General features: G+C 39.6%; 1 protein-coding gene across 1 annotated transcript; it reads right to left on the bottom strand.

The window, feature by feature from the left end:
* Window positions 1–24858: 24858 nt before the first annotated feature.
* Window positions 24859–139071, bottom strand: LOC122789475 (RING finger protein 224-like). Its single transcript, XM_044056977.1, has 2 exons — window positions 138898–139071; window positions 24859–27251 (listed from the first exon to the last, which is right to left on the bottom strand). The coding sequence occupies exon 2, from the start codon at window positions 27248–27250 to the stop codon at window positions 26723–26725; it is 528 nt and encodes a 175-aa protein (XP_043912912.1). The 5' UTR covers window position 27251; window positions 138898–139071; the 3' UTR covers window positions 24859–26722.
* Window positions 139072–144179: the final 5108 nt, after the last annotated feature.

Genomic DNA, 144179 nt, shown 5'->3' with positions numbered 1-144179 from the left:
CTCCACCTAGACCAAACCACCACTCCACCCCCCTCAGCTTCCCAACAAAAATCCCCAGTAGACATTGCTAATAACTTCAACAGCTTCTTCACAGAGACTATCCAGTCTCTAGCCAGCCAATTCTCTCCCAATGGCTCTAATTCTAATGTAGCCACACCCAGTAATCAAACATTATTTACCTTCCAACCTGTTCCTACTCAACTTATTCATGCCCTATTTAAGAAACAAAGACCTACCACCCTGGCTGCTGACCTCCTCCCAGCAGACTATCTGCAAAAGGCTGCTGACACCATAGCCTACCCCATCTCTATCTTGATCAACAGGGCTATATCTGAAGCTACTGTACCCACTATATGGAAAATCTTCCATGTCATACCTCTCCATAAAGAAGGTAGTTTCACTGAACTGTCAAACTTTAGACCCATAGCTATTCTGTCACCTCTAGCTAAAATTATGGAGAAGTGTGTACAGATACAGCTCATGCACTACCTCACACAGAACAAGCTGTTGTCCAACTTTCAGCTTGGCTTTAAGCCACACCACAGTACTACTTCTGCCCTCCTCTTTTTCTCTAACGTCATTAACCACAATCGCAATAACAACAAACTATCCTTAGCACTCTTTCTAAATCTGTCCAAGGCTTTTGACATGGTTGACCACAAAATGCTTATAAATACCTTGAAGGCCTTCTCATTAAACAACCATGCACTCCAATGGTTTCAATCCTACCTGCAGGGCAGGCAGCAGGCAGTCCTATGGCAGGACAAGCTATCATCTTGCCTACCCATCACATTAGGAGTCCCCCAGGGCTCTATACTAGCACCCCTTCTTTTCTCCATCTTTATCAATGACCTTCATTCAGTCATCCCAGATGCTACCTGCATTCAATATGTGGATGACTCCACCTTGATTTGTTCTGACACCTCACCAGCTACTGTATTCACATTAACCCAAATTACTTCAATACAGTGGAAAAATTGCTCTCCAATCGACATCTAATCCTAAACCCCAACAAAACTAAGTTGCTCCTCTTCTCCCCCACATGCAGGACCCCCCTGCCAGCCTTCAACATAAGTGCTAACAATGGCACTATCATCTCCCCAGAAGCCCAAAGTAAACTACTGGGTGTCATAGTTGATAACAACCTGAAGTTTGATGCACATATCAATCAATCAAAACCATTAATAAAAAACTTGGCTCTCTTTACAGAATCAAACCTTTCCTTACCCCACTTGCTAGAACTGCAATTGCCCATTCCCATCTGCTATCAACTCTTCCCTATGCTTACCTCTATTCTCCAACTTAAACAAAACAGATCTTAATAAACTATCATCCTGCTATAACCACATTGCTAGATTTGCTGCTGGCACAGCCTACTGGACACACCACTGTCACGACCTAAATCACCTAGGATGGCTTGAACTGCCAAGCCTACTGTAGTTCAACCAGCTAATAGTGACACATAAAGTCCTTTACTAACCAGAAAATGCACCTGCACTAAAAAATATTATCGGCCCCTATACCAGCACCCAGCCACTGCGATCATCCACTAGACTCCTAGTTCAAACATACAAATCCAACTACTCAGCTGGGGATTCTCTATTTGCCAATACTGTTGGAAAAATATGGAAGCTGACTTGACCCTTTTACCCTCACTAACTCAATTCAAAAACAAACTCAAGAAATACTTCAAAACTCATTGGTTATGTCCTTGGACTAACCCCGACTAGTGACCTCTATATTTCTTAGGTGCCTTACCTTCAGCTACTTATACCTTTTTTTTCTACCACTCCATTTCAGGAAGAGTCAATTGTATAACTGCTGCTCAGTGTGTCTTAAACCTGAATGTAATGCTATGTATGTTTAACTTTGAAAATAATGTTATGTTTTGTAAAGTGTTTTATAATAAGTACTATATGTGCTAAATGTTGGTATTGCTTATGACTGTAAGCTGCTTGAAACTAGCATTTACTAAATGTTCAATGTATATTATTATCTTGGAGCTTTTCTCCCCGGGCTACCGCTGAAAATGGACATGTATCCAGTTGGACTATCCCGGTCAACAAAAGTAAAATAAATAAATAAATATTGAGCATAATAGGAAACCTTTTTATAGATACATAAGATGTGGAAGGAGTAAGGATACACAAACTGATAAACTGTGTGCAGATTCTAAAATTTATTCTCAGACACAACAGATTATAGATATATTTACAAAATCTTATGCAAAACTGTTTGGCTTCACAAAAGGGGTGGTAAGTTGTCCTAGTGACATCCAGGTAACCCCAGATACTGGAATCAAATTAGATTATATTGAAAAAGAACTGTGCAAACTGGATCCAAACAAAAACACAGGGAGGAGATGGAATAAATAACAATGACCTGAGAACACTTAAGCAAGAACTTACACTACCATTATATCTATTTATTCACTAGGTCATATAAATATGGGGAGATTCCTCAAGATTGGAGACATGCACTTATTAAACCTGTCTTTAAGGGAAAGGGGAGTAGGACAAACCCAGAATCGTATAGACCCTTAAGTCTACATTCATGTTGTGGAAAAGTAATGGAGAGGGTAATACTCTATAAGGTATTGTCAAAACTGGATAGGTTTGGACTTGAAACCATATATCAGCATGCATATGTTGATAATAGTTCTATTACCACCTGTAACATGATATTCTATAACAATATAATAACAGTTCTGAAGTAAAAATGGTGCTGTGATGTGATTTATATAGATTTAACTTCAGCATTTGACAGGGTCATGCACAAAACACTGATCAATAAATTAGTACAACTAGGTATTGATGCACTTTTGATAAGATGGATAGCTGCATGGCTTACAAATAGGACATGGCAAGTATCACACACCAACTGGACAGATGAAATCCTTGGTTACAGTCAAGGTGTCCCACAGGGCTCTGTACTAGGCCCTTACTTGTTTAGATTGTATCTTTCAGACCTTACATTTTCATCTGAGGTGTTCTACAGTCTATATGCTGACGACCTGAAATTGGGTAAACTGATTACAAGTGTTACATATAAGGCATGTCTGCAAAATAATTTGACTAAATTGAACATTTGGACACAGAAGAATAATATGTTGATAAATACATCAAAAACTAAGCATATGAGATTTGGGAGACATAAACTGAAAGGTGAATATTTAATACAGCACACAGTGATTGAAACTGTAGACTCATTTAAGGACCTGGGTATATGGGTAGATTCAGCTATGAGTTTTTCTAGTCATATCAACCAATTGGATAATGATAGTTATAGAACTATAGGTTGTATAAAAAGATTTATAAAGTCTAGGAAGTCAAACATAATGAAGTCATTGTTTGTTAGTTACATTAGACCTAAACCTGAGTATGGAATAACAATATGGAAACCCTATAGGAAAACAATCATGAATAAACTGGAAACAGTACAGCAGAAATATACTAAGGACATCCATGGATGTGAAAATCTAAGTTATTAAGAATTACTAAAATATCTGAACTTGTACAGTGTCTCCTACAGATATTTAAGAGGAGATCTTATTCAGGTATATAGGGCATTTAGGGACAACTACCTCTGGGAATATTTGGGGTTATCAAAAAGTACTAGAGAATCGTCAGATAACTGATGTAGAAGATTCTATAGGAATGAGAAGTGTACTAACTGGTTCTCTGACAGAGTAGCTGATACTTGGAACAGACTACCAAATTATATTAAAGCAAGCATTAGTTTAGATATTTTTAAGAACAGCCTGGACATTTAGTATGGGAACAAGTGTTTTGGCATATTGGCATGCTAGAAGGGCTTTAATGCCCGTGCTTGAAACATTTGTATGTATGTATGTATCTGTGAGCCAGTTTGCAATCCACCTAGTGATATAGGGGTTGATGCCTAGCTTAGTGAGTTTTTCTATGATTCCTGAGTGGGGCATGGTATCATAGGCCTTGGCCAGATCAAGGTAGGCTGTATGAACAACCTTGCCTTCATCCACAGCTCTGGCGACTGACTCAAAGAAGTCGACCAAGTTGAGCAGGGATGACCTACCCTTCACAAAACCAAGCTGAGTTTGGAGATTCCCTATATCCTTGTTTATTAGGTTCATGATGATGTGTTCCATAGCTTTGCATATCAGACTCGTCAAGCTAATCGGGCGATAGTTCCTAGGGATGTAATTGCTCCTCCTTTGTGGATAGGGATTACTGTAGCAGTGTGCCATTTGGTAGGGACAAAGCCTGAGGTGAGGCTGTGATTGAACATGGCACACAGGTAAGGTGCCAGTTCACTCTGTAGTTCATGTAGACCACAGCCAGGGATTTTGTCAGGTCCCATAGAAGCTGTATTCTTGGCCTTGGACAGTGTTATTTTAACCTGTGTAGCAGTAATACTGGGTGTCTGGAAATCTACTGGTATTGTGATTGGTCCTTTGGTGGGGGGTAAAGTTGGCACTGAATCTGTCGGCCAGTATATTGGCAATATCTGTTGCCTCGGTATAGGAAGTACCATTGTGCAGTAGGTCAGAGCAGATCTTGGTATTGCCATGGAGATTCTTTACATAATTATAGAAGGCCTTGTGGTTGTCTTTACTATCTGCTGCAATTCTGTTTTCATAGCTAGCTTTAGTGGATTTGATGAGGGATTTCAACTTTTCGTTAAGGTTGATAAGGGAGTTTTTCCAATCTTGGGACTTCACCTTATTCCGCATCAGTTTCCTTCTTCTGTTGTAGAGTTTGTTTATGGCAGGGGACCACCAGATTGGCTTCCTTTATTTTGGAGGAGAGCATCTTGGCTCTGTTTGGTATGGCAAACTCCATGTGTTCGTACAGTGCATTTCTGTATGATTTGGTGATCGTGCAACTATTCTCCATTTGCATGGGTGTCGTGAAGTTAGCCACCTCTGTTGTTAGGAGCCAAAGTTAGCTTTGGAGAAGTTTTTCATGGTGGTTACCTTTGCGGGGAGGGGGGATGTGGATTTCAAAAGTGATTAGTTTGTGGTTGGATCTAACCAGGGAGGAGCTGACTACTGGTGTAGAGCAACAGTCGTCAATGTTAGTAATGACCAGGTCAAGGATGTTGCTACCTCTAGTGGGGGTAAGAACAAGCTGGTCCAGGGTATTGGAATTAATGAATTCCAGGAAACGTTGGGAAATTGTTTTGGTACATGAGTAGTTTTCCCAGTTAATTGAGGGGTAGTTGAAGTCGCCCAGTATGAGAGTATTACATTGGACCCTAATATTCTCCAGGGTGCTTAGGAATGTGAAGTGTGAGTCTTGGGACATAGTTGGGGAACTGGTGCAGGAGACAACCTGAATCGCTGTCTTAGCCAGTGTTAGCTGCATCTGAAGTATCTCTGGTGCATTATGTTGGGCTACCAGTTTGGAGGTGTGCATATCCTTTATGAATATGGAAACACCACTGCCTTTGGAGCTTCGGTCCAAGTACTGGGGCCGAAAGGTGTACAATGAGTTATAGCCCGATAGTGCAGGGGTGTTTTCTGCTGCCTTGAACCAGGTCTCTGTTACAGCACAAATGTCAATGTTCTCCATTTAAGGAGTACTTCGAGTGAGTGCATTTTGAGGTTTAGACTTATAGCATTGAGCAGCATGACCCTCAGATTGCATGTGTTTGTAGCCATTACAGGGTAATTTGGTCTTTGGAACACCACCTAAAAAAGGCACTGTAGGGGTGACAAGAGCCTTGGCCAGTATCCGTAAGTCCAGGGGTGACAGATGTAGGCCATCTTTGGCAAAACATCGAGGTCTGTCAATTATGTCATCCCAGGCAGACCGATACTGGATCCCTTAGAATGGCACCAGAAACTTAGCCAATTGTTGAAATCAATAATTTTCTGCTCGTACTGCGGTATAATTCTGGGTGATGGTAGGAAGCTGCTCAGGGCTAGGGTCACACCCACCTGGGCTACATAATCCATGAGCTCCTCCATGTCTCTTTGCATGTAGTCCAGAGAGGTACGTCTCAGGTCATTCACACCCACATGTACAATAACAGAGTCATACTTGTACCTGTTGTTGAGGGACCTGAGTGCGTGCGTTATGTGGTGGATCCTGGCACCTGACAGGCAGCTGGCTGTTACTTTCTCCTTATTCAACCTAGTGAGTGGGACGTCAGTGTGCCTCACTATGGAGTCACCTATGACTAGTGTGTTGGGGATGCTGTTTTGCCTTAGGGGCTTTGGTTGAGTGGCACACCATTTAGGAGAGTTATGTGGCTTGTGATTAGTGTTGTGTTGTGGTGGTTAAGTCTGTTCCTGCCTTGAAGGTCTCTGTTGTTTGGGTAGATTTTTATTGAGAGCCTCCGCAAAGGTGGATGTGTGGTTTGTGTTTTTATGTGAAGGTAGCACTGGTGTGTATTCTGGAGGGCTATGTGTTCCATGCAGTGTCGTGCCAATGTTGACCTTCTCTTAGCCAGTTATTCGGGTCTTGGCTGGAGAGTCCATGGCTTCCAATTTGGATATATTAGTGCACCTCTCGCAAGTCTGAGTTTTGGGAGGTAAGAGGAGAGAGTTGGCAGTGTACATGAGGCAGTTGCTACATTGCCTCAGAATGCCCAAGTTCACCAGATTAATAGGAGAAAGCACAGGGAACTGACCTTGGACATGCCTAGAGGGGTGGGTATTAATTATAAGTACTGGAGCTGTTTTCTTGTAGAATGTTTAGTGCTGGTAGCACTTTTGTGCTACTCAAACTATTCATTACAGGAAAACAAAGATCACAGTGTTTTGCTACTTTTTAAAGCCAGTAAATTACTTATCAGAAGCTGTCAGAGAGAAAGCTAGAGGCTTTGGTGTTTTGAAATAAAGTCAGTGGCAATTTGTAGGAATAGACAGCTGGCAGAAAATAAGCTGATTTCACTTCTGCTATTGTTGTTTGCTGGCCAGCTCTGTCCATTCTTACTGCAAGACACACTTTTAAAATAACATCGTTATGGGGTACTTCATTGTTAAGATCAGGTTTTGCACTATTGAAGAGCTTTACTAGATTCTATTATCTGATATTGGAGCATAATCATAGTATTCCATGCACTACAATTATATTGGCTCCCATCCCCAAACTTTTGCCACAAGAATATGACCATTTTATCACCCACAGTTCTCAGTTTTGCTGATAGAATGACCTTCCAGATAGTTTGGATTTTCCCTCATGCTTTCAATATTATTACGGTTCTATACGAAGGTCTGCGAGTAATTAGGACGAATCAGGGTGGAAACGATACTTTAACCAGTATCTCTGAAGCCGTTACCTTTGTTTGCATAATGCAAGTGATAAAAAGAGAGACTTATTAAAAGACAAAACATTGTCAGTTTACTTAATGTCATTTGGTAGTGAGTTCCAGCAGACAGGATCAAGTGGCAATAGCGAAGAGAGGCCTTGAAAGAAGAGTTGCATAATGAGTTGGTGGCTCTTTAATATGTAATTTCTTAAGAAGTTTAAATATTGTGTAAAGCAGAATGTGGCTGTGTCACTAACAGGTAGACATTTTCCTTCGTTTAGTATGAGACAGTGGTATTCGTATTTGCTGGAGGGATTAATACATTTGATTTTTGGCTTTTTGGAGTAGACTGATATTATTAGAAGAGCCCAATGGTTTGATGGGCAGTTGGTATTCAAGCCTGGGGGTAAGTACATTAATGCCTATGGTACACTGAGCTCCTACAGTAAGAATGGGTGAAATCCTATAGGATAGCCTTAGTTGAGCTACCACTTTGTGGATTTTAGATTTCAACATGTTTATGAAAGGAAAGATGTTGGTCAAAAAGAACTCCCAAGTATCTTTGTACAGTGACATAGGGGAAAAGGAGACCACTGGAATCTTCAATGCAAAGACTATGAGCCAGCTTAAGTTTTTAATGTTTAGAAGATTCTATTAGTGAATTTTTTTAGGCTGTTGATGATGAGGTTATTTCTTTGTAACTAATTCAAGATAGACATTAATTGATTCTATAGGCTGGCAGCATTCTTATTCCTTTATAAGCAGAATAGAGTTAGCCTTAAGAAGGCAGTTAATATGTGGGAGATCCATGGGAAGATAATTTAGGACTCAAGAAAACAGAAGGGGTCCCACAACAGAGTCCTGTGGCACACCCTTTTTAGATGAACCAATAATATGTTGTGTTATATGGTCCTTCCCTTTTAATCTCTCCAAGTCTTTTGGGTATCTAATACCATGACGAGAATGGAACCCATTCCTAAGTCAAAGTATGATTTAAGTTCATGAAATTAGTGTTGTGTCAGTCTTTGGTATTAGCCAGAAGTGCTCTTTGCAACACCCACAATGTGCCCAGTAATGACTCCTGCAATTTGTATGGCGTTACATGTATTGGTAACATATCTCAGTATGATTGTAAATTCTGTTTTGTAAAGTGCACAGTAGGTCCTGATCTGTTCTCATACTGCCCACTGCTTTTATCACATCTATCTTTCTGAGTATTTTTTATCTGTTCCCTCTTCTATATTCTTCTAACAGTGGCAATTCTTGCCTTAATTACCTTATAATTTTCTCTATTAAATACTTCCACGATGGCATTAATTTTTTTTCTTTAACTTCTCTATTAATAATCCTCTTTTCTGCTTTTCCTCTTTGTTTATCTTATTTTTGTATTGTAAAAGTTTCCACGTCTGGATACCTTTGCCTGCATTTTTCTTCAAATATCATTGGTGCTGCTCTTTTTGTATTTATCATTTTGCTTTCTCCTTTGCATAAATATTGCACCACATTAAATCTCTTTTCTTTTCCCATGTCCATAATGTCCATATTTCTTCTTCAGATGTCTCCTGCTTTTCCTGTTTCTCCTTACTTTGGGGACTCATTGTTTCATCATGCTGTGATATAACCTGTGTTAGACTTTCTGCACTGAGTCCTTCACTTAGCAAGTATTCCATAACTTTGTCTTCTATTTTTTAACTTCTACTTTTCTAATCTTCTGTTCTACATTCCTTACTTCTGATCTTATTTTTTATTGTGAATTTTTCCATATCTGGATGCCTTTGCCTGTATTTCTCTTTGAATGTCTTTGGGGCTGCCTTTTTGTGTTGATTAATTTAGCTTTCTTCTTTGCAAAAATATTCCATCGTATCAAATCTCTCTTTCTTTCCCATGTCCATATTTCTTTTTCATACCTTTCAAAAGTCTCTGGATTTTGTTCTTTATATTTTTTGCACTTCCTCAGTTGCTTCTTTTTTCCAGATGGCCCATGGTTTCTTGGTCTATATAATGTTGTTCAAAAATCTGTTGTATTAATGGACACAAATTTTTATTTGACGCTTCTGACAGTTTTTCTAGAGGAAGTGTTTTTCTTTTCTCTAATTTCTCTCTCAATTTTTTTTTATATCTTCTGATTAGAAATGCTGGCCTTCTTGCAAAGTTGTAACAATACATAATTTCTTTCTTATCCTCAGCAGTCCACTCTATTGTCTTTATGTCTCTTTTATGGCCTACCAGTTTTTTTGGTTTTGTGGACTGCTACTTCCTTCTGCAATAGGTGGCATCCTCTCCCTGGGCCTGGCCTAGCCACATTACCATTGTAGGAATGTTTCCATGTCTTAAGGATTCTTCAGTGTCATTTTTTACAGCCCTGGCACCAGTGATTCTACCAGGATTGGGCACTTTTTTTATCCTGGGTATTGTGCGCCCAGCTATCTTTTTTTTATTTTTTTAACATACCATGATATATGCTATGTAAAATACAGTCTATATATCAGTGTTACGTTGGTGAGATTTTGTGAAAAAACAGGGTCTAACTCATAAAATCACTCACCAAGACATAAGGATGAATTCAATTCCAGCAATACTACTCTCCTTTGCTTGCTGACTTCTCTCTCCATTTAGCAGATTATATGGTCTCACCCTTTTTAATTTCTCCAGGTCTTTTGGGTTTCTAATACCATGATGGGAATGGACCCCATTCCTAAGTCAAAGTATGATTAAAGTTCATGAAATTAGTATTGTTTCAGTATTTGATGTTAGCCAGAAGTGCTCTTCACAGCACCCTCAGTGTGCCCAGTAATGACTCCTTCAAATTGTACAGATGTACATGTATCAGTAATGTATCTAAGTATGACTGTATTTTTTATAAGACCCATTGCTCCTACTACCACTGGAACTGTCTGGGTATCCTTCATCCACATTGCCCTCATTTCATTATGGTCAAATGAGATTGAAACTATGATTGTACGGATAGTACTGATTGAAACAAAGGTTCGAGAGGAAGAATATGATGAAAATCAAAATTAACAAGCAAATCAAACTGAAGAAAAGTGCACACAATATATAAGTAAAAAATTAAAGTGAAACCAGATGTAAGTATGACAATGAAGATCTAAAATGGTAAACATGTTGATATAGTATAATTTGTAAATATTGTAAATTACCATATTTTTGACAGTTATAATCCAAATTACATTTGAAAACAGCATAGAAAACTATGCATGCATAAAATTTAGACAATTTTGTTGCAGTTAAAAGGATACGTTGATGTAGAGTATATTGTAAATATTGTAGATTATCATATATTGGACAGTTAAAATCTAAACTACATTTGAAAACATCAAATAAGTGTTCATGCTTAGAATTAAAACAAACATTTGCAATTCAAAGGGATATGCTGATACAGAAATAAGTGCATGGAGGCAAACAATAAATGTTGATGAATGTGTTTAAGTAGGCAGATTGTCAAATTGCTGAGCCTTCATGCTAAGAAACTTCAAATCATAAAGATGATAACTCCAGTGGAAGCAAAAAATGAAATAGGGGTACACAATGCACTAATTTAATATAACAGCTTTCTTGAAGTTATTGATAAAGTAAAGAATTATAGTAGTAAAAGTACACCAGAGAATTGTATATAACAATGCAATAATTGAAAGGTTCAGCAAAGCTTAAACTAGATGAGATGGATACTACAAAAACAGTTGCAAGCCATACATCTTGGTATCACCCAAAGTTAGACCATCAAAACCTAAACTTCCTAATATGGAGAATAATTTAAAACAGAGTTGTGATGAAAGGGGATATTGCCACCACAGCTATCTGAAAATTTGTCAACAATTATATGTCATTTGTGAATGTCAACATGATTTATATAAGATGCTTGTGTTACAGCTGTATGTTATGTGTATATCAAACTGGTTGGTACAGACATGTGTGTTGAAAAGGTATTTTGTAAAGTGCTTGAGCTTAAAATGTGTCCACAGTGAGTCTTATTGGAAGAGAACAAAAATGTGCATTCACTATTGTAATTGTTTAAATGTATATATTTTTATAGTGGAAACTGGAACACAGGATGTTAACTTCAGAAAAATAGCTGAAATTAAGTTATTTTATGGCTATGCAATAAAATATGGTATGTTTTAGTTTTCAGTGCAGCTAGATGCAGACTCTATGCTGAGAAGCTTTCTGTATTTTCTTTGGAGTGAACTAATTACTATCTCTGAAATTTTGAAGGAATGCAATTGTTTTGCAACTTCCAGCATCTGCCAAATATCTGAGGTCTATGTATTTTCACCGGTCGATGCTAAATACTACCAAGTTTCCAGCAGTGGGGGTTTCACCTGGGATAGAGTCAGATGACAAGAAGTGATGTCATTCTGCAGGATATCCCAGCAGTAATATTTGAGATATTAATTTGAAGAGTCTTAGTGAGACAGAGCATTCTGTATTCTGTCTAGGACCTGACAAGAACCATTCACCACATCTGCCTTACTCTGTAAGTTAGCTAGGGTATACTAACTTTCTTAGATACAGTCAGGAATACAGTGAAGCTTAGTTTAGATATTTTTTCTTTATTTATTTGAGACTGTCCTGCAATGCTGTTTTAAATATTTCTTGTGATTTTGAACTCTGATGTCAATGTGAATATGTTCTGAGAATTTTCTTGTTCTTTGATTATTTATTATTAAATATATTTAAACCTTTCATTGTGGCTGATCTATCTAGAGATATTAAGATTTGAGAGTACTTGCATATTTATTTGGTGACACTGTGTGAGCCACTCCTAATAGTCTTGCTCTTGGTCAAACTACCATTTGTATTAATATTAATATTTTACAGTCAGATTGGACACCTTTTCTTAAGGGCCTTAAAGTAGCTGATAAGGAATTGGATGGTGGTAGTGATAACTACTTTATAGTCTGGACAAAAAGGTGGCATAGCTAGTAAACCTGTGTCAGCCTTTCTCAGGTGTGTGTAAATCAAACCTCAAAGAGTGTGTATGTGGGCTACTTGGGCAGGGACACTTAGTCCTGGTTGGACAGATATGGTGTGGTGGTCTTGGCTTGGCCACTCAGCCGAGATCTCAATTCTATAGCTGTGCCAGTGAGGAGTATTATTGGGAATCTGGAGAAAGAGGGAGAAACAAGCCCTGAACTGACTGTGATCTCTGTGTGCTCTTAAGGGAGGTTACACTTGATGCAGAGAGCTGGATCTAAAAATATTGTGTGTGTATCTGTCGTCTTCCCAGTGTACGTCCCTCATTGATGCCAGTAGTGAGGATAAAAGCTCCTTGATTACTGGTCCAGTGGTGGGTTGTTAATTTATTGGGTGACAGTGTTGGGAATCACATATTGGGATTCAGTGGGGTGGATTTTGAACATCTGTAAACAGTGATCACTAAAGAAGTTTGTACTCTCAAGCAGTGACACAGTAGACATTCGGAGTTTCTTATCACGATTGTTTCATTTTCTTTTGTGTTAGCCTAGTCAAGGAGAGCAGGCAAGGATGTCAGCAGAGAAGTATGGCAAGCTGACAAGGAGCCATTTGGCTGAGATGTGCCAAGACAAAGGATTGATGAGTGCCAACCAGACTAAAGAAGAAATGATTGCAGCTTTAACCACAGCTGCATCACTGACCATCAACCAAGAGGACAACCAGAATGGCCTTGAGGATGTACGACTCTCAGAAAATGTACAGTTCAACTTTTCCTCAGAGGACTTAAAAATCCTTTTGGAGTTAGAGATGTGAACCAGAGGCCAAATTATTGGAACTAGAATCAGCAGAGAGACTGCAGCATTTGGAGGCTGAAGAAAAGAAACAGATGGCATTAGAATCAGCAGAGAAGCTGAGACACCTGGAAGCTCAAGAAAATGAAAGCCTGAGACATTTGGAGGCTGAACAAAATAAGAGGCAGAGGCAACATGTAAAGGAGATGCTGACTCTTTACCGGGGTCATGGAGGTAATGGAGAAGGGAGTAACTGAACCCCAGAAATAATAAAGGTCAGTAAATTTCTTCCACAATTTGCAGACTGTGATAATTTTGATAGTTTTGTTCATATGTTTGAAAGGGAATGCAAACAGTATAATGTTGACGAAGGGCTCTGGGTATGGTTCCTGACCCCCTTTCTCTGTGGTAAAGCTGTAACTGCTGTTTCTCAATTATATGATACTGAGTGCTTAAATTATAATACAGTTAAAAATTGTTTATTAGAGTGTTTTAAGTTAACACCTGAAGCTTATAGAAAAAGGTATCGTGAGCATAGATGCAAGGCAAATAAAAGTGTGTGTGAATATATTGCTGAACTAAGCAGTTATTTTCATAGGTGGGTGAGTGGGTATCAGGTCACCACTACTGAAGGGCTGGCAGACCTTTTGGTGAGAGAACAAGCCCATAGCACATTGTCTGAGGACATGCGAATCTGGTAGGCAGATAGGGAAAGCATTACCACAGATGATTTGGGGAAAAGGTGGATCTATACCTAGCAAGAAGGGCATCACTGCACAAAGGGATACACAGTGCTGCTCATGGGTCTAAGGGAACCCTTGGTGGGCAGCCTAAACCACCCCAATAGAGTCAGCCAGTAACAGGGGAAGCAGTTCAGGTAAATGGCCAGGATCAATGGTTAAATGTTTTAAATGTAACCAGTGGGGACATGTAGCATATAGATGTCCATGGAGGTGAGGTGGGGAACAAAGGGTAGGAGAGCCAGTAAGTGCGAATGACAGAATGCCAGCAGTAAGTTGTCTAGATACAGCAAAGGTACCACAAGAGGTTATATCCTATCTTAGTAGATGGAAAACAGGCCATTGCTAAGAGAGAGACAGCCTCTAACCTAACCATTGTGAAGCCTGCAATGGTTAAAGAAAGGCATTACTTGCTTAGGCAGTCTACTCCAGTCAGAGCTTTAGGAGGTCCCCATTCCAAATACCTTTGGTTAGGGTTCACCTTGACTGAAAGGGAGGAAAAGGGAAGCCAGCAAGTACATGTGTTTGAGGATATCCTTGCAGATGTCCTGATAGGGAATGATTCTGATAATGCAGTACCTTGTGCACATGCAGTTACATGCAGTCAGGGACAGGCATGTGGATCTGGTAGGCTGGGGGGCACCCAGACAGACCGCACACTTGAAGCCAGGACTGGTGAGGTGGCTACTTCAGGGTGGGAGCTATCCTGTAGCAGTGAGACTGAAGGTGACCCACAGTTGCTTGTGGATACTGATGTTCCCTTGGACAAGGGCAAGGGCAGAGGTGAGTAGTAGTACCCAGGCTTACAGTGAGGCACCATTGTCAAAGAATACCAGACATCCAGTGCAAAGGGAGCTGAGAAGCATTACAAAGGCAGAGAGTTGAGGCAGGCTCAACTCTCAGTCCCTACAATACAATGGTTGAGGGAGGTAGCCAGGGAGGCACCTGATTCTCAAGGAAAAGGGGAATCTGTATACTGGGACAAAGAGTTATTGTATAGAGAGTGGACCCCTGAGGGAAGGCCAAAGGGTCAGAGAATACAGCAGTTGGTAGTACCCAGATCCTACCATCTGGTACTTCTAGCCATAGCCCATGATATGTTGTTTGCTGGTCACATGGGCATAAAGCACATCAAGAGATGTATTATGTAGAAGTTTTATTGGCCTGGGATGTCCAGGTATGTAACAGTGTACTTCATGAACTGTGAGCAGTGCCAAAAAGTAGGCAAGGCAGGACACAAGGGGAGAGCTCCTTTGGTGCCTTTGTCTGTGATTGTGGAGCCATTTCAGAGGGGAGCTATGGATATTTTGGGGCCTCTGACTACCCCAAGTTCCATGGGAAAGAAGTATATCCTAGTGGTAGTAGACTATGCTACCAGCTACACTGAGGCAGTGGCTCTGTCCTCCATCGAGGCAGAGAAAGCTGAAAATACTTTGTTAGAGATTTTCAGCAGGCTAGGTTTCCCAAAAGAAATACTGACTGACAAAGGTGCCAATGTCATGCCAGACTTATCCATGGAAGTACTGTGGGTGAAGCATCTAAAGACCAGCCCCCTACCATCTTCAGACTAATGGTTCTGTGGAGAGGTTAAACTCTGTATTAAAGACCATGCTACAAGCATCTGCAGACCGGTTTAAGAAGGAGTGGGACAAATATTTACCCCCATCTGTTTGCTTACAGAGAGCTGTCCCAGGAATCCACAGGGTTTTCACCCTTTGAGTTGCTGTATGGGCATAGGGTGAGGAGTCCTCTAGATTTGATTCAGGATGAGTGCGAGGGTGAGTGTGAATCCCACAAGGAGTCTGTTGTGGCATATGTTCTATACCTCAGGATAAGGCTCAGGGAACTAATGGGCTTGGCCCATGAGAACCTGGCAGAAGCCCAACAGCAGAAAAAATGTCTGGTATGACAGGAATGCTTGAGCTAGAGGGTATGCTGTGAGGCAGCAGGTTATGGTTCTCATTCCTGTCAGATGCAACAAGCTGCAGGCAGCTTGTGAGGGACCCTTCAAAGTGGTAAGTAAAGTCAGTGATTTTAACTACATGGTAGAATTACTAGGCAGGAGGCAGAATCTCAAACTGTACCATGTGAACATGATGAAACCTTACTATGATGGGGAGGACCTGGTGCAAAGCATTTATAGCAGGTGGCAGGAGGAGTCTGAGGGGGATCTATGGCTACAGGGAGCCAGCCAGCAAAATCCAAAATGACTATTGTGAAGCCTAGGGTTGAAGGCGTATGATATGACAGTGCAGCATCGCAGTGGGGTTAGCAATGCCAATGCAGATGGCCTCGCAAGACAAGGTATGGGCTGAGATATTCCCAGATAGGCTCATCTCCTTCAAGCAATGTTTCTCAATGGTCACTTGAAAAACTAGGTTGAATCTTCGAAGGGGGAAGAACTGTGATGAAAGGGGATACAGCCAGCACAGCTGTTTGGAATTTTGTAAACAATTATATGTCATTTGTGAATATCAACCTGATTTATATAAGCTGCTTGTGTTACAACTGTATTAGAACTGTATGCCATGTGTATATCAAACTGGTTGATTCAGACATGTGTTGAAAAGGTATTTTGTAAAGTGTTTGAGCTTAAAATGTATCCACAGTGAGGTCTACTGGAAGAGAACAAAAATGTACGTGCTCTATTTTAACTGTTTAAATGTATATTTTTTAACAGTGAAAACTGGAATACAGGAGGCTAACTTCAGAAAAATAGCTGAATTTAAATTACTTTATGGCTATGCAGTAAAAGATGGTATCTTTCAGTTTTCAGTGCAGCTAGACACAGAGTCTATGCTGAGAAGCTATCTGTATTGTCTTCGGACTAAATTAATTAATACCTCTGAAAGTATGAAGGAGTGCAATTGTTTTATGACTTCCAGCATCTGCCAAAGATTGGAAGTCTGTATTTTCACAGGTAGATGCTAAATGCTTCCAAGCTTCCAGCAGTGGGGTCTTCACCTGGGATAGAGTCAGATGACAAGAAATGGTGTCATTCTGAAAGCTATGCCAGCAGTAATACTTGAGATATTAATTTAAGGAGTCTCTTAGTGAGACAGAGCATCCTGTATTCTGTCTTGGACCTGACAAGAGCCATTCACCACATCTGCATTGCTCTGTATGTAAGTTAAGTAAGGTATAGTAACTTCCTTAGATACAGTCAGGAATATAGTGAAGCTTAGTATAGATATTTTTTTCTGCATTTATTTGAGACTGGCCCACATTGTTGTTTTAAATATTTCCTGTGATTTTGAACTGTGATATCACTGTGAATATATTTTGAGTATTTTCTTGTTCTTTGATTATTTATTATTAAATATATTTAAACATTTCATTGTGGCTGATCTGTCTAGAGATATTAAGTTTTGAGAGTGCTTGCATATTTATTTGGTGACACTGTGTTGGCCACTCCTAATATCCTTGCTCTTGGTCAGACTAGCATTTGTATTATTAATATTAAACAGTAAGATTGGACACCCTCTGTTAAGGGCCTTAAAGTAGGTGATAAGGAGTTGGCTGGTGGCAGTGATAACTAACTTACAGTTTGGCAAAAGGGGGCATAGTTAGTAAACCTGTACCAGCCTTTCCCAGGTGTGTGTGTGTGTGTGTGTGTGTGTGTGTGTGTGTGTGTGTGTGTGTGTGTGTGTGTGTGTGTGTGTGTGTGAGGGTGCTGGAGATCTTGGCTTGGCCACTCAGCTGAGATCTCAATTCTGTAGCTGTGCCATTGAGGAGTCTTACTGGGGATCTGGAAAAAGAGGGAGAAACCAGCCACAGACTGACTGTGGTCTCCTATGTGCTCTTAAGGGAAATTACACTTGATGCAGAGAGCTGCATCTCGGAATACTGTGTGTGAACCTGTCATCCTTCCAGTGTACATCCCCCACTGTTGCCAGTGCTGAGGGCTGAGTATTTGATATAAAATAGTTTAATAAAGCAATAAAAGGGGAAATGCATGCACCTACTAAAGATTAGATTTTTGGAACTAAGGGGAACAAAAATCAGAGTAATATTGACCTTGCATCCAGGTGCCATCACACAGTAAATACACCACTACATCCCCAGTGCACCTGAATTAAAAGGATATTAGAACAGATTTGTAGGCTGAATTCACCTGTAAATATGATTTATAATGTCATACAAGAATTAATACAACTAATAGTACAAATAACTGAAGTGTTGATAAAATTATATACAGAAAAACATGTGAAGAACATGACATCATGAAGGGCAGAAGAAAGGATAATAGAAAGTCGACTCACACAGAATGGAAACAAATGTGAGTTTAATAAATCATTGTTAGAGATTTATGGTTTCAAATTTTTGGAAAAAGGCCCATCTCCAAACCCAAGTTACGTTAGGGTGCTGCATAACACAAACGTCACCAGCAAATATGAAAGAAGTTAGAAATCTGTTTGGAATTGTGACTCAATAAAGGGTCTATTCTGAAGGAACACACACACCTGTATGTGCTGTAAAGGAAAAGAAATTATACTACACATCAGTACTTATAAAATTATATATGAATGTAACTAAAAAACAAAATATATGATGTCTATGTGAACAAAAAAAGATGACCTATACATATACATAAGCAGTTGATGAAATAGATCCTTTCCTAATTCACTATAGATATAAGTATGTGTGTTTGAAAGAGAGAGAGAAAGAGAAAGAGAGATGGTATAAGCTGTGTGGATGTTTACATGTTCTTGTGACAATGTAATGTCTTTCCTTGATGAGTATAATTGGCTAATTTCCATTGCCCTTGTGGCACAGGTTATGACTGAAAAGGGTCCAATAAGGCTGAGTTCATACATCCACTTAACAAATAAGTAAATAGTATATATAAATGTATATATGTATATATATATATATATATATATATATATGTGTGTGTGTGTGTGTATGTGTGTGTATATGTATATATGTATATATATGTATAGTGTCTGTGCTGTTATACATGAAAAAAACCTTACTGTAAGATTCGGGATCAAGTACTAGTCTTATGATACCAAATGTTACATAAATCATATGAAGTAGGCCCACACGTATTCCAGTCATTTATTTTTCTGATTTTTCTTTAGCCTGAATTACTGTTTTCCATTTGTTTCAAATGACTGTCATAATTATGTTAGTTGTGTATGTAGCCTACTGAATATGGAGGTATGTATTTTCTAAACGTTTTAGGGTTGTCTCGTGCAGTTTTCGACTCTATTTTGAGGTATTTTAATAGTCTCAGTTAAAATTTTATGTCTTATTTATTAATACAGTAAAAGTTATGTTAAGATGAGCTGATTTGATAAGTCACGTACATTTTATTCCCTGCATTGTTACTTAATTTTGTCAATCAGGATGTCTGATTTACTGGAAATGGCAGTTTCCAGATTGATTGTTCTGATCCCATTTTTAATTTTTAGCTAAACCTTTTCATTAAACTTAGACTTGATTTTGATTCTAGAATTTTTTTATATTCATTATATGTCTTACTGCCTGACGAACATGTGTCTGTCCACTGGTAATAAGATTGTCCCACTTGTTCTCCTTAGTGAAAGAACAGCTGTCAGAGTTTTCTGCTTAGGGCCACATTTCTTCCATACAGTCATAGCATTTAAGGTATCTTGGGTGGTCCAGTGGAACATGTGCATTCCTTTTCATGTTCTTCCATATAGTCATAGCATTTAAGGCATCTTGTGTGGTCCAGTGGAACATGTGCATTCCTTTTCATTTTCTTCCATATAGTCATAGCATTTAAGGTATCTTGCGTGGTCCAGTGGAACATGTGCATTCCTTTTCATTTTCTTCCATACAGTCATAGCATTTAAGGTATCTTGTGTGGTCCAGTGGAAGATGTGCATTCCTTTTCATTTTCTTCCATATAGTCATAGCATTTAAGGTATCTTGCGTGGTCCAGTGGAAAATGTACATTCCTTTTCATTTTCTTCCATATAGTCATAGCATTTAAGGTATCTTGCGTGGTCCAGTGGAACATGTGCATTCCTTTTCATTTTCTTCCATATAGTCATAGCATTTAAGGTATCTTGCATGGTCCAGTGGAACATGTGCATTCCTTTTCATTTTCTTCCATACAGTCATAGCATTTAAGGTATCTTACGTGGTCCAGTGGAACATGTGCATTCTTTTTTATTTTCTTCCATACAGTCATAGCATTTAAGGTATCTTGTGTGGTCCAGTGGAACATGTGCATTCCTTTTCATTTTCTTCCATACAGTCATAGCATTTAAGGTATCTTGCGTGGTCCAGTGGAACATGTGCATTCCTTTTCATTTTCTTCCATACAGTCATAGCATTTAAGGTATCTTGTGTGGTCCAGTGGAACATGTGCATTCCTTTTCATTTTCTTCCATATAGTCATAGCATTTAAGGTATCTTGCGTGGTCCAGTGGAACATGTGGATTCCTTTTCATTTTCTTCCATACAGTCATAGCATTTAAGGTATCTTGCGTGGTCCAGTGGAACATGTGCATTCCTTTTCATTTTCTTCCATACAGTCATAGCATTTAAGGTATCTTGCGTGGTCCAGTGGAACATGTGCATTCCTTTTCATTTTCTTCCATACAGTCATAGCATTTAAGGCATCTTGCGTGGTCCAGTGGAACATGTGCATTCCTTTTCATTTTCTTCTATACAGTCATAGCATTTAAGGCATCTTGTGTGGTGCAGTGGAACATGTGCATTCCTTTTCATTTTCTTCCATATAGTCATAACATTTAAGGTATCTTGCGTGGTCCAGTGGAACATGTGCATTCCTTTTCATTTTCTTCCATACAGTCATAGCATTTAAGGCATCTTGTGTGGTCCAGTGGAACATGTGCATTCCTTTTCATTTTCTTCCATTTGGCATTGCTTGATAATCACATTACAGTTCCATCATTTTTAACATGGTTGAAATGAACACATTTTTTCTCCAGTCTGTATGCTATCTTACACTAGCATGATCCCTGTGTATCTTCTTGCTGGGTTGCCCACAATGGTTCTTAAATCCATCCTCTTGAATGCTTCTTTGCCATTTGTATGACAGTGACCAAACTCTTGGGTATCTCTTGTACATTTTTAGGGTATAGGTAGCCTCTAAGTGGCTCATTTTGCCCTCAGTTTCCCTGAACTTACAGCCTCATGTATGCCACTTCATTTAACATAGTGAATCACAGAACCTTAATATTTCAAAAGGAAGCACTCCATGTCTTCAGCAAACTTAACCCTTTGCTGTGGATATAGAAGGACTGTCCCTTTCACTCATGTGAAAATCTTATCCCTGTAGATTTACTATAAAAGCAGAATGACTCTTTCAATCCTATAATCCACCTGGTGAAGAGGCTTCCACATCTAATTTTTTTGTTCCATCAGGTAATATGGAATTGGTGTGTTAAGATACTAGAGACAGAAGAAATCTCTCTTGCCCTGGATGATGAGAGTTAAGTCAATTAACCCATATTGAGCGAATCTGCTTTTTCATGAGTCCTCACTGTTTTTCTTTCAGTTCTACTGTCATTCTCTATAGCTAGCATGTTATAGAAAAGCTTTGATTTCAGGACATTGGGATATTTCTGATCACATATTACTATCCCCTCCGTTCCCATTTTCCCTTATGGGTAGTCAGGGTGGTCATGACATTTTGTTATCCCACTGACAACCTTATGCCCATTTCCAGTGTCCACTTGGTTTTCCTATCAATTTTTCCATGTATTTTGCAGGCCCACATAATCAGTAATCAAGGCCTGTTTCAGTGGAGTCTTAGAGATCCCCTCAGATCTAGGTTTCACTTTTTTGCTTTTTCTTCCTTTAAATCTTTTGGCTATTTTTTACTTGAAGAATCTTTCATGATTCGAAACTCTCCACCTGACAGTGAAACTAATCAATTCCACATTTAAGAATTGTCTAAAAAATGTAACACTTTAGATGGGGGTCAGATGGAAATGTTTTTCTTTTACAGCAATAGTGTTAGCACTTAATCTTTTAAGAATCTGTTTTCTGTCGCTGTAGCTCTGGTTTGTCTTTTAGCAAATTATCTTGTTGGTGATTTTGCCTACTTCTGCTCTATCCTTCTATCCATTACTCAGAAAAATATTATTTCTGCTGACACTCTGCTAAGAGCATGACCCTTTTTATTTGCTTTGGCCAGGATTATAAATTACTTGGGGGAGTTCCATGATACCAATTTGAAGTTTTTTTCCCCTCCTTTAAGGTTTACTAGGCATTACTAGATTATAGCATTATTTCCCTTCCTCCAAATTGTGCTTTGATTTTCCTTTGGGATATTTATGCCTTATTAAGGAAAATCATTCTTCAACAGATATTATTAGGTTGAAGTCATGATTTTGTCATAAGAACAAACTCCCTGCTATGGTAAATTGGCATATTATCCAGAATTAGTTTCCCTACCTTGTTCCTATTGAGGCGCAAGATAGGTTCTTGTCTGTGAACACTGAGTGGAATAAGTGAGAGAAGAGTTCATGTGTTTGTAGCTGCAGCGTAAGGTAGGTCCTGACTACATGCTTTATTTATCAATTTGACTTACCTTTTATCCACAGAAAAAGATTGTTTTTGTATGCCTACCTTTCCCTCATGCCTGAAATTTTCAAGGAAGCCATTTGGAATCATCTATTCATGACCACAGTTTTTTTCATGGAACCATGTTCAACAGTGGTATCTCCTTTGTGGTACACGTGTGCCAAGTAGTTTAGTAGCTAGTATATTTTATTTTTTTCTTTACTTTAGAAAGGCAGACGTTGCCACAAGGGTTTATTTTCAGCCTCATGCTTACAGAACAGTAATAAAAAGGAAAATAAAAATTATATTATAAACTAATTCAAATTGCAAATAGTAAGACTTGATATTAAACAAACTGAAGGAAAAATATGTATAATTGTAAATTACATGGACCAGTACATACGTTTATGAAACATATGCAGCAAGTATATTCCTTTGTGCACATCAAAGATAACACCGTATACATGTAAAATCCACAAAGTCTGTTACAAGTATACTTATAAATTGCAGATAAAATGATTCAAAAGAGTAGCAAAAAAACAAGAAATAAAAATAGAATATTAAATAAAAGTTAGTCCTTTCATCCTTTCTTTAATAGCTCTGCATATTACTCTGCTGTCTACAAATACACTGTTATATAATTAAAACCTTATATTGCGTGACATGAAATGACCAATCAATTGTTTAGCCAATCCCTGTATATGCTGAAAAAAATTAAAAATGCAGCCGGGCACACTGAACTGTTAAATGTTGAGCGCTTTCATTCCTGACGTCATATAAAAGCTAATGCTGAGTGCTTTCATTCCTGATAAGTGAAGAACTTCCTTAGAACGTTTAGTCATGTTCTGAGGAAGTATTTTATTTGTCATGAATAAAAACGCTCCATATTAAACTTTTTTTAGTATACCCTGCTGTGTTTTTCAGTTCAAGTGTATGCGTTTGCAGCTTTTTGTAGTTTCTTTGCATATGCTGGAAATTAAAATATTATTTTAATGCATAATAAAATTAAGTTTATAAATACTATACATAAATATACTTGTAAAATACAAAGTAACTTGTATGTAGAAGTACTGTTTACATGTGGACAGATAATGCACAAACACTTGGAAGTAGCTGAAATGGAGCCCTGCTGATTGTCACATAACCTGAATTTTTTTTTTCTTTGTGAAGTGTCTTTCATCTACAGAAGATGTGCGGATATTATGAGGTGAGAACATAGCATGTGTATCATGTTGTCACTCAGAAAAGATGCTTTTTTAGCTCATTACAGCCATGTGACGTCTCCAGGCGTTTCTGCAGTTACACCCTACTGCTCCTCTAGGCGTCAAATATTGCTTGTTCATATTTGCATTAATAATTTCAAAACCATGTTACATACAAGATATTGGAAACATTTATCTTGAAGCATACATGATAGCAAACACAATTGTATTGATATATGACCTCTGTCAATGGGTATTTGTTAAAAATGCAAGGTGATAACTTCATTTTTTAAATGCTGAAGCCACGCCCACTAGGAGTTAAAGGTACGCACTCAAAAGAGCTCTACTGGAGGGATTGAGTTAGACTACATTTACCAGAAGCTAAAGCAGTTAAAGAGGGAAGGAATTCTAGAAGAGAGTTCTGGAGAGTAAATCTACCCAGGGAAAGAGTAAGCATCTTTCACTAAATTACTCAAGGGTTAACTAAAGAAAAGTGATCAAGCAATACTTACAAGTGGTTTTACTTTGGTATAAGAAGCATGGTGACCTTTTGCAGAAGTCCCACCATTCTTTCAGGAATTTTCATAAATCCATGATTGTTTTTCCTTCCGCTTCCTTGGTTTTAAAATAGACTTCCCACAGTTTTACAATATGAACATAGCATCAATGTTTAGACCTTCCTTCCAGCCCACAGTAGTGCAGAGATTTTTTTTTTTGAACAACCACTCAGTACTCACCACAGTATTGGAGCTCCTTTTGCACAAAGTGACCCTCCCTCCTTCCCTGGTCTTTTGATTTGTCCCTTTGCTTGCTTCTTGCTCTTGGTCTAGAACTGGAGATGTAGAAAGTGTACTGCATTATGAGATAGTGAAGGAAGAGTTAGAAGATTGGAAAGTTCTAGATGCTGAGTGGTGCTAATTCCCATAGCTCTCATCCAATCATTTCAGCAGAATCAGGGATGAATCCAGAAATAATCAGGGACATTTTAAAATATTACTTGAGACATTGACAGAATAAGAGAATGTGAATTAATATGCATTTTCTGAAGTAAAAGAAGTCTTTAACTGTAATTATTGTCAGTTATTACTTATAATTCACCATCTTTTCTCTAAAAGTCACCAGTTTTAGAAGGGATTAGAAGGCACAGAGCTAAAGTTTGAGTCAAATTTGGGGACGCCCCTGAAAATCAGGGATACTTGAAAAGTATGGTAATTTCCATGGCATAAGTCGTGTTTGTTCCTGCAGCTAGAGCTCTTTTCAAATCATGCAACCTTTATCTCCAAAATGCAGAAATCTCTCATACTGTGGAATAAATTAGAAAAATGTGGAAGATGTACTATCAATTTCACTTAAGAAGCTCACATCATAGTTAAAATTAATGAACGTATACTAAGAAAAAAATACTTTTTGATGCATTGATATGATTCAATATTATTTAATGGATATTTAAAAAAAAACTTAATGAATATGTGACACATACTTTTTGTGTGGAACATTGTAGAAGATGGAAATTTTAAGGCTTTGGAGAAGGGATATTCATTGTAAAGAGGTACAGATGAGAGACATGGCTGTACTCAAAGATCCTGCATCAATGTAAATATGCACAACTTTAATGAATATTTCTTTTCCATGTGAGTCTTTGAGAGTATATAGTTTCTTACTTTTAAAACCGTGGTCCGGTAATGACAGTGAAAGCTTCATTTCATCCTAATGCTGAAAGCATATTCAGAGTTCAGGTTGTAAGCTTCACCTTACACCATTGGGTAAATGCTGGTCACTGAAAATACATCTCTTGATAGTCCAGTAAAAACTTAAAAATGTACAAAAATGCAACTGTGCATAATTCCCAAGCTAGTAATTACAGTCTATTTGGTTTTGGATCACAATAAATCATTAAAAACCTGTTTATTATGCATTTTTCAGCCAATGCATTGAAACATTTGTATTATTCAGGAATAATTTATATGTCCCATGATGCCTTGAGAAAGGTAGGCTTGTGAATTTTAATGTGCAAACATTTTTCAGATGACATGTTTTAATGCTGTGTTTGTGTTTAGCACGTATTGTATATGGCTTCATAAAGACTGTGTGTCAAAAGAATATTGCTTGCTATTCAGGATGTCTTCATGTGTTTCCTTTCAACAGTGCTTAATCCTCTAATCCTATAATTCTGGGTTTCTTAAAATACTGTAATAAAATAAATCAACATACTTTTGAAAAAGAAAGTTAAACCAAAATATATGTTTTACACAAAAGAAAAAAATGTCAGTGTAACGGCTTAAACATGAGAAAACATCTGTTGTTAAGCTCTTAGCAAAGTAGCTTAGTGTATAAATACAAAGGATTCTATAAGAAGTGGGCATGCTATAAAAATACATGTAATTATTCTTCTCATCAAGCTTGTGTCTTTTTTATGATGCTCTTACTCATGTTACTGCAAACATACTAAATTTTGTTTCAGTTTGTATGTGACTGCCTTAACAATTTACCTTAAGAATGTGCCCGCTTTACCCATGGCAGGACAGGAGCAATATGTTGACACCTTTTAGTACACACTGGCTTATAGGGTACAGATTGTCCCTTCCTACATGCAGGAAATCATTGATAATATTAGTTTAGTCCACTCTGGATCAGTGACTTACAGACTAGTGTGTGAGATATGGTAAGAATTTGATAGGTCTTCCCTAACTGCACAGTAGCAGATTACACAAATTTTGTCTGTGTTGTTTCTTACTCCAGAAAGGACAAACCATGGGCATTGTTTAGGGACCTACAGACATCTACAGTTATGGCATTCTTTCTGGAAATACACAATGGCCCTTATCTGGGTTCCATTCTTCAATAGATGTCAGACAGCACTGATCCTGTCTGGTTAGCTGCAGACAGTGCAAGGTCAGATTGCAATAGGTCATATTGCAATAACCCTGAGTCCATCTGTAGTACTGTGTCTACCATCTGTCTCTTGGACAATATAGTTAGTGCGGCTGTTGGTGTTTCTCATGGCTTACAGGAGAAATGTATACTACTGTGATTTGGGGGGGGGTCACAATGGATCAGATCTGTACAACTGTTTTCAGAAAGATATTTAGCTGAATTATAAATAGTTAAATAATACAGGACCATATTTTGGATTACTGTGTACAAGCCCTTACAAGATGGAATAGTCACATATTAAGGTGTTGTGTGAAATCTTCTGGTAAAGTTAGATGTTCAAATGCTTTCTTCTAGAGCAGATGTAATCAGGAATATTGAGAATTCAGTTTAGTAGTACTTCTGTCCATTTTTCATGTCTGGTGGTGCCATTCATGCATATCTACACACAGCAACAGGCAAAGCAGTTTTTGCAACAATGACGGCTGGGAAACATTTGCTCACGTGGGCTTATCTGGCATCGTTCTGTTGGCTGCTGTGTGACTGCCTGGTCTTTGGAGAGAAGCTTAGACTGTGGATCTCCAGTGGAATCACTGGAAAGCCGTGGATTTTCCTTTTCAGCTTTTATGGCTAAAAAAGCAGTCAGATCTAAGTCAAGCATGGTAACCCCACCTCGGGGTGAAGGTGTATTCTGACGGCATTGCGGGCATGGAATCCAGTGCTGCTCATTGACAATGACGTCCAGTCTCCGGATACAGGCTTGGCAAAAAGTGTGCCCACAGTACAGTCTACGAGGGAGCCTGTTTGAAAGGTTGTAGTTGGAATAGCAGATGATACAGTCCATTTTCCTGTGCTCTCTACCTCGTCCCATAGATCCATTATCAGGGGGCTCTAGGACACTGACTGCTGGTGTCTCAGCACTGCTGAGACTGGCAGGATCACTGACCGAAGAGTCTGTGCCTTGAGACATCCTGAAAGAAAAACCTAGTGTCAGGTTATGAAACATAAAGTATGGCAACTACTTATCACTGCAGTTATGGCAATTTTGATTCTTCCATGTCATCATAAGCGTATAAATTTTACAAATATACAACACAAAACTTAGTTATTCATAATGTTTTGTCTTGTAATATACCAGGTTACTAGAAACTCAGCTTAATTTTTAATAGGCTTTATTTTGTTAACCCTTTTGTAAACTATGGTTTAAACAGTAATTGGTCTCTATTAATCTTAAGTTTCAGGCTACTATTCCAAGAAAGCTAAAACAAAGTTGTGTGCATTTCATTTTTTTTTTTTTTTTGTGGAGGAAATTGAAATAAACATAATATGGCCCTTTTTGTTTTCCCTTCCACAATCTTGTCAGCCAGTCCCCACCTTGTGTGCACTGTCACCAAAGCACACACATTCAGTTCCAGTCACAGACACCCTAAAATACTGCAATTTTTCTTGCTATATCTTCCTATTCAAATGTCATTTTAGCATGACCGTATTTTCTTTTTGGGGCTTAACATGTATTTCAAGGTTGATCATTTTATCAGAATGATTTGTTATGTCTAGTGTCTACCTTATCGGTCTGTTTGTTTATTGTAGGTTCTTAGGTAAGTATTAGGCTAGCTGCCCTTTTGGGCTATTTAAGTCTAGCCAATTTCCCTTTTTGTGCTTAAAATAACCTATCCCATTTGGTTATAGATTGGCCTTACCCATCCCATGGTTAATAATTATATATTACTCTTAATTAGAATAACTGGGATCCTACCATAGATAATTTGAGGGGACCCATGCATAGGATAGAGCTAAATTTATTGGTCAGTAGGTTTGCTATATCTTCAGCCTCAGTGTAGGCAACATCATTCACAATCAGCTCAGTGCATTGCAGCATTGTGCTTTTGAGATTACAAACATACCAAAAAAATGCCTTGTGATCATCTTTGGTTTGGGTAGCTATTTTAGCCTCAAAATTGGCTTTGGTTGGATTTTATTAAGCACCTGAGTTGCTTGTCTATTTCAGTGACAAGTGTGCTAATATTCTGGGAATTCTTCTTCTTCCTTTTGTCAAAATTATTTTCTTTTTATTATAAACCTAGTCAGTAAAATGGTTCCACCATGTGGGTTTGTTTCTAGGGTTTGCCTTGAACTTGTTCCTTTGGAGTACAGCTGCATATATGCTGGTGTAGTGTGGCAGTATAAATTTCTGCATATTCAGTAGAGTTAACTGGGTTTGGCGGGGATTTAAAGCTTGCCAATGTATCACTTAGGGGAGTAGGTAGTTTGTATTAAAGTAATTTCTAAAGGTACCTTGGGTGTAAGAGTTCTCGGTTTAATTTTATTTCAGAGAAGACTCCTTTATGTTCAGGCCTAACAAGCAATGAAGACATGCAAGGATTGGTACAAGATGGCTCCCATATTAGTATGGACAAGATCCATGATGACATTCCCTCCGTTGGCACTCTAACATAATTGATGTACATACTCCTCTGAGTAGGGGTCCCTTTTAAAGTGGAATTTTAGGGAGCCAAAGGCTAAAACTGCATAGTACAAAGATATGTAGTGAGTATAATAAAGTTGCACAGAAAATCAGATTGCATCATTCTAACAACAGAGTGGGTAAAAATCAGACTTTTGAATGTAATAGGAGGTTAATCTTTACAGGATGGTTGTGCATTCTACATACATATTACATACAGTTTTTACAGTGAGGTAGGGTGTAAGATGCATACAAGTCCCAGGCATGTGAAGAGAGAGAGAGGAGAGGGACAATAAAGTTTGTTAAAGTTAGGTTTAGGCCAGGATGGCCTTCAGTGTTCTCATAGTTTTAATGGAATAAATATGCTTTAAACTCTTATTTGAACCTTAGCAGTGAGCCACTGCCTCTTAGAGAAGAGGGGAGAGAGAATGCCATAAAATGTGTAGGGGAGTGGAAAATGCTCTGTCACTATATTTGTTGGCAGGAGTGGGTATTTGGAAAAGAAATTGCTATGAAGATTTCAGCATGAGTGTGGGTTGTATAAATAATAAAGACATGAGGGAGATAATGGGTGGGCACAGTGGATGGGAGCAAAAACAAGTGATTCTTTATGGTCAGCTGAAAAGGCGGTATGGAAAGCCACTCATGCCTGTTAAGTTCAGGGTAGTGGTTGTAGTCTCTTGAAGATGAGGTCAAGTTACAAAAACTTGAGAAGTTCAGGCATTTAAAATGACTGGAGACACCTCCACCAGGATCCACATACACCCTCCAGATATGATGGAATTTTAGTGACCTCCTGCAGGAGCTGTTGGTCTCAGTCACCTGAATTGCTTAAGGTAGCCTTGTTCCTTGGAATTCAGCTAGATAAGAAACAGAAACTCAGACCAGTGTTTCAAGTTAAGTCTGTAGAATATCCACAAACTCATTTCCCTGATGACATGAAATGCTTAACAAGGACATAGAGCCTTAGCAACTCTTTTAAGTAAGTAGAACCAAGACACTAAGGGGCACAGAAACTAGGGGCTGGAAATGGAAGCCATTGTATATCCCACAGAACTGGAGTTATGTAGCTCATCCTAGAAGAACCAGTCAGTAATCTGGCCATATAATTCTGCACCAGCTAAAGACATGACAAGTCATGCTTCCTAAGCATGAGTGACAGGACATTGCAATTGTCTAGGTGGGACAGACCCAGTAGAGGTATCACTGTGATTACTTCCAAAGAATGTATGAGATATTTGATCCGCGTAGTATGTCTGTGATACAAATAGGCTGCCCTGGTGGCCTCTGATCCTTCAGCATCAATCTGTCATCAAGGATCATGCCCAGACCACAAACCAGAAACAAAAAAATCCAATGTATTGCTTCTTAATTAATCAGTGGTAGTAATGTGGCAAGATGGGAAGAATGTGTGGTGGCATGAAGTAAAAAGGTCTCAGCCTTTGGACAATAGAATCCAAACCTTCCTCAAAAATCATACACTCCAGGTGTTGGTCCTTAGAAATGGAGAGCTACAACTGTATATCATATGTATATGCATAAGCTTGATCACACCTCTTCCTATAATGCCCCCCTTAAGTGGCAGCATGCATGCCATGAACATCAGGGGAGCCAAGATAAAATCTTAATGCACACCACATCTCAGTGGGAAATAAAAAATTGAATCCCAGACACCATCCATTGGAGAGGTATAAAGAAAATGACTCCCGTACCAAGCCTGTAAAGCCAGAGGGATATTTTAAGTGTCTGATAAAAATCCCATGGTCCATAGTATCAAAAACTGCAGACAGATTAACTAGGACCATGAGAAGAGTATATTAACTGATATCTTACCACAAGAAGGTCATACACAGCCTAGAGAAGTGTAGCCTCAGTTCTGTGCCTAGAGCTCAACCCAGACTGGCAAGGATCCAGGAGGACATAGATGTCATATAAGAGTACATCTGTGCATGGACAGCCTTTTCAATAATCTTCTCTATAAATAAGAGCTTAGGGTGGTGATATTCCAGACCATTTAGCATGCATCACCCCCGATCTCATGAAGATGTCATGATCTGGAAGATAACTAAATAAAATAAATAAGACAGGGTAACACTACTCCTGTTGAACATGGACCCAAACCACAAAATGTAGGACACACAACAGAAACATTTGACAAGATCTTGTCATAATCTAGGTAGTTAACTGTCAACTACCTAGTCAGGACCAGCCACATGCAAATTACAATTTTTTTCCATTGAGAGGTTCAGTGGTAAAGAACTGCCTAATTCTGTAATTTTGTCCATAAGGAACTATGCAACTCCTCACACTGTCCTGATGACAGTCTAGACTGCATAGCCTGATAACCAGCCCCAAAAATGTAGCTGGATGATTTGATGTGGCAGAAATTTCACTTGACACAAAAGCTGCCTTCTTATGTAAAGATTCCATATGGTATACAGCACACTGCTGATCCAGAATATGTTTGCTTTGAGAAGGCCTGCCCTTCACCACCTTTGCTCCAACCTCTTTCCAAGCCATGCAACAAGCTCTACTCATGAAGAAAACTATGGTTTCTTATGAAAAAAAATGGCTTAGTATGTACCTTCACCTTGACAAGGATATTTAGATTACCAGAGATGGCTGCTTGATAAGTCAGTACTAGGTAAACAGGATCCTTAGCACTTCTTTCCTTAAGGATCTGATCAGTTAATGGGGACAAAGTCACATTATCTAAATTCCTATGCTCATAAATAATGACCATCTCAGATTTAGAGGGTCATACATGGAGACCAACTTGGAAGTGAGCCAAATAATGGTCAGACCAGAAAACTGGCTCCACCACCAGGTGCCTTGTCTCCAGGCCAAGCTTGAACATTAAGTACAATGAGAGGGTGAATTTATGATGGCGGTGGAAACTGAGGAAAGTCAAAGATCTCTAAAAGATTGAGTAACTCCAGGGCAAGTTTGCAGATCTCATTGTGAACTCAGGTATTCAAGTTCTCAAAGATAAGCCACCCAGGGGATCTTTGAATTAGGAAATCCATGAACTTTTACAAAAAAACTCAAAGTAAAATGGCAGGTGAAAAACCAAGATGAATCTATAACTCACTCCTGTTCACTTGACAAATTCAAAGGAGTTACACTTTCCAACTTCAATCTGGACCCATTTCAAGATGAAGAAAATCAAATGGCTTCCACACCCTCAAAATTCTTATTAAGCCTATTTGGGACACTGAGTGTCACAAAGATTTCAGAGACAGAGATATCTAGATGTTCCCAGAGACTCTCATCCAGCCATGTCCCTTTGATAAAAGCCAGATTGCAATCCTGAAGCACAACTGAGACAATTCCCAACTTGTTTCAGAATCATCTGGCATTAAACAATGCCAGCTTGGTTAGGGCATTGCTAAAGGGGTAGGTTCAGCCTTCCAGTTACAAACCATTTATTGACTCCAAAGGTGCCATAACTACAGTATGGGAGAGCCTACCTCAGTTATAGCTCACCATCTTGTGGCGCCAAGATATCCTTGACAAGATTTGACATCCCAAGTTGGGTGAGCAAAAATAAGCCTCTACCTTTCCCCATCCAATGTCTGTGGCTATCCCCAGCCTCCTGCACCACAAAGAGATCCTTAGGTTCAAAAACCAAGAAACAAATGGGTAAAGGGTAAGGAGAAGGTCATGATTATATGTAAAACCTACGAGATGTGCCTTCTTGTGAATATTGATAAGCTTCTCTAACTCTGTGGAAGGAATGCTAAAACCATCATGGCACAGGTGGGTGATGGGACAAGTGTAACTCGGGCTGTATAAGTGCAATAATCCTAGAGCACAGGTATTTCAGCTGGGAGAGTGTGCCCAACCTATTTCCCAGGTACTTCACTCAGACAAGTTGATGATTAAGCTCTCCATCTTGCAAGTGAATAGTTAAGAAGTTTGTTGGGACAGGAAAGTAATTCTTAGTACAGAATAGGATAACATTAAAATTTAATCTTTTGAGCAGGAGAGAGAGAGGAGAGAGTTCCTAATCCATTCTTCCAAGGATGTGAAGCCAAATAGCAGTTCAGAGACTTGTGTGAAGTAGGGCCATGCCTACTACTTACTAAATGAGTTGCAGATTTCTACATGCCTGCACTTAATTAAAATAAGAAATAGTGGGGGGCAGATACAGACTCTTGGCACGACCCACTATACACTGCCCTAGGGCTTGCTTACTCAATGTCTTACAAGTTGCATCCAATTCCTAGAATAACCTCATGAACAGCCACCACTACCAGTAGAGTTTTCTAAAGGGGGATAACTAAGCATAAATTGGAACTGCCTGTTTGACAAAATAAACCTTTTCCTCTTGTTTAGAGAACTTATTAACAACCAGCAATACTGAGGTTCTCCAAAATAACCCAGTACCAGTGTACTCATCTGAGTTCTATTCCATTATAGACAGATGCATCTTAGTCTGTTTCCATCCATCATAAGAATAATGGTACATTTAGAAGTAGGTCTGTATGGTGGAACTCCTATACAATGAAGCCATACAACAAAAATAAGAAATATGAAGATATCTGTAAGAGATTCCCACTCCCCAGTGTAAAAGGAATTTAGAACTAATAAGCAAGTCCCCCAAGAATACCTTCAAGGTGTACAAGGCCAGATAGAAACTTTGAGTCAGCAATGGCTCTAAAGATAACCACAAGGACTTCTTCAGTTACATTAAGACCTTTAGAAATTATGCCCATTACTGTACCTAACTTATTTCCAGTGGAGTCTCCCATTCTGATTTTAAAATTATTGATAATATCCTTGCATACAGATAGTTCCTATTTCGTGCTATTCCAACCAACCAGATGTTCCCAGTACCTGTAATCATTCATCATTTCCAAAATTTCCATGGCCCAGGTTGTATCCACACTATCCAAGACCAAAACTACTGCCACCAGTGGACCTGATAATATCTTTCTCAGTTTGCTATTTGCAGGTTAAATATCACATACCACTAATCCAATTCCCTCTTAATCCTTTTCAGTTTGTCTATGTCGGTTATGTCTCTGAAGCATGGAGAATAGCCATATTTAACCTATACAAAAAAGTGGCCCCATGATAGACTCCAGAAAGTAACCATTTGAAATGTTAGGACTCAACAGAGTGAGTACCGAAAAACACAGACATTGAATGGCCAGAAAAATGTACTTACATATATTAAATCTGAGTTGGTCATTTATTAGAGTATTCTCTTTTCTCCAATGTATGGTGATCTCGTAGTGGTATATATAAATTCAGGGGTAGGGTGGGGGTGGTTGCCCACCCCCACATCAGGGGATGCAGGGGGACTTGACCCCTGCAAAAAAGAAGTTTAAAGGAGAAGAATGATCCTTTGAAATTGGCTCTTTTCCTGGGTTTTCAGTCTTTTTTTTTCTGTTTGTCTGCACTCAAAATGCTGCGTGCCAAAATTTCAATAGGGTGCCCCTCAGAAACTATAGACCTGTTGGCCTCTTAAGTATTGTCTGTAATTTTATGCGTAATTGCCATGCTGATTAACAATAACACAGGTGACTACAATCCCGGGATCTAAATCAATTTATATTTCTAAAAGGTATGTCAAGCCCACTAAACTTAGTCAATTTAATCTTTAGACTGGACCGTAAAACCAAAAAGGGAGGTGGAGTAGCAATTCTCTACAAAGCACTTCAAATTAGTATAATAAATCTTAACCTTCCTCTAGACAATAATGCAGAAGTAATCAGCTCAAAACTTCAAATCAACCCTAGTAAAGCTATTAACATAATTTGTGTTTATCTCCCCCCAGGAAATAACACTAACACTTTAGAATGTATCCTTAGCTTTCTGTCAAACAACCTCCCCCAAGAAACACTAGTTCTAGGTGACTTTAACATTGATTGGTATTCCTGTAATAATATTAACCCTACATCCCACATAAACCTATATGGCTTCACTCAACTCATTAACTGTCCAACCGGAACTGTTAAATCTAACAACCATGAATCTATCCTAGACTGGATTCTGATTAATACCCCCCAACAAACCTACCAGTCTGGTACCCTCCCAGATGATCTAAGCGACCACTCTATAACTTATGTCATTAGACACAAAATCAACCTAAACTCACCTGCCACCCTTAGAACACTACGAACAAAAAAGCATTTTAACTCTGAACATTTTCAAGCTGATCTAAAACGTTGTAATTGGTCCTCACTAAAATATCTTCCTCTTAATGATGCAGTAGAATACTTTAACTCTACATTCTTATCAATTCTGGACCAACATGCCCCAACCCGTACCATCAGAACCAAAACAAAAGTAGCCCCCTGGCTAACTAACGATACTAGGCATAAAATCAATCTTAGAAACAAATCTTGGTCTAAATGGCGTACCACTAAAAATCTAACTGATCGCCAAAACTTTAGAGAGCTTAGAAACAGCACTAAAAGAGCTATCCTGACAGACAAAAAAAACTATTACCTTCAGTTACAGCACAACACTAATAAGGAACCTAAAAAATTCTGGACCTGTATTAACAATCTTCTATCTCCAGGTCATTCCATTACACCTAATCCCTGTGACTGTAACCCAGAGAACCCTAAACAAACAGCAAATGACTTCAACTCATTCTTCACGAATACTATCCAAACACTTGCTAGTCATCTATCTCCTGATACCTCTAATCTACTTCCACCTACATCAAATTCACCTCCTACCCTCCACTTACAACCTGTCTCTACCTCCTTTATCACATCACTGCTCCAAAAGTTAAAACCTACCACTCCCTCTGCAGACAAACTGCCTGCAGAATTCCTGCAGGTAGGTGCCAAAGCCTTAGCCTACCCTATTTCCATCCTGATTAATAGATCTATAAAAGAAGGAATCTTCCCCTCCATCTGGAAGATATCTCATATCATCCCACTACATAAAGGGGGAAACTCTAATGAATTCTCCAACTTTTGACCAATAGCTCTCCTCTCACCAATAGCAAAAATCATGGAAAAATGTATTCACAAACAAATACTAAATCACCTTCTCAACAACAACCTACTTTCTAACTGTCAGCATGGTTTCAGACCCTCACACAGTACCACCACTGCTTTACTCTCCTTCACTAACTCCATTAACATTAACCGCAACAAAAACTATATATCATCCTCAGTTTTCATCGACCTATCCAAAGCTTTTGATATGGTGAATCATAAACTTTTACTACATATCCTAAAATCTCTGGCTCTTGATCATCTTGCCTTGTCCTGGTTTTCATCTTACCTAGAAAATCGTCAGCAGGCAGTACTTTGGAAAAATTCACTTTCTAATCTTCTACCTATCTCCTTAGGCGTACCTTAAGGCTCTATCCTAGGCCCTCTGCTATGTTCAGTCTTTATTAATGACCTTCAATCTGCTATCCCATATACTACCTGTATACAATATGCAGACAACTCAACTATAATCTGTACCGCTAACTCTCAAACTGAACTCCAGTCACTCACTCAAAAAGCTTTTAACGCTGTAGAACAATGGTTCTCTTACCGCTGTCTACTCCTTAACCCCAAGAAAACCAAACTATTCCTTTTTTCACCTACTCGGAAATCTACTCCACCTTACTTTACTCTTACGTTCACTGACGGAACACTCATCTCTCCTGACTTAACCCCAAAACTATTAGGAATAACTATTGATAATAACCTCAACTTCGACTCTCACATCAATAACACCATAAAATTGGTTAATAAATAAATAGGATCCCTTTATAGAATCAAACCTTTCCTAACACCTACAGCAAGGTCCACCATTGCTAGATCTCACCTAATCTCCACTCTTCTCTATGCTTCCCCCATTTACACTAATCTTTCCAAAAACAACATGAAGAAACTAGAAACATCCTATCATAACATAGCTAGATTCGCTGCTGGATCTCCTTTTCGAACTCATCACTGCTTGAACCTAAAAGAACTAGGCTGGATAGAACTTCCTAACCAACTTATACTTCAACAGATCTTAATTGCTTATAAGATTCTATATCAGCCAACCAACACACCAATACTTTCTAGCCTTATTTCTCCATACAACAACCTGAAACAACTACGTTCTTCTGATAAACTTCTGATTAATATCACCAAACCTAACAATAATGCAGGTGACAGTTTATTCTCCAACTCTGTTAGAAAAACATGGAATAAACTACCTTCTGATATCACTTCTTTAACCTCTTTCCAACTTTTCAAATACCAACTAAAAGTTTATCTCAATAAACACTGGCTTTGCTCCTGCACTAATCCAGACTAATGCTAACTCTTTTCTCTACCATTACCAAAAAAAAAAAAAAATTAATTTACAATTTTATATTTTATTTTTTATCTGTTCTATTTGCTATGTTTCTTATGTAACCTTTTATGCCTTTTTGTGAAAGTGTACAACTAATGGAGCTTTTCTCCCCGGGCCTCTACTGAAAATGGACATATATCCAGTTGGACTAGCCCGGTCAACAAATGTAAAATAAATAAAATAAATTTCTTTGAAACAGTCCTTGAAGCCATGGATGAGGGCCTGTCAGTCCATACAGCTTACGCTGACCTCAGTGGGACCCTTTACACCTTCCCAAATGTTGGTATCAAAGATAACATTTTGCAAATTAATAAAAACACAAATGGGTTTTTGACAGGACCTACTGTTAAGGTAGAGGGTATCTCCACTATCCAGAGGACTGCACTCAGTGGAGTTTCTGGCTGTGGTTAGGAAACCCTTCCATTTAGTTCTGCTGATATGTAGTGTTAACTCCTCTAGGTCCTATTTAATCTTGGTCTCTCTTTTTGCTTATTAGACTTATCCTTGTATAAAGTACCCCTTTTAAAATGTACCTCACAAATCATGTTTGCCAACTTGAAAGTCCCCAGAGGTTAATAATGTATCATATTGCTTGATGTGCAGGAGCAGCTGATCTCTCTCTCTCTCTCGGTCTCTCTCCATTCTATTCTTTTTATCTGCGCTTCAAGATTTGGGTCTTTCTGTCTGGTGTTTGCTAAGCTATAAGACTGGGAGAGGTTATAGGAGATTAAGGACAACAGGGTCTCTGTAATGGCATGGTAAGCAAAGCCACAGATTGCCTTTAAGACTATCTAATATACTTAGAAAATAGATAAAACTTCTAGCCTCTTTTCATAGCTCAAAGTATTTAAGTCGGAAATCTTTGTAGTTAGGAACCTCTGGGGCTTCTCTAGATATCTGATATGCCATGTGAGGTACAGCCCAAAGGAGGCATTGTACCCTATAACTGGTTTAATCAGTGCTGAATATAAAGACATTTTTAGATTTGTATAATATACCTTTGGCTACGAGTTATGTTATGAAGAAGAATATTCAGTCTACAGTTGCCACATGATGAATAAAGAAGAGAAGAACTGTCAACCCAAGTACCCAGGTCATTAACTGCATTTTTGTTTAGTAGTGGAGTATTGTGCATAGTGTATGCTAAGGGAAGGGGGGTGTTTACCAGATGAAATGATACTACACATTTATGCATTTAATTTAGGCCCATTTTTGAGCACACCAGTTATTAACTAGGATACATTATTTTTGATGGGTTCAGGTGTCAGAGGGGGGTTTCACAATAACACACAATATGCAGTCATCTGCAGACTTAGTTAACAAGAGATCATTGTTCTTGGTTTCAAAATTGGAGAACTAAATGCCAAAAAGGAGGGATTGAGAACTAAATGCCAAAAAGGAGGGATTGTGAAAGACCCTGATGGTCACCTTCATGCTTTCAGATGTGACAACTGCCAGACGAGCTATGTGGGTTTTCTCTTTTAGTCAGTTCACTGTCCATTTTACCATACAAGAATCACAAAAGCAATAGGCTGTATAACAGAAGGAACAAAATCATGGCAAAAATTAGGAGGTGCAGCACCCAGCAGGACAAAAGCACTCTCATCAAACTAAAGAAACAACTAAGAGGACTAATAAAGTTTACCAAAGCCAAATTTGAGGTAAATTTGGCCTCCCAGGCCAAAGAGAACTACAAGGCATTCTTTAGCCATGTCTGCAACTTTAAAGGTAATACACAATTTTGTGCATAGCTCACTATAAATGGAGCCACCTGTACTGGGCCAGAAGATATAGCAGGCCTACTGGCCAGTAAATTCAGCTCCAACTTTATCCCTCTCTCCTCCTCACTTTCCTTAAGGAATGCCATCAAATATAACTCCCCCTGCTGTCACTAGAGAACAGGTCCTTAATGCTGTCTCTAAGGCCAAGAACACTGCAACAATGGGCCCACACAGTATTCCAGGATGCCTTCTAAATAGCATGAAACATGACCTATTAAGCCATCTGGAATTACTATTTCACTGCAGCCTCCAAACAAGCTTTATGCCTCATGTAGTTACAAAAACAAAATTGCCACTGACTCTAAAGACAACCACAAAGTATTCTATAGCTATGCCAAGAATCTCAATGGCAACACTCATATCTGCTCTGAGTTACAGCACAATGGCACTAAATATACAGAGCCAACTGATATTGCCAACATCCTGGCAGATAGGTTCAGTGCTAAATTTCCCCCCCTAGAGGGCCCATCTCTATACCGGAAGAACGCAACGTTCCTGTAATCATGGCTGCAAAGGTAAAAAAAACACTCTCCAAAGCCAAGAACACAGCATCCATGGGACCTGACAATATCCCAGGCTGCATTCTACATGAACTACAGAATAAACTGGCACCCTACCTAAGTACCATGTTCAATCATAGCCTCACCTCAGGCTTTGTGCCCACTGAATGGTGCACTGTGACAGTTATCCCACTCCACAAAGGGGAAGCCACGACGGACCCCGGGAACTACCACCCCATTAGCCTGACAAGCCTGGTCTGCAAGGCCATGGAACGTATCATCATGGAAATCATAAACAAAGACATTGGTAATCTCCAAACTTTGGACTCTATCCAGTTCAAGTTTGTAAAAGGCAGATCATGTCTCCTAAACCTGATTGACTTCTTTAAAGCAGTCACCAAAGCCATAGATGAGGGTAAGGTGGTTCACACAGCCTATCTAGATCTCGCCAAGGCTTTCGACACCATCCCCCACTCTGGAATTATAGATAAGCTCACTAAACTAGGTATAAATCCCTATGTCACAAGATGGGTTGCCAACTGGCTCACGGACAGAACCCACACTGTGAAAGTAGCAGACTCCAAATCCGACTTCAGACCAGTGATAAGTGGAGTACCACAGGGTTCAGTCCTGGGTCCTCTCCTGTTTGGTATCTACTTCTCTGAAGTACAGGCTAACACAGAAGGTCTTTGGTTAACAAAGTCTGCAGATGACTGCAAACTAGGAGCCATAATCAAAACTCCTAACGATGTGGACATACTACAAAAGGACCTCACTGAGACAGATGCCTGGTGTCAAAGCCATGGCCTGAAGCTCAGTGCCAAAAAGTGTATTGTCATCCCCTTTGGTAAAAACTCTGTACCCATGAACTACCACATAAGTGGTAGTCTACTTAACGCCAAAAGTGTGATAAGAGACCTTGGGGCACAGGTGGACAGCAGTCTCTCCTTTGATAATCACATCACCACAGTGGTCAGGAAATCCTTCTACATGGCTCACCTCATCACAAAAGGTTTCTCATCCAGAAAAAAAGAGGTCATTGTTCCCCTCTACTCATCACTCATTGGACCCATTATAGAGTACAATGCCCCTTTTGGTATGTACCTCACAAGACATCTACAACAACTGGAAAGGCCACAAAAATACCTCACAAAGAGGATTGCTGGCCTCAAACAGATGCCCTACGCAGACTGCCCTACGCAGACTGTCTCAAAAAATTCCAGCTTTACTCCGTTGCATATCGCCTACTCAGAGACAATCTCTGCCTAACATACAAAGCTATGTCAAACCCAGAGCTGTTGGACATGCTCCATTTAAAGAAATCCCAATCCCTCTGAGCTACACGCTCTAGAGACCTAAACCTTATCACCACAATAAACAGAACATGCTGGAGCTCCTCATTAGCACTCTTCAAGAAAAATCTTGATGATTGGATGGGAAAAAGGAATTCACCCCAGGGATCACTTCTGTGGCTCTGCTCGACAGGGGCACAGGAAAATAATTTTCTTGGGTGGCAAAAGCCAGGGTACCTTTTTGGCTAGGCTTATATAGGCCCTATGGCTAATATCCTAGTACCTACCTATGAACCTATGAATGGAGAACAGCAACAGTCATCTCTCTGCACAAAGATCAGCCACCTACAGACCTTGGAGACTACAGACCCATAAGTCTTACTAGTCTTATATGTAAAGCCATGGAAAGAATTATCATGTAAATGATCAATAGTGGTATAGTAAACTTCCAGACACTGGATCTAACCCAGTTTGGTTTTGTCAAGGGAAGATCATGCCTACTCAGCCTGATAGACTTCTTTGAGAATGTCATCAAATCAGTGGATGAGGACAAAATGGTTCACATTACCTGTTTTGATTTGTTCAAGGCATTTGACACAATAAACAACTCGGGCATTGTTGACAAACCCAGGAGGTTAGGTACAAACCCATATGTCACCCAATGGATAGCTAACTGGCTTACAGACAGAAGCCAAGAAGATAGAATTGGGGAGTCCGCCTCTACATAGAGGCCAGTCACAAGTGGAGTCCCTTCAGGATCAGTCTTTGGACTGCTCCTTTTTGGCATTTATGTTGCTGAAGACAAGGCCAATGTCAGTCATCTCTGGCTGACAAAATCTGTAGATGATTGCAAATTAGGAGTTGTCATTGAATCCCACACTGACACAAATGTTCTGCATGAAGGGCTGACACAGACAAACAACTGGTATCACAGCCATGGATTAAAACTAATTGCCAATAAATGCAAAATAGTATCCTTCAAGAAGTCATCTGCCCCTGGTAACTGTCAAATTGGCAACACACGCCTTACAGCTGGCCAAGTAGTCGGGAACTTAGGGACACACATAGAAAGTAATCTAACCTTTGACCCTGACATGTCTACAGTAGTGAGGAAAACATTCTATGTTGCACAACTTATAAACAAAGGTATGTGATCCAAGTTCAGGGAAATCCTTGTTCTACTGCATTTGTCATTCATCAGACTTATTATTGGGTACAATGCCCCCTTTGATATGTATCCAACCAGGCATATCCAAAAATTGGAATATCCACAGAGGTTCTGCACTAAAAGGATACAGGGTATAAGTAAAATCTCCTTTTCAGACCACCTCAAGACCCAATCCCTATATTCTGTCTCCTACAGGCTTTTGAGGGGAGATCAGTGCCTGGAAAACAGGGTATTGTCAGACCCCACTCTGATGGACCTCCTGCATATCCACAAAACAAACAGCACCAGAATTACCCATTCTAAAGACTTAAACCTTGCCTGTGATATAAATAGGACCTGCTGGAGAGACAGGTACATGTCCCAGAGACTAACCCGTCTCTAGAACAGGTTCCCCATTCATGTGAAGCAGATTTCCTCCCTAACCCAATTCCAGTGCAACTTGGACAATTGGATGGTGAAAAGGAAATTCATCCCTGGTTTGACACCTATGTTCTAATGGACGTAGGCAACCTGTAAATTGTTCATCTGCCCCAAGTCCCTGCTTGTAAATGTTTCATCTTCAATCCCCTGTTTACACTTACCAAGGGTATCAAAAGTTCTCAGAGATCTGGGATGCATGGCTAGGCTTAAAAGGCCATTGTGGTCATTAGCCCAGTAAACACCTATGAACCTATGAGGATATAGGTCAAGATACTGCTTTTTCAAGATTTTGTATGGATTTATTATTAAGGGAGATGGGGAAAAATTCATGGTCTTAACAAAACAGGAAGGCAGAAAAAAATTAAAAGAAATATAGTCTTAAAAATATTTATTACAGCTTTGGGAAAAGTAACAGTTCAGGACTGCTTTATTTGTATGCAACACAGTCCACATAAAGACTCCCTGAAAGCTGACTTCAACATGTCCAAGACACAGAGTCACTTCTTGTTAGCACCTTCACAGCAGAAGTAGCAACAGTCTCACAGGTAGTGAAGAGTCTCCACAACTTCCCACTGAAGCAAGGCAAAATACACACACACACATGCACACACATGCACACACATGCACACACATACACACACACACACACACACACACACACACACACACACACACACACACACCATTTCCCTTTGTTAGATAGCACTTCCACTCTAAGACATCTTTTTCCACTGAAAAATGCTGAGGACTGCTTTCCAGAAACACATCTAGGGTTAGAGGTAAGCCAGTACACCAAGCCTTCTGTACTTATGTCTAAAATACAACTGTTTTACCCTCACATGACTTCTGTTTCCTGCCTCTAAAGCTTGTATTTTGTTATTAGCAATACACCTTCTTTTGAACAATATGCTCTCCCTTGTGCATGAAACTGGCAAAATAGTTACTATACATTTGTGCTTGAAACTGGCAAAGCTACACACATTTATATATATATATATATATATATATATATATATATATATATATATATATATATATATATATAAATATAAATTTATGTGTATGTATGTATATATATATATATATATATATATATATATATATATATGGATTCATGTTACTTAAATGAAACACCACTTCACTGACAGTTAACTGAAACGAAATCACTGACAACCTAATTAAATGAAAACCAATTTAACCGACAGTCAATTCACCGTATTAAAGTTCCGCGGCTCAGGTGCATGACGTAATCTCTGGTTATGCACTTGTAATGGTTGCAATAAATAGTAATGTTACACCCTACATCTTTGTACTTTGTACCACTTACAAACACAAATGGATGAGTTCCAGAGGAACGATCCTGGTGTTCTAGGGAATATATATCAAACTGTGCCGTCTCAATGTAGCAAAGAAATGCTTATGATAGACAGATTCATCTACCATTTGGAAAGAAGTAGACAAAGCAGGAAGTACTGTACAAAGTCTGTGACAAGTGCAGAGGTAAAGCTATAACTACAGTAGTTGCTGAAGGTGAACCGATAGAGAAATCAGTGGCACATAACCATAAAGGTGAACCTGGTGAAGTACAGAAATACATGGTTTGCAACGATGTAAAGGAAAGAGCTAGGTTAAGCAGAGATAACCCCTGTTTAGTAGTAGACAATGCATTAGCATCCACTTCTCTTTCCACAATACATGAAGTACCAGGAAGTAAAGCCCTATTACAGCAAGTTATTCGTGTAAGACGGAAAGTGATTCTAGCAGAGAGAGATGACACTTTAACATTGAACACAATAGACTTCAGCAACTTCCCTTTGAAAAGTGGATTGTTTGTTAGCAAATGTTTAAGTGATTCCAGTGCGGGAACAACTGTAGTTGTATTTAGCACACTGAATAACCTGTACAATTTAAGTAAAGCCACAATTTGGCTTATGGACGGCACTTTCTTTTGTAAGGGTGTCATCAGTTATATAGTGTTCATGGTTTAGTGAACTTCAGTAGTTACAGTAAAGCTATCCCTTTTGTGTACTGTTTGATGTCTGAAGAATCCTTGAAGTCATACAACGATATGTGGCATGCTATTTACCATTTAGTGTCCGAGAATGAGTTTGAACCTGCTGTCCAATATGTTTTGTCTGACTATGGAATTGCCGCTATGAAAAGCATATGCCTGAATGTAAATGGTGCTGTGTCAAAAGGCTGCCTATTTCATTTCGGGCAAAATTTATGGCGTAAAGTTCAACAACTAGGTCTTTGTTCCTTATGCAACACTAACATGACATTTCAGTTACATGTGAAGAGTTTAGTAGCACTGGCATTCGTGAATGAAGAGTTTGGCATCAAGACATTCCAACGGTTAAAAGATATCTTTCCAGCAGAGGGGAGGGAGCTTCTACGCTACTTCTCTGATTGGTACATATTTGTGAAATTAAGGAAATTTAGCACCAGGACTAGTTCCACTATGAGATACTACGGTGGTGGTGCTTTGGTAGTGTTGTCGCCTCACAGTGAGATGTTGCCCTGTTCGATTCTCAGCTAGAGCATCTTCTGTGTGGAGACATGCATGAATGGGCGTGCCTTCGTTGAAGGTTGTGCGTCAGGGCTGGAAACACAGCACATAAAAATCCACTGCCAATCATTAGCGGACCGGAGTTCCGCTGTGGCGACCCCTAACTGGGAAAAGCTGAAAAACACAACTAGTTCCACTATGAGATTTCCACCTTTATTTCCAGTGTCATTCTGGAATATTTAAGAACTGAATCAGCTATTCCTCCCTAGAACACAGAGTAGTGTGGAGGTGTGGCATAGACATCTGAAGTGCTTACTGGGTGGCTGGGGGGACTGATTTGGCTGTTTTACTTAATGTGCTTACCAGGAAACAAAACAGGGTTAACAAGTTTAGACTGTTAATGGCAACTGGTATACCATCATCTCCTAAACGACGTAAGTTAATGAAAAGACAGTCACAGTTTGCAACTATTCTTGACAATAAAGATTCATACAGTCATTTGGAATTTGTGAAAGCAATTGCTAAATTGCTAAAACTTTGAAATTACTGCAATGTATAGTGGACTATTGAACATTAACATGAATGCACATGTTTTGCAAAGGTGTTCGTGTATGAATTTTCACTACTTTTAGTGACATGATTGCATTATTTGGAAAGTGATTTATTGGGTTGGAATGTGCTATGTGTATGCCACGCTACAAGAAATACTATGATTTCAGTTGTTTAATGGTCGCATTTTACAGAGTTGGGAGTTCCTGCATGGTTGCACTATCGTCGTTGATATGTATGTCGGTGATGTTGGATTCTATGAAACTGGCATTGGTGAAGTGGTGTTTCGGGCTTTTAAAGTGTCAGTGATTTCGTCTCGGTCAACTAAGTGTTGGTGAAGTGGCTTTTCATTCAAATAACATTAGTCTATATATATATATATAATGTGTGTGTGTGTGTGTGTGTGTGTGTGTGTGTGTGTGTATATGTGTGTGTTTATATATATATATATATATATATATATATATATATATATATATATATATATATATATATATGCAGTGCCTTTTTTGTAAACAAAAAGGTGGCAGTGTGCATATGTCGCATTTGGTTCAACCCCCCCCCCCCAAAAAAAATACTTATTTTTTTCTCCAAATCCTCTTTCATGAAAAAAATAAATAAAACTTGTCCCTTAATAATGCAACAATTGAAGTCACTTCTCACAGCAAATTATTAAGGATGATAGTGGTTAATAATCTTAAATTGTACCTGTATTATCCTTGAGTTAATATAATTGCAGATTTGTGCTCTTTTTGAAGAAGTGTGCCGATGCCCTCTCTCCTTTCTGTCTTTGATTGCACACACACCCCCGGATTCATGAAGCTCGGCGTAAGGCCTGCGCCGGCCGTGCGGTGTATAAATGGTGTAGTAGCGCCATATGCATATTAATGAAGGTGCGCTGCCACCACATCCACGTGCATATGGCACGTACGCGAGTGCATGGGGCGTTACTAAGCTGCGCCCGGAGGCATGTCATTGTCGGCTGGCGATGAGCAACCTAAACTGCTGAATATTATAGCCTGCCTGCAATAGTAATCGCACCTATCAGTGTCCGTGGATAATGAAACGTATGCAAAGCATGCAAGACAGTTCCCGGCCACACAAAATGGAGAACCAAACAGAAATGCACGCAACACAATATGAGTTTCCATCCATGGAACAAATAATATTTAAAATCATGTGTCCGTAATGTACTGCACTGTAAGTAGTTATACCCAGTGGAAGTGAAGAGCATCATGTCATCGCGCCGCCAATACACACGTCTAGCCCCATGGGCATGGTCACCAGCAGTCCCACAGTGGTAGTGATAGTACACAGCTGGGCAGTTGTGGCTATATAACAACCGTAAAGAAACCTGACAGTCCAAATTGTATACCAAACGCACACAAACATATGTATATTAAAATGTGCTATACACATGAACAGGAACGTAACCATCACATACACATAGGATGCTATATGCGGAACCGGGATATCCAAAAGCAGAACCCATGCATGCAAATGCAATACGCAACAACCCCTGTATAGCACATAACTCGCACCCATGTCCGAATGTCCACCAAATCCGGCTACCAGCCTTGCGCAGCCGTACACCTACACATAGCGAGTATTCCCCATATGTAGTAGGAAGTATCGTCCTAGGCAGTGTCAGGATTGCAAATATGTATCCCACGTTTGTAAACATCCCATCACAGTTACGTAAATCCAAATGCCCGCGCGTTCATGTTTCGGCAAAATGTGTGTACATCCCGCGTGGGATAAGTAACCTGTTGAAACCTCAAAGTTGTTTACACGTCACGGTGTCCAGTACTGTACACATCTGGACAAAACATGTATGTGTAGTCATCGTACTGTTCAGTTTCTGCACAGACATGCAAAACATACTATGCAGGATGGAACAGCTGTCCACCATGCAGGTCACCCCACTAGGGTTGCCACCTGTTCAGATGGCCAAGGTGGGACATCCCCTGTAGAAATGTGAGAATTTGCAGGATAAAACATACCCCCGGCCAGTGCAAAGGACAGAATTACACTTTTATGCCAAGATAAAAGCTTATTCCATAGCATTTGAATAGCTTATGCTATCCCAAATAATAGTTATGTGTACCAGATACAAAATACCTGTATCATGCAACTAGTAAAGAAAATAAGAAATATATTTTTGTCTTAAAATCACAGGACATTTGCCATGTCTTAGGTTTCATCACAGGACACAACTGTCCAAAGTGGGACCTCCCCTCGCAAAGAGGAACAAGTGGTAACCCTACTCCCCACTGAATTATCGACAATATATATTCAACTCAATCACATACCGACACCACCTCTCAACCTATTACAGCAACAAAATCTGGACAAAGCCTAAAAGGATGGGTGGACAAATAGGGACAGATGTAATTACTGCTCTCACAAACTTCGAAAGTTCACAGAATAATAGTATGTACATAAGCATGAAATGTTGTGAAGGATGTGGGGTAGTCTCCAGTATTACAGAGGTCCGTACATTTATACTGTAACAAACCGTCACATATGTTGACTGTACTACTGCATACCTGTAGTTAATTCATAGTTAAGTCATGTGCAAAATAATAATCCACGTAAGAATGAATACAGGAAATAGTCAAATGTGAATGGGAACACCACTCACCGTGGATTATGTATTGTAACCACCCCCACCCATATTATGTATTGCCAACATTATAAGCTGCTGACAGGTGCCCAAACACCTGTGTCTGTAAACACAGATAAAATGTTTAAAATGGACAAACCCTGTCCATGTGCTTTGTCTGACATTTGAACACGGTCAGGGCAGTTGCGTTCACCAGGCGGACAAGTCTAAACCCAGATCACCACATGAACACCCTGACAAAGACCTGTATGTGTCAGGACTATAAGCCTTGGGGTTCTGAATATCCCTGCGGTAATTAAATATGCAGCTTGGGTCCAGAGCAGTAGGGAATAGGGAATGTGTAACGTAGTACCGCATTTTTCCCAGCAGGAGAATGGATGCCTGTGTCGTAAGTGAAGCGGTGAGGCATATGTTAATGTAGCTATGTACTATGGGTATGCATATAAATGAGTCAGAACACCAAACGTATAGTGGTTACAGCATCCGGCCAACGTGAATGCAGTCCCAGTTCAACTACGACTACAGCACATATAATGTGAAAGTGTAATGAATGCGTCTGTGCTGTACAGACAGTTAAATATGTAAAGGTGAACGTGTGTTTCGCATACATCCGTTAACCGGATTACAGATAATACACCGGTACTGTCACAAGTAATAAAGCCCATGTAAGCACAAAGACTTAGTAAACATATGTAACCCACAATAAGGATATGCATGCGCGCCTGCATGTAACCCACAATAAGGAAATGCAAGTGCGCCTGTGCGTGTGTGATCCGCTCACAGCATAGTAAATGAATGCTGTTTCCCCCACATTAATTATACATGGCTCGAACCTGTTAACCCCGTAAAGTATGAAACCGGACAAAGGCATGCAAACTACCGGTACAAATAGGGGCAAACCCCAGATATGTGCCAGAACAAACATAGAAAGTGGAGAGAATAACGGGTGTGTCAGTATAATGGATTCTCTGAAGGGTATGCAGTCGTAACCTGAACTGCTTGCCAGTATTCCCCACCATAAGTCTCAAATGAAATGCCACTACATTGCCAGATAGACACAGGTTTATGTAAAACACACCGAAGATAGAGGCAACCAGCTGTACACTCTACGACAATCTGTACAGTGGAAAGGTATGGTATGAATATAGATATATGTGTATACACATAATCCACAGACGTAAACCAAAGCAAGTTATGAAATGAGGATTGTACATGTATATATGTATACACAACAGACTTATGTCCCGTAGATATGACATATGTACATAAATAGGCCACGTTATAGCTAATATGGGTAGACAAACAGACATGCACGAAAGGTGAATAAACCGCTGCATTCCAAACCATTGGCCAGAAAGTGACAGTCCAGCAAGTTCTACACTTTAAACATGCAGATAGGTGTCCATTGCAGGACCCCAAAAATTGATCCATACGTAGTGTCAACCGACACTGACGCAAAATAAGTGACCTCAGCAAATACGATATAGCTGTACATGCACCAGTAGCAGGTACAAGGGTGATGACACATGTGTCGATAGAATGTATGATGTACGAACTGATATCCGGAGAGTGGGGAGTGCATATAAGTGTCTCCACACTTCAGTACCGCACACATTAAACATGTGTAATGGGTACTGTAGAGGGTTGTCAGGTATGGGAATCATGGGTATGCAGAAATGGGCCTAGGTGTTGTTTGGCAGAGATTTCGTAGGCCCGCCCCGTGGGAGTGATGTGGGTATAGCACACGCCTATATTCTCAATAATGGGGCAAACCATCCACTGGATATTGCGTAAACCATTTTGGCAATATGTAGGGCCCTATATCAGTGTCATGTAGGCGATTATCATGGATGGACATGCGTACGACCAAGATGGTACCCATAACTGGCAAACTGTCAGAATAACACAGCTGCACTAAGGCATAGTACATGAAATACAAATAGGGACTATATTAGATATACCCCAGACAAAGTCAGAACGTTGTGAGAATACTGGCGTAGCCAGGAATATGTATGTTATGAGTGTTACTAATCATGTAATGGAAATGTCAGTCACTATTATCTAACCGCACAGTTCGTAATGCCTTGCCAGCAATTTACCAGAAAGGAACATTACTATGACAAATGTAACAAGGGCAAAGGTCAAACGTCAGGGCATTTACCCATAATGTGTACAGGTTAGGGGTATGAAGGTAACCTGTCCAAAATACATGTACAGAACTAGTGATACTAGGAGGACAGGTGAGAAGAAAGACATCAGGACAAATGAGAAAACATGTACAAGTCATATGCATGTACTCCGACAAATGTGAATGACAACGTATGCCTTGTGAATGTCAATGTGGAAGGTTAATAGACACAAAAGTAATGTATCCCTCAGGGTGTCTTGCAGTATCACGGTAACAATGTCCAGTCCCCCATACTCGTACGTGAGCTCTGCCACTGACGGAAAGCGCAAATACCGGCGCACACATACAGTACATGATAGAGCAATTAGTGTGGATAAGCAGCTGTTGGCCTGTGTGAGGAATACAACTGTCTGGGTGGGTGTGTCCTGCAATATAAATGTGATGGCATGTGGCCTGTGATGCCGCCATACAGTGTGTGTATTGGTGTCAGAAAGTTGATATCTTGTATCAGACACATACTCCGCAACTGTACAGATTTACGCAGAATGTGCAGAGTTCTGCCTCATATGTTTGGTGTGTTCCAAGTAACATCAGTAACATTCTGGCACATTCCTGATAACTGAAGTCATGAAATAATGACAAACATGTGATTAAGACACCAAATCCGACAGAAAAGCCATACTAATGCAAAACCTATTATTGTGTCAACTATCTACGTTTGTAAGAGCAACATGTCAATACTGCCCCTATGTGTCCCACTATTAGATAAGGCCTTGTCCAGAAATTTGCTCTAGGAGGTGGAGTGGTATGATCAGAAACAGATACATGTGTGAGGAAACAGCAATATCGACTGCCAGATAACGCAGAAGGTATGAAATGCGCTGCAGTAGGATGTTCAGTACTGTCTGCAGGTATGTGCTGACATGTCAAATGACACAGCAGTCTACATGAAGTACCTGTAGGGCTGTCACCTTTACAAATGATGATAGTGGGACATACCCACAGCCATGCACACAGCACAAATAGACATACATACAGCAAAACTAGGCCATGATACATGAAGCCTCCGGCGTAATGCAGTACAGTGAGAGTACAGCAAGGATAGATGTCTGCCAAGATATACAGCAAACGCCTGTAAGGGCGTGTAACACCGCCCGTAACACGGACGTTGCATGGACAATGTTGGGATTTGCAACATACCCCATTGGTATATGAAAGCTATGCAAATATGCGATACATGAAACAGTCAGCTGTCCATGCAAGAGCAGAGTTATGGGCAGAAAATAGATTATATATACATATATATATATATATATATATATATATATAGAGAGAGAGAGAGAGATACAGACATACACACACACACACACACACACACACACACACATGTGGCAGGGCTGGTAATCAAACCTACACATTACTACCCTATCACACTACAGCATGACGCATTTACAGAACACGCTACCGAGATTACTAAACACAGCAGACACACAGGCATTCTACTAGGTGCGTGTCAACATCCGCAAAGACAAAGACGTCAGCAGGATATATCTGTGTTGCGAAGTGTCTAAAAACATAACCTGAGTCCCCAGGCGGACGGGAGCATGCACACACACACACACACACACACACACACACACACACACACACACACACACACACACATCTGGCAGGCTTGGGAATCGAACTTACACCTAACTACCCTATCACACTACAGCATGACGCATTTGCAGAACCCGCTACCGAGATTACTGAACACAGCACACCCAGAGGCATACGTGTAGGTGGGTGATATCATCCGCTAAGGCAAAGACACCGATAGGGAATGTATGTGTTGTGAGGCAACTAAAAGCATTACTGTGTCCCCAGGCAGCTGGAAACACACACACACACACACACACACACACACACACACACTTGGAAGGGCCGGGAGTTGAACATACACCTAACTACTTTAACACACTACAGCATTACGCATTTACAGAACGCGCTACCGAGATTACTGAACACAGCACTCCCAGAGGCATACTTCTAGGTGGGTGACATCATCCGCAAAGGCAAAGACACCGATAGGGAATGTATGTTGTGAGGCATCTAAAAGCATTACTGTGTCCCCAGGCAGCTGGAAACACACACACACACACACACACACACACACACACACACACACACACACACACTCTTGGAAGGGCCGGGAGTTGAACATACACCTAACTACTTTAACACACTACAGCATTACGCATTTACAGAACACGCTACCGAGATTACTGAACACAGCACTCCCAGAGGCATACTTCTAGGTGGGTGACATCATCCGCAAAGGCAAAGATGCCGATAGGGAATGTTTAGAGAGTGAGCAGTCTGAAAGCATATTACTGTCCCAAGGTAGACGTACACAAACATGGCAGTGCTGTCATCGGGCCAACTAAATATCTACGGAGCACTACAACACTAAATAGATACGGGATGCACCACAGACAGTACACCCATCAAGAGAGCAACCAGTGTGTTCAATGTAGGCATCCATCGTGACATTGAAAATGGACATCGGTTGCCTGGATGACCACCATGGCTATACAGGATGTCAATGGCCATGCCCACACGCTTAGTATCACACGTCTGTTTAGAATGTACTGTGTGTCCATCTACACAATGGCGTACTGGGCATGCTGACACACTTAGCAGTTGCAAAGGGCCATCTTGCATGCACACGGAGTCTAATCACGGAAGGGCGCAGTGTGGAATGTACTGTGTGTCCATCTACACAACGACATACTGGGCATGCTCACACACTTAGCAGTTGCAAAGGGCCAACTTGCATGCACACGGAGTCTAATCACGGAAGGGCGCAGTGTGGAATGTACTGTGTGTCTATCTACACAACAGCATACTGGGCATGCTCACACACTTAGCAGTTGCAAAGGGCCATCTTGCATGCACACGGAATCTAATCATGGAAGGGCGCAGTGTGGAATGTACTGTGTGTCCATCTACACAATGGCGTACTGGGCATGCTCATACACTTAGCAGTTGCAAAGGGCCAACTTGCATGCACATGGAGTCTAATCACGGAAGGGCGCAGTGTGGAATGTACTGTGTGCCCATCTACACAACAGCATACTGGGCATGCACACACACTTAGCAGTTGCAAAGGGCCATCTTGCATGCACACGGAGTCTAATCACGGAAGGGAGCAGTGTGGAATGTACTGTGTGTCCATCTACACAATGGCATACTGGGCATGCTCACACACTTAGCAGTTGCAAAGGGCCAACTTGCAAGCACACGGAGTCTAATCACGGAAGGGCGCAGTGTGGAATGTACTGTGTCCATCTACACAACAGCATACTGGGCATGCTCACACACTTAGCAGTTGCAAAGGGCCATCTTGCATGCACACGGAGTCTAATCACGGAAGGGAGCAGTGTGGAATGTACTGTGTCCATCTACACAATGGTGTACTGGGCATGCTCACACACTTAGCAGTTGCAAAGGGCCAACTTGCATGCACACAGAGTCTAATCACGGAAGGGCGCAGTGTGGAATGTACTGTGTGTCCATCTACACAACAGCATACTGGGCATGCTCACACACTTAGCAGTTGCAAAGGGCCATCTTGCATGCACACGGAGTCTAATCATGGAAGGGCGCAGTGTGGAATGTACTGTGTGTCCATCTACACAACAGCGTACTGGGCATGCTCACACACTTAGCAGTTGCAAAGGGCCAACTTGCATGCACAAGGAGTCTAATCACGGAAGGGCGCAGTGTGTAATGTACTGTGTGTCCATCTACACAACAGCATACTGGGCATGCTCACACACTTAGCTGTTGCAAAGGGCCGTCTTGCATGCAGATGGAGTGTACACACAGAAGGGCACAGTACAGAAGGGCACAGGAAGGTATAACTGTCCTCACGCACAGGGCGGTCACACATGCAGTGACCTGTACACACACAGCTGCCATCACAGCTGTCACAGGTGCAGGTCACACATGTAAACACTGCAGTGTACACTGTAGCTGTCAAGTCAGCACCATGTCATCGGTGCAGCACTACACAGCCTTACGGTCCCACAACACCATGTGACACATGACCACTGGGCTGTACAGCGGTGTACACCAGCTGTGCAGAATACACATGTACCAACAGGGATCCAACAGGTGTTATGCATTGCAATGATACCAGTATACATGAACAGGTCGGCTCAACACATACCACGGCCCTTACACAGCTGTGATACCTGACTGTTGCTGTACACCAATGAACACACGTCTGGATATGTCATACATGTGATTGTGTGGATGTGTGCATGGACTGCACACACAACACATACATACATAGCCTTTGATGTACCACATGCATAAAACTGGCCTAATCAATGCTACACACACGAATGGAAGGTGGGCCCATGTCTGTTGAATGCTCACACTACAGGGGGTAGCAGTGTTGACCGGGACACATACCCTTGTACTGGTCGCCTGTGACACCCATGATATCATACCGCAGTCCATGTGTTATGTATGTCAACACACATGTCCAACAATAGCAATGCATACAAACATGGCAACAGGAGACACATGTGACATCTGTACTGTGCATGCAGCAACCATGCATGTGCAGTGGCCGATGTCCATAACATAGTTGCACCTACCTACAACATGCAGACGCAATGCAGACCCATCATTGACACCTGTATATGGTGACATACAAACAGCACGTATGGAGGGATGTGTGTACATAACATGGTGAACCACCTGTCTAGATGTATGTGTGCAGGGGGTGGCTCACAGTTGTGTCACGCACCATCCTATCATGCCATGTGCAAACAGTACGCTATGTCGCTGTTACGTGACGGTGCTGACATAATGCATACACAGCGGTCAGGTGTTAACAACTATATGTCACATGGCACCTGTAACACCTACAACCTCCCGTGTGCATATAGCAGCACATCTGCCAGATATAGCGTTGGTACACATAATGCAATCAATACCGCTGCATGTCTATCAAATGTGTCATCATATGGCAGGTGTATCATTCCCAGCACTGCCATGTGTGTCCGAATGTGTTACCAGGGATGCCACATATCATGGGGAATATGTCCCAGTTGCTACACATCCCTGTACACCATTGTAGAGATCTGTACATACGTCAGTGTGGGAAGCATGACGTCGGCTGGTGTGGTGCATCACACACGTCGGCTGTCCGTATACACATGTGTGGTCACCACAGTGTGTGTGTGTGTGTGTCTGTATGTATGTCTGGTGCTTGGTGTGAGGGTGTATGCTAATATATGGTGGGAAATGATCACTAACCCCACGTGGTGACTAACCCGTAATGGTGATGCATTGCACAACCCTGTTGATGCCATAGGTCCCAGCCATACTGGTTACCTGTGCATGTCCCTTCTCTGTGACACATTGTGTGGGTGCATAGTACTGTGAGGGTGATGACCACACAGGCAAGGGTCCCCACCTGCACACTATGGGGTGTGCGTTATAGTGGTGTACACCCCGTGAATGCGGCCATGTTCCCGTACTGTTACAGGGTCCTACTGCTGCACAGTGTGGCCTCCAGCAACCAAGTGACACCTTACATCATCATTGGCCAGGCCACTGTGTACAACCCCTGCACCATGTCACTATACCTGTAATGTGTCCTGCTATGTATGTCACGTCTCTGTCCAGTGCAGCCTGTGGCACCGACCACATGCGTCAGGTGCAGTATATGTGCAGACATCTGTGTCATGTTGGTGTGTCCAACAGTCAGGTTGAGGGTACATGTAGCATGCTGATATTGTCAGACGTGCCTGTGAGTAATCCACAGTTACATGTGGGGGACTGCAAACACTGCTACCTGTAGGCACATGCAAGTACACCATAGGAGGGAACCAGGGTATCACAACCAACATGGTGCTACAGATGTAACCGAGACACATACCGTGAACACATCACAATGCATGCTGCACCTGCACTACATGGTATGACTGGTGCATGTCGACAGTACACAACCTATGTCACATACACATCTCTCAGTACTCACACACAACCACTGCAACATACACATCCCTCACTATGCATACACAGGTAATATTACATACACCTCTCACTATGCTGTTCACCCTGTGCATCAGAATATTTGTGCATAACCCTGCACCGATGGTGTGGATGACAGGGATGTGCACAGGCTTCATCATATGCACAGGGTGATATGTTTGCCAAGGGCATAGTCTGCACCAATGGATAACATCATGTGTGTGTGTAAGGGCCGGTGAGTTGACTGGACATGTCTGTGCAGAATGCATGTGGATGTTGTGGAGCCTTACAGTTGTGTTTGCTGTGTGCGTGTATGTGTGTACACAGTTCTGCCATTTGTGATGCCTACACGGGGTATAATTGACAGCCCCAAATTGTACAGAGCAGGTTGTACAGCTCACTGTGTCCGTCCACGGCCACGTGACCTGTGCCTGCCTGGGGTTGCACGGGCACTACCAGGTGGAGGTACAGAGTGGCTACTGTCTGACGACACATGTTCGCTGGAACCGTGTCCCCGCTGAGACCGTCCAGGGCCACGTCCACGTGGCTTGCTGTGTCCTGGTGTTGACAGCGCAGCACCAGCTGCACTGCTACTGGCACTGTGGGAGTGGGCATGTGAGGTGGCACACTCACGTCTACCTACACTAGGTGGTGTTACTGGCCTACGTCCACGTGGCCTACGCCTCACTCCTACCAGGTGTTCCAGCACAGACAGCTCCCACTCGCGGATTGCCATGCCTCGGTCAAGGATTCCGACCATTTCACCTAATCGCCTATCCAGAACATTAGCAATCTGCTGTTGAGCATTTGCCAATGCCTGGATGTTGTCATTTAGGGTATGGATAGCAGCCCTCTGCAGCCTCTGCCCTTCTCTGTTCTGCCGTTCAGCATGTGCCTGTGCCGCCATTACAGTCTGGAACATGCGTCTGGTGATACTAGCTGCTGCGCTCTGTCCTGCAGGTGCATGTCTGCCAGAGGTCCTCCTACAAGCAGCACCGGCCACATGCCTGTGTGGCACATCTGCAGTCATTACACTGACACCATGGTGTGTAGACACACCTTCTGTAGCCACCACACGTTCCTGTTCCACGCTAACAGACGCTGACTGTCCTTCCTCTATGGCCACTGGTGATGCGGTATGTGTTGGCAGCAGAACTGTGTGCGGGAAAGAGGGGGACATAGCTGGGATGGTAACCATTGGCACAGATTCAGCCCCTGACAAACCTGCCTGTACCTCATACATATGTTCATCACCGCTAGTATCTGTGGGGACACTAACATCAGATGGACCTCAGGAGGGTAACGCACCTACATCACCTGTGAATGCAAAGAAATACTGTAAAGTACAATAGACACACACACACACAGACACACACAGACAGACACACACAGACAGACACACACAGACAGACACACACAGACAGACACACAGACAGACACACAGACAGACACACACAGACACACACAGACAGACACACACAGACAGACACACACAGACAGACACACACAGACACACAGACACACCATGCATGTGATTTGTCAGATGGCATGCAGCATGCCTGCGATACAGCAGAGGGCATGCAGCTCAGATATTAATAGTGTTAGTAAGCATACCTCCCTGGGGTGCACACTACAGCAAGCAGGTGTCATATCAGTAGCCATGCAGTTCACGCAATCATGGTAGTATGCATGCATCCCCGTGATACACCATGTGGCCCAGAACAGGATAACAGTACACATGGCTGATGTGACCTTGACATGTAATCTGCTGACATGTGCATTAACATGCATACATGTTTGACACAATGGTGTCCTGACACATGTAAAGCATCATAATGGGCTTCACATTGCAGTGTTGTGTGTATGCCCTACACATAGAATGCATGTTTAGCAAATGTGCATGAGCATGGGAGGGTAGTGTGAGCCGTCTACATTGCTATACAGTGTGAAGTACAGACACTGTGCCATTGCATGGCAACATGAGGCATCTATGTTGCTGTAGAATGCATAATATGTACACATTGCATAGCCATAACTGCAACACAGTCGTGATGTTCAACAGATCGTATATGGTAGACTTCAGTGACACCTCCAGTAGCTGTGCACAGGCCTTTAGGTTGTCCAGTGTACCACATCAACTGTATAATCGGTCAACTAAGGCTATAATTGGACCATGTGTGGACAATGTGCAACAGGGTGTATACACATCCCAAGTACTGTGTGGCTACATGTCTCTGGCCATCCCCCATGGCCATGTATGCACATGTGTTGGCCAATTGTGTGTGATGGGCATCTTTTCCACATGTCTGTGTTGTCCCATATGACATACACCCATAGATGTCAGATATGTCACAATCCACAGGGCTATGCAGACAATGGGTTGTATGTTTGGTATGTGGGGTATAGGTCATGCGATAGTGTGACAATATTGCAGACAGAACACTACATGTCTGGGACATGTCAGGTGGCACATCACAATGTGTGCACCCAATGCAGGGGCATATGACACAATGGTGACACCTGTGGGCTGCCCATATCACAGCTCACTGTGTGATTCTGTGTGTGTACCACACATGTTGTTCCAATGCATACTACATATGCCTCCATTGTAGAACACCTCCACCGTTGTATGCACAGCTGACCACACATGTCGCAATGACAAGTACTGTGGTTTCAAGTCGGTGTATCATTACGTTTGTATATATTGCACATGGGTGGCGTGTGTGAATGAAGGGTGGTGTGACCTGCATATCGTGACTGGAACAAACATCAGGTGTGCAAGTGTTAACTGGCCACATGGCAAATAGATCTACACTGTAACTTGCCTGATACTGATGACAGTCTCACCTGCAATGGACCCATGTCTGTGCGGCATGCCAGAGGTACCTGTATAGGGGTGACACACCAGTATGAACATTATCCATGACTGTATGACAGCCACAGGTTGCACTGTGCATGTGAACAAATTCACCTGTGTAATAGCATATAGTATGCACATGTGTGCATACACAATGTAGCATACTGTAGTATGCAGCATGTGTGTCCACATACCTGGCATATGTTGTTACTTTACATAATGTACAGTGACACATGCAACTACATGGGATATAATAGCCATATGTGCAGTACTGACTTACCAGGCAACTCCAGGCTCATTGGTTGGGAGAAACCCACCTCCACGATGGCAGCTAGTGTTTCTGGATGCTCTTCCCTGGGTGTCCCCAGATTGGCCAGTAGCTCCTCGGTGTGTGTGAGTGGGGGCTGGGTTGGTGGCCCACCACCTGTTCCACCTTGTTCCCTGGCGATTGCAGTGGCACGCTGTTTTGCATGTCGTATCAGGTCCGTGCAGTGTCTGCGCACCTGCTGGTAGGTGCGGTTATGGCCACCCACATCGTTCACCCTCCTGTGTAGATCCTGCCACAGGTCATCCCGCTGCTGGGCATGCTGTGGCACATGGCTGAACAACAAGTCATAGTTGTCATGGAGCTGTGGGATGAGGACATCATCCTCCTGGCGGGTGTATGCTGGGAGGCATGTACGGGGCATTATCTGTAAGAAATAATGATGGTGACAGGTCACAGTTTCAGAGATGTACAGAGATACTGCTGCACATACATTTCTATGACATCTACTACATCTGCACAGTTATCTTTGCAAAGCATCATGACACTGACACGACTGACGTGTTTGTGTCACACATGTCACACCCATTATGCATTGGATATCATCACCATATATGTGTCACCTCATTACAGCGTTCATACTCCATGTAAATGCTGTCTTGCTGTGGGCATGTCTATTTGCCTGCATTTGTGTTCTTACTTATCTGCACATGCCTCGATGTGTCCACGGTACTACTGTTGACCTGGATGCTGTGTATATGTCACATATCAACACAGACACAGCCGTAATGGACTTGAGCAGTGACAATGTACACATACGCATGGACACCTGTACATGCATGTGTTTTGCCATATACATATACACAGCACTGTACAACTGTTCAACATCCTGCCACGGATCGCCTGTATTGCACATGTGATAGACATGGGACAATGGCTAGTCAGACGACATTCGCAGGGATGGTCATCAACCATAGCATGTGCGGGCATGGTCTCCAAGCTGTAACAGACAGCCATTGTGCCACCGCAAGGTGCATCAGTGCCACATTACTGATCCAGTCAGTTGATAGTACATCTACCATGCGGCCATCACACCATGTATGACTGGGAAGACATGTGCAGCTTTGATGGACAGGGTTTCATGGTATGGCGGGAGTATGTCACATATATGGCACAGGGATCTGTCCAGCCTGTGGCGATCCTAGTATTAGGACGGTGGCTGTCCATGACATATGTCATATAGATCAGGATATGGACATGTCGCATGTCCATCATCATGGTGTAGCAAATGTCCTTCTGCAAGGTAGACAGCATGCTGCATAGTGGAGGTGTAGACTGTGAAGGCTGGTATCGCACATCCATGCATAGCCATTACCCCTTACAGGTGGTATGTAATCCAATATTGGTCACCACAGTGCTGTATATGCCTGTCCAGTGATCTCTGTGCTCATGGATGGCACCCTGACATGACATGGGTACCTCATATGACTACCTAAGGGGCCTGGAGATGTCACCATGTCGGGGGGTGCACTGCACAGCACCATCCCTTACACAGTGTCCATAATGTTGACCACAGCCTAGGTAGTAGTTTATGGGTACAGGGATGTTCACCTAGCGGTGACACTGCTGGTATCATCCATCAGACTGTGCACATATGTCACACACCTCACCCACACAGCCCATTCTGTATGTTGTTCACAACACTGACACAGCTATACTGATAGGTCATGGCCATTCACAGCCTTACATACACAGATGCCTAACATTTGTCTGTGTGGTATGGGCTACAATGAGGGTGGGGTACAACACATTAACCCTGTTCTACTGTAGCTGGCACTGATGTGCTGTGCACATGTTACTCTTGCACCTTTTGTAGTTGTGAGTCTGTCAACAGGCCACTGGTGGAACACTCCTGTGACATGCAAAGGTATTTGTAATCAAATATCCGTGTTGTCTTGTACATCTGTACTGCTAACATCTACAGTGCTAATGGTTCATGGACATGCACACCATACTCAGCAGGGTTATAGTGCGGTGCCACCCTAAATGACTGTCATCACCACTTGTGGGTTGATATTATCCAACACCCTATCTGCATTGTATGGTCATGCTAGGCACTTGTTCAGAACTTGTGAGCATGACATGAGCTACTGATTACTATAACGCCCATTCCACACCATTTCCCACAGGTACACTGGCTGTCGTACACTTCCCAGCTTGCTTAAGGTACGACAGCTGTTGTACACACGTAACGCGCATATCCTGTGGGACATGGTTGTATATACAGGCATGTCCAACTGTCACGTACCAGTGCTACTGCCTGTCTATATGAGGGATATGTTGTACATGTGGCAATAGAGCAATTGTCTCATGTACACATTCAATGCTCACCTCCCAACATACGGCACTACAGTCTGTGGGGGTGCACTTCTGCAACCGTGCTGGGCCCATAGCTCTCAGGTGTACGTCATTACGAGGAACGTACCTCATTTGGGGTTCTAAAAGGTTCATGTTCCTCAAGGTTCCACATTGGAAGGGTCTGTCACACATTCATTGTTGTAAATAGTTTACCTGCTAGCCATGGCTAAATAGATGGGAATCATATTAATTCATTGGAATAGCTTTTTTATACGTAAGACCAGCCTATTTTAGCCATCATATGCCCTTCCTAGTTGACACTGTTAGTAAGCCAGTTGTAAGTGTTCCACATTTTGCCCATTTGTCACACAGTATGAGGGCTAATGTTCCTCAGTTTGGGGACAGGAGGCTGACAGCTATGTCTGGGGGTAATGCTGTCGCCAACCCTGACTGCACCTGACAGTCATTTGGGGATGTGTAACATTCACAACACACCCCACCCATCACATAGTCTCACATGATCTACACCACTGGCCACACCTACGAGGACAACTTGTGCAGTATGTCTCCATACTCACTGTAGGCACCAGAGGTAGCCCCCATCATGGAAGACAACATCACCAGCTTATAGCCCACAGACTCATGTGTGCCCATCACATACAGCCAATAGTGAGTTATAACATTCACAACACACCAGTCATAGCTGACTCTGTAGGGAGTCACACTGCAGTTCCACACAGCAGGCTACACAAGGCATTAGTCGCTTACATCTTGCTGTCGGGTAACTGCTTATGCAACATAACCTATGCACCCATGCCACACCTCACCAGGTACGATATGTCTGTCATTCGCCATGTTAGTGTGACTGCCCTGTGATGCCACTTCACAGACTACGTGTGCAGGGACATGCAATAGCTCACCAGTCTTACAGCCCTGAGGTTGTGGGCCTAGCCCTGGGGAGCATTTTACATTCGTCCGGACACGATACCACTGTACAATGACCGACTGTGTCACTTCAACAGTTGCCTATGCTCCTATTGTCATTCCACAGGCATGTGGTATCTGTCCGCTGTGACTGTCCTGGTCAAACACAATGCTGTGGCACAGATGACTTGCACCTGTCAGCCCTGGGAGTACAGCTCACATGTAAGGCTCTTGCTGCTTCTATACTGCCTGTCTTGCACAGTTTCCAATAACTGTCACCGGCAGGGCAGTAACTGGCAGGCACGACATGGGGTCATGTGACACAATGCTTGCATCTTCCTCTGTGATGCACGCAGGCAAGGCACGCCTTATAATGCACCACTCAAACATCTCTGCAGTGACTGGGACCTGCCTCTAGGCTCTGCAGAGCACACCTGCAATGACAGGTTATAGACAGACCATACCTTTCAGGCACATACCTGGACCGGCACACCCACAGCTGAGGGGTTCCCATATCCCACTATGTTTTGCAAGTTGCTTAGCACAATGCATCAGAGGTGCTCCATGTGCAACTAACTGTGTCCGGGACCGCTATACTATTGTAACAAGCGACAGAGTCAACATCATACCCCATGGGTAACATACCTTCTATGTTGGTATAATGGACAGTGGGCCTCATACAGCTACTACTGATGTGTGACTGACACTACCCCACACTTCACTGGGATAGCCACTCATGTACCGACACATCTATGAGTCATACCCTCCGCTCTGCTGGATCAACCCATACACACCACCTCCAAGACGTACATTACCCTTGGCATGAACACTACCACCATGTGACTGGTGTTACACACCTGGGGTTATCCCATCATTGGTGGATTCCGAACATATGCTAATCGACCTTGTTAGCCACATCCCGGCAACACACCCATCACAGCATACACAGTACATGTGTACTACAACACCTACTACAGACGTCTGCTGACAGCGGTTGTTAACATCATGACACCCATGCAGATGGACAATGCACATACAAATGCTGACACATACCCCAGTGCACTTCATTAGTATGTACACAACTGCATAGATCATGCTATTCCACACAGAGCCATGATGGTACACACCAGATAACAGACGCCACTCTGGTGGTCATGTTCCATGGACATATGATGTAGAACAACAGGTGTAGGCTGTTGCACAGTGGTGTACATTCCCATGTGTGGGGTGGCTCACTGGTAAGCCGTGGTGGGGCCACAGGGTCCCTCATCACATACTCCAAGACTAGCTACGTAAACATGACTGCCACATATTCCGGGGTGTACCACCAGGCATTATGGTGGTATGTCAGTATTCGATGGCAACACCCACATCTGCTGTCACATGCAACAGTCACTCAGGAACATTGCAGACCCAGGTGTTGTTGGCAACATGCTGGAGGATGGATTCAATGCTGACAGTACACCCTCTCACTCACTACAGGGCCGCAATCCATACACAAACATTGTGGTGTCCCTGTGGTCACACCTACACAGTACTGACCTACACTCTATATGTCCTGGGACACTGGCCCCATGTCACCTTCCAATGTCCCAGGCTGTGATGTCCACCAACCTCTGAATTACATGTCTCCCCACTAGGCCACCATATTCAGTAATAGCCTTGTTTCAGACATTGTAGCCCCTGAATAGCACACAGCAGCATTTATCACACTACACACAGGTGGCACCGCATTGCACGAGTGGGACTATAGTCCTACACACCTGACTGGACTGTTCTGCATGGCTATGGGGCACATCATCAAGGACGTCATTCACAGAGACATTGTTGGGCTACCGTCCTTTGCTGCCACCCGGGTTGGGCTTGTTAAGGCCAGAGCATGGCCCCTACACATGGTGGACTCCTTTCATACAGTTACCAGGGCAGTTGCTGATGGTACGAGAGTCCACACATCCTACATTGTCCTCTCATTGCCTTTCAGCACCATTCCCCATACTGGTATTGACAACATACACATCCACCTGCACATCATACCCTGTGTCTCAGGATGTTATGCTATGTGGCTCATGGACAGGACACACAGTGAGGCCAGCATACCATAGTACCTACTACATGTCAGGTACATTTGGCATACCACGGTCCTCAGTCATAGGGCCCCTCATGTTCAGTATATGCTTCCCTGCGGAACAGGCTGGCACAGGGGACTTTCTCTGCCTAGCTTTCAAACCCCTACATACCAAGCGCCATGATTGCTCCACCAGCTGATACTGACTCCAACTATACGGGTGTTGCTGTGACAGATACATAATATGACTATCATGGCATCAAGCTGCATGACACAAGGTGCATGCACATCACCTTTGCATTACACCATTCACTCACTGACTATCACATGGATGGTAGTCCCCTACATACATATCACATTGTACATGTTTGCAGTACACACATATGTCGCACCCATTCCTGTGGTTACCGTATTGCCACTGTGGTGTGGATATCCTTCTACGTGGCCACACCTATCTGTACTGGGTGTGTAGCTGGTACATAGGCACCCATTGTACCTCTGAACTCAAGACATCTACACACATTCAAGGGTACACCACCCCATTTAGGGTGTACCTTAGACAACAGCTGCAGCTTTACATGCCACAACATTAACACGCCATGACGTTTACTGAGCTCCGACAGTTTAAATATGCGGCTGCACTATGGACACTACATCTGTACACATTTGCATACTACATACTCAGGGGTGACCTCTGCTGATCAGACAGGGCCCATGTCCACAACATTATTGATGGATATACTCCTCATACGCGACATAAGCAGAGGCCACTGTGAGCAACATGCTCATGGATATGTGCACACACGCCACAATGAGTGGGATGTGCTTCTGGGTTACATTCCCAAACCAGACACTCACCATGCTGTGGAACATAAGTCCTATGTACATCACGCAGGGACACTCAGTAGCACTGTTCATGTGATACCTCCCTTGGTGGTTGGGAGAGACATGTAGGCCTGGGATCACTGCAGTGGCTGTACTGTGCAGAGGTGCAGGTGACACCTGGCTCTGCTGTTCACAGGACACTACCCTGGAGAGGTGCCACTAGTGTGAACACTGTAGTTGTGCTTACACATGGACTTGCCAGACTGCATAGTACCCCACTATGCACCTGTGCAGCTATTACATGTCCTTTGTGCATGGTTACTTGGTAGCCCTTCCATTTAGATTAGCTATCATGCTATTACTATGTCCCATACCTACAGGCCATATGTATCCTGTTATTGTACATACCAATAGACGATACCTGTGGTATGCATGATATGCCTGTTATGCTGTGTAGAATATCTGTCATATCTACCTATAATACTATACATTACACATTTCACATAGTATCCCATAATGCAAAGCATACTTGCACAGCGGGACCACCTTACATATATCATTAATGTTATATGCCCATACACATGCGTGCTGTGACAGTATATCAACATATACTATCCCCTGCTATGGCACGTCCTTGTTGGACATACCCTACCACTGACGGGTTGTATGGCATTGTTCTGTTTAATGCCCTCATGTAGCATCCCTTGTGGTGTCTGTGCTGTGTACCTTGTGTCCCACTGCTGGACACACAGTTTCTACAAGCGTTAGTATGCTCAGCAAGACATCACTACGTAAATACCTTTCCCCACTTTATGCATTGCGGACACGTTTAATTAATGCAAACCAGGCTATACATACAGTAAAACTAATTAATACAGATCATGCTATACATAACCTTACATAACGGGCATTCTACATACCTTGTTGTCATTACGGCATTTCGTTTCTATCTCTCTCACAGTGTTTCAACTGTTATTCGGTATGAGCATACAGTTTGAATGTCTGGCACATCATCCTTATATACGTCGATACCTGAAACATGTGGATTCATCCCGCCAATTGGTGTTCCTGAGTGACTAATTACTTGCATATCAGCTGTGCAGCTACTCCATGCACCAATTACGCGGCAACAGTGGGGTATAATTGTATTCTCCACTTGGGCATTGCCTATTTGCCCTACCTTCGGGGAGATGGTCTGTATTGTGTTTTGTTATGTGTAATTGCAACTGCTATGCATGGAGACAAGTATAGTTTGGATTCATGTCCCCCATGGATTGTGTGTGACAGGTAGAGTATTTGGTTCAACATGTGGGTGTACCTGTCATCCTGACGTCTGATAACAGAGTATTGCAATCAAAACCTGTAACATGGCTGTTTGTTCCATTAACCAACGCCTGCAATTTTGCATGATGCCTTTAATTGTGTCTCTCACACGGTATGTTGAGGGTTCTGCAGATGTAATTGACTGACTGGATGTTTGTGCTGCTATTACAGTTTGTATTGCTTTAGTTTCTAGTGTGGGGGATGTCGGTGGTTGTACGTAACATATGAGGTTTGTGGGCCTTGCATTTCTACATAATCCATATATATGTGTGTGGGCTCCATCCCTAATTAGAGAGCTAACAGTTAGTAGACTTATGTTATGGGATTGTACGTTGGGCCGTTGTTAATTGGTTTCTATATCGTCTGCAGGTGAGCTTGCTACTTGTATACCTCCGTAATTGCAGCGATATATCAGGGGATATGTGTAAGTGACAGCTATCCCTTGTATTTCTGTCCCAGATATTTGCAGTCATTGTGGATGTGTTGTTAAAAGAGCCTGTTTGCCATGGGTTGCCACCTTTTCATATGGTCACTGTTGGACACTTGCGGGACACAAAGCGGTGTTTACAGGCCAACACATAGCTACAGTCAGTACACAGGTAGCACATACTTTTATCCTCACTACATACCTATTGTTGTGTGACTTTGGCTACTTATCATATTGCATGTAACATTTAAGTTTCTTACATACAGGCATAACTATTAAATACGACTGTTACATTATATATGGGACATATTTATGTCCTACCATCTCGGACATTTGCCCTTTGTACTGTTTTATGTCAGGACACACCTGCCCAGGGTGGGGCTGTCCCTCCTACTGTGGGACAGGTAGTAACCGTATGCCTACGGCTAGCTATACACACACCTACCATACTGATCTGCCTCTGACTTGGCACTAACAAACACATGTTGCGGACACACACACACACATTACAGTCACACAGAGACGCACACGGCACCCTCAACGCACACTTACACAGACTACGGCACTCACAGACACCGTTGAACACAGTACCTACGTGGACCGCGACACCGGCAGCGGTGACTAACTGTCCCTTCATATCATCATACTATTACTCGCGGATGTACTGTTCCGGTACTGTGTTCTATTGGTCTTTCAGCCTCGTGGTTACGCATGTCGGTATGTTACACATTCCATGGTTGGTGGTATCCTATTTATTTGTACCTCCAAGATGTTATGAATGTCGTTGAGCTATCTATTATATTTGCAGATATCGCTGAATCCATCTATATCACCATATATCCCTCTATTGCCCTTTCTATCTGTATTATATATATGCATATGTGTACATATATATATATATATATATCTGGCGGGGAATGTGACAGGCACACAGCACCACCATATGCTGTAAGACTCATGTACTGTTCAGGTGTTGGCATTCAGTGTTCCACTGGCTGTTGTGTTTACAATGTTTGAGGGCTGCCTATGTAGGAGTCACACATTGGGCCACCTATATATTACAATTTACAGGTGGTCATGTTTGTGTGCCATCCATTTTACTGTGTGTGCAGCTGGAGAGGTGTCAGTCTGTAGGGGCCTACACTGTCAGAGTATGTGCTATACGTTCCCTCTTTGCCAAGGCGTAGGCATATTGGGCACGCCTCCGTCTGCCTACTGGGGCTGGCACAGTGTGTTCATGGTCTGAATCACTCTGTGCCTGTAATGGCCTTGGCAATTGCGGTGGGCTATGAGGGCCTTCACCATTTTGTCCCTGCTGCAGCTGTTTCCGCAGGATCATATTATGTAGCATGACACATACTATGACGATGTGGGCACACGTGCCTGGAGATTACTGCAAGGCTCCACCAGATGTATCCAAGCACCGGAACCGTGATTTCAGCATCCCGAACACACGCTCTATGATGATTCTGGTTTGTGCGTGTGTCTCATTATGGCGTTCTTGCATGGGTGTGTGTGCATTTCTGATGGGAATCATCATCCACGGCTCCAGTGCATAGCCAGCATCCCCCACGACATGGCCATGTGGGATGTCCCCCCTGACAAATACCTGATACAGCTGTGAGGCATGCCAGATATGGGAGTCATGGTAGCTTCCAGGGCTGCCAGCACACACATCCATGATAATGCCCTGGGCATTGCACATGACCTGGCAGTTGATGGAGTGGAATCCCTTGCGGTTTATGTAGCGCCTACCCTGCTCACCGGGTGGTGACTTGATTTGTATGTGCGTGCAGTCTATCACACCCAGTACCTCTGGGTATTGTGCCACATGGTGGAAGTGGCGCATATTGCTGGCCAACTCCTCCTGAATTCTGGGGAAGTATATCTGCTCATTGGCATGTGGTAACATGGCATCCAGGAACTGGTGTAGTACCCTGGATGCTGATGCCTGTGAGATACCCATTATATCTCCAGTTGGCCTTTGAAAGGTACCTGTGGCCAGTATCCGCAGGCTTACACATACCTTCGTGTCCACTGGGATGGGTTCCCCTCTGTTGTTTCTGGTTCTCAGGCGTGGCCGGCACAGCTCCACTATTTGCTGTAAGATGTCCCTGTCCACCCTGTAATGCTCTACTATCTCCAGGTCATGTAGCCCCTGGTAGGTTACCCTTGGTCTGAACACTCTCCTTCTCCTCCAAGGCCTGCGGTGGTTGTCGGCATCATCCTCCACAACACCGTCAGTCTCTAACACATGCTGATGAATCACAGCTATGGCAGCTCCCAACATGTACATTTTAAAAGTTCCCCGTGTGTTTACACCTATGGTGCAGTGTTTGGGAATACACAGGTGTGTTGGGTGCTTTCACACTTTATACTATTGTGCTGTGAACACCGATGATGTCATAGGGTGTGTATGTACGATCGTAGCTACAGGTTATCTTATGTGTTTTACTGCCGGAACTACTATTGTGGTGCCTTTGGTGTTGAATTACATTTGCCTGCCGTGGATTACCTCTTGACCTTCCCTTTACATTTCTGCACATTGCACCTACCATTTTTGGGGTGTGCATCCTGCAGCCTACTTTCATTTGTACTTTCCTGGACCTGGCGTATCTTGCGTTATGTGTGCTACTGCCGGTCTGCTGTCGGTTTGCTTTGCTCTGCTGTGTCAGGTCTCCTATCTTTGCAATCCAATACCTCCCCTCCTTTCTTTGCATTCAAATGCCTCCCCTATCCTGTTTTGCAGGTTTCTGCAAGCAGACTTGTCAGCTGCCGTCGATTGGCCTTCGTGGGTTGATTGGTGTTGATTGCTCATTAGTACTCCAATTACCCTACTTCCGCATTTCCTTCTTTTCTTCCCCTGACCTTCCTGTTTCTGCTATTGTTTGTGGCGCGTGCGTCCGATTACTGGGTTTCGGGCACGTTTTCATCTTCGTGCACATGCGCTTTTGAGCACCATGTGTGCTCTCAGCTAAACGATTCCTCCCCACCCCTGTCCTGCAGCTTTGCTTAGCAACGGACAGGCCAGATTTGCAATGCTCCAATGTGCTTACTGCTATGGTGGCACACCCCTCTGCTGATGTCATGTATCTTCTCTGATCCACTCCTCGGTGTTATACCGCTGCGCCGTATGGTACAACCTTCATCCGGCGGGACATTTGCAATTCAGTATTATCTGCCTCATTTGCATGGCATTGACTACTAATTCATAGTTACCGTGCCGAACACTATCGCAAGCCCTTAGCAACCCTTGCACCTTGGTTGTGGTGTTCCATGCCTACCATTGTGTATTATGCTGTAAACCTGATTTCTATTACGTTGCGGTTTTATGACATTTTTATATTATTTCTTTATGTTACAGCTTCCGCACACATGCCCTGCGGTTGTGCTGTGCGTTACTGTGGACATGACATTAAATGTTATTTACGTGTTGTGCATCTTTTCTTATGCCATTGGCTGTGTATTTCGCCATTGGCATATGTTAACGTTGTGATACCTGGGTCTGGCCCTCTTCCATAGCTCCGATGTTCTGTTTGGGGAAATGTAAACCGTGTTTTTTGGTTTACATTTCCGTGGGCTTACGCTACGCCTGCACCACTTCATGAATCGCTATATGCCTTCATTTGCATGGTGCGACACTGCACATGGGGTGATTAGCATACCTACACCGGGGGCTGTGCAGATCTGGCGTACGCCAGTAGTGCACGTGGAATTGGATCATACCTGAATCGCTCGGCGGCCATATTTGGCGTTATAACGCCTACGCTATGCATGCGCCTGGCGCAAGCTTCATGAATCCCGGGGACAGTTTAATTAACTAGTTAACAAAGTGAATAAAAGTTCCATGATTTTTGCAATTTGTGAAATCAGTGGCCATAAATCACAAGGGATGCACCCTTTATGCCATTCTGCATATGCATACAGTACAGCCAGACATAATAATAACGAAGTAACCTAGGAAATGGTAGGAAGATTAAGACAAGGTTTTGAGGTGAAGGACATTTTAAATTCCCTATGTTTAGGTACAAACCTTGCTGATATACTACAAGTTATCAGTGGTATAAGAGGTTAATTAGGCTAAGAAGTAAAAATGATATAATGTCCTGCATCCCTGAAGCAGGTACAAATAGCTTGCTCCAATAAATATGGATGCAGTTTAGCTGGCCCCAACATAAAAACATGTTGTTGTTTTTTTTTTTTTTTAATTTCAGTGGTAGAGCTAGATTTTAATAGTGAGAAGTCTCTTGTGCTTTGGGATCTCTGGAGAATAAATTAAAAACATATTTTTCTATTCATTTGGTTATGAAGCAAGGAGAGTAAGTATACGGACTGTGTACTCAGGGTAGATAATTCATTCTGGCAGGAATTCACACACATTGCTGTGTTTTGGGCCTAGACAGTACAACAAATCTATACATTTTTAAATGTATTTGCAGTCATTTAGACTTGGCATGAAAGAGACTCCCAAACCACAAGAGAGATTGTGTGCAAATCTAGCAAGGACAAAGTTTCTGTGTACATCTCTATCTTCAACACAGTGTAACTTACAGCTGATCTGGACTCTGTAGATGCTTCAGGTAGTGAATGCTCATCCCTTTAGACCTTGACAAACTAGTAGGATAGCTAATTATACTTCTTGAGTGTCCCCAATTTTCAGGGATGTTCATAGATTTCCCTCTAAACTTTACCTCTAGTTCATAAATCCAGTGAGGATTAAAGTCACTGCATAATTCCAGACATTACAATTGCAGACTTCTTGTTTGTCAAAATATGAATAGTAATACAAATCCTCTCGCTCTGTCATTTTTAAATGATTGCTATCAGTATTTTAAAAATGGCTGGGATCTTTGTCCCCAAAGGTCCCTGAGTATTTTTGACTTTCTTCATGCAGCTGATACATTATATGACCATATCACAAATATACTTCTCAGCTCTCCCTAATTTTGAAGAAAATGTCTGTTTATTGACAACTTTCTTTTTTTTTTCGAAAACTGTTCCCAAACCCTAAATAGCCAATTTTGTATGGTGCTTTAAATAGTAACTGATCACGGGCAAAGCGAGTAATGTAGAGTTTAAACCAGTAAGATCTGTTAAAAAAACATATGAAAACAGAAAATAAAAGAAGAGGGTGCAAAACCTTTGGAGGAAGGACTGAGTGCACTTTTATTATATGTTCGGGTTATACATCACCTAAACTATTCCCAACTGCACCAGAAGATATACAACCATACAGCACACCTCTCAACTGTCCAGATTTTTCACTGTATGTCCAGATTTTTCTTCATATTTTTGGCATGTTACTCATAAAAATGTGTGATTTTCTGGCAAATTGCTGCTGACTGCAGTCATTAAATAATGGCATACATTTGAGTTTCACACTTCTTATCCTTCAGAAAATGAGTGCCATCACAAATCCTGTTGCTCTAGCAACTTCCTAAGTTTATAAGAGTGACATTTAAAATCTGTCCCTGTTTTTCAGCATTTGTCCCCCCATTCTTTAAGGCTTTGTCCAGAATCCTTGCTAAGCATTTGAAAGGCATGAGTCATGTAACACTTACAGTGACATTGAAAATAATCATTTATATATGAGCATATATCATGAAGTAACATAAAATATAACAAAAGCATTCATTTTTGTTCACCATGCATGGCTGTCAGTGTTGTGAATGAATCGCCTTTTATTTTATTTTAATTTGTTTACCAGTGGAGCACTGATCCCTAAGGAGTTATTTCAGGCTCTATCCAGGTGTGAGAAAAGAAGACAACACACAATAAACAAATTTCAGCATACAAAGCGCTTGCAGGATTTTACAGCATTTACATTGTACAGAAAGGCTGACGCTAAAGAAGAAAAGTGAATAACAGTTACCAAATTAAGATGACAGTTCAGCATAAACACAGGGGTCACAACACAGAATCATCATTGATAATCCGAATGGTTATAATGCACTGTCGTACCACAGTAGCATATTCCCACATACTTCTTTTAAGTTCTACTTTCCCATTCTTTCATATCCACTCTCTGTCCTTAAGGTGGAAGAAAATATTCAGCATTGGAATTCCCAAACAAACTTTCTCTCACGCACCAAATCAGAGATTGCTTCTTGGATCAGAGTGCAGAAGTCAGTAGGTGGGGCTACAGAAGTTGTGAGTGGGAACTTCATCAGAAAGATGAAGTGAAGTATCTTATGGGGGAAATATAAATAATATGTAGTTGATGCATACCTCTCAACTGTCCAGATTTTCGCAGAATGTCCATTTTTTTGGCTCATATTTTTAGTCTGTTCCTCATAGAATTTGTCTTTTTCTGGCAAATCACTGGGATAATCTGATGACAGAAATCACTAAATAAGGACATATATTTGAGTTTCAGACTTAAAATCCTTCAGAAAATGTATGTTAAAACAAACCCTGTTACTCTAGCAACTTTCTAAGTTTATAAGAACAATACTTAAAATATGTTCCTATTTTTGGGCCATTGTCCCCCCATTTTGTTGGGCTTTGTCCAGATTTCTTGCACTAAGAGGTTGAGAGGCATGAGTTAATGCCATGACCAGTTGTCATGGCCGAGGTGCTGGTATGCTGTACTGGTGCTTACCTTCACAAAAAAAGCCCTGTATATGTGTGTATGTGTGTGTGTATATACATATATATATGTGTGTGTGTGTGTGTATATGGGTCTACTTCACTTACACGAAATGCCAAAAGACCGACTTTCAAAAGACCGAGCCCATTACAATGAAATCCCACAACACTGAACATTAATTTATATGACATCCGAATGCTCAACCTTCAACACACTGACTCCCACATAACCGACAAATCTAACAAGCAAGTGTGAGCAGTGCCGTTATTGTTATCACCATATTCTTTAAAACCGCAATCCGACACAGTACTATTGCTTATACATATAGATACACAGGATCGGCGTAAGAATATATTATCTCCATTAATAGTTTATACTTTGTATACAGCATGTAAACATCCACATTTTCTAACTTGTTTCACAACCTAGTGAACACTTGCATTCAGTACTTGCAATCTTCAAAGCCGCACATGCTTCACAACTGCAAAAATGGTGATCCGGATATTTAATAGTTTATGTGTACAACGTAAGACACCCAAAGCATTAACATTAGAAATCACACAGCCAATGGTAGAAGACTGTCCACATATATATCTAAAGTCAACATTGTGCTAACAGGAAGTTTCCATATTTTGTACTCGCAATTCCTGCTCCAACAAGTGTTGACGAGTACAGTGCCTGTCAGACTTCCCTCTATATTTACATGTACCACCACCAAAACTCTGCATTATTTTCATAAATGTGAATGAAAACAAAGACACACTTGGACTTTAATCTCCTGTAACACACGATATATACCATAGCACCTGTGTGGCAGTAGCATATGCACACAATACAGAGCATTATAATAAGCTATGCAGTTTATCTTCACTAGTCTGATGATTGCTTTGACAAACTCTATAGGGGAATAAGATTCTTTGTTTTCTAACACCCTTTCAAACTGTGCATGTCTGAGTATAAGTCTCCTTTTTTTAGGTCACTGGGGAAATCCAGTAACCATATGTGCACGTAGATCATCCACTCTGTCTTGCTCTCTCACTCATCCTGATGTTAGTACAGACAGATCCATGGCTCTACTCCCCAAAAGACATTTCAAACATCTGTGCCACACCTTCACAGAGTTCTCTGTATGAGGTAGGAACAGCTCGTTTAGGTCAGAAATATTCCAAAACGATATGGGGAATAGAGGTGGAAATCGCACACAAGACGTGGTCCGAGTGTTACATTTTCTTGACTTTCTGTGTACATACCAGTTTGAAAAGTATTTTGACAACTCCATACCTTCTGCAGGAAATGATTACTCCAACAGCTGAAAAGTACTATTTACTTTAGTTTCCTTGATGAATGCTAGCGCAGCCAAGCTCTCTATAGACAATTGAAAAGCTACTGTAGGTTAGAGTTGTATAAAGAAGAAACTAGTGCCGGCACTTTCTGCCACAAATTCTGGCCGAAATGGAACTGACAACCTTTTGATTGTGCACCAGTAACGTTTAGTCTGACACTTTTTAACCATTGCCACCTCAAAATCACACAGCACATATCGCACAACAATGTCAAACCCTTGCTCAGGTAGAAGATGGAAAACGCAGTGCCGCATATAGTTTTAGGACTTTAAAGTCTTTTTGGACATCAGGGCGAATAACAGGGGAACAGCTTTGTTATAACTGCCATATTTGACTAATCCATGAATACTATATAGCTGATGGCAAGTTACCCCCTTATTAAAAAATTCCCATCCATAAGCCATATAGTGGCTCTGCTGAGGTTATACAAATTATTTACAGTTGTGAATACCACCACTATATTATCTGTTACAGGATCACACATGATTTCATGTAAGAAAGTACCACTCTTCAGAGGATATTCATCGAAATTTATATTTTGAAGTGTTAAAACTTCATTCCCAACTTTCATATTTCTTTTCCATCTAATCTGAACTATCTGCTGCAACAGAACCTTCTTATTAGGTAAACTATGTATAGACTCTAAGAAAGTAGATGCCATAGTGTCTTCTACAAGTAAACATGGAGTATCTCTGCTATATTGTGCTCGAATCTTTAAGTCATTACATACCACATATTTCTCCACTTCCCCAGGGTCTCCAGCATGATTGTGAGCAACTGATTTTTCAGGTCTGTCCCCGTTAGCTCTCCCTTTACATTTTTGAGCCACTTTATATTTACATCCCCAATGTTTCCTGTTCTTTCTACACCTCTCTAGATGGTAGAGCTAGCCATCTAACACAACTACTTCCTTACGTTTTTGAGAACATATGGTATTGTAAATGTTGCCGAGTATACCATGAGCTTCCTGACACAATTCTGCCATATTGACGTTGGTGCCTAGTACAAAATTTAAAAGTTACACCACACAATCTATAGCCATGCATTTTAAGTAAATGTAGCAAATGTAATGGGCGAGAAAAATGTCAGTGACGTAAATTTCGTATAAAAGAACATTCCGTGTTAAGGGATTTCATTGTAATGGGCTCGGCCTTTTGAAATTTGGTCTTTTGGCACTTCAGGTAAGTGAAGTAGACCCATACGTATGTATATGTATACTGTATGTATATATATCTATATATAAACAAAGGGTTAAAATGGCACACAGACAAACCATATAGTAAAAACCGCAAGAAAAACCCAGCCAAGCTAGAGTTTTTACTTTGTAATACCTTAAACCTCCTCTAATGGAGGCCCATGGGATATATGCAATTGACCCCTTAAGGACATATAGTGTTTCAGCTACGTGGCTTCTGAATGTTCATAACTTTTTAACTTTTTAAGTCTTTATGAGTATATTCAGGCCAATAAAGCCAAACCCCACTAGCTGTGAACATGCATGTTTAAGCTTTTTAGTGGCCTCATATATATATCTATATATATATATATATATATATATATATATATATATATATATATATATATATATATAAATATATGGATCCCTGTCAGATGATAGAAATTTCATATGACTGAAACTTATTTGACTGAGACCATAAGACTGAAATTTCAAAATACTGAAAAATCAGTTGACTGAAACCCATAATACTGAAATCCTACAATGCTAAATTTCAACATACTGAATTGTAATCTGGACGACCAGCAACCAGCTTATTGTACGTTTTTTATTTTTTCCCCTAACACGTGGGAAAGGTTTTGAAATGATTTATTGTGGTCTCATTTTTTTATATCACATAAACCTGGCATTTTAACAGGGGTGTGTACACTTTTTATATCCATTGTGTATATGGGAGCACTACAAAATCCCGAATGCCCAAAATCCTGAGACCAAAATCTTGAAAGTTAAAAATACTGAAAACTCAAAATACTGAATCTCATAATACTGAAAACACACAGGATACCAACACTTAACTGTATTCCAGCACAGTACATACAGAAACATATTAGCCTTGAACTATAAGCAGGGGGGCAAGCCACCCTGCACCCCCTATACCCCCGCTACTTAAATATATCAACTCTGAGATTGCACTTCACTATAACAAGTTATGCTTGGAGAAGAGTAATATGGGTTGTCTTTTATTTGTTTTTGTATGTACTTGTGCTGGAATATAGTAAGTGTTGGTATCCTGTGTGTTTTCAGTATTATGAGATTCAGTATTTTGAGTTTTCAGTATTTTGAACTTTCAGGATTTTGATTTTAGGTTTTTGGGCTTTCAGGATTTTGTAGTGCTCCCATATACACAATGGATATAAAAAGTGTACACACCCCTGTTAAAATGCCAGGTTTATGTGATATAAAAAAATGAGACCACAATAAATCATTTCAAAACCTTTCCCACGTGTTAGGGGAAAAAATATGTGTGTGTGTAAATATGTATTTACATTTATAAAATGTGTATGTGGAATATGATTATTTTTAAATATGCCAGCACTTAAATACCTAAATTGGTCAAAGTGGTTAACATTTAGAATAGCAAAGCAAACTTACTGACTACACAACCACGCAACTCTACATATAAAGAAATCACAACCAATAGTAAAATGTAAATCCTTTTCTGATTATTGCACCACATCCCACACATCTATACCATAAGTTTCAATACTGTGCCTGTGGGGCTTTGACCTCACATCCCCTGAAGTGGTGGCCCTGGACAATGGTAACAAAGGTGAAAATATCACTGCAGTGCTATAGTCAACTAACAATGTCAGGTGTAGTACAGGCTGATGAACTCAGCTGTCAGTTAATAAGAACAGTTCTTACAGCTGTCTACAAAATGAGCTATCTCCTTTACAAACTGAAACCATATGCGTGTCCATGCACATATCTGACAGACAATCAACAAGCATGTCTGTGGGAGGAAACCACCTTACAGTACAGGGAAGAAACATATGCAAATATGATAAAAATATGCACTCTGTGAAGAAAAAGCAAACAGAAGTCAGGCCTGAATTTCAAAACTGTAGTTTAAAAAAATGTTTCTACTGAGTATAGCCGGCCTTAGGCATAGGCCAACTAGGCAACTGCCTAGGGTGCTACTCTAGCAGGGGTGCTTTTCTAGTATTTATTTGGTGTAGGTAGACCAGGATGGGTGCAATGGGTGGTGTGGTGGTGGTGGTGGGGGGGGGGGTGCTGTGGAGTTCTTTTGCCTAGGGCACCAATTGAGCTAAGGCTGCTCCTGCTACTGAGCTAATTTACTGCCAAAATAACAATAAATTGCTTGTTTAAATGTACTTGCAGTGTATCAGTTTGTTATCTTGGATAATACATGTAGAATGTAGTAAATAAAATAGATATGTCAGAGCATACTGTGAGAGAGGTAAGTGGTCCTGAACTTTAGGTATTATAAAAAATGCTTTGAAGCTTATTTATAGAGTCTTAAAATGGAAAATTATGTTTTTTCTTTGCTTCTCATGGGAATATAATTTTGTGATAATGGAGTGGTTGTGTTTTAAATGCTGCATGACACTGTTTTTTTTCAATTAGTATACAATTGTTGTTAATTTTCTCCTTTGCTGTTCATTAACAGCTGTCATATGATCTACTAGCAACTCAACAGATGGGATCTCTGTTCAGTGCCTCATGCAAGGGGTGACATCTCAGGAGTGCAAAACCACCACCCCACCCCACATTCTTCACAACATATTCAGTGTAGAGAACCATGTATGGGGCTTATATTTTAGGTGATTGAAACAAGGGAACTGACTGTGTTATGTGCATTATACAGGACAATGCTTAGACCAATTATTGAATATACTTTCTTTCTTGTCAACTAACAATGAATTACATTTGGCAGCTAGAAAGAGTACTGCTGAAGGCTTGTAAAAAATTATGAAACATTAGTTCACTGATGTGTACTGGCAGTAAATACAGGAAGTGTATCTATATTGAATTGGTTATTATAAACTAATTAAGTAAACAGTATGCCTTGCTCATAAATCACTAGTGTTTAAAGATTTTGATATTATTTAGGCCCTTTGTGCTGATGAAATTTAAGTTAAAATTTTCTTCTTTTCAGTAAGTAAGACATCATAGTTTGTGTGTGTCATTACATTATTAAAGCTATTCTGCAGACTCTGAACATTTGCAAGAAAAAAAGTGAGCTGAAGTTATGCACAATATATATCTCTGTTTGCAAGTGCATGTCTTGTTCCCATCCTTTGTCTGTGGTCTAAAGTGCATTTGATAGCTGTACGTTCCAGCTAAAAGCAGAACAAACCGCTATCAAGTTACATTTAACAACAATTTTGCATTAGATTAACAGTTTCTGCTTACAGTCTTCTGTAGGCTAAATTACTTTCTGAAAAACATTAGGGTTGGAAAGATCAGGTTCCCACTAAAACTTCTCAGGTACCAGTCTGCTTGCATACATTTAGCATTAGCTGTATTCTGATTTCTATATTTTACTCATTTAAAGTAATTTATTTTTGCTCATTTCACAAAGATATTTAAAAAAACTTAAAAGTAATAAAATACATTTTTTCCTTCATAGCTACATTGGACTAAGACATTAAAAGTTAATTTTTCATGTAATGCTTTTCGTTCATAATTCCTGAGTACACTTGCAATTAAAAAAAAAAGCAGCACCTTGTTATAAATGACCCATATATGACTAAGAATGGGATCCTAAACTAAAATCGTTGACTAAAAATGTTATTCACAGCCCCGCTGTATATTGCATAGATTCTTGATAGTTCAGATAAATTTTAATTTCATGATTTACATGGATATATATGCAGTACTTCAGAGATTTGTATCTATTTTCACATTGCTTCTGCTTTGACTGTATCTTTCAAATTTTATTTTTAGGACGCTCTTTCCTGCTATCTGATTGGCCTAACCCATGTTATGTAATAAATGACTGGAAATACTGGAGTATGATGTGTTACAATGGAAAATTCTGCAGTAGACGTGTGGCTCGTTATAGCTTAGAAAAGAAAAAGTTGCTTCTGTTGAAAAATGTTCTGGGGTATGAGCTCTATATATCTTACAGAACAGAATAAATTTCCTACGGATATTCTTATATATTGTGCAGAATATGCAATTCTTATTCACAAGACCATTTTAATGTATATTTTTCACTCTTTAACATCAGGCAGCAATGTATTCCAAACATAGCTAAGATACAATTTTGTTATGTTAATAATGATCTAGGCATATGTATGTGAGAGACAGTATTGCATTTTATTTTGTATTCATTTTTTTTTTCATGTATGACAATCAAATTTTTTAAATAACTAAAATATGGCAAACAGAACATAAAATGCAGTCTCCCAGAGCAGGAATACATGACATTAGTTTGCATATTTATTTGATGGCCTGAGACATAAGATGATAGGTAAAACAAAATACAAATACTGCAAACATTGTAGTTTAGTACTGATTAACTGAGATCATTGCTTTATTATTAGTGTAGAAGAAAGCTCATATAATATAGAAGTCAAAGTTGAATCAATAAATTAAATCAATAAAAAATTTTAATGAAACTAAATCAAATTGTATTGTGTCATGAAAGTACAGAGAAAGTTATCACTGTAAAATAAAATGACAAGATATGTCAGTCTCTGCCACTTGACTTTTTATAACTATCTTTGAAGTAATGACAACATACCTACCCAAAGTTATTGTTCCCTTGACAGGATTTCCCCATCACTCACAGTTATCTTGATCTACCTGATGTTCTTTGTCAAATTTTAAGTGCATCACTTACCTTACAACTTGCAAATAAAACAAACCAGTTCTGTAGAAGAAAGAGCTTATTGGAAAAATTGATAAGTAAACATGCAAACAAAATGCATCATGTCCATAAAAGAGAGTAGTGATTGGGGAAAATAAGTAAAGCCGACATAGCCATGTCTATAAAACAGAGCAGTGATTGGTAAAAATAAGTCAAACTGACATGAAAAAAAAAAAACATATCTGTAAAACAGAGCAGAGATTGGTGAAAAAAAAGTAAAACTGACACAAACTACTTATGCACAACAAAGCAGCCACTGGTGAAAATAAGTAAAACTGACATAATAAAACAAACCATGCCTGTAAAGCAGAGTGATGAGTCGTAGAACTTCTCTAACCATCCAACACGTAAACTATAAAGAACAAAAATAAATGTGTATGTGATATGAAATATAATGCCCACTTATTACTATACTGCCAGAGGTGGGCTACGGATTTAAGCAGAGAGTTACACAGCTCATCAAACTATTTTATAAACTTCCATCTGATTTCTCTGAAAGGGTAACTGGTATATTTCAAGGGTGAAGAGTTTAGACCCCTGGTTTATTACAAAATGTGAACCCAGTGCAGTTTCCTGAATGGCAGTTTCACAGAGTACACTGTACTGAACACAAGATCTAAAAGCACAAGGTACTGAATCTAGATCTGGAAACGCTAATATGACTACAAAGCATTTTTAAACAAGTGCGCCTTGAAGATTTTCATAGAAGTCACATAACCGATAGGGTAGGAAGGGGTCCCGTGCTAAATGCACAGAGTGTATAACTAGCAAATTCTGGGCCACATTTACTGGAACATTAAGTATGACAGTCTTGGAAATGCTTTTTAAGATAGTATAGAGACCAGGTGAGGAGCTGTGGACTGTGTTTTTGCTAGTAGTATGCACATCTGTGAAACTCATAGTGTTGTCATTACAGAAGTGGCTTGCACTAGATAGAGAGCAGTCACTTCAGGAGTTTGCCCTTTAAGTAACTTTGTTTAATAAACTATGGTACAGTAAAACAGTTCATTATACACTAAGTCAAAACTATGGAAACAAACTCAAGAATACAATAATCACAAAGTTTCAAAATTATCAATGTCTTTCTGTTCAGATGCTATTATTGTATGTCGTTAAAGTGCCAGCAGTAGACGAGAAACACGTCTGAATTTCATAATCAAATTAAACTTTATTGTCATTTAGAACTACACAGTTGTAGTCTAAATGAAATTTCGTGCATCATCTCAATTCTTGAGATTGCAAAGAAAGTGAAACAACACATACAGGTAGATTAATAAACATAACTAACAAATACAGTACTACTCCCAATACATGCAAGAAAGATCAGAGACGTTTACCAACACTCATATACGAAAACAATACCCTCCCCCTGAATTAAATTAGCTACCGTATTTAAAGTAATGCAAAACACTCTACAGATTGAACAATGCCAAAGTTGTCTAATATTGCACTTGAGTGGGTTAAATAATACTGACTGTGGAAATAATAAGTAAACATTGCACTTACTTGGTATATATGTAAGTATATATTGCACAAATAAATAAAAATTGACTTATTTGTCCAGACCCCTGGGACTAGTGCCCGAGTTCAGAAGTCTAATCACTGTAGGGTAGAAACTGTTATTGATTCTTTTAGTCCTGCAGTGGATGCTGCAATATCTCTCCCAGATGCTTAAACAGTCCATGCACGGGATGCATGGTGTCCTGTATTACTTTGGTGGCCTTTCGGATGTTTCTTGCAGAATAAAGTTGTATCATTGGAAGACTGAAACCTGTTACCTTCTCTGCAACCCTCACCAATCTTTGTAATGCCTTCCTTTCTGTAACTGTGCAGCTTCCAAACCACACTGTACCGTTGCAGGTGAGGATGCTGTCTATTGCACGTCTGTAGAAAGTGGAGAGAATATGAGGAGGAAGCTTAGCTTTTTTCAGCCTTCTTAAAACGTGGAGGCATTAGTGCGCTTTCTTGACCATTTGGCTGGTGTATTCCAACCACGAGTCAGTTCTTCATTCAAAGGTTTAAAAGTCCCTGTGGCATAACTTATAATTAATTATACAAGTATGCTGTTAGGATCACTGCTGTAAGAGTTTGTTCCAAGATGGTTATATATTAAGATATCCTATATTGTTATCCTACTTAATTATTTCTTTATCCTTGTTCAACTTACTTTGGTTATCTGTTACACATTGGGTATATTGCACTGGTAATAGCATACTATTGGTTTAGTGGCCAAGTACTCTAATAGGATTTTATCAAAACAGGCATTTGTCAAAGGAAGCCACTTAGTCAGGGTTTTGTACTTTCACATTGATTTAGTGACCTCAGAATTGATTAGATTAAGTACAAAGGGGTGGGACAGGTTTTGCCTCTACAGAAAAAAATGATATATCAGAAACTAAATTGTTTGCTTTGTTTTCAATCAGCTGCTATAAATTAAGGGATTTGCAACTACAGTGTGTTTGCTTCTGTTTTGGTGACGTTCACCTGTCACATTTCCCTCAGTTATCGTTTATCCTCTTTATATTTTATTGAATCATATATATTTATTTACACCTTGCTACTTGGTAATGGCTAAAAGGTTTAATTAGGCAGTCTCACTTACCTGATAATTTAACCAATAAAGATGTCAATTTAGATGACAGAAGGTAAACTACATTTCACAGTTTTAATGAGTTGAGATTATACTAGTAAAGATTTCAGTGGTCACTCAGTGTAACACCAACTGTGGGAGTCACTGACTGTACACATATTCTTCTTGTATGACTGATAAAACATCAGCAGTTCTGTTAAACTAACCTCAGAATCCCATGTCAGTAGTACATAAACATTAAATGAAACCACGCATAAACAAATATGCCCCCCTGCACTTTTGGACGAAAGATTACATCTCAGCAGTCCTGTTACACTAAACTGTGAATCACTTGCTGATGGTACATTAGCATTACAGGAAATTATAGGTTCATAGGTCCATAGGTGTATATTAGACTAATGGCCCTGGAGTCTTTACAAGCCTAGCCCATAGTATTACTCTGGCATCTTGCCACCCGATGCGCAGATGTGGTACAGCTGCTGGAAGTCATAAAACCATAATACCATTTCACTCTTCCTGTAGGAACTGTAACCTATTCTCTAGCACAGACATTGTGTCTCTAGCTCCCTTCAAAACTGTGAGATAACATTTTTATGGCTTAACCCATAAAGTAATTTAATTTCAAGGATATTTTGCAAAGTCAGGTGGATTAAGATTAACCTCTTCACTTCCAGTATATGGTGTTACAGTGTATACATTTAAACAATGACAATAATGCATATACATCTCTTCCTTCCAGCAGGGCTCACTGTTGATACATTTTGACACAAGCAAACCTCACAAATACATTTTCAACATAAGCATCTGTACAAATCAGTTTGATATACAAATGGAATACAGTTATTTACAAAATTCCAACTAGCTGTGCTGGCATATGTTACAAATCCACTGCCATATTTTCCTGGCATGGCTGGCAGCACCTCCTATCGTCACAATGTCATTTAATGAAACAAAGGAAGGGTTATAAATCTTAAGCAGGACAGTTAAGTTCAAGAATTACATTCTAGCAGGAGACTTAAATTTACCTAAAATTAATTGGTTAAATGTATCTGGTTCCAATAGTTTGGAAGAATCAGTACTAACATAATTTCTTAAATTAGCTCTTACGCACCAAGTAAATAAATCTACTAGAAATCAAAATATATTATATGTAATATTATGTTCACCAAGAGTAGAAATAGCTGATGTAGAAATCCATGAACATTTAGGGAATTTAGATATGATAAAATAAAATATATGTGGTTATGAATATGTGAAATATATTCTAAAATTAGTGGAAAATAAGTTTTATGAGGTGGATTATATTAGTATTAGATGGTATATAAATTGAAAATGGAATTAAGAGTTCAAGGGTTTGGATGTAAACTTAATGTGGAATTTATTTTATAAAAAGATGAATGTTATATTCTATTATGGGCCTGTTGAAAGATGAGTAAAGAGGAATGATGACCTCTTTACAAGAAGATGAGATGCCCTTAGTAATTAGCTGAGTGAGGCAGAAGGCTGTCCTAATGACAGTAGATACTAAGTGGTCAGAAGAAAGTTTTCTATCCACTAACTTGTGTATGTCTCTAATGACAGTGCTTATATTAAGGGGGTGCCATTTATGTGGTAAGTGTGTGACTTTCCAATTCCCAAATTATATGTTGCTCATCTTTTGGCATTCAGCTTTAGAATGAGATCCTGACACTATGAGTTTGTTTAAGGAGGAAGTCTGATTTCAGGTTATTTCCTACTAGCTAGAATGTTATCTGAATAAAAAGAGCTGGTGGGTCTTATTTTAAATCATGAAATGTCACTAGATCAAACCTCATAAAATCGAGAGGTAAATACCAAACGCTCAGAATCCTGAAAGCTTAAATGTACATTTTTGAAAATGTATTAAGGCACTAGCAAAAGATGTCCAAATAACTGACTACTTCTTTAAATGCATACATTGCATCCTTAACCAAATGTCGGCCGTTATATTTCATGCTACAACACTTACATCAACTTTGCAAGCAAGAACGGTATGTAAAACTTATGATACCATTTATTATTACACCTTTAATCATCCCTTCTAAACAGTTTAAAAATATAGCAAGTTTATACTGTATATCATAAACGTACCTCACAAACCGGTCTTGCACAACTAGGTATAGCCTCAGTGATTGACAGGAGAAAAGGGTGTGCCATGGTGTGCAAATGACTGCAATAACTTTTTTCCTTTGTTTTTGCAGGGGGGGCAACCCCCCTGCGCCCCCCACACCCCCCCTGTAGTTTAAATATACTGACTCTGAGCTCGCAGTGTCTTGAGGACTTTCCTTTCACCGATTCAGCATATAGCAGGTTCAAAACATGAAGTTCGATCATTTAAACTTTCAGGATTCTGAGCATTCAGTATTTATGTCTCGATCTTATGAGGTTCGATCTAGTAACATTTTGTGATTTAAAAGCAGACCCAGAGCTGTTAGCTTTAGTTTTGGAGAGCCATTATAGTATATATTCAGAAGAAACTATAAAGGGGATCTGGACTAAATACTTTGTATTATGAAGTTTATAGGTGACATAGGAGAAGCTGGAACTGAATTAATCTGTAAAGATGTTAGTTATTACCAGAGTTTGAGTGGGTGATGCCATTAAAAATAAACTTGGTGCAACTCTGGGTATTCTTTCTGAAACTATTTACATAATTAAATAACATCTTCTGGTTATCCTTTGCTGAGATAGCATTTTTTGTTCATAATTATCTTTTAGGATTTTATTTTTCTTCTGACCTCTAACTCCTCTGAGGTTAATTACACTTTGATTTTGTTCTATTTTTTAGGGCTATGAGCTTTTTTCTTTTATTGTACAATTTATTCATAGCTGAGTTCCACCAGAGGAACTTGGATTTGTATTGCTGGTGAATAGGAACATGAGCCAAGATAAGGGTATAAACTTTCAGTTCGTGTGGTGGTATTTGCTGTTCTGATACTGATGGTTGAAGGACTGTTGAATTTCTCAAGTCAATATCAAGTGTAAAGAGGTTTGCTTTGGAGAAAATACAAAAGATAGTAGAATTGGTTGTTGACTTCTGCTGGGATTATATCATGCATAAAACAGCACAGTGATCTGATTTGACTATTGAGGATATGACAGTGGATGAGGAGCAGAGAAGAGCTGCGTTTGTGAGGCCAGCATTGAGTATGTTATTTGGCTGAGGAGATTTGCAGTGATAAAGTCAGGGAAGCATTCAGCATATTTTGCAGAGTTATAGGTTTTCCTATTTATGGGATGGTATTTAAAATCCCCTAGAAGGATGGTGTTTGGGTAAATGGAAAGTGGCTCTACTGTATTAAGATATTTTGAGATTTGTGGGTGTCATGGATGGAGTTCTTTAGCTGGCTAGCATGTTGTATGAGGTCTTGTTGATTAATATTAGAATATGAAGGAGTTTGAGGTCATTGTCCTGGATGAGTAATCTAGATTTAATAATGTATCACAAGAAGACAGGCACACCACCACCAGCATTACTGCTACCTGCACTTGTGGACTTAAATGAGAAGTAGAAACAGAAGGCAGATAAACAGGTGTGTTGTTACTGTTCTGGAACCAAGTATCAGTAACAATATAAATATCTATGGCTAAAAAATGGAACTCTGTCCCTACTAGCATTCAAAACACATCATCCAAAGCCTCCTTTAAAGACCTCATCAGGCAACATCTCAAGCAAAGTTGGCAGTGCCATGATTGCTCCCCAGGCTAGTGAAAGCGGATAACATATACATACTAAATCTAGAACAATTGATAATAGTTTTTCAGTCTTACTCACAAACACTGGCTAATCTACAATGTATGTACTGTACCTGTGTACTATGTATGTATTCTACCTACATTCCAAAGTTCAGCTGTACACCACTAATCTATTACTTACCTTTATTTTTAAAATTAATATTATTTTGATTGTTCTCTCCACTGTAACTGTTTGTGCCGCATACCACTGTAAAAACATGTCTCTTGTAATTTGTGTGTATACTGATTATGTCTAAATAACTAAATGTGTCTGTAATTTTTATTTGTGGAGCTTTTCTCCCTGGGCCTCTGCTGAAAAAGGGCCTTTTCGGCTCAGTCAGACACCCCTGGTTAACAAATGTAAAATAAAATAAATAAATCCATATTTTACAGGGTTAAGAAAGCCTGAAGGAAACTCATGTTCTTAATTACGCGTTTAACATTAAACAGAACTAAATGAATATTTGCCAGGTTTGAAGTGGTGTGTACCAGTTTAGTAGACGGAGCAGACTGCATACCTCTCGACATCTTAGGGCATGAAATCTGTATAAACATAAAAATAAAGGGGTGACAAAGGTCCAAAAATAGGGACCTATTTTAAATATTGCTCTTCTAAACTTAGAAAGTTGCTAGAATAACAGGATTTGCATTGGCATGCATTTTGTAAAGAAAATAAAGTCTTAAACTTAAATGTCTCTATTTAGTAACTTCAAACCTATGTGATTTGCCAGAAAACTACAAATAAGACCAATGGAGAAAAAATATTGAGACAAACATCTGGGCATTCTGCAAAAATCTGGACAGTTGAAAGGTATGGTAGACTGGGTTGTCTGACATTGCCATAAAAGAGGAATATAGGTGTACAGAAAAGTTAAGCCATTATTCAAAAACCTGATGAGATAAGGGCAGACCATCCTTGGCAAAAGAGATGTGACTATTTTTAATCCCTTCCATGATGAAACATTTTGAGCCTCCTCAGAAAGATAAAAATAACTACTCCAGTTGTGAACTCCATTGGTACAGAGCGATAAAGCTCTGACTATGACCCTGTGACTCGTGTGATGAGTGGCTCAAGCAACACCTACTGGGGGTCACATGGGAAGGAGAAGAATGGTATAGCTTTGCTTCTTTACTTGTTCTTGGGGGCAAGGTGTCAGAGTGCATGCTCAGGGTGCACGTTCACATGGTGGAATTTCAGCTGGAGACCATAAACCCCTATGTGATTGCTGAACAGAGCTGTTCTGAATGTTATACCACTCATGGAAGTGACTAACATGCCATCACTAATGCCCTTTTCATGGTAAACCCTGGGCTTGTTATTGGACATCATTAGTGGGGTTAGGGCTGCAGAAAGCAAAAACTAAACAACCATTGATGGGTGCCTAAATGACAGAACCTCTTGGCCAGCCTGCTGTATTGAAAATGAATGGGCCAGTTGACCAAGCGAGAGCATCTGTTAGCTGGCAGGTAAAGAAGACAAAACACTGGAAAAAGTCATTCAGTTATTGAAATCATTCATCTTTTGCTTACACTGTGTCATCATTCTTATTGTTGGTAGGATGCCACTGAAGACTAGTTTCTTTCCAGTTGCTGCTTTCAGTAGAGCACAGTGGTTTAGGATTACCTGATTTGAAGGGATATGTTAGAGCTACACGATTAAGGCTCTCATACATCACACAGGCAGAAAGCTACAATTCAAAGTGGAAAAAATGATGAAGAAGCAGTGAGGGATTTAAAAAAATAAGGGGAGAGTGTGAATTTGGATGCAGATCCTTAAGGAGAATAACAGTAGTCATACCGAATATTATATTCATAAAGTCGCAGAAAATATTCTAATAACTAAGCCAACAAAGAAATGGAGAAAGAAGATTCTGCCATTAGGGATGACTACAATTAGAGGTACAGAGAATAGGTAAGAGGGTGCTGGAATTTACTGGAGGAAACTGTCAAAAGAATAAGGGTATTAGTAACAAATAATTAGAGAGGAAAAGGTAATAGAATGAGAAGAGGCCGGGAAGACATTTGAACTGCAGGCTGGAGACTGCTTTCCCTATCAGGGACTGATATCAGAGTACAGGCAAAGAGAGAGGGAAGGGAGAATCCTAAGTCCTAAACCTGCACTGGTAGACTTTTTAGATTAATCTAGATTAGAAGCTGCTGTTAAAAAAGGGATAATTAGTATGGCATGTAAAATACTCGATCAAAGGAGGTTAGAAAAAATTGTCAAGAGAGACTGGCTAAGCAAGTCACAAAGAAACAGTAGGATGACCTCTGTGTGGCTCCCAAATATGCAACAAAGTCTAGAAGATTTAGGAATGTTGCTTGGAAGTGTTTGCATAGATATTTTTACACTCCAAGCAGACTCCAAAGAATTTTTTCCTGAGGTAGATGGCAAATGCTGGAGGTGTTATGAGGAAGAAAGAGGTAACTGGGAACACATGTTCTGGAAGAGTAATAAGATGGCAAACTTTAAAAATTCCCTACAGAGTACTGTGTCAGAAATACTGGGCGAGAAAATGGAAGCAATAAATGAATTTTGTTGAGCAGGAATACAGGATCTGAATTGCCCACACATAGTAAGGCCTTGTTAAATTTAATTTTTGTGGCTGCCAAAGATTGTTTACTAGAACATGGAAATTGAAGTCTAAACCATACTTATTTGACATAGTGAATATTGTAACAGAGATAACAGAAAAGGAAGTGGGATCTTTAGAAAAAGGGTAGGAGCCAATTACACAGGAAAATAAATGGAAATTGTGGGAACAATACATGCAAATAAATGTTTTGGAGGAAGAATGAGGTTTAAGGAAAAGCAGGAAATGACCAATGTTTTTAATGTTGGATTGATTATATTGTATAAAATAATATATTTGACATGTAATGTTTGTAACTGTGGACAAGTTAATATTGGTTTGTTTTCTGTGTTAAAAAAAGACTAGTTTGTTTCCAGTCTCAGGGTCATACTTAGAGAGCTCCAGCATGTCCTTCTTCATATAGTTTAAGGAGGTGTATTATTAGTCATTTACACTGACATGAGCAATGATCATATCATATTCATGCTTAAAATGAAGGGTCTTGAGAGCCTTGGACATACGGTGGATTCTAGCACCTAAGAAAGACCTGTTACCCTATCTGCTCAGTCTTGTGACTGGTACATCTCAGTGTATTGAGCTATGTATACACCCATAAAAAGTGCATTACTGTGGCTAGTGGACTGCTCTTACAGCTTGGATGGCTTAGCCTTCCCACTCTGGTGACTGTTGTCTGTTACAGTAGTAGGGTAAAGGATGAAACTATATGAATAATGGCATGGGTGTCGGGGTATTGCTGGGGTTCGACTTCAGGGAATGCATCTACATTGCCATTCCTAGGAGGTCTTTTGAGGTTTTGGAAGCCATTTTTAGAGCACCTCAGTTTGTCTTGCAGTATTTAGCTGTGGTGTTAGTCTGGATTAGATACTGAGAAGTTTACTTCCATTTGTAGTATTTCACCTCTTTCAAGTGGGATAATACTATGGTAAATGTAAGTGCTTGTCTGTAATCATGTGATACTTTATACATCATCTCAGGGCGTCTAGTTCTACAAAGCTTGCAACAGATGGGGCAGAGACAGACTTGAAGACTCATGGGTTATCTAGATACACCAGGAAGCACATGGTGTATTAAGTTCAAACACCCTTATTCCATATAGGAGCGAGGGGAGCTGTAAGATCTATAAAGGGACAGAGAAGTAGTGCCGAAATAATGCAACTCAGTATAAAGTAGCACAATGCAGTAGCTGCATGATAGATAAAGGGATAGTGAAAGAAGTTAGAGGACAGTGCAAAACAATGCAACTCTGTACAGTACAGCATAATATGATACCAAACAGCTCAGTACAGTATTACAAGGATTAAATGAATAGCAGGTACAAAATAGCACAGCACAGTACAGTACAGTACAGTATAATATAATACCGTGCAATATAGTACTTCTCAATATAGCTCACTCCAGGACATTATTACACGAATAAACTGAAAAACAAGCAAGATGCCATACATACCTCTCAACCTATTAGTGCAGGAAATCTGGACAAAGCCTAAAATAATGGAGGTCAAAGGCCCAAAATAGGGACAGATTTTAAATATTGCTCTTATAAACTTAGAAAGTTGATAGAATAACAGGACTTGTATTATCAAGCATTTTCTAAAGGATATGAAGTCTGAAAATCAAATGTATGTCATTATTTAAATTAATGACTTCAATCCTTAGTGATGTGCCAGAAGGACAAATAACAAATGAGTAACATACCAAAAATATGAGACAAAAGTCTGGACATTCAGCAGAAATCTGGACAGTTGAGAGGTATGATGTCACAGCATAATAAATGAATAGCACTTGAGGCATCTGCAGTATAAGAGCATGTGATTAGTAAGCAGGAATATTGCAATGCAGCCAGTCCCAGTTATTAGTGTAGAGCTGAGTAGGAAGTATAGGCATCACAGCACAATAATCCAGACACCAGAGAGACACCTGTATCTGACAGTTCATGTGGTAGCGAATACAGCAGTCAGAATGTCACAGGAGTCTTTGAGGTGGATAATACAACAGGCAAAATGTTACAAGTGACATTAGGTACAAATGGCACAAGTATCTGAAAACACAGTACATAACATGTACAATAAAACTGTCATAACAGTCCTATAAAGACTTGTTCACACATTTGAATCATGCCCACACATACATTAACAGCCCTCCACAATGGGGAGTGTGAGGGCGCAGCCCCCCACCTACTTTGATTTTATATTTTCTGCTTTTGGTTTTATATGGTTCAGTAAAACCAAACTAGGTGGGGGGCTATGCCCCCCCCCACACACACACACACATGCACCCTAACTATATATACTAACTCCAGGGTCAGACTACACTGGAGAAAAGGACATATTCCTTTTACTTGCCTTCAGTGCTCTACACACTGCCAGTACTAATTGTCAGGTTAATGAGTTTTAGGGGAAGTGAACTTTAGGGGAAATGAAGTGTCAGTCATTTGGTGTCAGTCAAATGATATATATATATATATATATATATATATATATATATATATATATATATATATATATATAGATATATATATATATATATATATATATATGTGTGTGTGTGTGTGCCTTAAGGGCAGTCACAGGAGCAGCACTGTGAATCATGAAATAATGCAAACAACCAACTAATGGTCATACAACCATTAGAAAGCCAGCAATGCTGCAAACATTGTTATTGTTTACTAAGAATGTCAACTTTTGGAATAACTCCTATTATCACATTTCACTTTTCAAGTTCAGCAAACATAGCATTCACCATACTGGCATAATTTGAGCTTCTGCCAAGGAAGTCATGACACTATACACAATCTCATGATTAACTTGCAAAAAAGCAATTCCATTAAGAACCATCTCTCCATCCAGGAACACATTGTAGCCCCAACAACTAATACACAGCTACCATATTTACTAAAAGACGTAGCATCAACTCGTACACTTCATTTTCTACCTTTCTAATGTGTGATTGCATTGGCTTACCTAGAAAAGTTGAAATGTCCTAGTTACAATGATTTTTTTTTTTTGCATTATTCCACTTTACCTATTTTTTACTTAGTAATTTTGTACACATTTTAAACTTGTAGCCAACCCCTTGCTATAATTTGTTTTATACAGCTTTTTTATGGGCCATACTTTATTTTCTAACAAACAAGGGTAAAATGTGTTTTTTGCATGAGGGAGAGAACACCCCCTCACACCCCCATCGGTCATTGCTCATCACAAAAGAATGATTTCTGACGGGCAGTTGTATTCCAGTTTCTCTTTCTTCAAGGTGCACTGAACTCAGGCCACACACAGCTCAGTTTATCGTGTGCAGTTGTGACCTTGCATGGTATGTAACAGAAAGAAAAGGGGAAGCATCTGTAAAACGAAAGCACCCTGTCATTAGAAGGTATAGTAATAGTGCAACATTTAAAAGAAATGGTAAAAGATAATCAAATCACATGGGTGGCAACTGGAAGGAGAAGACTGAAAACTGATATAAATAAATGTTGCTTCCCTGATGAAGTTTGCTGATTTCAGTAAACAAAAGCGCTTACCTTATTTTTGGACTCAGTGTGGTTTCTTGCTGTATTTTTCAATAGTTTTTAGTTTTTGTTTTCTGAATTGGTTTGGTTAAATGTTGCTTCCCATATTAGACAGTGGATACAGGAATACATTTCCAGAGGAAATTATGGAATAAACAGATTTACAGACAGACAACAAACAGCCAAATGTTCTAACAAGTATATGGTGAAGTATAAAAATCAAATGAGCACAAATAAATGCAAAATATAAATGGTAGGCGCTTTTGTTTTAATGACGTTGTTAACCAAATTTAAAAAGAACGAAAGAGCCTACCGTTTATATTTAATAGTTATTTGTATTCATTTGATTTTTATATTTCACAATATACGTGTTGGAACATTTGCCATTCGCTGTCTGGATGGGATGCTGTTTAGTTTTTCATAGGTTCATAGGTTGGTACTAGGCTATCGGCCCTAGGGCCTCTACAAGCCTAGCCATAACAATTCCCTGGCTATTTCTTCCCACACTATTTACTTCCCTGGAAGTTTATTTTTGGTTCGTTGGTCTTGTGGTTTCTTTTGTTAAATTTATAGACAGGTTTAAAAGTTCCTGGGAGACAAGGTGGGCATGAAAGGAAACAATAGGGACAGATGTGCAGGAATGAATTCAACACTCTGGTGGATTTGTCAAACTAAAAGTTTACTTCCATCAGTATTTACTTCTGTTCAAATTAGACATTTGCCTGCATAGTGCTATTGTCAGAGAACAGGTTCTGTGTCATGGCGTGCAGGTTATGTGGTTTGGAAAGTACAAATGCTGCCTTATTTTCGTATATGACTGTAATACAAGAAAGCATTGAAGACGCACCATAAATTTCTTTACAGACGTTTTGTATGCATTTATGTAAGCATGTATTGATTTATGTAAAACAAATATGCAAATAAGACACAGGGAAGAAAGCATTATTCTCATATCAGTAGCAGCAAAGGTTAGGGAGATAAATAAAAGCATTCAAGAAGTAAGGACAAGGAAACAGATAGGGAGCATAGCAGCTGACAGTGTGAATTAAACTATAAGGGCACTGGAGAGACAGTAAATATTAAGGCACAGACTGAGTGAGGACTGCAAATTTCATTACAAAACATTATAAAACAGTTCAAATTCACCCAAGTAGAGAAAGATAAAATGATGGGCAAATAGTGTGGGAAGAAATAGCCAGGGTATTGTTATGGCTAGGCTTGTATAGGCCCTAGGGCTGATAGCCTAGTACCAACCTATGAAACCCTTATAATATGGAAGAAAGACAGGCAGATGAGGCAATGAAAAAATAGGGGTAATAAATTAAAACCTCTGGAAAGTATTTCTGAGGAAGAGACAGGGAAGTTCCCCAATGCATTCAACAAAATTCCCATTTCAAATGTTGATGCCTGTCATTTTACAGAAAGAGTAGTAAAATATTTCACTTTTTCCCCACTCTTGCCTGCTGAACAGTGTCATCTCTCTACTCGCCAGGAGAGGCTGTCATCTAGCAGCCATGAATGAAATTCCATCCCCATGCCTCATAGTTGCTCTCATCTTACCTGTTTTAAATGTCCAGGTGCATCTTCCTCCCTATGTCTGAAGGTTTGGCTTCACCTCTCCAGGTCAGGATCTCCAAATTTAAGGGTTGGTACTAATTATCTCCAAGCCAGAGAACTACCTGACACTCCACTAGCAGTTTAGTGAGGTATATATGTTTAATCTCTAGCCCCTGAACAGTGAGGATACTTTAGTGTGCAACCCACAGTGCCATCTTCAGGACCGTGCACACACATGTCCACATTTAATCTGGCTCCAGCACCCATGTTCCTTGGTAGAGACATGCACTCTATGGCAGAAGAGCTGCCTGCTTTAGGCTGTGATGTCCAGACTTCACTGGAGGTCAATGAAGACTTGTCTCCATTGAATGAACAAGCCAACATTGGCTGTTTACTCCCATCCTTCCCTGCTGGCTCCTGTAGTGCCCAGATTACTTCTCATTGCTGGGCTGACTTGTTCATAGTCAGGGCTTCATCCTCTGCTCCAAGGAACTAGCACTAAATTGTTCTGAAATATTAACAGATAGATGAAGAATGGCTGATATTTTGAAATGTCTATATTATTCTGACCAAGGGCATTATCCATACCAAGTCAGTAACTTTGAAAAGTAAAATTTATGCAGATTTCAATTTATTTTTCAAGCAGTTTCCATTTTTTTGTACTCTCAATCCTAGTAACCCTTGAAGTCAAGGCCCAACCAGTTGCTGATTATACACATCATGTCTTCCCTTAGGAGTTAATGCTGGGTCATGAGGTCCCCTGTGGCCGTTATACATCTTTGGTGTATGCTGCCTTATCCCTTTCTCCTTTTCAACTTCATTTTACTATTTTAACCATTACCTCTTTTACTTAGCCTATTTTATTCTCTTTATGTAAGTATGTGCATATGAAATGTTATTGGATTTACAATGATTGAATGTATGAATTACCTAAAGTATGCATTTGCAAAGAGGTAAGTTTCTTGTTACTTCTTCATATAACTCAGACTGATGCAGATGTTCTTGCTGTGGTTAGTTATCTACTGTTGTAAACAAATCTAAATAAATAAACCAGCGGACATTCTCACAGTTGGTATCTGCAATGAACATGAGCTACAAGAATGGTATGTGCCAAGATATACCATTTGTTTACAGAATCCCCTTCACAAGGAGTTACTTTGATGTCAAGTTTATAAATTATTTGTAGGACCCAAGTGGTCAGTGGGGTCATGACCAAAGGTCACAGAAAGTGAAATATCACACTCACTCCTTCCTTAAAGATGAAAGGTAGGCACATTTAAATCAAATTAGTAAGTCTGCAGTATTTTTCAATGAGACATTGCTATTTCTTGGGTGCCACGGTGGTACAGCAGTTATTGTTGTCACCTCACAGCAAGAGGATCTCCATTTTGATTCTCAGCTAGGGAGCCTACTGTGTGGAGTCTGCATGTCCTCCCCATGGTCATGTGGGTTTCCTCTGGGTGCTCCGGTTTCCTCCCACATTCCAAAGACATGCAGTAGGTGGATTGGACATTCTAAATTGGCCATAGGTGAGAGTGTGTGCCTGCATGAGTGGTGCAAATGAATTACTATGGCAGTGTAAACCTTGGCTTGAGATGATTGTCACTGTGAAGTGACACCCCGACCCCTTGTGTAAAAATGGGAAAAAGGGGTTGAGGATGGATGGATGGCTTGCTATTTCTTGTCTGTGTCATAAAAAACATTTTCTTAATTCTTTGTCTTCTCGAACCCCTCCAGTATAGACCATGGCTGAGACATCGGTTCTGAAAGGTGCAGGGTTTAGTATTGATAGTTGTCCATAGAAGTACTTGTCCATGGAAATGCACTCCTTAATACACACACAATTAAATATGCTTGCAATGGTGGCTGTATGTAAACAGGACAAAATCATACATGATATGCTGACCAAACAAATTAAATGTATTCAGGCATTATTTAACAGTAATGGCAACAAACTATATGTTAACAGGAGTTAAATTCAGACACAAATATATATTAAAACTGTTAGCTTAGAGACAGGAACTGCATCTTTTCTACCCTTGACCTGGGTTTGAAAGCAAGCCAGGTACACCTGAAAGGTCAGCTCGACAGGAAAAGATGAAGTGTCCTTGTTCTCTTATCTTGAATGAAGTGATTGAGATTCATCACTGTTTACTTAGCCTCTTGAGGAAAACCAAGGGCAGTGGGAGTAGAGAGAGAAAGAAAGGGCGTGTGACGGACATGCAGTGCATGAGATATGGAAGAGGGCATTGCGCCCATCTGATACCAATGCACTTAATCCCGCTTGATATATTGTTTGACTAGCTACTGCAGAGTGATGTATTTTGACCCCATCTGCTGGCCCTCATTAAGATTCTTTTTTACAGACCTTAATGCTGTAAATTTGAGTTTCAAACCTCTGAGGCATCTTAGGAGGCTTGCCCACTGAAATAATATATCTAGGTGACTAGAAAGGAGCAAACAAGATGCTCCATGTTGGACAGGGATAAAACTAATGGTTGGGTGAAAAGATGTGGGGAGGTGGTTTCAAAACTCCTGAGGTGGTATCAGTGCAGCAAAGCAGTCCAAACCAAATGGCATGAGTTAATGTATACCACAAATAATTCCTGAAGTGTCAGTTTAAGCCCTAACTTTGTGAGGATTTCTGTCTATACACACTGAGCAGAGTGGAGGAGGGGCATTGACTACAACTCTGATCTGATATATATATAACAATAAGTATCCTGTTTTTTTGGCTTATGTATGCTGGTTATTGCTTCTAGCAATTTATATATAACACTTTTTATTGCTGCTCCATACTTTTTACTGTATTTTATTGCTATTAACTAATCTGCATGGGTAACTGATTTGTTTGCAGTTAAAAGCATTCTGTAGAGTCTCCTTGCTCCTTTATCTGTTTAAAAACTTTCATTTTGTGGCTCACTGCTGTCATAAAGATTTCTGTAGTGTTTACTGTCTAAAAGAGTGTAGGCTAATAGCTTTAGTATTGTCCCAGTTCAGATTTGCTGGCTCTGGGGCTGTTTGTTTTTGCAGTGATTGTTCTGAGCACATGACTTGGCCATCTTGAATTAGCAGAAGCCTTTCTTTACCTTCTTGGCAGGATTGTGTTGATTGGCTGCTGGCCAGTGGGGGCTGGTTCTTTTGTGCTTTTTTTTAAAAGTTGTCTAAGATTGTATCTTCTGGTATTTAAGCCCTATCTTTGAGAGGATTTCTGTCTATACACACTGAGCAGAGGGGCGGAGGGGCATTGACTACAACTCTGATCTGAGATATATAACTAAGTATCCTGCTTTTTGGCTTATTTATACTGGTTATTGCTTCTAGCAATTTATATATAGCACTTTTTATTGCTGCTGCATACTTTTTTTTGTATTTTATTGCTATTAACTAATCTGCACGGGTAACTGATTTGTTTGCAGTTAAAAGCATTCTGTAGCGTCTCCTTGCTCCTTTATCTGTTTAAAAACTTTCATTTTGTGGCTCACTGCTGTCATAAAGATTTCTGTAGTGTTTACTGTCTAAAAGAGTGTAGGCTAATAGCTTTAGTATTGGTCGCCACCCTCCTCCCTCCCTGTTGGTGTCTTGTTGTTATACTTGGTGGCCTTGCAGTTGCCCGCCCCTACTGTAAATTTGATCTGGGACACTCCTCCCAGTCTAGTGTCATTAGCTCATTCTATCTAATACAGAGAGAACATCTGAGAAGGCCTTCTGTTCCTCCTTTCTCCCTTTCTTTAAAAAAAAAATTGCCTGAATCTCCTTGTGTTCTGACTGTGCTTCTCAAACATTTTGGAAGTATAGAGTATATTTTAGTGCTTTTATTAAAACTGTATTTGCCTTAATATTGCTACAACTCAAGTGCTCTAGGCTGCACTGCATCTGAATTGTTCAAGTGTGTTTTAGCTGCTTTTACGTTTATATAGACTTCTCTGTATATTTAGACTAGCAACTTATTCTACTGTATTACTGCCTCTTAAATCGTTTTTCAGTTGTGCACCTACATTGCTTCATTTAAAAAGCTTTAAATAGCTAATTTTGTCGACTTAACCAAAACAAAAAATACTATCTTGTTTGCTCGTTTCCCACCTTTCCTAGCCAGTATAGTCCAGATCCCAGGCTTTGCTTGTCTCAGAACTATTTTCTGTGTTCAGAGCTATCCAGACCTTGCTGTGGTAGAGGGAAGTCCTACTGCTTACCAGTGGTAGTGGTGAGCATTGTATTGCCTATTTAACACTAGAGGAGTGGTTTCCAGCTCTGAAATTGTAATTTTATTAGCCTTTTTGGGCTGATTTCTATCACTTTCAACTTTTTGGCTTAAAAACATGTGTTTGCGCATTTTTCGCATCGTGCAGCACCATGGGGCTACAGTTAAACTATTCCAGGTGCCAGAAAGTCTGCTCTTCAAAGTTTCCCTTAGAACTAGCTGGTTTCTCAGTAATAGTTCTAAAATCGGAACCCCCGTGACTAGACTGTAAAAGTAGCTGACTCCAAATCCAGCTCCAGACAAGTGACTAGTGGAGTACGTCAGGGTTCAGTCCTGGGACCGCTCTTGTTTGGCATCTACTTCTCTGAAGTACAGGCCAACACTAAGGGACTCTGGCTAACAAAGTTCGCAGATGACTGCAAACTGGGAGCCATTATTGAATCCCCAAATGATGTGGACATTCTACAAAAGGGCCTTACAGAAACAGATGCTTGGTGCCAGAGCCATGAGCTCAAGCTTAATGCCAAGAAATGTACAGTTATCCCCTTTGGAAAAAAACATGTACCTATGAATTACCACATAGGTGGCAGTACACTAAACACTGAAAGTGTGATGAGAGACTTAGGGACACAGGTGGACAGTGGTCTGACCTTCGATAACCACATTGCTGCAACAGTCAGGAAATCCTATGTGGCACACCTCCTCACTAAGGGCTTTTCATCCAGGAAAAAGGAGGTCATTGTCCCATTGTACTCATCCCTCATTAGACCCATTATAGAGTATAATGCCCCGTTTAGTATGTACCTCACAAGACATCTGCAACAGCTGGAAAGGCCGCAGAATTACCTCACTAAAAGAATCACAGGCCTATTCCTAATTTTTTTTTTGCTATTCCACAGAACATTGCCTAATTATAGTTCATAAAATTAATAATGTTTCAGACTTTGATGTTACCCAGAAGTGCTTTTCTCAGCACCCACATTGTACCCTGAATTACCTCCTTTGCAGTTCATATGATGTTACATGTGTTGGTAGCTTGTTTAAGTATAATTATAAATTCTTTTTATTAGTCCTGTTGCTCCTACTACTTTCTGGGTAACTTTCTTTGACATGACTCTCATTATTGATTGCAACTTCTTGTATTTTAAAACTTTGCGTCTCTCTCTGTACAGAAGGCATTATAATCAGTGTGTGTCCATCAGTAGCACAATAATGACATTATATTTACATCAGCACAGTAATATTTAGCAAAAAGTGTGGTACAGAATTGTAATTGGAGCAGAAGCAAAAAAATTGAGGAGTACCTGTAGCACAGGTAAAGGAGCAGTGACTATAGCATATACAAGTATACAGCGATGGATATAGAAATAATATAAAACATCAAACCCTGCTCCTGAAATTGTCTGACATTTAAGTACAACAGGTTAAGATTGTGACCTGCTAATAAGTTTCTTTCAGTGGCCTTGAGTTTGAGTCTTTGAATTGCAAGCTGTAACACTGCATGACTCAAGCACGTCCAGTCAGACAATACTCCTTTGTTATCCTGAAAACAGCATATGTGTTTAATTATCTTTCCTGGTTAACAAAGCAAAAAAGATAGTTTCAGTTCAAACTATATACCAACAAAGAGAATTTTAAATGTGACATTGTGGTGTGGTGACACTTCTCAAAATCCATCTCAAGTAAATGGAGTAATTTAAATGTATCCTTTGCAGGAGGGATTAATTTCTTCAGAATGAAAATCTACCCAATCTGGACCTTTTTCCTACAAAATATGATAATTCTTCCCGATTTGAGATGGTACAACAGGATAAAGAAACTTGGTCTGGAGAGGTGGTAATCCACAACTACACTGGGAAATCTTGACACTCAGTCTATAACTTTGGTTACAAAATCAGTGACCTGAATTATCCATCTGTATTCAAGTATGGTTAAATTATTTCAGTTGAAATATAATGGCAGGTTCCCTACTTTACTGTATCTTCAACAGTGTTTGCCAGCTGTGCCTCTCCACTCTTTTGATCTAATAAATGATTATAAGACTGAAGAACATACGAAGCCTTTGCAAAAAAGGAAGAAACACAAACCCTTAAACTGACCTATATATTTCCCTTGGCAAAAGGTATCTTTAGCTTCACAGCTCCTTCCAGTAATAAGGTAGACCGAAAAAAACTCACACTGAAACCGTGTGATATTTTTCACAAGATAAATTTTTAAATGTGGTAAAACTGAAGGAAGACATCTCATATTCAGCCCAGACTTCAGTTAATTCACTGGTAATACAGACAGCAACTCAGTTAAAGTATTCATTAACAAAAAAAAAAACACTGGCTAATTTTGTAAATATCTGTTTCTCAGAGGGTTCAGAAGCTTTACCAAACTAATAGATGAATGCAATCTCATTTACAAATTCCCATCAGTAGAATTGAAGCTTAGACTCTATGTAGGATTTACATGACATATTTGCAATCTTTCAGAAATAACCATAAATCAGAATATTTTTTCTAAGAGCGTCTCTCATTCCCCAAAATATGTATTTGGCCACAGATCATAAAAATGCTGGCATCACTGTGGATGCTGGTCACATGTTTGGTGGTCATGCCTGTATATGTTTCCCTGGTGGAAGAAAACTATGAAAAACTTTAATCAATTTTCTAGCTATAAGCTTAGTTGTTCCTATGAAAATTAGATTCTTTGCACTTATGTTTGAACAAAAGAACACAAAGTTAAGATGAGGACCTGAGCATTCATGTAGATAATGTTTGAGTCTGAAGAATCTATACAGTGAAATACATTCATGTTAAATTGCATAGTTCCTTTAATGTTTTCAGAGGTATGATAAGCAATGCAAGAACAATTTTACTTTAGTATTTACAGTAATATTTTAATTTCCAGTAATGCTTGCCTTTACAGTTGTAGAGGAGTATGTCCTTGAGTCCAAATACAGCATGTTAATGAGTGTTATGTAAAGGACAGGGGTTAAGTTAGAAGGTGCCTTAAGTGAAGGACTGACAAACATGGGTGGTAGAAGTAAGGGGAAACAAGAGGACAGGGAATGGAGGGGGGAAATGTAAATGTAGGAACATTGGATAGGGCAGGGAGATTTAGTAAGAAGAGGACTACAGAGGGTGGTAATCAATGAGAATACATTGAGATGAGTCTATAAGATGGTCAAGGAGCCCGTTTCTGAAAACTTGTATGCTGCATATGTTACAAATATGAGATGAAGTGGCAATTTAGACTACAAGACCCATTTTCAAAAATAATCTTGTAGTGCATCTAAGACTGAAAGGTAGCTTTGAGTGTTATGGTGCCTAAATTATTTCTGCAGATGGAATAGGTGTTGGTGTGAGTAGAGAGCTTGGTTGTGAGAGGGAAGAATGCAGAGCTGAACAGCTTACAGATAGTGGAGGCAAACAGATAGATGCCTCTTTCAGTAAAGGGTGATGTTTTGGTGGCAAATAGAAGGGTTCAGTGGTGACTGTGTTGATCTGGCAACCAAATGAAGTTGCAAATTTTATATGCTGTCTTTTGGAGGAAGACAGTTTTAATGGGAACTCATAACTCTTGACTAGGGTGTGAGTTGACTTGTCAGCTTATAAGAATATTTAAGCCTAATGAAGATTTTAATAACATGCCTGTAAAAGAAAGGGAAACATCTAGGTAGACATCAAGGGATCACGGTATATCTAATTGTTTTCTAAGGTGGCGGTATTTCCCCAGAGATCTATGGGAAGAACAAGATAAGATGCACAAAGTCTTTGGTTGTGCAAAATAAGGAGGTTTTGGTGCTTTTGGCATTTAGGATAAATTTTGAAGAGAAACTATCTATATAGGCAGAAAGCTGTTCTTGTAGGCCTTTTTGAAACTGAGACAAATCTGGCCTTCTTTGAGGAGGAGGAAGTTACTAACAATCTCTCACTTACCTTCCCTTTCTGAAAAGTAAACTGTTTGACAAAGAAGAGGAAAAGAAGGACATGAAACCTAGTATAGAGCCTTAGGGAATGTCATGTAAAAGTGGGGTGGGGGTGCGAGAGTGAATAGGAATTTAATCATTAATAAGGTGGTTGGATGTATAACGTTGAAACCACTTAACTACATTTGAAGAGCAGACCACAGCATGCAGCTTTGTAATAAGACAATTGTGGTGCAAGAGCAAAAGTCTTTCTTAACATTCACAATCCTGTGAGCAGTCCTTTATCTGTGTTATTGTATATTCACTCAGTTATCATATTATAGTGGATTACTAGTATTGAAAGAAGGCCCGAGTCCTTACTTATAGTGTGTCGGGTGAAAAGTGAGCCTCGATGGTTATGAAAAACAGCAATATGAAGACAGTGCTCAAAGCAGAGCAGAAAGAGAACTGTGTGTCAAGGAGGTGCGTTGGGTTGAAGGACAGATATGGCTTGTTAGAGGGGGAATGGGGCAATATAGTTGAAGTAGTGCCTTAGGGTTTCAGAATCAACATTAGGAAAGGATGGTGGAAATAGGTAAGAACTTTCAGCTAGGATTTTAATCTATGCCAGAAGTGCTTTGGCTTGTGATGGAAACATTTTTGGTGGTAAATTAGGTGTGCAGCCTTGGCTGGTTTAACTTCTCAACTGATGGTGGCTGAAGCTTGACAAAGAAGACTGCCTTTGTATATGGAAAGAATCTATAGTTGGTAAAGCTGGACAAGAGTTGTGGCTTCCTGAAGGCTAGGGATGGTCAATGATAGAGTCAGGCAAAACTTGGATGTAGGTGGACTGGTTTTGGGGTGCTGGTTAGTGTTATGTCATGTGTGTGACTGTGTTAGGATTAAGACAAGAAGGCTACATGACTGAGGTCAATTCTGAGAGGCAGCATGTTGTTAATCTGTAAGTTTTACTGGGGTAGTTTTGGTTAAACTCCTATAGAGTAAGAAAGTTATTTTGTGCAGACAGTTTAGCCACTGAGTCTAGAATAGCCTTTGTATTGTGATTTGTCTTGTCTTCTCCTCTGGATCTTACAGCATTTGGTTCTCAACCTTCTCCCAGACCTATCACCTGTCACCTGCAGGAAGTATTTTACTTCTGTAGAACCTACAGTGTTTTATTCTGCCACCTCCCTCTTCTGTTTTATTGTCTTTACTGACTTCACCCTTACCCCTACATCTCTTAATCATTGGTCCTTCCCTTCCTACCATCAATCTGTTGTATTTTACTTTTGCCCTTTTCTTCTTCATACAGTCATTGTACTTCTGGTCTCCTCCCCTTTCCTTATGTTTGCCCTCTTCTACCCTAAAATTATCAATTCACCTAGTGATACTTGTTTCTTACATACAACAATGAGCAGAATTAGCAATGATCAGTCTTTTCATGTTCGGCCTCTATTCATTCTCCTTATGAACAGGTAAACCATAGCTTTTCAGAGTGGATCCAGTCTTAAAGTAAATGAATACTGTCTGTTGGCTGGGCTCCTTAGCGTAAGTCCAAGATCTGATTTTGAAAGTCCTGACACATATTAAATAGAAAGTCAAGCAATAAGCATTACATTCCAAAACACTGCAGTTACACTATCAAAGCTTTTATGTTTTTTTTTTTTTTTTTTTGCAAGGGTAGGCTTCATGTCCCTTGCATCCTCCCCCATCCCTTCTCACTCCTTCTACTTATATACAGTAACTGTGTGATTGCTGTATCTCAAATAAATGGAATACAGTGATATAATTTCAGACTTATTGTGTAGTCATCCATTTGCAGTTTAATTTCCAATATTGCAAGATTTGGAATTAGGTTCATAGGTTCATACTAGGCTATCCGCCCAAGGGCATTTATAAGCCTAGCCCATAGTTATGTGGCTTTCGCCATCCCTTTAGTTTGAATAAAACTATGCCTATTATTTTGCTGTGCCTCTGTCAAGCAGTGACACTGAAGTAATCCCTGGGGTATATCTGCGATCTCCCATCCATTGGTCAAGATTCCTCTTGAACAAGGCCAGCGAGGTGCTCTGCCTCACATGTACCGGGATTTTGTTCCACAGCATAGGGAGTCTCTGGGTGATGAATCTGTCCCTCCAGCACGTTCTATTAATAACCGTGTCAAGGTTTAAGTCTCCCGCGCTTGTGGTTCTGAGGGATCTAGATTTTTGAGGTGAAGCATATTCATCAAATCTGGGTTTGACATGGCCTTATATGTCAGGCACAGGTCACCTCTGAGCAAGCGGTATGAGACTGAATAGAGCTGGAGTTCTTTCAGTCGGGCAGCATAAGACATATTTTTGAGACCCTTTATCCTTTTGGTGAGGAACTTTTGGGGCCTTTCCAGCTGCTGCAGGTGTCGGGTCAGATACATTCCGAATGGGGCATTGTACTCAATCATAGGTCTAATGAGTGATGAGTACAGGGGGATGATGACCTCCCTTGATCTAGATGTGAATCCCTTCATGATCAGGTGGGCAATGTAGAAGGTTTTCATAACTACTTTAGCAACATGAGTGTCAAACGAAAGGCTACTGTCAACCTGTGAGCCCAGATCCCTGATGACTTCTTCTGTGCTCAGTGAATTGCCACCTATATGGTAGCTAGGGGTAACCTTGTTTTTCCCGAAGGGTATGACTATGCATTTCTTGGCGTTTAACTTTAGGCCATGGCTCTGGCACTAGTTATCCATTTCTGTGAGGCCCTTCTGAAGGATATCTGTGTCAGATGTGTTTTCGACTATGGCGCCCAGTTTGCAGTCATCTGCAAACTTTGTCAGCCATAACCCTCCTGTGTTTGCTTGTACTTCAGAAAAGTAGATGCCCTACAAGAGTGGACCCAGGACTGAGCCCTGTGGGACACCACTTGTGACAGGCTTTGAGTCTGACATGGCTCCAGCAACTCTGACCCTGTGGGTTCTGTCACTTAGCCAGTTTGCAACCCATCTTGTGATGTATGGGTTTACATTCAAGCTGATGAGTTTTTCGATGATACCTGAGTGGGGTATTGTGTCGAAGGCCTTTGCCAGGTCGAGGTAGGCTGTATGGACTGCCTTTCCCTCATCAATGGCCTTGGTGACTGTTTCAAAAAAGTCAACCAAGTTTAAAAGGCATGATCTGCCTTTGACAAAGCCAAACTGGGTTGGATCCAAAGTCTGCAAGTTCCTATGTCTTTATTTATGAGTTCCATTATGATCCTCTCCATGGTTTTGCAGATAAGGCTTGTCAAGCTAATGGGACGGTAATTTCCAGGGTCGGTGGAGGCACCGCCCTTGTGAAGTGGGACCACAGTCGCCATGCGCCACTCCTTGGGTACGTATCCTGAGGTGAGGCTAAGATTAAACAGCTGTCCTAACTGCGGGTTTAATTCCTCATTGAGTTCATGGAGCACACAGCCGGGGACACCATCCGGTCCCATGGATGCTGTGTTTTTTGCCTTGGAGAGAGCAGTTCTCACCTGGGCGTTGGAGATGTTTGGTGGGCTACAGTCCTCTGGTATAGATATCTCTCCTTTTGGGGGGGGGAGAAGTTTGCACTGAACCTGTCAGCCAGTATGTTGGCAATGTGTGTAGGTTCAGTAATCTTCACATCATTTTGAACTAATTCTGAGCATATCTGGGAGTTTCCTCCTAGGTTTCTAACATAGCTAAAGAAGGCCTTATGATTGTCTTTTGAGTCCTTGGCGTTTTTTCTCTCAAAATTTGCCTTGGATGATTTTATGAGAACTCTTAGTTTTTTACTTATAATGATCAAATGTGTCTTACCTTTCAAGGATTTTGCTTTATCTTGTAGTAGCTTCCTCCTTTTGTTGTAGAGCTTGTTTATGGCTGGGGTCCACCAGACTGGACACTTGCCTTTGGTACAAAGAGTCTTAGTTTTGTTTGGGATTGCCTGATCCATGCAGTCCTGTAGGTGCTGGTAGAAGGCATTTGTAAGTGATTCAGCGGTTTGAGTAATGTTTACCACTGGCTCAGGGGCCTTAAAGGAGACCACACTAGTTTTTAGAAGTGTGAAGTCGGCTTTTGAGAAGTTTTTCACTGTGGTCTTTTTTACTTCAGGTGGGGGCGGGATGAGGACCTCCAGCGAGATTAGTTTATGATCTGATCTCACCAGTGAGGGGTATACTTCCAGTGTTGAACATTGTGATCCCATGTTCGTGATGATGAGATCAAGTATGTTTTCTCCTCTTGTGGGGATGGTGACTAGTTGTTCCATGGCATTTGAGTTTATGAACTCCAGGAACCTTTGGGCTAGAGTGTTTTGTTCCCAGTCTATATTAGGGTAGTTGAAGTCACCTAGTATGATGGTGTTTGGAGATACATTTATCCCCTCCAGTGTTTTCAGGAAGGCCATGTGAGGTTCCTGAGTTTGAGAGGGTGGCCTGTAACATGCTACAAATTGCAGAGCAGTCTTGCCTATGGTTAGCTGCAACTGGATAGTCTCCGATGCATCGTGCGTTGCCACCAACCTTGAGGTGTGGGTGTCCTTTATGAATATGGACACCCCCCCTCCTTTCTTGGTGTTGTCCGGATTTTGGGGCCGGAACGCATGATATGAGGTGAAACCTGAGTGCTGGGGTGCTCTCAGGAGCCTTGAACCAGGTTTCTGTCACAGCACAGACATCGATGTTCTCCATACTGAGAAGGGCCTCAAGTGCGTGCATCTTGAGATTGAGACTTCTGGCATTGAGCAGCATTACCCTTAGTTTTTTCCTTTTTGTGTTCTAGGGTGGTAGGTTTAGAATTTGAGCCTTGCCTAAAAAGGCACTATGGGGGTGGCAAGAGCCTTTGCCAATATCCGGAAGCCCAGGGTGACAGGTGCAAGCCGCCCTCAAGCAGCGTGGCTTGTCCAGCATGTCATCCCAGGCAGACAGACATTGGATCCCTTTGAATGACACCAGAATTTAAGCCAATTATTAAAGCTGATCATCTTATCACTGTATTGTGGCATCATTCTAGGTGAAGGTAGGATACTGCTCAAGGTCAGGGTCATACCTGCCTGGGCTACATAATCAGAGAGCTCCTCAATGTCTCTTTTCATGTAGTCCAAGGAGGTACGTCTCAGGTCATTGACACCAGCGTGGACAATGACTGAGTCATACTTGTACCTGCTGTTGAGAGACCTGAGTGCTTGCATTATGTGGCGGATTCTAGCGCCCGACAGGCAGCTTATTGTGACCTTCTCCTTACTCAGTCTGGTGAGCGGGATGTCAGTGTGTCTGACTATGGAGTCACCAATGACGAGTGTGTCTGGCATTGTGTTTGGCCTTAAGGGCTGTGACTGTTTGACACTCTGACTGTGTGGTCTGTGTTGCATGTGTTGGGTCCTGAGGTGGTAGTTGTTTGGGTGTCTGCTTTGGTGGCCTCTGCTGTTTTGGTAGATTTTTGATCAGAGCCTCCGAGTATGTCTTTGTGTGATTATGTGTATGATTTGAAGTTGTGATGGTACTATGTGTGACTGGGTATGTAGTGTGTGTGGTTACCTTCTCCTCCTGTCTGGTCTTGCCAGTCCTATGTTGAGAGAGCTCAGCCTCCAGTTTGGCCGTATAGTTGCATCTCTCGCATGTATTTGTGTTTTGTGGGAGAAGGAGAGGATTGTCTGTGTACATGAGGCAATTGTAACATTGCCTCAATATCCCAGGTTCACCAGTTGAGCAGGAGAGGTCCTTGGAATCAGTGGGAAGCCCTATTGACTGTTATGAGTTTCCTGTCAGTCTATCAGAAATCACTTGTTCATTTATGACAGATCAAAAAAAAAACTGTTTGCATGAGAATCTTGTATGTTGCTTTGACGAGTTTCTCCTTTCTGTACTCTTGGGTGATAGTGAAATTGATATACCTTGAGTATGTGCGGATCTTGCTTCACATTGAAGATCCTTGCCTCCTCCAAAAAAAGACTTATTTTGATCTGTATTGAACTAACATGTTTCCTTATTTTGATTGCTTGAGATCACCAAGATTCATGCCATCATCTTTTGAAGTTAAATACTAGATGCCAGTCTGTTATGTTGCATCTTTCAGAAACCTACCAATGTAAATGCTACAGTGATGTTGGATAAGGGATAAGGCCCCATGAGGTTTGGGGTAAAAATGCTAATCTGTCTAAATAAAAATGTATGAGCTATAGAAAATGTAACTAATTATTCAGAGTTAGCTGCATTATATCTGTACTTATTTGTTAACCAGGTAACCTAAGAACACTTTATGACTTGCTTAAAATCACACAATTTCCGGGAATTGAGGTACTCAAACCTAGGAATATAGGATGATGGCTGTTAGCCTTAGCTTTAACCCTCTGAACCAAAAAGCCTGACCAATGTTTATATATATATATATATATATATATATATATATATATATATATATATATATATTCCAAAACCTTACCTAGTGTATATCTAGCAATTATCAGTAGATACCATTTCTATTACTTCATGTTCTAAATATTATAATACATTAAATGTCTGTGAACCAGTACTGAGTATCTATACTGTGCTTGTCTTTGACTTGAGGTCTGAATCACAGTGTGCCTCACCCTGCCTCACATGGTGTAAGTGCAGGTTATCATTATCTGTCTGATCTAATGAATACCTGCCAAGCACCCGAGTCTTCCACAAAATGTTGCTATACATTGCTTATGTTACTGTGTCACTTCTGACTCTTATATTATTCTATTGTATATTGTTAAATGCTGTTATTACTCTTGTATATTCTTAAATGCTGTTATTAACTCTCTAAATAATCTCTTAATTATGTACATTTTTTTGGAGCTTTTCTCCTCAGGCTTCCACTGAAAATGGGCTCATTTCAGCCCAGTGGAATTTTCTGGTTAACAAAAGCAAATAAATAAAATAAATTGTATAAGGATGCAATGAGTTGAGATACAAGTCAGTGAAACGAAAAAGGACATCATGCCTGTTTGAACTTGTACTGGTTATGGATGATCAGCAACATTTTTAGCACAATACATTGGCCTTTGCCTAGTTGTAGGTAATCTAATACAAAACAAAAGGCTACTTTTTTTGTTATAGAAGTTTCAGAAACATAACAATGTGCGACCAGCTGCAACAGATGCATCTGTAAATATGCAGCATTTAAGTAAAATATATTGTGAATATTACTAGTAGACAGAAATAAAAAGAAAGCACAGAACAGACACAATGTGCCCCTGACGTAAAAACGCTGAAGATTGTAATTATGGACTATTGGAAGCTGTAAGAGCCACTGGACTGCATGTACTCGTACCACGGCCTGAAAACGGTCTGCCCCATAACTGCCTTCAGCTCCACACATAATAACTCAAACTTTACAAAACACTGAGAAATAAGATCTTAAGGTTTGATCACCTTGCATCAAACACAAAACATCACTGCACCTCACCCTAGGAAGCCAAATAGCTCCCATTACTGAAAGAGACCATTTTCTCCTAAACTCATCACTAACAAGCTTATATCTTACTCTGTCTGTCACTTTATTGCAAACTTCAGACTTGGTATTTACTATTAAAGCATTTCATGGAAATCGGATACTATTACTGTAGTTTTACAATATAGTACTCCATTTCCTTCATCCAAAAACATATATATGCTAATTATCTTCTTAAATAAAATATGATACATTCCTTACCTTTCTCCCTTAGTCATTGGACTATAATTTAGCTTCTTGGAAATACAAACACATACTGTAAAATGTGCAGATTAATGCCTTCTGTTTTTTTTTTTTTTTTTTTACTTAACCAATATCCCTCTCAGAATTTCTTTTGCTTATAAATATACGTTTATGTTTAATTTGTTTGTTGATTACATGTTTAAAATACTCTGCTATACAATTATTTGCATTTCATATCTATATTTGCCCCTGGCTTCAGTTATAAATAGACCAGTTCACTTACCTAGTGAATAAACTTAAATAAGTAAAGAAAGACATTGTTGGCTGAAACAGCTTGAGTAAACATTTCACAAAGTCAACTACAACTATATATAGCTTCTTCTGTTTCTCCCCACCTCCCTATCCCTCCCCCCTTCCAACTTATTTTCCCACTGCTTTCCAAACGTCTGTACCTCTTTTCATTCCTCCTTGGCCCATCTGCTAATCCATTGTTTACTTTTTCCCTGTGTCCACTCCTACCTCTTCCTACCTGTTATCTGTGTATTGACTTAATAACACTGCTCATTGTGTGTATTCCTCACAACCTCTAATACATTGTATATTTTGTAAACAGGCTATGCTAGTGATCATGTTATTATAACTGAATCACAAAGTCTACTATACTTAGCAAGCCCTTTATATAAATTACCTTCATAAACAATTTATATTATTCAATACTTCTAATATTTTTCTGTATTATGTATCCCTGAGATGAATATGAGAATAACCCATTTTGATCAGTGTTCTATTCCAGGCAACAAATAAACAAATAAATAAATACATATCAGCTGTTTGCAGTACTGAGACCTTGTGTGGAGTCTTTTTTTTTTTTTTTCTTGCTTTATTTCACCATTTAGGTAACACAATATAAACTGAGTTTTGGATGAAATCTTTTTTCTTGATCTTGTAACAAGTCCTATGTCCAATAGCACAGATATGTCCTGAAGGAGGAATGTCTGAAGTTAGGTTTGTAATGCAAAGACAGAATAGTAATAGCTGTAATACAAAAGAGAAAAAAATCGACCCCATAGCACAGGATGGGGCTTTGGTCCATGCCACTGGGGTTCCATATTAAACTAGTATTCAATTAAAACTAAATCTGTTGTACTTTTACCTCTACAAGAAGCCATTTGTGTTGGGATGTTTTTCATTTTCATCAAAGATACCTAAACCTGCATTATCACAACTGTAAAATTTGGAGTCTATGCAGAGGTGGGCATGCAGCTTCTGGTAAGTGTTTTCACTGTACAGCTTATCTCTCAGTTGAGCGCAGCCAAAAAAGACCAAATCAATAGAGCTTGATCTGGCTGTCTGGTTCACCAGATATCTGCTAGCAATGCTCTATAGCTGATACTGTCCTAGCGTAAGAGTTGAACCCCAGACAGCTGAGAACTGTAAGAGTACAGTGTATGCTACTGTGCATGTGAATAAAGGAAAATGACAAGAAACTTTAGAGAAATATTTTTAATTTTGCTGTCCTTGTGCAAATACACTAATATTACACAACATGAAATGCTACTAATTTTATCTAGATATTTGGTAGATGGCTGGAAAGTCATTTGGTGACTGCAACTGATTTGCACAAGCTTTGAAGAAATCAACTTGTAATGTGCCAGACAGACTCCAAGTTGAGCCTGGAATTATGTAATAAGTCTGAATGGAGGATTAGCCTGTCTAGGCATTAAATATCAGCCTTTTTAACACAAGAAGAACATTGTTTTTTTGCAGGTTATTTCTATCCCATATGCAGTAGTGAGCATCCTGTAATAAGCTGCACACTGTTTTATTTTGTATTTCTTTTTATTTTTGGTTTCTATTGTATTTTATTCTGTAATTGTCTTAAGAATTCCAGCGAGGAACCTTGTACCTTTATAACCTTGGCTCCCTGTGTGGAATGACTGGCTTTACTCTGAAAACAGTATAATATGCATCAGAATGAATGTAAGCATCATTACCTACATAGTATAGAGGAAATTATAAACATGACTCAAATTAACAAGTAGATAAGCTATACCCTGTGAAGGTTTCAGCAGAGCACAACGAAAACGTTGAGGTAAAAAACATGCAAATATTGTTCTCTATGAATGGGAGAAATCTTATGTTGGTAATGGAACTACCTTTTTGAATGAAAATAAAGTTTTATATCAGAGATTCGTAGATGATTGCTTTCTTTTATGGAAAGGAACATCCAGTGAGTTACAAGACTATATTACATATTTAAATAATACTACTTCCTTTCTACACTTTAAGGCTGATTATTCTAAGACATTCGTTAATTTTCTGGATATTTCTTTAACTAAGGAGAACAATGCTATTAACACTTCTGTTTTTAAGAAGGAAGTTGCATCAGGAAGATACTTGCATGCATCTAGTATGCATGCACCCCATATTTTTAGGGGTATAGTAAGGGGGCAACTGGCAAGAGTTAGTAGGTTAAACACTGACAACGTCAAGTATTTACAACAAATTGATGAGACATGTGGAGACTTTAGAAGAAGTGGCTATTCAGAAGGTATGCTGGTAGAAGCTAGAGAACATGTAGTATCTAATAGATATTCCATGTATTCATCTGTATTTTTGAATACAAGTACAGATGTTGTTGCCCCAATGGACAAATTAAATAAAAGGGTTAATGTAAGATGTATTATGTCTTACAATTCTCTTTCATATGCAGTCAAAACTATAATAAGGAAATATTGGAAGGTGCTATTAGCTCAGGAAGATATTAGATTAGTTGTAGGTGAAATTCCTTTGTTTACATACAGAAATATGAGGACTATTAAGAATGTTCTAGCTTACAAAGATTTTGAATATGTGAATGCTACTTCCCTTAATGGACTAGGTAATGGTACCTTTAGTTGTTATAATTGTAGTTGCTGTAGTGATATATACAAACAGAAAGCTGATTCTTCAGAATGTGGTAGTAGTTTTGTTCATCCTGTCACTAAGAAGATATTTACTTTTCGATGCCATGCAACTTGTATGACAAGTAACATTGTCTATTTGGCAACGTGTGAGGCATGCGCTTGTTTCTATGTCGGCAAGACGACTAGAAAACTTAAGGAATGCATCATAGAGCATAAATCAAGTATAAGGAGGGGAGTGGAGACTAATGCTCTATCTAAGCATATTTTAAATTGTGGTTCTACACACAGTTTCAAGTTTAGAGTAATAGAATGTGTTGTTAGCTCTATCGGGGGGGGGGGACTTATGTAATCATTTAGATAATAAAGAATACGAGTGGATAGTAAGGCTAGCAGCTAATACATCCCCTGGATTAAAGTTTGATGTTTCCTTAAAACCTGTTCTAATAAAAATACAACACACTAAGTTAAAGTAACATAGGTAATGTATTTGCATATATATGTGTGCATGTAAACATAAGTACACAAAAGTAAGCAAATATATGTATGTATGAATTTTATCTAATTTTACTTGTTTATGTTTTAAAATTATAAGCAATGTAATTATTTTAATGCATTAGTCACATGACCATGGCTGCGGGTCACGTGATGTGTTGGGCGTGTATTTAATGTCTGATTTTAATGTACCTGTGTCTATCATTGAGAAAGGGTCTTGTACCTGAAAGCTTTGTGTTTGATAAAGGTGTGTGTTTTTTACCTCAACTTTTTCATTGTGCTTTGTACCTTTGACTCTGCAGCAGTATATACTTGGTGTTCCTTAAGGTTTCAGCAGAGACAGTTGACATTTTTTTACAGTTTAGTTATATTATTCAAAAGTTGAAATTCACTTAGTATGGACTGTTAATTCAGAATTATTACAAATATGCTCTGTCAGAAATGAAGGAACCTGAGAACTCAGTGTTTACTGACAGAATGTATGTGATAAACTCTTGAATATGTGCAACATGGCAGTAAGGGGTGTGATTCACTGCTATGGTAGTAAGGGGTATGATTCATTGTGCCTTTGAGAAGTAGGTTCAAAGGGTCAGTGAAAATCACAAGGCTGCAGAATTGTACCAATAGATTGTGGTTAATCATTACTAACATTAAACTGTTGTGTGGGGAGTGCCAACTTCCTGTTAAGTATGGTTGCCTAATTCTGATCTTTGACCCAGTTCTGAGCAAAAAAAAAAACAGAAAAACAATCCCCAAATGCAAAAAAAACACTAAAAGTTGGTCAAATGGAAAATAACAGGAGAAAGAAAAATAGTCCTATGGAGTAGTGGCTACCATAGTGGACATGTACAAGCTGGGAAAATGTAGTATGCAGAGCTACGTGTCTTCCAATAGAGTTCCATGAGACACTGAAGGGGAGGAGTGTACTCCACTAGAGTTGGTTGGGCCACTCTGCAGGATCAGCAAGTTGGCTTCCCCCATACGACCTGATGCTCACTATTTGGGAATGGATAAGCTGATAAGAGTTTTCTGGGCAGGAACGAATGGACCATGAAGTAGTCTGAAAATGCCCAGTTTCTGCCCCATAGAATGACTGGACCAATTGGGTTCAGATAGAGGGGACCGTCCCTTACCAACACAAAATTATTCAAAGCAACATTAAAAGACCACCTCAAAAATCATTGGTACTGCCATTGTACCCAGCCACCATAAAATATATACATATTATCCCTCTTTCACCCTCTTTGATCTATCATACTATTCTACTTTACATACCTTCTCCTCTGTTATTCCACATGTTTTTATGCTCCCAATCTCCAGTCTCATCGCATTTCTAACTTTCCTTTTCACCACCCCTATAAAAATCTAGTCCCCTCCTCCTAGCCACCCTTCTCTCTGCCTCTTATTCCCAATCCCTCTCCTCTCTATACAAATTCCTAACCCCTCCATGTCACCTACTCTCATGTTCACATCTTACTTCTTTCTCTTACTCTATAAAACCTTTATTCTAAACTACTTTTTAATCAAATGGTATTGTAAAGACTGTAAATAGTTTACTTGTCTTTTGTGATTGTAATGTATAGACTGCTTTTAGAGTTCTTATTTCTTTTTATTGCTTACTCTATTTGTTAGAATAAGCTGTGATATATTAATACTTGACTGTTGTATTTTTTTACTGTTACTTAATGGAGCTTTTCTCCCCGGGTCACTGCTGAGAAAGGGCACCTGCCCAGCCAGTCTAACCCAGTCAACAAATGTAAAATAAAATAAAATAAATAAATACAAGGTTCTATAGAATGGAAAGAACACTGAAATACAAATGTTAAATTAACTTTTCCTCCAGGATACAGCCAGAAATTTTCTTTGTACTCAGAACTCCTACTGTTGCCTCATCATTTTAAAAACATCTATACATCTCTCTAAATACTGTACTCTGTTCACTTAAGAAATGTGTATATTTTCTTCTGTTTCTCATAAACCATAAATAAACTAAAGCATTCCCATCTTTAGACATGTCTTGTACAGGTGTGTGTGCTTTACGTTAGTTAGCTATAGAGCTTCTAGGATTTGAAAGTTGTAATAATAATTTTGACAGTTGCTCAGAATAAAATGTGCTCACCTGAACATACTGAGTATACCTGGCTGCAATCTTGCGTGGCTGAGGTAGTAGGAAATACTATCTATGTTAAGAGAGCAGTGGCAGATTAACAGACAACTGTGGTAAAAATGCAGGGGAAATGGGAAAAAAACTGAATGTGATGACAGAGGTGGAGCAGAAACTAGCACGACACTTAAAAAGGATGATTATAATTGATACAGGAATCAAAGAACAAATGGACAGTCAGGATAGTTGCTCCAGAGGAAGAATATGAGGACAGCAAGTATACCAAAATGTTTCACTAATGCGAACTGGGCTGGTTACTGTAAAAGCAAAATTGTACAGTAACTGAGACCAGTGGAGGAGTTGGACTATTCTACTGCTAGAATACACTGGACAGGAAGGCCATAATACGAGAGGACACCCCCCCCCCCAAGTACGTGGTTTACTGGCTACATACTTATCACAGAAATGAATGGCTATTTGCAATGGAAAGGCATAAGAAAACTATGTCCTTGGATTGAACAAGATGTGGGAAATCCAGAAAATCCAAAAGCAGGAGGTGGTAAATACATCAAGGACTAAAAATAACTTTTTAAAATATAAGTGCTTTCGCTTTGCTTTACACAACGCTTCTTCAGATATCTGAAGAAGCATTGTATAAAGCAACACGAAAGTGCTTATATTTATTTAAAAAACGTATTTTAAGACCTTGATATGTTTACTGCCTCCTGCTTTTGGATTTTCTGGATTTTACTTTTAGAAGAAGATTGTTTCATCATCGGTAGTGTGGGTATTGACTGGTTAAGACTTTGGAAATGGTGGATTATTTTGTAGTCCTGCAAATCAAAACAAAGGCATGACATGGTCTGGGATGAAATGCCAGTTGTGGACTTGAGCTACAGTTCACTCACACAATACCTGGACTTGCTAATGGTTTATGGAAGCAGATGGACTACAGCATGAACACATCTGAAGGAAGCAAGGAACCTGTGGCAACAAGTGGGAGAACACACATGAGGAACAAAGAAACTGGTCAGCAGAGTGATGGTATTTTGGAACAAGAAGGGCTGCTTATAGACAGAGTAGAGAAGGGTAAAATGGCATTTTGTTAAAGAAATAATGGAGAAATGCAACAACCTGGAAAAGAAGTGCTAGAAAGATCCAAAGAAAGGACACAAATACCACAGAAAGAAATGGTGAATGACAGGTCCAGAAGAAGGAGGGGGGAACGTATAGAAAAGCAGAAATACAGAGACTCGATTGCGTGTTAAGGAACAGGTGAGACACAGTGATAAACTCGAGTTGAGAGGAAAAGTTAGTCTAGTTAAGGTAAGAAGAGCAACGGACCCAGTGTGGTCTGTAGCAATGGCCAAACATGAACGAGAACATGATTACATGTCAGTGGGTCAAACATGTACATCATCAAAAGAAGACAACGTATTAATCTCAGACAAGACTGTTAGCACTGAAGCAAAGAATCCAGTGATAAAAAATATAATAACTAAACCAATGCAAAGGTGTAATGCTTAAAATGGGTAAACAATAGAAAACCCAAGACAGAAAGACTATTTACTTATTTTCATACTGACTTATTTATTAACTGCATAAGTGGCTGGTCAGAGAACTTTTTCTCATGTGAGATAGGGTGAGGCACACTGTGCTGTGATTAAGGGTGAGTACTACCATGTGAGGTAGGGTGAGGCACACTGTGCTGTGATTAAGGGTGAGTACTACCATGTGAGGCAGGGTGAGGCACACTGTGCTGTGATTAAGGGTGAGTACTACCATGTGAGGCACACTGTGCTGTGATTAAGGGTGAGTACTACCATGTGAGGCAGGGTGAGGCACACTGTGCTGTGATTAAGGGTGAGTACTACCATTTGAGGTAGGGTGAGGCACACTGTGCTGTGATTAAGGGTGAGTACTACCATGTGAGGCAGGGTGAGGCACACTGTGCTGTGATGAAGGGTGAGTACTACCATGTGAGGCAGGGTGAGGCACACTGTGCTGTGATGAAGGGTGAGTACTACCATGTGAGGCAGGGTGAGGCACACTGTGCTGTGATTAAGGGTGAGTACTACCATGTGAGGCAGGGTGAGGCACACTGTGCTGTGATGAAGGGTGAGTACTACCATGTGAGGCAGGGTGAGGCACACTGTGCTGTGATTAAGGGTGAGTACTACCATGTGAGGCAGGGTGAGGCACACTGTGCTGTGATGAAGGGTGAGTACTACCATGTGAGGCAGGGTGAGGCACACTGTGCTGTGATGAAGGGTGAGTACTACCATGTGAGGCAGGGTGAGGCACAATAGGGAGAGTAAAGAAGAGTGTGGGCATCTGAGAGATGAGTCAGGTTAGTAATCAGGTGACTGAGGAATTAGGGATGGTGCAACGGCATAAGAGAGTCTGATCTTCAGGAAACGAAATGACCACCTGGAAAGGAGGAATTTCCTCCCACTGTCATCTGTAAGCTTGATGAATGATTTTCAGAAACCATTTGTCTGAAACAACCGCTGCCATAGACAAAAATGGAGATGCATACTTTCTGGAAGAGAAAAGGGGCCAGGGTGGGAGGGGGGGTCACAAGTTCTCTTGAACATTCATTTAGACTTGTTGGACTGTCCTTGGTTTTGGGAGGTTAGAGACTTCTGCTTGGAACCCCCTTGCCATTTCTTATTAAAAATGTTGGTTTACCTGAATTCTGTTGAGGTAGTTTATTCTTTTTGTTTCTCCAAAAGTGGATGAGAAAAAAATGATTGGGCAATTTGGAAAAGGAAGAAGAGATTCAACGATTTATTCTGCCTCTCTCAACACAATTTTTGATCACCTCATTAGCTGAGGGGCCAAACACAATCTCTATCCAAGGGAGAACTTAAAATCTCCTCTTTTTACATCATCTTGTAGGTTCTGATAATGCAGTCAAGCACACACACTGCAAACAATGAGTACTGACCTGTTCAATCATCCCTTAATGTGCTGTTTGATGTAAAAATAGAGAAACATCAACTAGTTTCTTAATATCTACAAGCTCTCCCTCTCTTTCATTTCATTGTATCCATAGCACTATTCCAACAATTTCTGCTAAGCTCTGGTGACATCAGACTCTACCCTAATTTATCCAGCCACTACTATGACTCATAACTCATTTTATTTTATTTAACATTTGTTTACCGGGATATCTTGGACTATAACTTAACCTAGGACTTCTGCAATAATGATTGATTATATAAATGTCTGTAGTGTAGTCAAGTCAGTGAGGGCAGATGGAAATATAGGACCTCAGAGTTTCTCATCAAGAAACTTGTGAGAAGATTCATACAGTGCATATAGTACCTTCCTATCAATATGGTTTCATGACTGAAACTGTGCTGTGAATCTGAATGTATTTATTGTTCAGGGCAACATGAGGATATTTTATTTATTATATTTATATATTTGTTTATTTCTTTGTGTTTGCATAATACAAGAGATGGAATGAGGTAAGAGATCTCTCTGGGTATTACTTCATGTTATGTCATATTTGAGTATTACTTCATGTTGTGTCATATTACATAATGTCATGTGTGTAAGTATCAGTTAGTTAAGCATACTGATCCAAGGACCTTTTTGAGGTGTGACCCAAGTCAAACAGCAGTAAATATGTATTCTGATGAAGGCAGAGGTCAAACATGCTATTAAATGTGTAAGACGTTAGGAAAACTGAATTTCTCAACCACAACAACATCATAGTGTATTAGAAAACATGAATCAAATAAATACCAGTTATTGTATTATTAATCTATGCAAAACAGCTTAATATTCCACATAAAAAGAGTAGCGCTTGGGATAACTATTATGACATGATTCATACGTATCTTGGCTTGCTTTGTATGATTTATATGATTGATGATTGCCTTATCATTGGCAATCATATCAGTTAAGTTTTATCAGGCAGGCCCTTCTTTAGCTGATCATTATGAACTGCAGTTATTTGCCTAACTACATTAAGGGGGAAAATCATGTCCGTATAATCCATGGCATTACTTAACATGTACATAATTACATAACATGATGTAATAAATGGAGAATTGTCTTACCTCATTCCAGCCTTTGTTTTCTGCACATTTTAAGCAAATGACCTAAGTACTTTAAGATGAAATTTATGTATCAGTCTGTTGCTGTACTGTCTATAAATGTGTACCTTCCTTATAAATAGGTTTGCGTGGGGGCATATTCTTAAGCAAGTAATAATGCCATACACATTGGGTGTCATAAGGAAACAACAGACTGGCCAAAAGGGTGCTGTGAGGCCCATCGATAAAGGCAGATTGCCTCCCCACTTCTGGAAGGTCCATTACTTCTCTACAAAATCCACCCACACCCTGGAGAGCACTGTTCCTGTAAGAAAAGGGTTTAAGTTATTTTACATTTATTTTATTATACATAAATACTACTTTTTTTAATTCTGAGGTATAATGGTTGAGTATTTCACCTCCCATGCACATGGTACAAGGTTTGATCCTGACCTCTGACCATTGCCTGTTTGGAGTTTGCACGTTCTCCCTGTGTCTCTGTGGGGTTTCTCTCACATCTGAAAAACATGCTGTTTCCATCTCAAACTCACCAATAAATAGAGTTGTGATCAGCAGCACAGACTCTACATGGTGTCCTGTAGGGGAAGAGTTGTACAGACCAACCACTTTGGACATCTGCTGTGGTGCAGTATCCTCACGATAGGAGAACATGGATCACAGATTGCATGCCGTGGCAGGGATAGCCACTCAATGGTGTAAACATATGGCTCTAGGTGATTCGGTCATGTTAACTAATGTTGCCAAAATGGGCATGGGTAGTTACCAGTGATGAGTGGGTTGAGGACCAAGCCTACTCTGACCTATGCCAGGGACCCTTGATAATGGTGGGAGGGGGTATATGTGCCTCTATTGGCCAGTGTGTGCCCACCATAAAGCCCAGCAGCCCTGGGTCAATAAGCTACTGGCCGGTCGGTATGTAGTTGCCCAGCCTGGGTTACCTGGGATAGCTCTTGAGCGAAAGCTGGGCATAAAAGCAACCAACCAATCTGCCAAACATGAACTGAGAATTGCTACACTTAATGTAGGTTCACTGACAGGATGCAGTTTGGAAGTGGATGACATGATGATACAGAGAAGGCAGGACATCCTATGTATCCAAGAGATGAGATGGAAAGGCAGTAGAGCAAAGGCACTTGGCTTGGGATCCAGTTTCTACTACTCATGAGGGGGACAGGCTAGAAATGGTGTAGGAAATGTCGTGAGAAAGTGGCTTCTGAAGGCAGTGAGGGATATCATCAGAATTAATGACCAACTCATGGCAATCAGACTCCAGTGTAATGATAGGATAGTATTCATAATCTCAGCCAATGCCCCACAGCAGGGTTGTGATATTGAGGAAAAGAGTGCATTTAGACAGCAGTTGCAGGACCTACTAGATAAAGCAGAAAAACATGAATTGGTGTTGATAATGGCTGACCTGAATGCACATATTGGTACAGGCAGAACTGGATATGAGGACTGCCTGGGTCCACATGGGTGGAGCAACAGGAATAAAGAAGGAGAAGCCATTCTAGACTTCTGTCTGGCAAATGGCTTGATAGTAGCCAACACATGGTTCAGAAAGAGAGAGAGACACACAAGATCACATACAAGAGTAGCAAACATGCAACTCAGGTAGGCTTCCTCCTAATAAGGAGAAGGCACTGGGGTAGAATTGATGATTGCGAGGTCATCCCCAGTGAAACAGTCAGCCCACAGCATAAATTACTAGTTGCCACAACTAGCTGCAAGCAGTGGTCAGATACAGTTCTAAGGTCAACAGAGACCAGGCTGAAGACCTATAAGTTGACTGGAGAGAAAGTACAACAGTTCAAGGAATTAATCAGGGCTCTAGCACCCAAGAAGAGGAGGAAGTAGGTGGAGTTGAACAAGAATGGCAGCACCTAAAAACAGCATGTGTTAGAACTACAGAAAAGATATGTGACCGAGCCAGGTATGGAAATAAGGTACATAAAGAAAGTTGGTGGTAGAATGCAGAAGTCCAGAAAGTCATCAAAAGAAAGTAGGAGTCTAGAAAGAAGTGGGAAATACAAAAGACTGACCAGGCTAGGAAGGACTACTAGTTGGCTTACAAAGAAGCTAAGAAAGAAGTTGCAGTAGCAATGAATAAGGCATTGGAGGCACTCTGCCAACTTCTGGAAAGTGACTAAGTAAGTGGCACAAAGAAACTATATCAGGTTGCAAGGCAAAGACAGAAAGATAAAGAAGATAGTCAGACACCCTTCATAAGGGATGCCAGGAGCAACCTGCTCACCAGTCCACAAGACATCAAAGGCAGATGGAAGTATGGAATATTTCCAACAGCTTCTGATTGAAGAAAACCCCACAGAAGGTGAACTGCCCCAGAAACAGCCTACAATGAGAGAAGAAGAAGAGCTCACCCCAGAAGAAGTAAGAACAGCACTAAGGAAAATGAAATCAGGGAAAAGGGAAAGCAGCAGGCTCAGATGAAGTCACAGCAGATATGATAAAGATGCTGGGTGAGACAGGGGAGAAATGGTTCCTGAGGGTACTAATAGCAGTGTGGAGAGAAAGGCATATCCGACATGCCTTGAGAATAAGCATACTTGTGCCAGTGTAGAAGAACAAAGGGGACATCCACAACTGTGGGCAGTACAGTTGCATCAAACTCCTATCACATTGCATGAAAGTTCTGGAGATGGTGATTGATAAACAGATATGCAGAGTAGTAGAATGTAAGATGTGAGATGAGCAGTTCAGATTCAGGTCAGGATGTAGCACAATTCACCAGATGTTTGTAGTGAGACAGATACTTGAGAAGAAGCTAGAGATGAGGAGAGAGCCCAACTAGGCATTTCTAGACTTGGAGAAAGCATATGACAAGGTCCCAAGAAAGTTGATTTGGGCAGTAATGTGGTGGTTTGAAGTCCCAGAAACACTGGTTGAATTAGTGCAGGCTATGTACAAGGACCCAGTGACTCAAGTATGGACAGTGTTCTGTCTCAGAGGAGTTCCCAGTGGGAGTGGGTGTACACCAGGGTTCAGCTCTGAGCCCACTGCTGTTTATACTGGTGATGGACTACATTAGCAAACAGGTTGGAGGGGACAGATCAACAAAGCTGCTGTATGCAGATGATGTGGTATTACAGGCAGACTGTGAGCTAGAACTTCAGCAAAGAATAGGAAAATGGAATGCAAAACTAAAGGCACATGGGATGGTACTAAGCACAGATAAGATTGTGGTAATGGCAGCAAACTGGGGAAGAGAACAGAGATAGAAGGGAAGATAGTGCAACAGGTAAACAGCTTAAAGTATCTGGGAGGGGTGGTTGAGGAGAAGAGAAGTCTGAATGAAGAGGTCAAAGCAAGAATCAGAGGGGTTTCAGCCAACTGGCATAGAGTGTCCGGTGTAGTCTGACAGAAGAATGCCAAAGAAGCTGAAAAGTAAGGTGTACAAGACAGTGGTGCAACCAGTACTAGTGTATGGTACAGAAACATGGGCAGTAAAGGCAAAACAGTTGAAGCTAGAGGTGATGTTAGTGAAGTGCCTGAGAAGGGTGGTAGGATGCACACTGTGGGACAAATGAAGAAATGAGGACATAAGAGCAGAAGCAAAAGTAGCTCCAGTTGCAGAAAAGATCAAAGAAAACAGATTACGGTGGTTTGGACACATGCAGGAAAGCTGAAGACAATCTGGTGAGGAAGATTTGGGACAGACAGGAAGAAGGTAAAAGGAAGCGAGGACATCCAGCAAAGAGGTGGATGGATTGTGTGAAAGAAGATCTGCGACAGTCAGGCATGAGTGTTGAAGAAGACAGGAGTGTGGCAGTGAATCAAGAGAGGTGGCAACACTAGGAGGGTTATGGCTGACAAAGTTTGCAGATGACTGCAAACTGGGCGCCATAGTAGAAAACACATCTGACACAGATATCCTTCAGAAGGGTCTCACAGAAACGGATAACTGGTGCCAGAGCCATGGCCTAAAGTTAAATGCCAAAAAATGCATAGTCATACCCTTCGGGAAAAACAAGGTTACCCCTAGCTACCAAATAGGTGGCAATCCACTGAGTACAGAAGAAGTTATCAGGGACCTGGGGACCCAGGTTGATAGTAGTCTGTCATTCGACACCCATGTAGCTAAAGTAGTTAGGAAGACCTTCTACATTGCCCACCTTATCATGAAGGATTCTCATCTAGATCAGGAGGTCATAGTCTCTATACTCATCACTCATCAGACCAATGATTGAGTACAATGCCCCATTCGGAATGTATCTGACCCGACACTTGCAGCAGCTGGAGAGGCCACAAAGTTCCTCACCAAAAGGATAAAGGGTCTCAAACATCTGTCCTATGCTGCCCGACTGAAAGAACTCCAGCTCTATTCAGTCACTTACCCGCTTGCTCAGAGGCGACCTTTGCCTAACATACAAGGCCATGTCAAACCCAGATTTGATGAATATGCTTCACCTCAAAAATCTAGATCCGCCAGAACCACAAGGGCGGAGACGTGCTGGAGGGATAGATTCATCACCCAAAGACTCCTATGCTGTGGAATAAAATCCCGGTATATGTGAGGCAGAGCACCTCGCTGGCCTTGTTCAAGAGAAATCTTGACCAATGGATGGGAGATCGCAGATATACCCCAGGGATTACCTCAGTGTCACTGCTCAACAGAGGCACAGCAAAATAATGGGTATAGTTCCCCATACTAAAGGGGTGGCGTAAGCCACAAAACTATGGGCTAGGCTTGTAAATGCCCTCGGGCAGATAGCCTAGTATGAACCTATGAACCTATGAACCTATGATACCCCAACCCCATGAAGAAAAAAATGAGAAAAATGGGGGATGATGATGATGATGATGATGTATATGGTTGCTGTACCTAATGTTTGATGGTTGGGGCTGGATATGTGATTTTTGGAGAAAGTATCTTACCTGAAATACATGGCAGTTTAAAACAATTAAACAAATAATTCCCATACTGTTCCTAGATAGTTACTAGATGTGCATTCAGGGGAGCATTGTGGAGTCTTGCCCATATTCCAAGTTACCCCATAGCTTGTTAAGTGTCTTGCTTAAGTCAAACTGTAGGCAAATGAGGGCTGAGGGAATCAAACCCTATGCTCAACACACATACACACACAAACACGGGAGTTGGTATAATGGTTAAGATGTTTGCTTTTCAGAAAAAGGTACAGAATTTGATTATCACCTTTGAAAAGGAAATTAGATAGGCTTAGAATGGTCCACAAGGGCAGCTAGCTTAGTACTTGTCTATGAACCAAGGATATACACACAGTATTTGTATAGAAAACCATCAACCAAACCACAAACATTAGAAGATTCTAGGCTAATTTATGGAATCAATAAAAAGACAAAGGTTCATTCAATAATAAGACCATGAAACACATTGCCAATATTTTCCATTGATGACATGCTTAATCAAGAATACTTGAGTACATTAGTATAAAATGTTAGTGATATGCTTTACAGTAGTATAAAACGTTAGTGATATGGTTAACATTAGTATAAAATGTTAGTGATATGGTTAACATTAGTATAAAATGTTAGTGATATGCTTTACAGTAGTATAAAATGTTAGTGATATGCTTTACAGTAGTATAAAATGTTAGTGATATGCTTTACAGTAGTATAAAATGTTAATGATATGGTTAACATTAGTATAAAATGTTAGTGATATGGTTAACATTAGTATAAAATGTTAGTGATATGGTTAACATTAGTATAAAATGTTAGTGATATGCTTTACAGTAGTATAAAATGTTAGTGATATGGTTAACATTAGTATAAAATGTTAGTGATATGGTTAACATTAGTATAAAATGTTAGTGATATGCTTTACAGTAGTATAAAATGTTAGTGATATGGTTAACATTAGTATAAAATGTTAGTGATATGGTTAACATTAGTATAAAATGTTAGTGATATGGTTAACATTAGTATAAAATGTTAGTGATATGCTTTACAGTAGTATAAAATGTTAGTGATATGCTTTACAGTAGTATAAAATGTTAGTGATATGGTTAACATTAGTATAAAATGTTAGTGATATGGTTAACATTAGTATAAAATGTTAGTGATATGGTTAACATTAGTATAAAATGTTAGTGATATGCTTTACAGTAGTATAAAATGTTAGTGATATGGTTAACATTAGTATAAAATGTTAGTGATATGGTTAACATTAGTATAAAATGTTAGTGATATGCTTTACAGTAGTATAAAATGTTAGTGATATGGTTAACATTAGTATAAAATGTTAGTGATATGGTTAACATTAGTATAAAATGTTAGTGATATGCTTTACAGTAGTATAAAATGTTAGTGATATGCTTTACAGTAGTATAAAATGTTAGTGATATGCTTTACAGTAGTATAAAATGTTAATGATATGGTTAACATTAGTATAAAATGTTAGTGATATGGTTAACATTAGTATAAAATGTTAGTGATATGGTTAACATTAGTATAAAATGTTAGTGATATGCTTTACAGTAGTATAAAATGTTAGTGATATGGTTAACATTAGTATAAAATGTTAGTGATATGGTTAACATTAGTATAAAATGTTAGTGATATGCTTTACAGTAGTATAAAATGTTAGTGATATGGTTAACATTAGTATAAAATGTTAGTGATATGGTTAACATTAGTATAAAATGTTAGTGATATGGTTAACATTAGTATAAAATGTTAGTGATATGCTTTACAGTAGTATAAAATGTTAGTGATATGCTTTACAGTAGTATAAAATGTTAGTGATATGGTTAACATTAGTATAAAATGTTAGTGATATGGTTAACATTAGTATAAAATGTTAGTGATATGGTTAACATTAGTATAAAATGTTAGTGATATGCTTTACAGTAGTATAAAATGTTAGTGATATGGTTAACATTAGTATAAAATGTTAGTGATATGGTTAACATTAGTATAAAATGTTAGTGATATGCTTTACAGTAGTATAAAATGTTAGTGATATGGTTAACATTAGTATAAAATGTTAGTGATATGGTTAACATTAGTATAAAATGTTAGTGATATGGTTAACATTAGTATAAAATGTTAGTGATATGCTTTACAGTAGTATAAAATGTTAGTGATCTGGTTAACATTAGTATAAAATGTTAGTGATATGGTTAACATTAGTATAAAATGTTAGTGATATGCTTTACAGTAGTATAAAATGTTAGTGATATGGTTAACATTAGTATAAAATGTTAGTGATATGGTTAACATTAGTATAAAATGTTAGTGATATGGTTAACATTAGTATAAAATGTTAGTGATATGCTTTACAGTAGTATAAAATGTTAGTGATATGGTTAACATTAGTATAAAATGTTAGCAATATACTTTTTGGATAGGGTAATAAATAGATATTTGTATTTAATTATTGCTGCAATTCTGGGCTATTTTGCTTTTCAGCACATGGACCTTGTATGCTAGAATATACCTTTGTGCAAAGTCATTATGTGCATAACGTTGTGCCCATACATGGTACAAGCAGTAGTAACCCTCCTCCCCCAGCCAAGCTCATTTAAATGGCAGGATGTAGATATTCTGTATCAGCACTGCAGAAGGCAGATTACAGACATGCTGTCATATGCTGTTTAATTTTCCACGAGAACTGCTCTTAGTATTATTTTGTTCTACATAAGCACATTCTCTGTCCATTTCCAGTAGGTACAATAAAAACACACACACACACACACACTCTCACTCACGGAATGCTGATTGTTCTTAGCGTCTGAGTTTTGTACGCTTTTACAGAAGTCAGTGTTTTGTAAGATGATATTCTCAAGACTTTTCAGTTAAATTCATTGGGTTTACCAGTCATATCTGCAAAGAAGCTTTACATGATTGCTCCCTCCCACTTATCCATATTTTCTTCCAAATAGTATTTTTTTTTCCAGTGATTAGTACAAGGGCTTCTATTAAGAGAATGTAGTTTGGCTGGCCCACTGACAGTGTTTTTTTGCAGTCTGCTATGGCCCATACCTCTCAACTGTACAGATTTTCAAAGAATGTCCAGATTTATGTCTAATATTTTTGGTCTGTTTCTCCTAAAATTGTGCTTTTCTGGCAAAGCATTGACAAATCACTGAGGGTTGAAGTTAGAAAATAATGACAGACATTTGAGTTTCAGACTTTATACCCTTAAGAAAATTCATGCTAATGCAAAACCTGTTATTCTGTCAACTTTCTAAGTTTATAAGAGCAATATTTAGAAAATGTCCTTATGTTTGGGGATTTGTCCCCCCTTTATTTATGGCTGTATGCAGATTTCTTGCTGTAACAGGTTGAGAGGTATGTGCTATGCTGTTAGTGACTGAGAATTCATTAGTGTCCATGGTATCAGATAGGTGTCTGGAAGGCAGGTTGGATGTGATGTGTAAAGGCATATGTCCTGCTCTGTGTTATCCTGGGGGAAAGTGTGGGATTCCTAGGATCAGCACTACATCCTGATGAAGGTCAGGTGAGTGTGCCAATGTACTATACGTATACTAACTCACACTAGAAAATGTCTGCACGTCAGGCTGTGTATGTGTAGGACTGTGCTAGCATATATTCTATATTGCATACAGAGAGAGAAGCCTAAGGTCAGGGATTAAAAGGTGACTGCCCTCCAGTACACCCAGACTGGAGTAGAACCCCTATCATACTGTGGGATAGACTACCATCCTGGTGTTGGTAGCAGGAGAAGTGATAATAAGGCAGTGTCAGACAAAGGTAACATGGGCCATTCATTTCTAGGATGGTGCCACGGGGTTAAAAAAAAATTACGAAAAAATAGTTAAGTATGAATCATTCAATAATTCTTAGTCTAACAGTCTTTACTGAATAAAATGAATTTAGAAATGTCATTGTTTTCCATGTTATCCCTTTACACTCCCAATACTTTTGCAACTGTGCAACTGCAGAGGTTAATTTTTTTTTTATACATATATATATATATATATATATATATATATATATATATATATATATATATATATATATATATACACATATATTAGCTAGGTAGGTGGATTGGTACAGTACCACTCCTATCAAGAAACACCTTTTAAAGGTAAAAATTCAGCCACAGCTGCAGACAGTTTGCCACAGGAATATCTGAAAATTGCTGCTGATAGTCTTGCAGACCCCATATCCATACTGATGAAACAATCCCTTACAGAGAAATACTTCCTCTCTGTCTGGAAAAAAATCCCACATAATATGTTTACATAAAGGTGGAACATCCTCTGATCTCTTTAATTACGGACCTGTAGCCACTCTGCCACCCTTTTTTTTAATATTGGAAACATTTCTTCATTCCCAACTTCTATCCCATCTCAGCAGTAACAATCTCTGCTCCACCTCTCAACATTACTTCTGGCCTCACCACAGCACCACTTCTGCTATACTTAGTTTTACTAAAACCATAAACTCTAACAGAAATGTCGGCAACCTATTATCCTCGCATTTCTTAGACGTATTGAAAGCATTCAACACAGTAGCACACCACCTGCTTCACAAACTAGCATCCCTACAACTGCCACAGTCACCTCTTTCCTGGTTCCACAGCTGTCTCACCAACAGACTACAGGCTGGAAAATGGAAATGTGATCTCTCCCCATTCCTGTCCGTTTCTCTAGGTATACCTCGGGGATCAGTTCTTGGCCCTTTACTATTCAACATCTTTAGAAATATCTTTCACAAAGATATCAAGGATGAATCCATAGTTCAATATGCAGACAGTGCCACTCGTATCCTCTTAAGCCTCCCACTTCTATATAAGATGAGCCAAGACTTGCTCTCTACTATTGAATCCTGGCCAAATGACTACTGCCTATTGTTAAATGCTAAAACAAATAATGCCTTTTACTCCTAGATCTCTGTCAGCACAGAAACCATCTTTCAACATCACCTCAACAGTAATACAATAATAGAAACAGTATCCAATACAAAGCTTCTTGTTGTCATAATAGATGATAATTTAAAATATGATAAAGACATCACTTAAGCAATCAAGAAACCCCACCAACACTGGAGTTACAATATTAAACCAAACCTTTTCTCAATGACTTCTCGAGGAAATCTTTAGCATCTTTTTCTTCCTTTCTTCACTCACTTCTTTATGCATCACCCATCCTAACTAATCTTCAGTCTACCTTAAAAAATAAACTAAACGTTTTGTATGACAAAATAGCTAATTTTGAATCCAGCTTACAAAACTGCTCACCACTGCTAGTGCCTTATTTGGCTTGAATTACCTAATTATGTTATCCTACTCCCAACTACTTACAGCCCATAAAATAAAACACAAACTTAACAGCTGCTCTTCGCTAGAAAACATCTTCCAAAACTGTTTTTCTCCTAGGAATTTCAACTCACACAACAAATGTCTCCTGACCGCCACCAAGTCTCATAACAGAGTAGGCGACATTCTTTACTTAATGTGTTACCAAGCACTGGAACTACAAGCTTTAAGTGCAACCTTAAACAACTTAACTTCCTCATGGCTATGCACTTCTTTCCATCCTGACTAAATTCATCCAACTTTCTCTTCACTTACCAACCTCTTTTATCATACTTTACCACAGATTATTTTTTCCTACACGTTTACACCTTTCATTAGTCCTCTTCAGTCTTCTCCATTTCCCTACCATCTCTGTTTTATCTCCTTATTTCGTTACTTATCTACTGTTACATCATCCTCTCCTTAATTCTGTACATTTTGTACTTCACGTTTTCCGCTTATATTGTTGCTTTTCCACCTACTGTTTGTGTCCTGCTCTAATATAAATGTGTTCTTTGTATCTGTATGCGCTAAACTACTGAAAAGGGTCTTCAAACCAGTCCACATAGAGAGCTAACGAATGAATTAATGAAAAAAATAAATAGGTAAAGCCCTGTATTAACCGCAGTCATTTGATTTACTTCTATCAAGAAAAGGAACTTCACCAACCAGTCTAGCCATATCCTGATTCATGTCTAAAACCACTTAGTTGCAGTCGTACTATATATTATTAATATATAGTATATATATATATATATATATATATATATATATATATATATATATACTATATATTATTAATAACCAGCTGATTCTTTTCTGAACATGATATCCATTTTACTCAGTACCTCTGCAATCTCTACCCTATATCACGCTGTAATAGAACTATACTCAAGCTTTATGCTATGCCTCCTTAAACAATTCTTTGGCTCTGGGACACACTTTGATCATTTTCTCTGGCCCTGCATATAATTTACCTCAGACTCATGAGCCTTTATTTGGCTCTAAGGATTCTTCCATACTTCAGTAGCAGAACTGAACAATGTCTCCTCCCATTCTGTGGGTGTACCCAACTACTAACATGCAAGCAAATTATGTTGTAAAGAGGTAGAGTCAACATTTTGATGCCTTGTCTCTTAGTTTACAAAACTGTAGAGACACCTCTAGGTATTTTGTTAGAATCAGTCTTATTTTACCTCTTAGCATCTTAAATTACCTGTTTTATTAGTAATTGCAAAACCATTTTAAGTATAGACTACTGAAAAGCTTGCTTATTTATTAATTTATTGATTGATTCATTCATTCATTCATATTTGTTGACCAGGAAAGTCTGACTGGGTCAGAAACCTATTTTCAGCAGAGCCGCGGGGAGAAAAGCTCCACATAAAGTACATTATACATAAACACAAAACATAAACATTTAAAACCTGACGGGTATTTATATATCTTAATTTTTGTTTTCATACAGATAAATATTGTTTTGTAAAATTGCTATATTCTAACACTGAAATTTGATAGTATTACTTTGTTGATATCAGAAATACATATAATTGTCTTAGTTTGTAGAGTATAGAATTATGGTTAGTTTTGGAGCAATAGAGTTGGTTTAGATAGGAATAATTGAAAAGGAGGAAGTGTATTAGAGGAGGGAAGAGCTGGGAAGTGAGGATAATAGTGTATTGCGGGAGATGATGTATGGTCTGGGTTAAGACTGTGAGGGGAATAACACTCTAATGTATGTGGCATTGCGAGCAAAGAGATAGGTTGGTTGGTAAAAGGCTCATTAAGGCAGAGAAGATTGAGGGGAATGCAGGGAATATAGTGGGGGGAATGCAAGTTTTGATTTCGGGAAAGAGGACGGGACATGAAGCAGAGGAAAGGCATTTGAAGAAATAGTTAAATAGTAAGAGATAAGAGCAAATGGTATCAGAGTAGGTTATGTTAGTTTTAGTGGTAAGAGCAGGGACATATATGGGTGTTGAGAAGATGTTTTTTTAAAGTGAGTTTGAAGGTCCTAAAGGAGTCTAAGATGCTAATGTGTGAGGGGAGGGTATTCCAGAGTTTTGAAATGGAAAAGGAGTAGAGGGTTTTACTGGCTCTTTTACTGGGTTTGTATACTTTTAAGAATTGTTTATTCCTGGAGCGGAGATTTCTGGATGGGTCGTAAGGTTGTATGATAGGCTTTAAACCAGGGCAACTGTTGGATTTGTATATTAATTTATGTGCTTGGGTTAGCTGTATATATCTAAGGTATAGGGAGAAATCTAGCCAGTTTAGTTCCTTGAGGCCATGATAGTCATGTGTACGATAGGATAGACCAGTAGCAAGTTTGACAGTTATATAGTAATATGATTGTAGTTTGCTTTTGAGAGATATGTGCAGGTTTGTTAGGATGGGGGCTCCGTACAGTAGCGAGGGGTGTAAGTATGTATTGGCAAGTGTTTTTTGTTGGGGCTATCCGTGAAGTGTTTGGGCCTATAGAGTTTACCAAATTTAAAGTATGTATTTTTAATGGTGTTCAGTATATGGTATTCAAAGGTGCATTTATTGTCTGTAGTGATGCCCAGTAGCTTTGCTTTGGTAACAATTTCAATTTCTGTATCATTTATTGAAAATAATTTAAAGCCCTGCAGGAGATGTTTTGGGGTGAACAATATAATTTTGGTCTTTTTGGGGTTTAGCAGTAATTGTGCATCATTTGGCAAAGTTTCAGCAGAGGAGAAAGCATTTTGAGTCATTTTTGGAGATGTTGGAGATTATTGGAGGAGGAGGAGATTATGGTGGAATCACCGGCATATTGGATAAGTTTGCTTTCAAGAGAGGCAGTACAGAGATTTTTAATGAACATTTTGAAAAGTAGAGGTCCAAGAATGGAACTTTGGGGTACTTTGGTTCTGTTTGTCAGATATTGTGATAGGTTATTTTTCCATCAAATGCATTGTTTCCTATTAGTTAAGTAATTGGTAAACCATTTTAGAGTTGGCGGTGAGCATCCCAAAAAGGATAGTCATCGTACTAGATTTTGATGATATACTGTATCAAATGTCTTGGATAAGTCCATTAAGATAACTGAGGTTAGCTAGCCAGCATTCAAGGCTCTGTTTACAGCATCTTTGAAAGATATAAGTGTAATAGATGTCCTGGACAGAAACCATGTTGCAAGGGAAGATTATTTTCTGATAGGTATTTTATTAGTTGTATGCGGATGCATTTTTTAAGTATTTTAGATAGAGGGACGAGGATAGAGATATGGCAATAATTTGTAAGTTCATTGGAATTTCCACCATTATGCAGGGGATTACGATAGATTATTTTCATATTCGTGGGACTTCAGATTCAGAGATGGACCTGTTAATTGCTATACTAACTGGGTAGGCAGTAGAGTCTGTGGCTAGTTTTAGGTACTCTGATGAGAGGTTGTCTGAGGACAGGGAGCAAGGTTTTAATTTAATAAGTTTATGTATTAGAGAGGTAGGGATAGGTTGTAGAGTAAAAGTGGGTGAGAAAGTGGTAGCTGAGTGGATGATGTGTATGTTAGGATTGTTTCTGTTACTAAGATTGTTTGCCAAGTTGGTTGTGGGGGATTTAGAAGCTTAAAGATTCTATGATGAGCAACACAACTGTCTGTGGTACCTGACCTTTGTCTAGTACAGGTAGAGATATTAAGTATTGCTCACACACTAAATTATGCAAATGACCATAATGTTCATATACTAGTTTTACGACCTGGTAACAAAGGTATATTTGTACTGTCTCATATGAAAACTCACAACATAAAAATGAAGCTGAAAGTACATGTATATATTGAACTGTTAATAACTACTGTATTAAAATCAGTGTTTACTGTGTTTATCATGACTTATAAAAATCCAGTTACTGTCTTGAAAACTAATGAACGCTGTCAGTGTAAGGATGAATTAGTGCAGAACAATTTTCCTATTTACATTTATTTGGCAACACACTTCTAAAAGTATGCACAGTTGTTTACACTGTGCGTATATGGTTTGATGTTATTAAAGTGTAGCCTTCCAGAGCTCAGCTGGAGGTAAAGAACTGAGCTGTATCTCATTCAGACTTCACTGCTCCATGAACTCTGAGCTCCTGCAGAGCTCTGTAAACTCTGGCAGATGTGAACTGACAAGAAGGTGACATGGCCACCATCATTACTGGAAGTTTAACCAAGAAGGCTAAGGTAATGAGCAGCTAACAAGCCTCTTGGACTACTTCGACTGTTATGAAGCGTCTTTCTGTGATCCAAGGTTTGTTTCCTTTAATTCCAACTTGCAAATTGTGCGATTCTTAGCAAATCACTTAGATATATATAGCTGGTTTGCCAATTGAAAATATATCCATATGATTATTAAGCTCATCTGGTTAACTAATGGATAAAATAAATAAAATACAAATATATATTTTCTGCATGTTACTGATTACTGCTTTCTAGTTTCTGTAAAACCCATATATTTATAGCAATGTTGATCAGTTTTAATTCAGTTATCTTCAAGTCACTTGAAGCTTAACTCCATCCCAATCAAATAACCATATCCAATGCATCTAGTAGTAAACAACTGCTTAATAAAAAACCTGTAAGAGAAGCCAGTACATCTTCAGGGAATATTTACAAGGATAGCCCACTCAATGTATGGCACTATGACATCGTAAAGCATTAGTACTGTCACCTTGACTAGGATTATTGACTATGTTCAAAATCTGCTTCATTGACATTATCCTGTCTTTCCAGTTATGGCATTTGTACACTACTCTCATCCACATCTCTATTAACTTAGTCTTTCTGTCTTCAGTTCTGCTGTTCCACTGTGACCTAACATAGCACTGTCCCCCATATCATTTGTCATATCTTTGTTGCTTTAGTATAGTTCCTTCTTTTAATATGTTATCCCTCCTCCACTATGATGAGCAGCAGAATCTCAATGGGGGGTCTATCTTTAGTCCCACTGTCCTCTCACATATGGCAAAAGAGCCCAGTAGTGGGTATTTATGCAATGGAGTGGTGAAGTGGCTTTATCACCTGCCTCTGCAAGTAATGTTATCCCCAATATTCCCACCCTATTAGCCAAACACCAAATTCTTATCTGCAGTCTCCACAGATAATTCAGAAGAAGAAAACACATCCTAATATACACTTCCAGTCCCTCTCCCATCATGTAAGTGAAAAGGCTAAATCTTTTCATTCTTCTTCCTCCTTGCCAATTCCTCCATTGCTGTGCCCCTAATCAGTCCCAGCTTTTCGACTTTATCATCAGGGCTCCAGCTTTTTATGCCCTTTAGCCAACTTGAAATATGTAAAAGGTTACCTCACCCTCCCCAGTCCTACTCTGTCTCTGCTAGACAAAAGTATAACTTAGAATGTTTGCAGCCATATTATTAAGGAGCCATATTTACTATGGATTAAGTTCTCTTCAACACTAACTTTCAGATTGATAACCCTTACACAAAGGCTACACATAGCTGTGTGTTTACCTCTAACCTGCCCAGCTGTGTGAGATGATTAATAAACCTTGCACAAAGGCTACACATCATAGCATGTTTACCCATAACCTGTCCAGCTTTGTGAGATGTTGTACCCCTCCCCAGCAACCACCCCTAAATTTCTCCTATTGTCACACAATGTTATGCACAATTGGCCCTTTCTGCAGCCCAAGATCACCTGCATCTGTCAATGATGTACATCAGATAATGGTTTTGAGCTTATAATCTCTGGAAGTAGCATAGCAGAGAATGAAATCCAAACTTACTTCACTAGCTGCTATGTTCACTTAGTTAAAAGTGAAAAGACACCAGACGTAATGCTTGGATGCACTGATGCCCAAACATAGCATTCTATCAGCAGTACTTCTGCAGCACACACTTGCAGTTCAACAGAACAGATTTTGACTATGTACCTGTAAGGTTCCCTATCAGAAGCCTGAAACACTATAAGCCTGAAAATCAAAATCCTGAAACCAAAAGCCTGAAAACTCAAAATCTTGAAAACCCAAAATCCTGAAACTCAAAATCCTGAAAACACAAATAATGCTAATATGCCAATACAAACACAGTAATATCTACCGACTGACCCTAACCCTAACCCTAAGGTCCGTCACTATCGCACACTCACCTAACCCGCGCCCTAACCCTAACTCACTTAAACCACCCCTAACCCTCATTTTTGTCACTATTGCATACATGCCTAACCTGCGCCCTAACTCACTTATACCGCCCCTAACCCTAACATAAAACCAACCGCACACTAATCTGAACCCAACGCATGACCTAACACCACAGGGCTAACAATAGAAAAGCCACAATGACGTCAGTATGTCTATTTTGTGTTTTTAGGATTTTGAGTTTCAGGATTTTGGATTTTCAGGATTTTGAGTTTTCAGGCTTTTGGTTTCAGGATTTTGATTTTCAGGCTTATAGTGTTTCAGGCTTCTGATAGGGAACCACCTGTAACACTAATGATCATAATTCAGAAATGAATTCTCACTATCACTCAGTCTGCAAAGCAGGTTAGGGATTCAGTATCCTCCTTGGAGAGATTTATGCCTAGTGCTTGATGTCATAGTAACCAACATCTGGTAAAGACTGGAAGCTAGTTTCTTAACCATCATTAAAAGTGGCAGCAAAGTAGAACACATCTTACATCTAAAAAATCTGTATGCATGATGTAAGGAATTCAGCTACTGAAGTATCACTGAACTCACATTAAAGAAAAACGGAGAAAAAAGGAATTAGAAAGCACATTTGACAGGACTGATCACACCATCAACAGACAGACCTATATGGATTGCCTGATAAAACTTCAAGAAACAATCTACTACTGGTGTCCTGCCTAGGTGTTAAACTTGGAACAGGATGAAGGTAGCATCTAAGGACAGCCTTCAATAAAGAGCTTGACACAACATCAAAAGAGCAATTTGGAAGGACAAGTATATCTCACAGAAGATACCGCTGGTCTGGAGAAGACTCCCCATCCACATTAAAGAAAGTTCATCTCAGTCCATATTCAAGCACAACTTGAATCTCTGGATGGGTCCCCTCAAATTATCTATAGTATGTTCCCAATTATTCTCATTAGGGGTATTGTACAATTATCTATCAACAGATGGGTAAAGCCACCCTGTAACCAAGTGGGATAGGTTAATTAGAGCGCAAAAAGGGAAAGTGCCAGGCTTAAAATAGCCCACAAGGGCAGCTAGCCTAGTACTTACCTACAAACCTATAATGAGTGGTTGGTATGTGGATTATCTGTTTAGGGTCTCAGAAAGACACAAAGTGAAAAGATATCAGACATTCTTGTTCATGTGCAAACTTCCGTCAGTTAAGCAGTAGTGCTACAGAGCCCCAAACTGCATAAGTATTATCAGCAGACATCTATTTTTAAACAAAAAGAACATGAGTAGTAATAAATATTTCAGTACTGCACAGACAATATTACCTTAAGTTCTAGAGAACATAAGACAGCAAAGGCACTCATGCATATGGATGTACTGAAGTTTTTTTCTAAATGCTGAAAATATATTTCTAAAGGTACTGCGGTTTGTCATTTTACTGCCTTTTTAGTGCATTATTGTTAACTTGTGTGTTTCAATTGAGTATGGCCTAACAATCTATTCCTAAAACTGGAATGCGGTTTGTATACACTAATGCAGCAAAATTGCAGCATGTAGAAGAAATGAGTAAAGATAACAACACTGAAGTGCTAGTTTTATGATTTGGCACAACTTGTATATTTCCTAATTGTTTTATACAAGTGTGTGTCAATGTCTTAGTGCAGGATACTGTATAAATATAGTGTACACGTCTGTCATTGTAACTGTTACTTTTCCATTTCTTAATATGGGTTTTATTACCAATGGATATAGATTCAGTTTGTGCTACATCGGTAATTTGGTCCTGAATCTTTCCTGAAGAAGTTATGGCCATCATATTCCAACTAAATTATTAAGAAAAAAGGAATGTGCATGCATTTTTGCGTACACATAGTTTAATTGCCTTGCAAATTTCATAATAATATAATAAATGTATTACGTAGCTTTATTGCCTAGATAACTAAACATGTTTTGTAATACCGGCTAAGTCTATACTACACTTGTGTCCATGAAACAAAAAGCACAGAACGTACAACAGTGACAGTAACAAACAGCAAAATGACAAACGGGCAATATTCACTGAACATAATTTCTTTGAATAAGGCACTTTAGTATGACAGTAAACTGACCTTAGAAAAGTTGAAATACTAGTCTTGTCACCCACATTCCCGTATATATCCCTGCCACTGATAATATGCTCACTGGAGGGTTACTTTTAAAGTATATTTGATAAGGAACTGAATGTAAAGAACATAAATAAAAAATAGTAGGAACTGTTTTCATAAAAACAGGAAATTCTGCTTTGCATAACTGAATTCTGACACCTTACCTGCTCACGAATAATGGCCTGTGATTTCTGAGATAATGACAGCATGAAACCGAAGCATCACAATGCACCTCCTTAGTCTCATCGACAGTAAAACATTCTGAAGAGCTAAATAACAAATTATCATCTCCATTAGACTCCAAGAAAGGTTGAATTAGGTAAACCAGGGGAAAGATCTCCAACGTTCTTCCTGCTGTTCAGTCTTCCTTCTGCTCTGTTCACCGTCTGTTGCATTCAGGTAATAATATCAGGCTTAAGTTACACAGCTACCTAAGCTAGTGAACCTGTCTAGCACAATTGTAGCTGAAGGAAGGATATGTTTACAGTTAGTTATCCACACTGACAAAAGAGCATTTTGGAAATGTGATCGCTGCTGTACTGTAAGACATTGAATATGTCAGTAATAAGATATGAATGAAATGCCTGTGTTAAAGGAGACATTAGCCATCATTTTGTATATTCAGAATCAGTCAGAAGCACATGTGTGCAGACATACATATAAACACACACAAAATACTGACTTAATGAAACAATTATGGTATAATTCCTACTGAAAAAAAAATAGTGAATTAAGTCAGACTTAAAAATGTGAGTTATTCAGACCGACTTTCCATATTCCTAACCCTAACTATATGTACCACTTTAGCTGCATCTAAATGATCTTCTTGCACCCCCATCTGACTTAGTGTTTGAATTCTAAATGCCCCCACCAAAAAGAAAAATAGCCAAGCATAACAAATATTCCAATAGATGATTTGATTCCCAGGCCAGCCTTGCATAATTTCTTGCATATCCCAGTTGCTACATAAATGTGGTGAACAAAATACAAATTAATATGTTATTACTCATACTGTTTTCTATGAGGGATAATATATAGCACTATAAAATGGAATGCATTTTGTTTGGCCCCCCGACAATTTTTTGACACATTTGTGATTGCCACATATACTTGCAATCAAAAGTGAGCAAAAGCTTCCAAATGCAAATAGTATTTAGAAGTTAAAAAAAAAAACAACAACAAAAACCCTTTTTTGCAATGGTTAAGTCCTGCTGCACCCCCATTCTGAGGGAGGCACCCCCCCAAATGCACACAAACCTGCTACTTCTATACCAAATTCAAGATCATTTAATTATCATGTGGAAAGAGGAAAGTCCTCATTCAATGCCAATTCAACCTTCAGAAGTATAGCTAGCCAGTCACACACTAGTGAATGCACAGATGAGTGTCATTCATTAGCGTTGGGTGGCCGCGGTGGTGCAGCGGTTAGCGTTGCCACCTCACAGCAGGAGGTTCTCCGGTTTGATCCTCGGCTGGGGTGCCTTCTGTGCAGAGTCTGCATGTCCTCCCTGTGGTCGCGTGGGTTTCCTCCGGGTGCTCCGGTTTCCTCCCACATCCCAAAGATATGCTGTAGGTCGATTGGACACTCTAAATTGGCCCTAGGTGTGAGTGTGTGCATGTGTGTGCCTTCTGTGGAAGGTTGGGCGCCGAGCTGGCAACTCAACACCGTAAAACTCCACCTGCCAATCATGAGCAGACAGGTGATCCACTGTGGTAACCCCTAACCAGGAAAAGCCGAAAGAAGAAGAAGAAGAGTGTCATTCATTAGTGTTGCACAGATAAGTCTGGGTTTCATTCTGTGCAAATATTACACAAGTGTACTGCCACCCAGTGATTAATGCTCAGTCATACAACTGTATAAATTAAGTGCTTTCAATAAGTCTTTAATAATGCATAAGTTATGCTTAATGTGTCCCTCACCTACTTTAATGAATAACCTATTACACCTTGTACTTCATGGTATAAATGCCATCTGCTGATTCAGGACAATGGAGCTACTGTTTGTATAATTACTCCTTTGTGGATAACTTGTCTGCCACATCTGTTCTACTATTTGTTCTCCCATTCTGCAGTATAGAATCCCGTAGAAATATAGTTTGTCACCTTGTGCACCACTAAAATTCATCGTTTCATAGGTGCTTACTAGACTATTGTTACTTAAGATCTTTAGAAGCCTAGCCGTATATTACCATGACATTTTCTGGCCCTTATATTTTAACTACAAATAACGTAGAGACAAGCAGAACACTTACATGGTGTCCCTGTCTACCTCAGGCATGGGCAGTAAACCTGGGGTCAATCTGTGGTTACCCATTCATTCATCCAGATTAATTTTGAATAAAAACCTATATATATATATATATATATATATATATATATATATATATATATATATATATATATATATATATATATATATATATATATATATATATATATATATATATATATATATATATAAAACTTATATATATATATATATATATATATATATATATATATATATATATATATATATATATATATATATATATATATATATATTATGACATGTTGTAAGGTTTGTTTATGGAAAGTTCTCACAAAATACTAGTCGGGAACTTATATGTGTTAAAGAGCCATGTTGTAATTGCTTACTACTGCTGTAAAAAAAACAAAATGGGTCCCCTATCCAAAGGTATTAAAGACATTAGGTCCACATTTGGATGATCGTTACAAGGTAAGCAAGAGAGTATCAGAAGACCCAGAAAATCTGGAAAATGATGGCCCTGTCAGGATGATTTGCGGAGCTGGACTCATAGCTAGGAGACCTGGTGTTTTCTACAGACCCTCAAATTAGTGTCTCTCTCAACTCAATGTTGATGATCAAAAAAAAAACTCTTCTGCACTGCAGTAAATATGTAATTGTAGCTATTTTCTCTGATTGTAACAAGCAGCTTGCTACAATTACTGTCACACAATTAAGTGCTTCAGCATTTCAGCCATGTCTACAAAGGAAGTATTGGCATTCATTTATGAAACCACAATATCTTTCATAAAACAATGCAAGTACTGTACTCCCACACCATCAGCACTTGTTAATCACTCCCCCAACAGTTTGTACCCAAAGCAGCTGCACCTTTACCTGACCTTAGTAACAATTTGTGGAATTGGGTTAAATGTGGTCTACAGCTCAGATATTTGTTTCAATATATAGCCCATTACTAAAAGAACTAAGTGGACTGTAAATATTTTTACTGGAAAAATCATAAAATTACTATTTTGCTTGCTGTGGTTTTCATTTATCTTTATGAACTGGAAAAATAAAATGTGTTATGGGAAACAAAACCTTTCATCAATGAGTCTGTTCATTAATGAGTGAAAAACTGCTATAGCTGACCGAAAATCAGCTGATTGAAAAGTACCGTCTTTTTCACTATGATATCATGGCACAGAGGGAATCGGGGAATATGACCTTTCTTCACTCTAGTGTGCTCTTGGACTTGGTGCATGTATACATATGGGTCTGCTTTAGATTTTTGAAATTTCAAAACTTCGAACGTCGTATAGCCGAGGACCAGATGATTGAAACTTCAAACATCCAATTAAAAAAAATTAAAAAAAAGTTTTCTTTTAAATTTTTGCTGGGGGGCAAGCCCCCCTGCACCCCCTCACCCCTTACTACTTAAATATGCCAACTCTGAGATCATAGTACAGCCAGGAAAATGGTGCATTTCCCATTCTGCGCTGCACAGCTATCTCCATTCAAAACATTTGAAGTTTTAAACCTTCGATTATCTGGTCCTCGGCTATATGATGATCAAAATTTTGAAACTTCGATCATCTGAAGGGAACCCTTTTATATATATATATATATATATATATATATATATATATATATATATATATATATATATACACACACACACACACACACACACACACACACACACACACACACACACACACACACACACACACACAGACAAACACACATATTTATATAAAATGAGCAGGGGGGTGTGGGGTGCAGGGGAGAGTAAAGAAACTTTCTCCTGTGAAAAAACACTACTTTCTACATTTTTTATCCTTTGTCAATCAATGTTTGGGTGGTTGACAATTAGTTATCAATCATATGATGATCAATATTGTGCATTTCTGTGATACGGTCAGGCTTCTACTTTTATATATGCTGCTTCCAGTGTTTTCTTGACCTTTACACTGGTGGAGAAAGCAGGCATATGGCCATGGATTTGCCATTTATCATTCCTTGTAATATATCTGTTACCAAGTACAAAATACTCTCTCTTTATTCCTCCTAAAGCTGTACATGATAATTCCCTAAAAATGTACTGGCTGGATTACCACATTCATTGAAAAACTTTCTATCCCTTTACTGCTGTTCCATGGAGGTGTTGCTAAAAATGTTTGTAGAATCAAAAGAAACTGATCAAAAGCTGGCCAGTGTGTAGATGCCAACCACAACACTGTGTCCACTTTCAAAAAAGTAAATTGAGAGGATGACCTAGTCTCCTACTTTATGGCATTTGAGTGCTATGCCACAACAGAGAGCTGCAACTGGAAGACTTGCCAATAATTCTACTATCTCAGCTGACCGGAGAAGCACTAAAATGTGTGTATATATATATATATATATATATATATATATATATATATATATATATATATATATATGAAAATATTTAGCTAGGATTAGGATTACTTCTGAAGTACAAGCAATACAATTTTATAATTGAACTGGTAAGAAAAGGGCATTGTACCTCACTGATGTACATCTCAAGGAATACAAAGAATGAAAAAAAGAAAGTTTTTCACAAATATTAATTAAATGGTAATTTTTAGTTTCTAAGAAATGTTTGATGAAATGCTCATGTAAATTAGATACTAATAAATTAAATCCATTCATATTTGAAAGAAAGATGTTAAAGCTCTAAAAAATAAAATACTGATTGCAACTATCCAATAGGACAATGGTATTATCAGCAAACCAGGCCCAACTCTGTTTAAATAACTTAAAAAAAAACTAAATTAGCTAAAAAAATAATTAAACTGCAAAAGTAAGCAAACACTAACATATCTGTCACTGGACTACTGGCATGCATAATAATGAACTAGAAGTACAATTTAGTTGGTTAATGAATTAATTAATAGTTAAATAAAATAGTCATCTTAGGACTTTTTGGTTTTATTTTATTTGTATAATGATATATATTTTTTAGAGAAGAGTGCTTTAATATTTTATGAAGACAATGATGCCAACCTAGTTATGGAGCTGACTAACAAGTATTAATTATTTGTATTCATTATTTGGTTTAACAACATTAATTTTAGTAACATAATAATTTTACATTGTTTAAACATTTGACAAGTTCCTATTTTAGCTATTGGTTTGCTTTAACAGAAGTGTGCGAAGTACTGATTAATTAGTCATTTAGTATGGTATATA

Source organism: Protopterus annectens, chromosome 14.part0 (genome assembly GCF_019279795.1).
Source record: "Protopterus annectens isolate FY-2018-M chromosome 14.part0, PAN1.0, whole genome shotgun sequence".
NCBI classification, from domain to species: Eukaryota; Metazoa; Chordata; order Ceratodontiformes; family Protopteridae; genus Protopterus; species Protopterus annectens.
The sequence above is the reverse complement of the archived record's forward strand: the minus strand, read 5'-3'. Positions and strand labels throughout refer to the sequence as shown.

Bases quoted from the DNA above. Each gene is read 5' to 3' on its own strand.
- LOC122789475 (XM_044056977.1), bottom strand. From the start codon at position 27,250: ATGTCTCAAGGCACAGACTCTTCGGTCAGTGATCCTGCCAGTCTCAGC.